This window comes from Alexandromys fortis, unplaced genomic scaffold (assembly GCF_014885135.2).
Source record: "Alexandromys fortis isolate MF-2015 unplaced genomic scaffold, M_Fortis_MF-2015_v1.1 scaffold_45, whole genome shotgun sequence".
Taxonomy (NCBI): Eukaryota; Metazoa; Chordata; class Mammalia; order Rodentia; family Cricetidae; genus Alexandromys; species Alexandromys fortis.
This window is the reverse complement of record NW_026067926.1, coordinates 4,036,262-4,180,440: the sequence shown is the minus strand read 5'-3', so window position 1 is coordinate 4,180,440 and position 144,179 is coordinate 4,036,262. Positions and strand designations below refer to the sequence as shown.

The window sequence follows — 144,179 nt, the reverse complement described above, 5'->3', positions numbered from 1 at the left end:
AACTATATATATATTCCAAATTTTAAAAAAATTTAAAAGCTACAACATTTCTGATACTTAGAATTTTTGGTAAGGGACCCACAGCCTGTATTATGGGCTTGGAAGTACTGCTGTTGAAAATGACACCCTGTGCAATTTATGGCAGATGAGGGAGTGAAAGGATTGCAAGAGTAAGTAACTCATTCAAGGTCACCCAGCTCCAAGTAAAAAAATGAATTCCTAACATTACTCATGTGTTCATAAAAGCCACCACCCCTTACTGGGCAATGAAGCTACAGCCTGCTAGGTCACACCGTGTAGATGCTCCTTGGCTTACAGTGGGTGATGTCTTATAAGTCCATCATACGCTGAAAGTATCTTCAGTTGAGCATTTAATTCTTTTAATCCACTCCACATGGCAGCTCAGTGACACAGGACACTCTAGACCACTGGTTGTTTTCCTGACTGTGGGGTTGACTGGCCCTGGAGTTCATACTACTTATTCCTAGCAAAGGAAAAGGGTAAACCTAAGATTTGAAGCTCAACTTTTTTGCATCATGGTAAAGTTCTTAAAATATGGAAAGTGAATCACCCTTAGTTGAGGACTTTCTGGCGATGCCTTAAGTGTGCTGTTTCATTTACTGCCCACAGGGGCACATGATCTAGTTATCCCTCACTGAGAACGAGGAAGCAGCGTCTGGGAAGTTGGTGGAGCCAGCCTAATTCACACTGGTGCAGGCAGCGTCTGACTGGGATGTGAAAATCAGAGTGTCGGACTCCACCGCCCCTTTGACACTTCTCAGAAAGGCATGGGGACCCACCAATGCTGCTCTCCCACAGATACTTCCCTGCTTTCCTCTTCCTTCCTTTCCCATTGTCCCTTGCTTGGACCCACTCAGGGAGCAAGCTGAGCTCCTTCTGTGTGGGATGTTTGTAGCACTGTAGAAATAGAGATTAGGATTTCCTCTGAGGTTTTTTACTTCTAAGTTTTGGCCTTTAGGGAAAGGAGACAGAAAACTCAGACAAGGACTATTAGCTGAAGAAATGGGGAGACCCCACTGCCCCTAGAATCGGCTCTTCTAGATGAGGAGAATACTGAGGGTGCCAACATAGCAGAGGAGGAGAAAAGAGAGCGAAAGAGAGACACAGAAAGGTAGAGAAGGGAGAGAGAGAAAGGAAAGATACTGGAAGAGACAGAAAGAGAGAGGTAGAGAGAAAACGACAAGGATTCTAGATGGAAAAGAAGAATGTGGTGATGGAGGAAATGATGATCTGTCTTTGTGTTACTCTCATTGGTTAATAAAGAAACTGCCTTGGCTTTTTGATAGGGCAGAATTTAGATAGGTGGAGTAGACAGAACAGAATGCTGGGAAGAAGGGAAGTTAGGCAGACGCCATGCCTCTCCTCTCCAGGGCAGACGCCATGGATCCAGCTACCAGGTCAGACATGCTGAATCTTTCCCGGTAAGATATCACCTTGTGGTGCTACACAGATTATTAGAAATGGGTTAATCAAGATGTGAGAGTTAGCCAATAAGAGGATAGAACTGATGGGCCAAGCAGTGCTTAAAAGAATACAATTTGTGTGTTGTTATTTCGGGTGTAAAGGTAGCCGGGTGGCGGGATGCAGCCTGTCGCTCCTACTACAGCATGGCCCTTAGGAAGACCAAAGTTTAAATATCTACAGATGAGAGTGATGCAAAGCTCATAAGGAAAGAGTCCTTCATCAGACTGAGCTGAAGGAGAAAGGAGTAGCAAAGGTCTTCTTGTTGCGTATCTGCGTTAGGTGATGGATTTGGGATGTTTGGATGGTGCCCAACAGAAAAGCGTGTGGTACATGGTGAGTGGAGAAAGCCTTTGTGTTGAAGTCAGCACCATTGGTCATCGGAGGCAAATCTTTATCCATTTTGGTACTATCTGCTCTTTCCACAAGGAAGGCAGACAGTATTGAAAACCGAGGTCTGGGAGAGTTAACACTAGATCCTTGATGTGTGAGGGAGAAGAGTTGTGTCCACTGATCCTGACCAGAAAAGTTGTAAATTGGAAATTTGCAAAATATCTTATCTATGAGAAGCCAAAATGTGAAGCCTACACTATGGGGTCACTTTGCAAGTTAAGTTTGATTTTTAAGTGCAGGCTGTCCAAATTCTCAAATGATTGGCTAACTTTATAAACTTGTTCTGTACCAACAACCTTGATGTATCCTTACAGACACTGATGTAAAACCTTCCTCTGGTAACTACGATATTCCTGGGCTCCATAAAATGCCAATAACATTAAGTAATCCCCACTAGGATCTAGAAACTGGACACAATCGTAGGAGTGTTGCAGGGATGTGTCCTCTCACCACTACTCTTTAATATATTCCTGAAATTAATAATAGTGACAGCCCTGGAGGATGAGGAGAGAGGCGTGCAGATAGGTGGTGTGCGAATCAATAACTTGCGTTTTGCCAATGATACAGCACTGCTTGCTGAAAGTCCAAATGAGCTGCAGGCCATGGTACATAGAGTGGTGGAAGTCAGTGGAAACCTTGGTGTGACAGTAAACACGAGAGGACCGAGATACAGCACATGGAAAGGGCGCACAAGGATTTTAACATTATAATAAAGAATCTGAACCTCAAGCAAACAGTCAACTTTATTTGCCTAGGGGGAAACCTCAGTTCAAAGGAGGGAACTAGTTCAGACATCAAGATGTGGATAGGAAAAGTGAGGGCTGCATTCCAGGCACTAGGAAAGGCTTGGTCAGCAAGAGACATAACGGCAACAATAAAAATACAAGTTCATGAGACATTTGTCTTGAGCTGCTTTCTTTACAACTCTGGACGATGAAGCACTCCTCAGAATAGGGGCAGAATGTGTTGGAGATGGTGTGTCTCGGGAGGATTCTAGGAGTCACATGAAGAGATAGGCTGTGTAAAGATGACATTGAGGAACATCTCCATCTGCAGAAGGAAGTAGATTGCAGGATATGACAATGGCACTTCAGATACTTTGGCCATTTTATGAGAATGAATGACAGCAGATACCCAAAGATAGCACTTCTTGGAGGAGTACACAGGATAAGGTAAAGAGGAAGGTCCAAAAAAATGCTTAGATAGACAGCCTAAAGGAAGAATATGGAACCTCAGGTATGGCAATAACACAAGCGTCTAGGACTGTCCTGGATAGGAACAACTGGTGAACCACCATAAACGGGCTGCCCATGCGTGCTTAAGCATTTCCAAAGCATAAATGAATGAATAAATGAGGATCTAGAAATCATTATAAAACATCACACTCTAAGAAGAACTGATCAGCTATGAGGAGGACTCAGCAGATTCCACAGGCAGTAAAATTAGCAATCTCAGGAACTTCGGGACTAGAAACAGCTGGAAAGGGACTGTAAGTCTATTTAACAATTTAAAAAGATAAAAGAAAAATAAACTGATACCCAAATCAGAATAATATGAAAATATTAAAAAGCAAATTTGAGAGAAAAACAAATGAAATGGGTCCTGATAAAAATACATATGATTCAGGAAAGCAAACCCCAATAATAAATGTGTTGAATACCAGACTTAGCAAAATTAAATAGGATTATTAAGATATGAGATAAAGCAGAGAATATTAATGAAGATGAATGTCACAGAAAAGAAGAGGGAGACAAGACAGATAAGAACTACGTAGAACAGAATATGAGCAAGCTTTTGGAAGGAAAGAGTTAAGAGAGTGAAAAGCAGTCACCGGTCAGCGAGAAGGACTCTGGAGGCACACCAGAGCTCTAAGGGGATAAAAACATGTGCACCCAGTATGTCAAAGTGAAGCTAAAAAACATTAAAGACAAGAAGAACTGTAAAAAGTCACCAGAGATAAAAGACAGTGAAATTACCTTGAAGGAAAAACCGATGGATAGCCACAGCCATGGTTCAGACCAATCTCTGATATCTTGAAAAGGGAACGTCGACCTAGAACACTTTACCCAGCTTAAATATCAAAAATGAAGACAACAGAAAGACATCTCTAGAGAGAAGAAAGAGGGCTCAGTTGCATCAAGACCGCATCTTGGGAAGTGGATGATGAGAATGAGCCTACACACCAGAGCATCTCGAAGGAAGGGTTTCTCTTACAGCATTGATATGAGTTGGAGAAAGACAAGGTGATGTAAAATGAACAGTCAGAAAAAGAGCGGGGGGGGGGGCGGGGAGGAGATGGGAGTTAGTGGTTTCTAAAATCCATGCTGCTCTGGAGGTTAGCAGAAACAGGCTAACGACAGTGGTGAAGTCCCCATGTTAAAAAAGTAAGGGCGACTACAGGAAGACGAGAGCCTGGCTTCAGGAAGTGTGGGATTGGGCAGGGGGAACCTAACTCTTCAGTATGGGAGGGGCCATAAACTACACAATACAGAAAGCAGAATAGAACATGCACACAATGAGATGATAAAAATCCAGCAGTCCCAGCAATCACAATAAATGTAAGTGGGTTACAGCCATCAACCAGTACGCATGCACGTTTGAACCGTCTTAAAGCCCCGAATATTCCCATGTGCTAATCGCTAGACCTACGCCTGAAAAGCAACTTTTGGAAGTAACGAGAAGCCATTCCTGACAAACTAACAAAAGAAGCCAACAGAGCAACATCACCCGCGATGGAATACTGGTTAAGACAACTTAGTATATTGAGGACTAAAACTGGTCATGCGTATGTATTTAAGAGAAACTTCACAAGCTTTCCTTAAGATTTTTAATATAGATGCTAAACACGAGAAAGAAGGAGTCTCTATGAAGGGAATTAAGACACATCCCAGGGCGTGGGCATGGATTTCTCTGAGAGAGAATTGCCCCCCAAGCTATTTTCAACAAACAACACAGCTTTAAAACATATAAATCCAAAATGATCGAGCTGAAAGAAACATGACAGTTTTGCAGCCACAGAGGGATATTTTAATAAACATTTCTCAGAAACGGATAGATCAAGAAAATGAAAAGTACATGCGGATATTGAAGTTCTGAATGCCACAATTAATAAGCTTAGTCTAATCACATGTTAAGGATATAGATGATAAAATTAGAATATATTGCTGTTATGCACACCTGGAAGAGTTATTAAAATTTCCCCAGGCTATGAAACAATCTCAGCAAACACAAAGGACCCAATGTAAAAGCATTTGTTAGAAATTATTAAACATTCTGACATAAAACGACAAAGAGCACGTTCCGGCGACACATGCAGACCCCAGCTCTGGATGCTCGTGTGGAGGCGGGAGGTCATTTCTAGTGGGAGAGGGGAATGGTTTCCTGTGCACTGACCAGTATGGCAGAAACGTGAATGCTCACCAATGACAGGTGCAAGAGGGAAGGGAGGTGACAGAGCCTCCAGCGCTGCTTCGGGCTGGTAGACTGGCTGGTCAGCCTACACAGGCCAGAGCAAACCTGTTTGCCCTTGTCCTTCTGAGTCTGGCTTATTTAGTGAAGAGCGTGTGAGGGGTGTTCAGTTTACTTTCTCCTGGTGACACAGTCCCATTCTTCTCTATGGCTGAATAAAACGCCATTGTGTAGTTCATAGCAATGTTGCTTTTTGATCCTTTGATGTAAGCCCTCTTTGTCACCATGCAGCAGAATCCAGTAAGCCTTCTGTAAATTTTAATTATCTGTAGATATAGATAGACATAGATTTATAGACATATATTATAAATATGTTTCTCTCTCTGTGTGTTTGTGTGTGTGTATATGTGTGTGTGTGTGTAATAAAATATTGGAACATTCATTTCTGGGAGAAAGAACCACACAAATTGAGGGGTGTGCTCAGAGGGAGACAGCCTAGAGGTGTCAGGCTGTAAGGTGAGCCTGGGAGTTTCTCTCACTTTGCTTTCTGTTGTTTCAGGTATAAGCAAGTCAAAAGTACATATGGGAAAATGTGCACACTTAAATGATTTTGGTGCTGGACACATAGATGGCTGTTTTCTCATTTGCTGCAGGTTGGAAGCCATTTACAAATAACATTTTAAATATTAAAATTCTGACCATAAAAGTCTCTGCAGAGTGTGCCCGATGCAGCAGAGGTACCCTCACAACACAGCAAGCTGAAGGTTGGGTGTGTGCTTGGCTGTTAGGAAGGAACACTTATTGGCATTTAAGCGTGAGGCCAGGAAGATAGAATGTAAATTTATATCACACACCCCAGTGAAATCAATAGAGGTAATTTCGTGATTCAAACCCATAGATGTGCACAGAACCATCCGGATCTACAGAGAATGAGACACAATTGAGAGGGAGCTCAGGGGGGCGATTTAAGACCTGAATTATTCAATGTGTGTCTCCTGTCCCCTTCACTTTGAGCTTCAGTTGGGGCACGGTGGAGAAGCGGGAATCCTGCTGCCGATTGGCCTCAGCTCAGATGCTCTGACAATAACAGAGCTGCAGTGAATGATAATTGAGCCTTCTCTACATCAGTGTATGGAAATCTGTTTATAGATTTAGATTACAAATTCTGGAAGCTTTATATGTTTAATGATTTTTCACCAATCTTAAAGGGCCCCATACTGTTTCAGCCATGACCGTGCCTGAACCCTGGGCATTGTTGAATTAACTCTGATCTGACCCAAAGGCATCAACGTTTGTGATTAAGAGAAGGGTGATATTGTAATCTCAACACTCAGAAGACTGAAGAAGGAGGAACTGGAGTTTGAGGTCAGCCTAGGTTAGTGCAAGTTAGAAAAGCTTACCGTAGGACTGGGGAGACGGCTCAGTCGGTAAAGTGCTTGTTCCACAAGCATGAGGACCTGTCTTTGGGTTCCTGGGACCCACATAAAAGCTAGACATGCTAGTGCTTGCCTGCAACCCCTGCACTGGGGGAAGGGGCAGAGACAGATGGATCCCTGGAGTTCATTGTACAGCCAGCTAGCCAGTGAGCCCCAGGCACGGCCCTCTCTCAAACAACAAGGAAGAGAGCCATTAAAGAAGATAACCAGAACCAACCTTTGACCCCAAGATGTATGTGCACACAAGTTATCTGTGTGTAAGCATTCACACAACCATACAAATACACGCGGACACCACACATTCACAAAGACACACATATACAAAATGAGAAGAAAAAAAAAGCTTGATGTTCCATGTTCCACCCCCATCCCGTGTGCCTTGTGGGATTCAGAACACAGAGGGGAAAGGAGAAAGGCAGACATTTAGGGAAAGACTTCAACCAGTGGCTGCTTATATCCCCTGGGATTCCAGATACCCAGTAATTCCAAGTTTCCTAACACAAATCCGGGGAGGTCAGAGGGTGGCCCACTGGGTCTCATTTATGTTTTTTCTAAGACTGAAGCAACTGGTCATGAAGTTCAAACCTAAAAGGATTAAGAAGCACAGCAGACAGTGGAGAGCTACAAAATGCAGAGGTGTTAAGTGACACACACACACACACAAACACACTAGAAAAAGAAAATTGAATTAGCAGTGACTTTTTTGGCTGCAGGCATTACTTTTCCTTTTGGACTATGAAATAAAGGCAAACTTTGATCTATTCTACTAAGAACTTGACAAAACATTTAGGCCAGACTATTGCTTCTAATCTTATTTGTTCTTTCTAGACTGCATCCTTGTGGTTCCTCTTTCCTGAGGACAGAGCTGTGTGTGTCCCTGAACGGACATTTCATGCTTCTGTTCCAATTCCACAGGGTTCATCGTGTTGGGCACTAGTGAGGGGTCTGCTGATGGCCCTGAGAGGCCGCTCCAGTAATCTGTCTGCTTGTACTGGTCGCGGTCCTGTTTTGAGTCACATGATTTCAGTTTTTGTCCTCAGTGTGGAAGAGCCATCAGGAGTGGAAGTTAAATATAAAAAGGGCAGGGAAATGGCAGTTAGAGGATACGGGATTATAAAACATTTATCTGACAGAACTTTACTAATTGTGTGTGTGTGTTTGTTGTTGTTGCTGGCAACCAAACCCAGGCCTTTGCACATTCTAAACACTCTTCCTCTTAGCAACATCTACATCTCTATCAGTTTGGTGTTTTTGTTGCTATGGTAAATACCATGACTAAGAGCAACCTGAAAAGGAAAGGATTTATGTCACCTCATATTTCTAGGTAACAGCTGAGGGAAACCAAGGCGGGAGACTGGAGCAGTAGTGATGGAGGGGTACTGCTTACTGGCTTGTTCCTTAGAGCTTGCTCAGCCTTCTTTCTTAGACAACCAACCCAGGGCCACCTCCCCAGGATTGGCTCCACCCACATGAGCTGGGCTCTAGCCGATCAATCATTGGTCAAGAAAATGCTCCCACAGGCTTGCCCTTAGGGTACTCTGATGGAGGCATTTTCTCAATTGATGCTTTCCCTTTCACAGGTGACTCGAGCTTGTGTCAATGACGAAAGCTAACCAGCACAGCAGCCCAAATTCCCTATTCTTAAAGGAAAAGTTTCATCATTTTCTCAAAAAAGAGAGAACATTAATGAAGTAGACACAATCTAAACATACCCTTTACATCCTGTGTATGTGTCATGGTGTGCATATATGTGTGTATGTGTGTTCACATGTGTGTGTGGGTATACATGCATGTGTATATGGAGACCAGAGATTGATGTCCAGTGTGTTCTTGATCCCTGTCCACCTCAGTCAAGGCTCTCTCTCTTGAGCCCAGAGCATGACAGTTCAACCAGTCTGGCTGGCTAGCTGGTCCAGAATGTCCCCTGTCTCTACCTCTGAGTGCTGGGATCTAAAGAGGGATACCATACCCACATAGCTCTTTAATATGGTGTGCTGGGGGATCACAAGCTCTGGTCCTCACATTTGTGGGCAAGTGCTTTATTCACTGAACCATCTCCCAACCCCTCTTTTACACTTTTGAGACAAAGAAATTGAACAATAAGCGTAAAGCAAGAAAACGGGGGTATTCATTTGTTTGTCTGCTTGCTTTAAACAGGGGTTCCTTTTATATCTCAGGCTTCCCTTGAACTGCCTATATTCTTCTGGGTTGGCCAAAAATTCTTGCTTCTTCTGTCTCAGTTCTAGGATTGAAGGAGTGTGTCACTAATCTGGTAAGAACAGTTATCTTCCAACATAAAAAATAAAATAAAATATGGACTTCATGTTTTTGTAAAGGACCTGCTAGGCTTGAGGCTGGATGTGAGGGATGTTCCACCACCATGAGAAGCAAAGATTGTAAGTCAGCATGCATCTCAGTCAGTATTCAGCTATTTGGCAACAGTGTGTTGGAGATGCTGGCCGAAGTATAGGACAGCATTGCTCTCCACAAGCAGAAAGACTTTGACATACGGAACTTTGAAGCCTATAGTTGCGGTTCAGAAATCATGTTTTTGAAGGAGCATGTGACTTGTTAGATATTTAAGATCATATCAAACAATTAGGCTGGGGTGATGACTCACTCAGTAAAATGCTTGCTGCATACATGAAGACCCAAATCCTATCCCCTCGAAGGCAATTAAAAAGCCCAATTTCTAGGGTGCACCTGTAATTCCGGGGCTGGGGAGATGGAGACAGGATTCTTACTGGCGGTCAGTACTGCTGAGTCAGTGAGCTCCAAGGTCAATGAAGGACCTTGTCTCAAGAAATAAGATTAAGAGTGATCGAGAAGGATATCCAAAGCCAACCACTGGCCTGTGCACACCCATCATACAAGTACACATTATACACACAGTCACAGGCACACATGCACACACACAGAGGAAACTATTAACTCAGTGTGCTGGGTGAAGGACAGACTATAGAGTAGGAATGGGTACAGGAATGTGGAGGATTTGCCCATACCAGGTAAGAGGTGATGAGGGCTTGGCCTGGTGCAGTGATAGAGACTGCAGGACTTGAAATCCCTTTTGTGGGAGGACAGTGCTGCTGATGCTGTTGATAAACTAACTTAGGGGCTGGTAGGCAAGGGGAGGGTGCAGAAAGATCTTTCATTTTCTGGGAAGATGGTGACTCTACTTGCTGGAATGGAATAACAGATGCTGATGGTCAATGGGCTGGTTTTGTACCTGTTACATCTTGGAGTCTGAAACATCCAAAACATCCAAAATCAAGACATTAGTGAGATAGACTTGCCTTGGTTAGGGTTTCTATTGTTGTGATGGAACATCATGACCAACAAGCAAGTTGGGGAGGGGTGGATTTCTTTGGCTTAGACTTCACTTCCATACTGTAGTCCATCACTGAAGGAATTCAAGACAGAAACTCAGACAGGGAGGCAGGAGCTGATGCAGAGGCTATGGAGGGGTGCTGCTTACTGTCTTGCTCCTCAGTCTGCTTTCTTACAGAACCCAGGACCACCAGCCCAGGTATGGCACCACCTACAATGGGCTGGGCCCTCCTCCATCAGGAACTAGAAAATGTCTTACAGCCAGGTCTTATGCAGGCATTTTCTCAAGTGAGAGCCCTTCCTTACAGATAACTCTAGCTTATATCAAGTTGACATAAAACTATCTAGCGTAATGCAAGACTAAAAGTGTGATCTATGTTCCCAGCTCCACTCTTCTGCCTCCTGAACTCACCTCCCATCCCTTCGTATCTTCTATGCCCTTCCTTAACCTTCTAGAAGTGCCAGATCCCAATCAATCAATGCCCACTGTCCTCCACTTCCAGCCCTCTGACTCTTATTCTTCCTCATTCTAGTTAATGACTTCCCCACACTGGACTCTAATTTCTGCCCCCCTTTCACAGCTAATGGCACGTCCAACCCAAAGCACCAAGCCGTAACATTCTCACTTAATCTCATTTTTTCCTAACAGCACAGGCAACTATTCAAGAAATCCGATGGGCATCCATATAAATCAGTGTAAAGTCAAGCGATCCCCAGTCAACTAAAGTTCTATCTGATCAAGCCCTCTGACTCTCTCTGACCTGACCTCTCTCTGCTGTCTCCTTTATTCACTTTGTTCTGGCTTCCTATTGTTCTTCAGGGACTCTAGTCACATGCCCATGGCAGGGCCTTGCTCTGGCTCTTTCTTCTTTCTGAAACACTTCCCCTACTTGTAGAAACCAACATGAGTCTCTAGTTTCTTTCATGTCCTTCAGACATCACCGGATCAGCAAGGCACTCTCCAGTTCAATAGTAAGCAACGTCCTTCTCATTCTCATCCCCATCTGGTGTACTTTCCGTATCCTTGTCTGTGTGTCTGTCTTTGCTGGCATGCTGATTCCCCTGAGACTATTGTATTTATTTTGTGCACTGATGTATCCACAGTCTAGAACAACGCTCAGCTGTGGCAGATGCCAGATCAATATTGTTGCTGGTGACTAGGAGTCAAATGATCTGGACTTTAGTTTTAGTGATAACCTCATATGACCTCACTGAACCTATCGGATTTAGTTTTGAGGTGGGGACAGTAATATCCACCTTGCCTCATTAATGGGTATTCATGAAGATCAAGCGAGTTGCTGTCCCACCATGATTTCACTTACAAAAAGAAAGGCTTTGACATTTCCATAGACCATGACCCAATGCCAAAAATGCAAAATAGACCGGAGCAGCGGTGGTGCATGCCTTAAATCTCTGCATTTGGGAGAAAGAGGCAGGCAGATCTCTGTGAGTTTGAGGCCAATCTGGTCTACAGAATGAGTTCTAGGACAGGCCCCAGAGCTACATAGAGAAACCCTGTCTTGAAAAACCCAAACCAAAACAAACAAACAAAACTGCAAACAGAATATGTGAAACTCAATAAAGGATGCTTCATGGTTCCTCACATAATACCCATAGAAAAATGGGGTGGAGGTAGGAATCTTAAACAAATGAATTTGATCTCAAAATGATCATTATACAAAAGATGGAAATAAGGAGCCTAGGGAGGCGGCTCTGTCAGTAAGAGCCTGTAGCCCAAGCCTGAGTACCTGCATTCCGGTCTGAGCGTGGATGAGCTGTCTGGAACCTCAGAACTGGAGATGAAGAAGTAGGGAGGTGGGGAGGCGGAGAGGTAGGAGGAGCAATCCCTGGAGCTCACTGGTCCAGCCTAGCAAGTCAGTGAGTTCTAGACTCAGAGAGACCCTGTCTCAAAAACAAGGTGGAGTTCATTGAGGAAGACATCTGATACCAACCTCTATTCTCTAAATGCACGCACGCGCGCACACACACACACACACACACTAAAATGAAGGATAAAAAAAAACAAAGGTGAAGGCACAGAGTTGTAAGCACTGGCTAAGAGTGGTTTCAGGGAGGCTGTGTTTAAAAAAAAAAAGAGCTAAGGTTTGCAAAAATGTTAAGGACAAGAAAAATTGATCTGGGGGCACATTTGAAAGAAGAAGATAAATGACAGGATTGTGCCAACAGATGACAGATTGGAAGCAGAACTTGGGTTTTAGTTGCTTCCAACAAAGGAAATAGCCTTCTGATCTGAAGTAAGAAATTTTACAAAACAAAATCTAAGAGCAAGAGAGCTCCAGGCGCAGTGGTGCCTACCTGTCATGCCGGAACTAAGGCTGTTGAATCACAAGTTCAAGGCCTGTCTGAGCTACAACAAATCTGTCTTCAAAAGCCAAGGGCCAGCAATGTGGCTCCATAGACAAGCTGCTTCCTAGAGTGCTCTCAGTTCCATCCCTAGTACCACAAAGAGTAAGAAAGACATAAAAGAGATGGAATTCTGCTTTGAGATGAGGAATTCCTGGACCGAAACCCAACACAACTGTCAACTGAATTGCCCACGCCATTTCACGGGTTCATTGACTGTTCAGTCTACCATCCAGCTGTGCACACATCCTCATTTAGTTTACAGTTTGTCCTGGTGTGAGAGACGACAGGGGAGCCACTCTTTCCAGCCTAGTGTTTGCCATATGCATAGGGAGAGACTCTGGGTGACTGGAAAGAGATGCAAGTCCTATTGCACACATCTGTAATTCTAGCTGAAGCAGAAGGACTGTGAGTTCAAGGCCAGCCTCGGGGATGTAATGAATCCTGCCTTTTAAACAAAAGCTAATGTTTGGTTCTAAGGAAAGAGAACTCAGACCAACTAGAGAGACTAGATTGGCAAGCCCATGGCTGCTTTGTGAGTCATTGGGAAGCAATTATGTGGTCACCAAGTAAATCATATGAAGTTGACCTCATCTCCTGGTCCCGAGGGGATTAATCTCAGGAGTGTGGTGTAGAACTTGCATAATTCAATTGTTTTGTTGCATAATGAATCTACTTTTTATTGTGGCATAATAAATAAAACATTAAATTTACTGTCTTTACCATTTTTAAATGTCCATTTCAGTGGCAGGAAGAGAGTCATGCTCTTGTATGAACGTCATCACTATCTCTAGAACATTCTCATTTTCCAAACTGAAACTGCATCCAGTCATCCCCCAGGCCCTGGTAACCACCACCTTCCTATTCTTAACCCACGACCCCTGGTGTGTGTGTGTGTGTGTGTGTGTGTGTGTGTGTGTGTGTGTGTGGACATTCACATCGGAGTGTGGGTGCACACATGCCACAGTGCACATCTGGAGGTCAGAGGACAACCTCAGGTACTGGCCCTTGTCTTCCACCTTGTTTGAGATAGGATCTTTTGTTTTTCTCATAGACGCCAAGTTAACTGGGAGCTTCCAGGGAGTCTCTTGTCTCCTCCATCTCCCTGGAGCAGTGCTAGGATTATAGAAACAAACTACTGTCACTAACTTTAGTGGGCTCTGGGGATTTGAACTCAAGTCTTCATACTTGCTTGCATGGCAAACACTTTATTCACTGAACTATCCCCAGACTACACCTCTCAGATTTTTTGACAACATAGGAACTCTATACAGAGAAAGCCTGCATTTGTCCTTTGACAATGGCATAGTTAATTTAACCTAATATTCTCAAGTTTCTTGTGCGTGCATTTCCTTTCAGGGCTGTTCAGAATGTGGAGTGGGGGTGGAGCTGGAGGAGGCTAAACATCACAGGATCCCTGTTATCTGATAAAATTGTCTCAGAAGTCCCTCGGTACCTTTATCCAGACTTCTCCAGATAGAGCATGTTTCTAACAGTAACTGATGTGAACACACACACAGTAGGGGCTGCCAGCCTAAAACCTTGAGGACAGTGCAAACTGGTCAGAACAGCTCCTGTGCTGATTATGAATACAGGTTCAAAAGATGCTGGATTCTAAAAGGACACACTGAAACCAAGGATATGAAACTTAACCACAGATCAGTGTATTAGGCTAAAATTAGGCTAGATGGCACATGCACATGCAGGCACACACACACACTCACATCAGCCGCAGCACAGGATGGAGCGAAGGGAAGAGCCGTGTGAGCAGGGACTGTGGTTCTTAATTGACCGCAAGCTCAGTCTGAGTCAACAGCGGGATGTGGTCACCAAATAAATGATTCATGTCATCCAGGAGTGCATTAAGAGATGCAGCCTGCAGGAAATAGCTCCTCCGATCTCTGGATGGTTAGGCCACACCTGGAATGCTCTGTTCAATTCAGTGCCATCGGTTACGAGGGATAGCAAGCTGGAAGCTGTTTGGCAGGTGAATGACATAGAAAATATGTCACCCAAGGAGCAGGGTGTATCTGGAAATGCAGCCCCTTGTAGGGAGCAAGGGAGATGACTTTGAAATCAGTAAAGCTGGCTTTGGTGTGGGGTCAGAAATCAGAATCATAACTCAAAGGTGGGAGTTGTGGGGCGGGACGTGTGGTAGCAAAACAGTGTCATTATTGTTGGACTTCTAAGACAATCAGTGGTCTGCTTCAGAGTGAGTTCCCTGTCGCTTGAGGCAACCAGAGTTGTTTTAGGGCTGGGCAGGCACAGTGGCATACGTCTTTCATTCCAGTATTCAGGACACAGAGGCAGGTGGATCTCTGTAAGTTCAAGGCCAGCCTGGTCTACACAGTGAGTTACAGGATAGACAGGGCTGTGTAGCCGGATTCTGTTTCAGGGGTTTGGGGAAATGGCTCAGTTAGCAAAGTACTCACTGGGCAAACGTGAGGACCTGAGGTCAGCTTCCTAGTGCTCATTTAAAAGGTTAGACTGCAGCACATGCGTGCAGCCCCAGCTCCAGGAGACAGATGCAGGAAGATCCTGGGACTGGCCAGGCAGTCTGACTCTAATTGGTGAGTTCCAGGTTCAGAGAGGCCCTGTCAAAGTAAGATGAAATTATAATCTCAAAACAATAAGAGATAATAAAAATAGTAAGATGGGGCGTGATAACAGAAGACCCCCAATGATGACCTCTGGCTTCCACAAGCTCATGCACACACACACACACACACACACACACACACACACACACACGGGCAGGCATTCATGTGCACACATGTACATGGAATTGTTTTAGAAAGGCTACATCGGGAATTTTTGCAATCCCCCAGAAAGAATATTTGCCCAGGTCTTTAGATACTGTTGATAATCTCAACCTGAGGGAAGAAAGATATGATTGGCTTGTGAAAAGAAGAAGCTAAGGATATTGTTCAGTACCCTGCAATACAATAGACAACCGCGAAACAAAGAATGAGTCATCTCAAATCCACAGCACTGAACCTGAGAAAGCACAGTGATGGCCAGAGGAGCTTGTAGCTGGTGAGAGCTCTAAAGCAAGGAAACTTAAAATCCAGTAGGTGGAACTCCCTGATGGTCAGATGACTTAAGTAATCAAATGGGCATCTTCCTCCAGAGGGATCCTGACTTTGGGATATCCGAAGTGAACAAAGACTGAGCCAAAGAAACCATCTATTGTCCTGAACACGGACTGAGTGTTATCGGGGGATGGGGGAGCATTCTCAAATGGTCAAACCTAGAGCTCTTCCTGGAAGAAGGTAATCTAGTAAAGCCAGGCTGGGGCTGAGCAGGTGTAAATTAACTTCTCTCCCTACGCCATGATGCTGGCTTGTGCTCCTGGGGAAGAACCACTGAGTGCGCTCAATGACCTCTACAAGCCTGAAACCTCAACCTTGGCAATGACTCACTCCTGGCCTCGCAAACAAGTCTATGTAAATCCTCAGCTATGCTCTGAAATAGAAACAGATAACCCGAGAGCTGCGGGCTGGGAGTAGCTCTTTACATGCAGAGTTGGAATTACACTGAAGCCGCAAGCTTCTGCCATGCAAGAGGTAAAAGGAAACATTTTCCAGGTTCCACCTCTTTTTGGGGTACTGTCAACATGTGATGTTTGCTTAAATAACCTCAGAAAGCAGCTTATATGCTTGTGTGAGAGTCCTTAGCTTCTAACAAGAGATATCAAAGCTGCCGGTTTAAGCTTGAAAGAAACCTATTAAATGGATATTGGGACAGCATCAGCGAGTTCAAAATATGCCTGGTTTCTGATGTATCAATGCAGTGACTTGCTAGACAACCAAAGAGATTAAACTTGTATTAGTATACAAAAGGTCCATGATATAAAGGTTCGTGAGAAAATTAGGTTATACAACAGGATTGAGTTGTGATAGGATTTTCTTTGCTAAGGTCACATGTTTGTATTTATTTGTATGGTTAGGTACAGAATAGATACAAAGCAGAATGGAGCATAGCTTTGAATGTAAAATATACTGTTACATCTAAAACTTTCAGAAAAGTGAGAAAAGTATGAGTTCTTAGACTCAGCACCAAAAGCATTAGTCTATAAAAGGAAAAGTTGGTGAGTTTGACTTCACCAAATGTTAGAAGACTTTCTCTTCAAAAGACCCTACCAAGGAGCTGGAGAGATGGCTCAGCTGATTTTTGCAGAGGATCAGGGTTCAATTCCCAGTACCTCCAATGGTGTCTAACAACCATCTCTAAGTCCAGTTCCCTGAGATACACATACTTCTCAGGCTTCCTCTAGTCGCAGGTACATAAGGAAGAACACAGACATATGTGCAGGCAAAACTCCCATAGACATAAAATAGAAATCAAATAAAAAGACTCTGTGAAAAGAATGAGAAGGCTGCAGACATAAAAAGAAAACCCTTGCAGACCATGTGTCTAGAAAAGGACCGCGAGAATATATAAAGACCTCTTAATACAAGATTTAAAAATTCAACCTAGAGAATGTCTGAAAGGCATGAAGATACATTTTACCAAAAGGACCCAGGTGTGGGAAGCAGGCACACAAAAGGATGCTAAGCATCATTAACCATGAGGAAAATGTCCCCTGACTCTGTAGGTGTGTCACTACACACCTATTGGCACTGCCAAAATTAAAAAGCAGTGACGACGGTGAATGCTGTGGACGTGGAGAAAGTGGACGCCATGCAAGGTTTTAAATGGGATGGTTCCTCGGCAAGCGTTTGCCTGTTTCTTTTGAGGTAAACATTCAAATTGCTACTTGATCCACAATTGAGCTCATGGGCATTTATTTATCCACAGAAATGAAAGGTTATGTCCACACTAAAGCCTCCGCACATACACACATAGCGACTTCATTTGTAATCGGCAAGTACCATGACTAAAGAAATCGCAGGGTAACCAGAGCACAAACGGGAACAAACTGATGATGCATGCACCATATGAAATTGTGCCATTTATGAAAAGGGTCAGTTCCAAAATATTGCATAGCATGTGGTTCTATGTGTGCAATCGGGGAACACGTTCCTCGTTAGTGTAAGGAATGGCGTGGGAGAAAGGTAGGAAATCTCATTAAAAGGCAGCATGACAAAGTTCAATGGCGGCTGGAGTCTCAGTTGTTTACCCTGAGCCCGTGCCAGGCTGCTACAAGCTGAGATCACCCAAGAACAAACCATTCAAAGGAACTTCCTGGTAATCCAAGCACTGTAGATAGAAACACCTGCCAGCGTACAATCACCAGGAAACCTTAGATGAATGTCAGCCAATCAGGGGTCTTAAACCTCAGAAACCCCTCACTCCCACCTTTACTACTATAAAATTCCAATTCTAATTGAGCTTGAGGCTCTCCGGTTATTCCAATACATTGGACATGCGGAGAGACCGAGTTTGCAAACTTGATTAAAATAAAGGCTCTTATCTTTTACATATGGGACTCAAGTCTCCTTTGTCGGCTTTTTTTGTGCCCACAGATTTGGGCATAACATCTGCCACTCAAGTCAATCCTTCAACTCTAAGCGCTTGTAAAATAAGATTGGCATTTGCATTCCCATACCAAGAGTAAGGAACAAGAGTATGCTGGGGAAAGACTGGGCCAAAGAGCAAAATCTAGCAGAAGAACCTCTAACCCCCAAAATTCCAGGTCCACCATCTGAGACTTGTGGTGGAGTCATCTGGACCTTGATGGTCTTGGGCAGCCCCACCTCTCCGTCTATGATGCTTATAGAAATGTGACCTATTTGCTGGTCTGGCTCTGCAAACTTCCTGTGGATTCAACATCCCTGGGTCACCACTGCAACTTAAGCTTTGTCTTTCAGCTTCTTGTAACGGTCACTCACTGGGGCCTCTTTAGATAGATAGAATCTAACCCGCCACACATTGCCAGGCCTCAGTGACTTTCTGGAACCTTGGTTTGCAAGCCTTCATGACCCCTAATGAATTTTGCAGGTCTGCAAAATCAGCAACACAGGGGTTGATGCTGTCAAGTTCTGCTGCCAGCTTCAGAGGTAGCCTGGCTCCCTTCTTCCATATCTGTTGTGGCCTCTGAGCACCCTGACCACAGAACCCAGGCTGACCCTTTCCTAGGCAGCTGCTCCTAAGCGTGGACTTCTTCAGCGAGGTTCTCAGTCATAGTCTCTTTCTTGAGTTTGAATTTCCAGAAGAGGGACTCTTTAATGGGGAGAGTCCTACATTCAGGGAACCTCTGCTACTGCTGCAGTGCAGAACAAGCTGGTTCCTCTTTAACGATGACAATCTCCTTAGCAATCACAGCCGCTTTCTCTGTGCTCGCTTGCCGTTCTGTGCAAAACAACACAGGAAAAACGTCTGAGCATTTCTAGTTGTAAGAGAGTCTGAGAAAGTGAAATTTGACGCTTTCCCCGTGCAGAAGAGAGTGGGCTTTGTCTGCTGCCAACACTGGACGTGCAAGAAGGACCATTCTTAATGCACAAAATAAGAGAGAATGTCCACGGCCACCGGTTAGCTCTTGAACATTATCTGTAGTTCACCCAGACTCATGAATAACAATGATGATAATGGCAGCTGGAGGCTAACCTTTTCTAAGTACTCACTTGTGCCTGCCGCACTAGGCAATCTCTGTACATCCATTCTTACTTAATTTTCATAACAATTCCAAGATGTAATCCTCATTGTTATTATTACCCCCAACAGAGATTAAAGCCGAGGTGCTAAGAGATTCCATTAATATGATCAGGGTCACCTGGGAAGTAAGAGCAGCCAGACTCTGAGCTCAGGTTGGCCAGGCTCCTAGATCTACAGCTAGGAGGGCAAATTGGGAGATGACTTTGGACCAGAACATTAAAAGTTAGATCCGTTCCTGACAAAGAATCTAATATGGCGCAAGTGTCGCGAATCTAATATGGCGCAAGTGTCGCGTCTGAGTCCTGCTACCCGTTAGTGAGTTCTCTGCTGGGTGTGTCCTTTGGGGCAGGTAATCAAGATGAGTTCAAGGTGATTTAACAGTGGGCCTGCCTGATTTCCTCTCACCAGGTTTTTTGGTTTTGTTTGTTTGGGGCCAGGATTCACAGAGGTTGCCGTTGTAGAGCTAGGGTTAAGGACTCGCAGTGACATGGAAGCCAGCACAGCGAGAGACTGGGGAGTGAAACCATGCTGCTGTCAGAGAAAAGACTTCTCTCACCTTCTCCCTCTTCCTTCCCCATGTATCAGCTACAGGTTGATGAAGAGTCCGAGAATAAGGATAGAGAAATGCAGGTTCTAGAAATAGGAATGTAGAAATAAAGAAGCCTAGGAGAACGAGAGCAGCTGTCAGCAGCTTTCTCAGAACCTTAAGGATTAACTATTAACTGTGGGTTACTTTGCTGTACAACCCATGGCTCTGTCTGCAGGGCTGACGCGGCCCTCTGCAAACTGAGGATCAGCTTTTAGATAACCCCCAGCCACTCATGACCAGCAGCTGATGTGAGTGAGGTGAGTTAACTTTTAAATGCTGGCATGTACCTGACTTTGTGGTTGTGCATTGTCCCATATCCTTCCCTGCTAGGCACAACTGGCGGTACCACGGGAGTGTAGAGCTTTGGTGAACACCATCAGAAAGTGCAGAGAGAAACAGTGGACTAAATACAAAAACTAGTTTAACTGAAAACCCCTGTTAATGGAAATTATAAGCAAGGCAATTGCATCTGAGTTTTATCTTGAGATTGTAAAACTTCCTTTGTTCATGCCCAGTGCTTGCTTCTTGCTATAAAAAGGGGAGTTTGGAAACAGTCCATTGCCATAGCCACACACAGAAGCCCATCTCTGGCTGTGGTTACAGATATAGCTGATAAGCTTTCTGTGTCCTATGGAGATTTTTTTTTCTTTTTCTGGAATAAAGTTTGTTTCTGGTTTAATAGACTTTGATGGTCCGTCCCCCATCTTTGCATGGCCCTTGTGGACCTGACAGTTGAGAGTCAGATGTTTCTTGGAGTCATTAGTGTAGGAAACATTTTTCAGTTTCTACCATTTGGCTCAAGGGCTTTGGATTCGTTTGGTCTCAATTAGTTATTTCCTCATCTCTGTGATCAAATCCCTGAAAGAACTCAAAGGCAGAAGGGTCTGTCTTGCTCATGGTTGGAGCGTTCAGTCCACCATCATTGGCTCCATGCACTTGAGCAGAACGGCTGGGCAGTGGGAGCAGAAGAGGGCTGTTTGCTTTATGGTGGGCGGGAAACAGGAGAGGATGCAGGAAACAGTCTGGGAAGACGTGTCCCAGTGACATACTTCCAGTAATGAAGCCACACCTGCTACCTTTCACCACTACTCTGTAATGACATCATAGGGCTACATCCGTGGATGAATTTCATTAGCGCCCTTGAGATCTAAGCAACCCTGGAGATACAGCAAGACACTTATCTCCCTGTAGTTTCTCAGTTCTATGAGGTCTAAATAATCATGACTAACAGTACCTGGGGCTTTTGAGCTGAGTGACTTTGAGGGTTAACCCAGGTGCTTCAGGGGTGTGATGGAGGTGTCTTATTGCTCACATTGAAATGCCTAAGAGAGGAGCTGCCTAGCCTGATCTAGCAGGCTACTCTAGAAGCTCAGCACAGCTGTGGTCCAGGCCTGCTGAACTAGAAAGAGCACTTCATGAAGAGGGTTTAGGTGCTAGACAGTTGACCTGGCTTAAAGATAGAAGAATCCCAAGTCATATTCAAGCATACTTCTGGGTACAGCTAAAACAGGGAAGTGGGCAGGTAGAGGCTCTCACTAGGAAGAAAAGCCAGCACTGGGCTGGCTTCCCCAACTGTTTAAGCACCAAGAAAAAAAATCAGCTGTCTCTCACACAGTCACCAACTGCAAAGAACATTGTTCTGTTATAAGCATCTTTCCGTTCTTTTGATTGCTTCACACGATACTAATCTGGTGCTAAACTAGCATTTCTTTACCTCGTATGTTTATTCAACTTTTAGACAAAGAAAGATGGAGTCTCAAGCCCAGCCCCTAGCAGAAAACGGTATCTAAAAAAATGACATAACACTGTTTGGTGTGTATCCTATGTTTTAAACTTACCTTCAGTTTTGGAAAATGACACTGGTCTTTTGATTTTAGTAATATATAGAGGTCTGCATTTAACTGTCAAACTGACAGTCTAGACCAGTGGTTCTCAACCTTCCTAACGCCGCGATCCTTTAGTACAGTTCCTCATGTTGTGGTGACCCCCTGTCTTAGTTAGGTTTCTATTGCTGTAATGAGACACGTTGGCCACAGCAACTCTTATAAAGAAAGCATTTAATCAGGGTATCAGGGTGACTCACTTACAAGTCAAAGGTTCAGTCCATTATCATCACAATAGGGAGCAAGGCAGTGTGCAGGCAGATACAGTCCTGGAGAGACAGCTGAAAATCCTACATCTTGCAGGCAACAGGAAGTCAACTGACACTCTGGGCGGTATCCTGAGCATAGGAAACTTCAAAGCCCACCCCCCACAATGACACACTTCCTCCAACAAGGCCATACCCACTCCAACAAAGCCATACCTCCTATGAGATTATGCGGCCAATTACTTTGAAACTACCACACCCCTCAACCATAAAATTATTTTGCTGCTAAAAAAATTTCATCCCTGTAATTTTGCCACTGTTATGAATTGTAATGTAAATATCTGCTTTGCAGGATATCTGATATATGACCTTCAAAGCGGCCATGACCCACAGTTCAGAACCTCTGTCTAGAGTCCTCTGAAAAGAGACTCTCAGTTGAGGGATTACCCACATCAGATTGGCCTGTGGGGCATGTTTGCAGAAGATTGTCCTGATTGTTAGCTGCTACAGAAGGGCCCAGCCCACTGTGGGCGGCACCATTCCCTGTGTAGGTAGTCTTGGGATGTATCAGAAACCCAGCTAAGCACAAACCTCTCTGACCAAGCTAGTGAACAGCAGAGCACCCCCATGGTTTCTTCTTCAAGTTCTTTCCCTGAATTCCCTTGGCAGTGAGATGAAACTTATGAGTTGACATAACCCTTTCCTCCCCTACTTGCTTTTGCTCAGAGTCTTTGTTACAGAAATGAAACCAGAACAGTATCTAAAGAACGAGAGATAGCCATGGTGGCACATGCCTGCCACCCCAGTACCCAAGAGTTCAAGGGAGCATTGCTATGAGGTCAAGGCTCTCTTGGGCTGCAGAATAAGGTCGTGACTCAGAACAAAAACACAGACACAGAGATGGAGCCCTGATACAGAAACGGTGTGGCTGACACACGTGCTGGTGTGAATGACAGAATTTCAGGAGCTGTACTTGGGCTACTGGAATGTCCCCCCCCCCCCAGTTCCTCTCTCTTAGGGATCTTAGTGAAGTAAAAGTGGCCCAGAAACTTGGACACCACAATAAACATTATCTCCGTGTTTCCCCTCCTTTTGTTCCATATTAGTGTCCTCCTCCTTTTGTGTGGTAGCGGCATCTGAAGCGAACCATGGTGTTGTCTTCCAGCTCACAGCCCTAGACAGGGAAAAGCGGGGGCAGGAAGGCGGATAGGGATTATGGAATAGATAGTCACTGTTGAAAATAGAGAAGCATTTTCAAGGTCTGCAGCTAAGCCCCAAGCCATCACTATGTGAGCAAGGAGGAGCAAAAAAGTTGTTTGTGTGAAATGGAGTGTAAACTGTCAACTTGTTATTGAGGTGGAGGAGAAGGCAGCAGAGATTGGAGGGAGGGTAGAAACAAGCTACAGGGACAGAAGGAGGTACCCACTTAAGGATCAGTAGCCCCCCCCCCCTCCGCAAGTGGGAGACTCTGTAGGAGTTTGTCTGCCTTTATTTATACAATACCAGATAACGCCGCAGCTCACACTCGGTGTTTGCCGCCGCCACCCCCATCAACAGATGGAGGTAATAAAGAGGCTAAAAATGGAAACTCATACTGGTGTGTAGCTTTGTTATGGCAGTTTGTCACACAACAGTCAAGAATCCTTGAGTAAGTGTGCCCGTCAAGGTTGCCCATGGCCCCTTGTGTACCAAATCAAGCAGACGCTTTGCTGGTGGGGCGCTTGCATGTCCCGGGGAGCCCATCTCTTGGGAGATACGGTCAGCCGCTGCCCATTTCTGACCAGCTGGACACAAGCAGTGGCCTGGCTTCCCTGGGGTTTCTTTGAGGGCCGTTATTAGCAGCGTTGGTCAATAGCCTGTATAATTAATCAACTTAAAGGGAGTTCTGGTTAGCAATGGATCTTGACCCCGACTGCACATCAGAATTATCCACGGAGTTTTAAAATGAAAACCAACCCCAGAGACCTCATGCAGGACCCATGGAATTGATTCCAGTGAGGCCTGGGATCCAAGAGGATATTTTTTTTAAATCTCTGCAGGTGATTTTAAGATTTATTTTTTGTTATTTTATTTTGTATTGTTAAGTGTGTCTGTACACATGGGTACCAGTGCCCACCTTGGCAGTGGATCCCTTAAGCTGGAGTTGCAGACAGCGGTGAGCATTCTGGTGTTTATCAGGTAACTGGACTTGACTGTTGTACACGAGCAGTGTGTGTGTGCACGGCTCTCCAATTCTCTCCAGGTGGTTTGAATGTGAAGCCAGGACTGAGGCACGAGGCTGGCCGGTTAAAGGGACAAGTTCACACAGGCATGCCTACTATTGCTCTCCTTTCGTCTCTAATCTGTGATCCGCCTTTGCCTGGCTAACTCTGAACTGGGAGGGAAGAGAGCAGAAGACTACAAGACCGGCAAGTAAAAAGTCACCGAGTACAGCATTGCCTTTAAGATGGCTTCCAATTACATACACCTGCAATGCGATGAGATCAGAGACACCCCTTCTTTACACAAACCTTTGCACACATTTAGAATCTATTTTCTTAGAATTAACCCTTATTCTGGGGTAAAAAGTTGCAGATGGTTTCTAAAGTTCATGACACTCACGATCAAATTATCTTGCAGAACCACTATTCCGATGCAATAGCTCAAGTTTTTAAGCTCTTTCCCCATAAGCCTATTGCTTATCATTTAAACGCTATCAGCCAGCTTGACAGCTGATCAGTTCTATTTAACCTCTGCTTGTGACTTCAGTACTGTTTTTTCCCCTCGTGCATTTCCTCTTTTCTTCTTTTCCAAAACAGCTCTTTCTGTGCTCGGTTGTTCCCCCCCCCCCCCACTGTGGTTCGTGTTTCTTATCCATTTCTAAAGCGCTTGTTCATTGAGAATATTAAAGCTCTGTTTGATATTTGTGACTGATAATTTTCCTTGGCATCATGGTTCGGATATAAAGTATTTCCTCAGATGTTGAAGGCCTGGTCCCCAGCTGCAATTTTAGAAAATGGAGTTCAGCTGGGGGTTCATGAGAAGGTGCCTTTGAAGGCAAGACCCTGACTCTGATTCACATCCTCCTCCTCCTCCTCCTCCTCCTCCTCCTCCTCTCTCCCTCCCCCTCCCCCAACTCTCCTCCCTGTGCCTCCCACAATACTATTCTGCTTCAGTACTCCTGACCCAGGAGCAACAGACCCAGGTGGCTACAGAGCCAAAATGAATCTTTTATCCCTAAATTTGTTCCTCCTGGGCATTTGTCACAGTGACAACAATTTGAATACATTTGCTTTAAATTTCATCGGAGGTTCTCTGTTTTCACTTTGCTTCAATACACAGATATATAATAGTCACTTGGGTAAACTTAACACGTTTATCCTTCGCTGCTCTCTTGCTTACCACTATGTTTACAGTGTTCTCCAAATGTTCTTGAAATTATTTCATGGCTTAATTTCTAACATTAAAGCTTTAATGCATGTGGGATTTGTTAGGTGGACATATTGCACTGTCTCTAGCCACCGCACGCCCATTCCATCCTACACCGGAGAGGAAGCCCCGTGTGCTTTGTACCTTTGATCTGTCTGCCTTGCTTTGGTCTAATTGCATTGCTTTGATTATTGTTACTTTATCATCTAAAACTGGCAAAAGCATGTCCTTCTTCAATGGTTCTTCTGATTTAAATATCTTTTTAAAAATCTTGCTAAGATTGTTGTCGAAACATGTGAAGACAATATTATTTGTAAACATTGAGGCATAGAGTCGCAGAATCAGACAGAGATGAGGGATGGAGCGGTTTATTTCGGTGAGGAGAGAGGACCATCCGGCAGTCATTCTTGGACAGTTGCTTATCCAACTGGAAACAATTTGAGAGCATTGTCTCAGATTACACAAAAAACATACATTTCAGGAAACTTGGCAAAGTCAGTGAAGAGAAAGATTCCAGGAGAGAAATTTCAAATGTTTAGAAACATATAAAACTGTTCTCACGCTCAGCAATAGAGGAATACACATAAAGCCAGCAATTACACATCTACTATTTTCTGTATGACCTGAATTTGCAGTTCTGGGGTCAAACCCAGAACCTTGAACACTCTTGGAAAGAGCGCCGCTATTGAGCTTTGTCGGAAGGCTTTGGGGTTCTGAGGCACAGTCTTCCTATGTAGCTCAGGCTTGCCTGAAACTCCCCATACAACCAAGGCTAGCCTCGAGTGTGAGCTCTCCTCGCTTCTCCTACTGAATTCAACAATCTAGTAGCAGACATGCACCACCACATCCAACTCAAAGATGTATTTTAAATCTAATTTCTTACTTTGCCGAGTTGAGATTGGATGGAATTGCTGGGAGTGTGGCTTAACATGGCTACTTTGAGAGGAATTATTGAAATTAAAAACCATGCGTATCTCACACTGGGAGACAGTAAATGCCCTTTACTGATGGAGCATCTCACGCCCACTCCCAGGACAAGCAGAAGCAGGGCTCCATGGGCTGTCTGAGTTCTTCGGTTGGGAGAAAGCCTAGAACTCTAGAATGTACTCTTCACCCCTGTGTGCCAGGCCACTTCTCCTCAGCTTCATGTTCATGGAACCAGCCACTATGTTAGTGACGGGCACATAAGAAACAAGTTCGGTGCTAGGCAGGCATCTGGCCTAACTGGCTGACAATACATGACTAATGTCTGTGTCAAAATAGGTTCCCCAAACTGCCTAAAAATTAGAATCTCAAGAAATTGAGGCTGAACTGCCACTTGCCTTCCAAATATCTACCTTCTTTTTGAAGGAAAATTCCAACCAGTTGATAATTTTGTCCATCAAAGGTGGCTATGTCCTACCGTGCAGCCAGGTGTTGCTGTGCACTTAAATTCTTTAAATTAAAAAAAAATGCAACTACTTATCTATGTATCCATCATCTATCATGTGTGTATGTATGAATGCATGTATTTATCTGTCTGCCCATGTATCTCTCTCTCTCTCTCTCTCTCTCTCTCTCTCTCTCTCTCTCTCTCTCTCTCTCTGTGTGTGTGTGTATGGTCACAAGTACCACTGCATGCAAACAGAAGTCAGAGGACCACTCACAGGTGTCTGTTTTCTCCTGCCATGGTGTGCTCACTCAGGTCATCAAGTTTGGCAGCAGGCACCTTTACCCACTGAGCCATCTTTCTGTCCCCCACACGATTAAATTCTAACAAATGAAAAGTGTGCAGATGGTTTTACTCAGAAGGAGGCAGCACCCCTTCTCCCATCCCCTATGCCGTCATTTCACTGAAGAGCCAGCTTTTGAGAGAACCTTAGCACCCATCATCTGTGAGGAGGTGGGGTACCTTCACAGCTGCAGAGGGCTGGAAGCAGCTTGGGGGGGCTGACACCACCAAACTCCATACAGACCCAGACTGCCTTCTATTGGGCAATCTTGAAATGAGATAAATTTATATCTTATTCAAACTATTGTTGTTGTTGAGGGGGGGTCTTCAGTCAGATGTAGCTAAATTTCATTCCAAGTGTTACCAACTAGAGACAGCAGACCTGTGACGGAGTGCCTTGCAGAGACTGAGTTCAGCCCATAGGCGTCACTACGTTGTGTGAACAAATTAAATTACAGAGCACCCTAGCACTCAAATGTGTCTCTCTCCATAGCATGCACACGTGTCTCTCAAAGCCCCCCAAAACACAGAGGTGTTGTCCCATTTTTATGTATATGAAATATCTTTTAAAAGAACACAATTATATTGCTTAAACGGTGATAATGTTAAAAAGTTTAGGGGTGATGAAAATGCATTAAAAATATGCTGGGGAGCTGTCAAAAGCCACTGCATCTTTGTCTGCACTACCCTGCATGCATTTTCACCTGAGGAATGACTCACGGCTGTTTGGACAGAATAAATTAGCTAGGTCCCCCACAGCCCAGCCCCTGAGCTCCTTAAACTGTTTTTATGCCTGCTGTTTGCCACCTGTGGTGACCACAAAACTGCCAGGGCTGGAGACTTGGACGTGGAAAAGCAACCTCTCTAGCCAAGAGAGAGAGTTCAATGGGCGCCACCTGAGGACCTTTTTCTTGGTGAAGTTCAAGGCTCTTTCGGGAGCCCTCTGTTGTGTGCGTTGTGTTTTCACAATAACCACAGCGAAGTGAAGGAAACAGAGGCATTAATCCACAAGGAAGAAAACAGAGAGGGCACAACAGCAATGTCGAGATTACAATACAAAATCGGAAGCAGGGCCAGGGACCTCAAAGCCAGCAAAGCCGCTGCTACAGTCTAGAACAGGAAGTTCTTTCTCAGACAAGTAACTAAAAGTTCTGTGCCTAGAGGTATCATACCATATGGGAAGCAGGGGAGGTATGGGTTGAGGACTGCGATCGTACTTCAGTTACTTTTGCATTGTTGTGACCAAAACAACCGGGGCGGGGGGGGGGGAGTGTTGCTTATTTTGGCTCATGGTTTCTGAGGGTTTGGTTCAGGCTCCTTGTCTCCATGGTCTTGGGCAGAGCCTCATGGCAGTGGGAAGGCTGCCCCTCACTTCATAGTGGACAGAAACAGAGAGGCGAATCCTGGAAATAATCTCACTGTCTTCTTTTCTCCTTTTGTTTTGTCCACGTTCCCAGGCCGTGAGATGGGGCCGTCCACGTTCATGTTGGGTCTTCCCCTTTATCAGTCCTCACTAGAAACATGGACACAAACACATCAGAGGGAGCTCACTGATTCCCTAGGTGATTCTAGATGCAGTAGAGCTGACAAAGAAAATTAATCCTTATCCCTCTGCCACCACCAAGTAACCCTTGCCGTGTGCACGGTCGGGCAGCAGTGTGGCTTCCTCTCTCGTTACTTATTCTCTGGGAGAGTAAGAAGACCCCATTTTAGGTGACCCTGGACTAAGTGTCAACATAAACTGAGGAAGATTAGTTTCCCAACATGCTTTGTATGATTACAACTTTCTAAACATAGCAGGCATGGAGGGAATTGGCAGGACAGCAGGCAAACCTCCTTGTCCCAGTACTAAATGGTTTTCTTTCAGTTAAAATGAGCAGACATACTCGTTAAAATGGACAAAAGGACTAGTTAAAAAGTAAACCCATAAAAATTTAGTGTGGCATTCTCTCAATACTTGTGGCTACCTCTAGATTTGTACAAACCTTTATTAATTTTAACTGAACAGGAAACAATTTCTTGTTTTGGTGTGTGTGTGTGTGTGTACGCACATGCATACACACACAAGTCACGACACAGGCAGTGGTTAAAGGACAACATTTGGGAGTTCTCCCTCTCCTACTGTGTAGTCCTGGGTACCTAACTGAAAGAATCAGGCATGGCTGTGTGTGCCTTCACCCGCTGAGTCATCTTACTGGCCCCACACCTGGCTTTTTATGTGGGTGCTGGGGCTGAAATTGAGGTCCTCATGCTTGTATGGAGAATGCTTTACCAACTGGGCCACCTACCCAGTGCATACTTCGTGTTTTCTGTGTCTGTATAAATCTATTAGCATCAGTATATTTGGTCTTCTTGAAAAGAAAACAAAAATCATTCAATTTACTCATGGGTCTCCTGACGGGTATTTCTGTTAACTACTAAGCTTTTAATGAAATAGGTTTTGAGTCTGTTGGTTGTCTGAGAAGAGTGTGGGGCAGAGTGGAGGGGAATGACCTAGGAATCAGGCACCGTTCCCTTTGGCTTATTGTATCAGAAGACTTCCAGCGTTATTGGCAAGTCTTTAGCCCCAGAATGGAGCTTCTGAGTAAGTTCAGAAGCCACAGACAGCTTTGAATAGCCAAACCCAGCTTGCTTTTGAAACTGGACTTAAGACCTCCTTGGGACTCTAATGACGTCTGTCCAGAAAGCTGAACTGCTCTAGGTATTTCAAACAAAAGAAGTCTGTGTGGGGGAACTAGATCCAAAAGTGATGGAAGGATTGGAGGAGGGAAAGGGAAAGTTAGAGTTACTTTAAAAACATTAAGCACTGCAGGAATTACTCCCGGGCTGTGGGAACAGAAAGGAAGGTGATGTTAAAAGCCCACAGTTGCTGCAGGATGTGATTGCTGGATACACACTACTGTTACCATGGTCACATTGTCTGAGGGGCTGCTACACTGGTGAAGCACAGCCTGTGAGTTCTGTGGGGCTGAGCCTAAAGGTATGCCTGCTGCAAGCACCATGCTATGTGACCATGAGTTAGAAGTTTAATCACCACTGCTGTTACTGCTAATGTTATATATAAACAACCTGTCTTTTCCCTGTCTGTCTATTTTCTTGTCTCCTTTATGGACTTCCTTTCAGTGAACCTAACTAAAAACCACATGGCAGTGGATTCTGGGAAATGCAGTTTTCAGTGATATGGCAACTTTCAAAGCAAAGGGCAACATGGGAGAGTGGGAAAAGAAGAGAGGGAGAAAGAGAGGGGAATTGCAGTACTGCCTCTGGAATTCAGAAGAAGAAGGATAGTGGATTGGATGGGATGACAGCAATGGGATATCCGCTAAGCAGTGTGGTAATTAATATAGTTTCTGTGTGATTATTCGGACCATGGGTGGCCAGGAAACGTAAGAGCACCCTCCATCTACCAATCGTCTGGGGCATGGATCCACATAAGACCTTAAAAGCTTAAGAAAAAAAGAGGTCTTCTAGACCCCACAAAAAAAAAAAAAAAAAAAAAAAAAAAAAACAGCACCACACACAAAAAAAAAAAAAAAAAAAAAAAAAAAAAAAAAAAAAAAACCCAGATGTGAAGCACAGCTTGTTGGTAGCCACATTATTATTTTTTTTCAGATAGTCTGTTTGCTGGCAGCAAGCAGAGGCCCAGCTCCTTTAAAAGAAGGCTTCCTGACTCAGCGTTCGCAGCAAAAACTGTGTGGTTTTTTTAGAGACAGCTTCCTGATTCATGCTGGAGGCACGAATAGCTCTGGATCTTTCAGAAGGCCAAACAGTTGAATGAGGTTTGTGGGCAGTGTGCTGCAAGTTACTTGGTGGTGGCATGGGCCAACAGCTTCCTGGAGTTGAGGTGGTGAGCATGGCTCCTACCCGGTGGTCCCAGAGCTGGTGGTGAACTACCATTACTATGTAAAAGGCTGAGAGAGGTGGAGCCAGTATCCAGGGCTGCAGTAACCACACTGATTACCATTTTAAAATGTGCGTTGTCAGAAAAGGATTTCTGATATACAATAGGACAGATTCAAACATAAAAGACCTCTAAACGAGACACAGTGTGTTTTAAAATATATGTAGGCTTGGGAGAGAGAGAACAAAGAATATAGACAGTTATAAAAAGACATAGATTAGATGAGTAAAAATAACAAAATAAATAATAAAAATTAATAGAGTAAAAAAAGACACATAAAGATGGAAAATATACAGAGAATTTGGATTATCCATATTATTGTGTTTTCTTTGAATTTTTTGACTGCAGAGAGACATTTGATTCTGGGGGCTGCTAATCTAAACCAACATATGTATTTTAAAGATATATTGACTTTAAAACTTGTGTCTAAGGATATGTTCTTTGGAAAAGAACTTCTGCTTTTGTTTCCACAGAGGATGAGAACTTGTGAATTTCTTCCAAGCTAATATGGTTTTATGGAACAAGACTATCAAGCTGAAAGGTTTTCACGAACCCTAAATACTTCGCCCAACAAACAGCAGGAAGCAGATTGGAGAAAACAACACTCAAATTCCCAAAATGATTGCTTAGAAAATTTTTTTTCATTTAAAGGGAGTTGATTATAAATGGTTAAATGGTCATAGTGAATCTCTTTATAAAAAAGGGGGGTAGAGCCGGGTGATGGTGGCACACGCCTTTAATCTCAGCACTTGGGAGGCAGAGGCAGGCGGATCTCTGTCAGTTCGAGACCAGCCTGGTCTACAGAGCTAGTGCCAGGACAGGCTCCAAAGCCACAGAGAAACCCTGCCTCGAAAAACCAAAAAAAAAAAAAAAGGGGGGGGGGATAGATATGATATAGAGATGAATACTTTACATTGGTATGAACTTTTATTTATTGATACAAATTTAAGGTCAATTTTGTTATATGTATATTTCTACTCTTGTTTAAGGTATTATCTTTATACAACTCATTTAAAAATATAATATATAATTAAAAATTACAGATTAATAGATAGTCATTTATGATAGTCAAACTAAGTAACATGTAGTCATGTTACTTAGGTTTTTTAGATGTACAGAGATATATTTCAGATGGATAGGTATTCTTCAGACCTTTCAAAAATCTATAGAATATGACATTTAAATGTTTTAAGAACTTAGACTTTTCTTAACAGTGATACATGTTTGCTTTTGGCAGCACCAATTACTTCAGAGAGGTTGATGGGCATTAAAGAAACTCGTTATGGAATTTGCCTTCAGTGTGTCAAGGCTAATCATTTGGGCAATAAATTTCTCTTACCAGGACTGCTGTATAAACTGGATATGCAAGACTCACAAAAAATGACTGATGAACTTGCCTACAGAAGGTGAGACAGTCCTTCAGGATTCCTGCTTCTTGAAAGAGTCCACCAGATGTTCTGCAGGGCACAGAAGAAAGTGACTGACAAACTGCCAATATAGGCAGAACAGTCTTTCAAATTTCCTGCTTCATGGAAAAGCGTGTCAGATACTATGGGCCTGTAAGCTGAAGATGGATGCCCCAACATTCCAGAAGAATTTTGGGTGACTGTTCAGGCAGTGAAATGAGATGTCTCTGTCAATTCTAGAGTTTTGGAAGTTGCTTACAATGTACTTCTTATTTATTTATCCTTCTGGAGTCTTTGATAGAGTTGAAGATTAGATAGTTATAATTATAGTTTTCCTTATATATGATAAAAGATAAAGTAGATATAAATATTGTAACTGCAATTCTTACTTGATACTTGTTTTGTTATATGTAAATATACCTTTCTCCTTAATTGGACAGAAAAGGGGAGATGATGTGAGATGTCCTTCTTTATATATGTTGCTTTTTTCGCTAATGAATAAAGCTGCTTTGGCTTATGACATGGCAGAATATAGTCAGACTGACTATATATATGGGGAGAGTGAGAAAGAGCGTGCGGGCGCACGAAAGAGAGAGAGAGAGAGAGAGAGAGAGAGAGAGAGAGAGAGAGAAGAAGGGAATCATGGAGATGCCATGTAGCTGCTGAAGGAGAAAGATGCCACCAGAACCTTTCCTGTAAGCCACAGCTTTATGGCAATACACAGATTAATAGAAATGGATGATTTTAAGATATAAGAGCTAGCTTGAAATATGACTAAGCTATTGGCCAAGCAGTGTCGTAGTTAATATAGTTTCTGTGTGATTATTTGGGCCATGGATGGCCAGGAAATTAAGAGCAGCCTCCATCCACAAAGATGTCTATCAGACACCCCAGTGGAGCACTGAGAAATTGACAGCTCAGGGGAGAGAAGATGAACATTTGTGGTTTGTTAGGTACATAGGGGGGGCTATCAACCCTGGGAACTTATAATGTCACTAAGAGAACGAGCCTAGATAGAAAAGAAACGATGTCAAAACTAATCTCAAAGATACTCCAAGTTAGAGGTCATGGAAACAAAAGGAAACCACTGATGGAGACTTGGAAGAAGAAACAGGGAAGATATCATAAGCTATGCATTCCAGGGGTCACAGCTGGGAGAAGAGCATGCCAGCTGTGCCTGCTGCTCCCTATATGTAGGATCAAGCAAGGCTAAGGACTGTGGGGAGGGTTGGGCTAGGGTGCTTGTCTAACACAAGCGAGACCCTAGGTTTGATCCCTACCTAACACTATAGCATTGAAAGAAAACCTAAAACGGATTGGATTTATCATTATGAGACTCTTGGGTGACCTTAAAAAGAGCAGTCTTTTAAGATGGGGGCAGGAGCAGTAAAAGCCAGAGCAGCGTAGGCTTGTGGGCCAATGGGAGGAGTCAAGGAGCAGAGATGATTTTTGAGCTGAGCTGTAAATGGAAAAATATCAACGGAGCAGCCCTGGGAGGGAAAGGTGAGCTCAAGACAGGCTAGTTTCTTTTAAAGATGGAATCAAGAGCCCCACACTTGTATGCTGTTGGGAGCAGTCCAGGGCCTTGGGGGGGGGTTAGAGAATGATGATGCAGAATAAGAATGGAAAGATGGCTGGGGTCACGTCCTTGAGAAGGCAGGAATAGACTGGATGTGTGCACAAGCCAAAGAATCTTATCTAAAAGCACACAATAAAACCACATTAACAGGACAGGAAATAGCATCCAGGTCCGTAGATGCTGGCACATGGGGAAAGTAGTGGGGAAAGAGGTGAGGGGCAAATTCTCTATGGATTGCTCTCATTTCCCCACGAAGTGGGATCAAGGTCATCAGCTGCAGGAACCAGGAAGGCGGTTTCAGGGTGCAGGAAGAGGAAGGCAGTCTTAAGGACGTTCATGGGAGGACTCAAGATAGAATTGGGCTAGAAAGTGTAGCATGATTGCGAGGAAGTGTTGAGGGCCCACTTGAGACCGGAAATGATGAGTTTTAAGTGGTACTGGTCAGGACACTTCTGCAACGGCTGAATTCAACTACGCTGGTGAAAGCACTGAGTGGGAGGAGAGATGATCTCAGCCGGGAAATCTAGTACAGAGGAAGAGGGCCAAGGGGCTCCACAAGACAGCCAACAGTGTGCTGATCCTGTTTGTTTGAGATTTATCCATTATCCATACTGAGTAAAGAGAGGAGTGGTCATGAGAGGAGCGACTGAGAAATGGACGGTTTGGTACCTTAACACAAGTGAGCTAATGCTGTTGTCATCTTGACAGCTGGCTCTTTGGGGACGTTATCTGCCTACTTATCCAGGAAGCACTGATGGAACACTTGCCATGAGCTGTGTCTAGAGAGGGCATTTGGTCCCTTCCATGGGGAAATTTAAAGTACTGGGATTGGACAATGGATCCATGGAAGAACTATTGGGTGATTTTCAAAGTTGAACTTGATTTTATTTATCAGTATAATTTTCAGGTTGGTTGAAAGATGTATATCTGTCTGAAGTGTGTACATTTGTATCAATCAAAATGACTCAGGCCAGAAAGAAAATTTATTGACCCATGCCACTGGCCACTCTCAGTGTTGCTGGGGCCAGTATTCACTGAAGACTGCTCTTAGCCGGACTCTACCCTGAAGCCTTCACACTGATTGTTTTGTTTAAGCCAGAAGCAAAGCCAGCATTTGAGCATAGACAGTCTGCTCCCAGAGACCACACTCCTAACCTCTTTGCTTTACTGTCTCTTTAAGGGACAGCATCAGGCAAAGTTGGATCCAGGGATCCCCAGTTTCTCACCAGGACCAATTCTTCACCCCCACTTTGTATAATTCTTAATTCTCATGCAGCTGAAGCTTCCTCCATTGACAGCAGATGGAGGCTTAGGCCCCCCTCAGATTAGCATTTCTCATGGAACATTTTCTCTCTCTCTGAAAGCCCTGTTACATATAGCTGTACTTAATGCTAGGAAAAGGACTTATAATGCCATTAAGTAAAAGAATGTTTATGTTTCACAAAGCAGTAGAAAATACTTGACCCCATAAGTAAACAGACAACTGAATAAACACAGATGGGAAGGGGACAGACAGAATCCTAACAAAACCAGCAATATGCAAAATAGCAACAAGGTTCTGGCTGTTAGGGTGTTTGCCCTTCCTGATTCCTGGCATTTTCATTTGTTTCTACATCAAGAATGTTATCACCTAATAAAAATGACCAAAGAACACAGGGAGCTAAGGCAGGAGGACCTGTGTTATATTGAAGCAAGCCTGGGATATACAGTAAATTCAAGGCCAGTGTGGGCTCCATGTGTGACTTTGTCTCAAAAGAAAAAGATGAGAAAAAAAGAAAGGAAAAGAAAGAAGAAAAAAAAGAAAAAAATTAAAAGAAAGTGTTAAAAGTTCAATACAGAGATCGGATGTGGTGGCGCACGCCTTTAATCCCATCACTCGGGAGGCAGAGGCTGGCAGAGTTCAAGGCCAGCCTGATCTACAGAGTGAGTTCCAGGACAGCCAAAGATACAGAGAGAAGCCTTCTCTCGAAAATTAAAAACAACACCAACAACACAAACTAGCAAGTATAGAGAGATCTTCATAACTCTCCCTGAGCTACCCTGCAGTCCTCTTGCACAACTGAGGGGTTGTGAACTTGCTGCAGCAAGACTGATGCCAGTCTCCCCTACCAGCGTGTGGTTGAGGAAAATGGCCGTTCCCAGTCTGCTATACCATAGGATTGAGCAAAGGCGTGGACGGGGGTTAGCATCTTCCCTGACATCGCACTTCAGGTACATTTTGAAATGAAATGTTACATCATCCTCGGGAACCTGGACAGGTGTCGCATTTAGTGGTTGACCAAAAGGGGGAAAAAAAAACCATGAAGAAATCAAGAATACGGTAACATAAATACGCAGTCCAAGTTCTAATTACCAGGTTGAGCTGGAAGTAGCTGCATGGTTGCAAGAGAGGGAGATGAGATAAAAGAGGTTAAATAATGCAGGGCCTGAGAGACTGGTGTTGGACTGCTGAGGAAAGATGCTGGAGTGAGCAAGGCAGGGGCTGAACCTCCCGGCTCATGCTTTTGTTGCATTCTCCCCTGGGCTGTGGCATCTGGGAGAACATAGGAAATCCAACCCCCTGGAGATGGCTTCCTTTCTTTTCAAGTAAGGATTTTGACAATGCATATGGAATTGGTTTATTGAGAGGATTAATTTAGGTAATGCAACCAAACCCTTGTTCCTGGTGCAATAAATGGTGTCTATTATTAGGCCTGTGATTATTGCCAATAACAAAAGTCACGAAAGTGGGGAGTAAAGGAGGGTTTAGACGTTAGTTCTTAAAATCCTCAGAGCCCCTGGTCTTCCGGATTTTCCTCCCGTTCACAGGATCTGGGGCACTTTGAGTTTTTGGGTTTATCGAGACAATGGAGCAAGGTTGAGTTTCCCTCACCTTTATTTCCACCTCCTTCTAAAAGTGTAAAGTTTATGCCCACTTTTTGGGCTCAGATGTGAACTTCATGTCTCCCAGAAGGGAACCAACACACCGCGCCACTCCACTGCCCTCTGCCTCCCCAGAATCACTCTCTTTGGGAATATTTTCTTACATTTTATAAAACTCGGCTCCCAAGGGGAAAAAAAATTGAAACTTACTCTCAAACAAAACTGAATAATGAGACTTGATTAGGTCCAAAAATGTAAGGGAAAGAGAACTTCCTTGTTTTACAATTTCAAATTCAAGGTCTTCAGCGCAGGGTATCGGGGTGGGAGGGAAGGATCTTTATGGCAATGCTGCCATCCATCAGCTCTGAACCGAACTCTTCTAGTCAGTCCTTTCGGAGTCTAGGGTCTATCTGAAGTGTTTGTCCTGTGTGAGTTACTCGCCTTTATACTTATCTGAGCCAAAAATCAGTCTCTGTTGCTCTTACGTCAGTAATCTTTACTGAATACACAGAGAAACAGAGGAGTTGAAGAAAGTAGCTGGACCTATAATTGTCTCCGATTCATGAGAGTTTCAGGTTTTCGGGTCCTTAAAATTAGGCGCCTTCTCACCTCAGTCAATTTTCATCCAGGTGCCCTTAAATCTTGTCTAATGTGACATTTCCTTGATTAATGATTGATGTGGGAGGGGTCCAACTCACTGGGTGGTGTCATCTTTGAACTGGTGTTCCTTGGGTTGGATAAGAAAGCAGGCTGATAGCTGGCAATGGTGGTGTATGCCTTTAATCCCAACACTCATGAGGCAGAGGCAGACAGATCTATGTGAGTTCAAGGCTGGCCTAGCCTGTAAAGTGAGCCAGAGTTGTTGCACAGATAAAGCCTGTCAGGAGGAGGAGGAGGGAAGGGAGGGAGGGAGGGAGGAAAAGGAAGGAAGAGAGAGAAGGGGGAAGGGGAGGGTGGGAGAGAGGGAGAGAGGAAGGAGGGAGAGAAGGTTGATCAAGTCATGGGGAAAAAGCCAGTAAGCAGCATCCTCCATGACCTCTGCTTTAGTTCCTGCCTGCAGGTTCATGCCTTGAGTTTCTGCCTTGGCTTCCCTTGATGATAGACTGCAGTCTGCAAGAAGAAATAGATTCTCTCCTCCCCAGGTTGCTTTTGGCCATGTTGCTTATTGCAGCACCAGAAAGCAAGCTAGGACAGCCCCCTTGGCAGCTCATATGACTACTGGAGTTGAAGCTCTTTTTGTCCAGTGTATCATAAAGAAAAGAAAGTTCCATAAAAATTCTGTGGTTAATTCTCAGTGGAAAGAGTTGCTTAGATTCATGGAAATAGAACTATAAGACATTGGGCTTGGCCACACATCTGGTTTTGAACTAGATCCAGCCCACACAAGCTACACAGAAAAAAAAATAATTTTCAAGGTAGTAGAGATGATTAGTTATTTTCTACAGTAGCTGCAAGTTCCTCATTGGTAACAATACTCCCAAGTCTGGAACCCAGAGTGGTGGCTCAGAGATGAAGAACATCTGTCGCTCCTGTAGAGGACCCAGATTCAGTTCCTAATGCTCTCATGGTAGCTCACAACTGTCTGTAACTCCAGTCTCAGGGGATCCAACAGTCCTCTTCTGACCTCTGAGGTATCAGGCATACACACAGTGCATATACATATATCCAGGCAAGGCAGTCATACACATCAAATAAAATAAATCTAAAAGGTAATTTTAAAAAAATATCCAGATTGAACCAGGTATAGTTACCCAAGGCTAAGACTATGCTTTGACAGGTAACCTGATGCTGGAAAGCAGGTGTCCTGGTCACAGTTTATGGTTCTGAAGGGACAGCATGATCAAGGCAACTCTTATAAGAGAAAGCATTTAACTGGGGGATTGGTTCATAGTCTGTTATCATTACTGCAGGGATCGACACAGTGCTAGATGCCTAGTGGAGAGTGACATCCTGATCCACAGGCAGAGAGTGGAACCTGTTCTGGCAAAGGCCATCTGAGTGACACACTTCAACAAGGACACACCTCCCAATCTTTCTAATCCCATCCAACACTTCCTTTCCCTGGTGATTAAGCATTCAAATATGTGAGCCTATGGGAGCCATTCTTATTCAAACCACTACAGCATGTGATAGTACTGATCAATCATGTGTGGAAATAATACAGATGACCCATAAAAGGGTCCTTAGGGGAAAATGGCATGGATCTCTCATCCTTTTCATTCAGACTGACGATCAGAATATGAACAAGCTGACAGCAGGTGGTTAGTTCATCACGAAATTTGGGATGACTTTACAATGGAGAAAACATGCAAAGCTTACAGTAGCCTGGGTCCCTACTGTTGAGGAACTTCCATGCCAGCCCTGAATCATCTTCATCCGGATTTGCATGTGGTAGAAAACCAGACACATATACCTTCTCTAAGTGAATGCTATCTGATGAACCACATGACTCATACTACTCCTGGATACTCTCTAGGGAGAATCTCGGGCACTGCCACATCCATCCCCTCAGAAATTCTACTAGTCTTGGTCTTTACTCTGGTTAAGGTTTGAAGGAGAAAACTCACCTGTTTCTAATGTATCTGAACTTAAAAAAATTAAAATAATTTAAAAATGGAAGCAAGTACAAAATGACAAAATCTAGCTGTGTCCAGGGCTCGTTTTCCTAAGGAAAAGGTGTGCTGGGGTGGATTACACTGCATCCACCCCTGCGATTTTAACAATGGAGTGCCGAAATAGCAGGCTGGTGATGTGAAGAACTCTTGAAAGCTCGCACTAGAACCCCTTTCAGCATATCTGTTTTGACATTTTTATTAACAATTTGAGTGGGGAATTAATTAAATTGTAATCAGATGTGGAGGTGTCATAGTGCCAAGAGACGGGCTCCTGCTTTGGAAAGGGAAGTCATGTGACTACAGAGTTACAACCATAGCGCCGTGAGGCTTCTGTGCTTGCTCATAGCAGCCCCATTTTGCAGATTAAAGAAGCTGTGGCTTAGAGAGGGCAAAACACCCACCCAGCATACACAGAGAATCAAAACTAAAGCCAAGAGCTGGAAATGCAGCTTGGCGGTAGTGTGTTCCTCGCTGTACAAAGACTTGGAATCAATCTCTAAAATCCTCAAAAAAATAAAGTGTGAATTTAATCTTCCAATTTTTTTCAAGAATATGAAAGCTAAGTCATGACCTGAGATTCAAGCAGACATTTGAAAAAAAAATGACTGTAGCCATGAACTGATGAGATGAGATGAAATTTAATCAGGTCAAATGTGTAAGGACCTTCATGTTAGGTCTTTTTTTCCCCCTTTAAGTCCACTGTGCAAGTACAGTAGGGGGTAGCTATGTCTTAATCACCAGCACTTGTAGGAAACACTTGGAGATGTTACTTAATGGCAAGCTGGAGATGTTAGCAGTGTGATGTAGCTACAAGAAAAAGATGGGGAGGAGGGGTCTTAGGTGACATTACTAGAAATAGAATTATTGGAGATCCTGTTGAACTTTTCATTCTATGTCTAGAATTCTCATCCAGTCCTGGGTAGCAGATTTTAATAGCAATCTAGACAAAATCGTTCATATCCATGAGAGTAGCCTGGGATGGAATTATGTGAATACTCCGCAAAGGAAGTTCGGAAGCTTCAGAGCTCTGTAATTAAAACCTTGAATCTTGGAGCCAGACTGTCTGGGTTTAATCCTAGCTCCACCAATTACTGAGTATGTGTTTATTTAACCTCTTTCCACTCTCTGTAAATTAGGACTTACAATAATGCCTATAATAATACCTATCTCCAAAGATAAATGAGGTAAAGCCTTTAAGTAGTTTGTTCACTATGGCACTTTGATACATGCTAGCAATTGCCAGAATTAAGACTCTAAAGTGCAGAGTACACTTGGAGAAATAGGCAATGGTCTGTGCAGCCTCTGCCAGAGAAGCCTCCCTTCGCGGTAGGCGGTGATTACTGCAGAGACTGATAACTGGTCAAAGTGTTGAGAATAAGTGGCTATGAGTGTTTGGCCCTGAAAAGGACATCTCTATCACGTGCTCCTAAGGCTCCAAGAACATTGCGGAAGAGGGGGATGAAAGAGGGTTAGAGCTGGAAGATGGGGAGGAGACCTGTGAAATGGTGCTTCCTGAAAATGTCAACACCCTTGAACCCCTGAACTCACAGTATCATTGGTCACTTGCACAAAATCCACACAAGATCAAGCCAGTCAATGTCCCAGGAGAGAGGGAGAAGGAACTCCTGAGGCCCCACTCCTGGCTGAGCAGCTATTGGCAGTAATGGCCCTTGGGGAACCCTTTTTCTTCAGAGGTGTGGCTACAGGTAAGCTGCCCATGCTCCAGTGAATGGCCCTACACCCAAGTGTGGATGGGAATGTCTAATTGAACTCAGGTCATTTTTGTTTGGTTTGGTTTTTTGAGACAGTGTTTCCTTGTAGCTTTGGAGCCTGTCCTGGAACTCACTCTGTAGACCAGGCTGGCCTTGAACTCAGAGATCACCTGCCTCTGCCTCCTGAGTGCTGGGATTAAAGGCATGTGCTACCACAGCCTGGCATCAGATTATCCTTAGAAGAAGATGAAAAAGAAAAAATGAAAGCGGGAGGGAATTATGTTAGTGCCTACAGTAGAGAGTCTGGTCTAAGTTTTCTAGGGATAGGCGTGGCTTGAGGAGAAAATCTGTTTCCTAGTTTGAGCAAGAATACACAGACCAGCTGGGCGGTGGTGGCTCACGCCTTTAATCCCAGCACTTAGGAGGTAGAGGCAGGCAGATCTCTGTGAGTTTGAGGCCAGCCTGGTCTAAAAGAGCTAGCTCCAGGACAGGCACGAAAGCAACACAGTGATATCCTGTCTCGGGGGAAAAAATACACAGACCTTGCCCTGAAGTAAGTTATCAATAGCCTGACATAAGCTGAGGGTGGTGGAGGGGCCATTCAGCCATCTTGTGAGAGTCTACACTTTGGGAACATTGGTATCGCGATTAGGGGACAGCATTCCCACCTGGGATGCAGGGTTCTAACCAGGTACTAGTGTGACCTTTCAAGACAGTACCGGGGTTTCTCGTGCAAGCATTTTCTGGGGTTAGCCACTGGGAACTGTTAACTGTGAAGAAACCAGCTACACGCCGGCCCTTATAGAGCATCTGGTACCCTGGACAGCTCCCCGGGGAGCAGTCCACCGCTAGGGGGCGGCCGCCAAGAGATGAATAAGTCTGCAGCTCTGGGGCTCCTTTTCCTTACAGGCTCGGGGCGAGGGGGCGGGGAGAGGGGGCAGCAGGAATGGAGCGGGATGAGGTGGTGTGCGAGTCGGGTGGAGGTTTTTGCTCTATGGGTGCGAGACAGAGCAAGACGCCTGGGTGTGAGTCAGCGCGCGGGTGCTAGGGGGCTTGGGAACTAGTCACGGAATCTCACTCATGCTCTGTTCCTCCACCCATCCGTTTTACAGTGTGCGCCCGGGTCCCAGGCGTGTACGCATACTGCGCGAAGTCAGATTCCAGGCTGTGTGTATTGGTCCAGGGAGATGACTGGGGATGGGGTGTGTCCTTGTTGTGTTCCTAGGCTAGTGTTAGGGGTATTCTTCACTACCCTCTGTGGGGTGTTGGGGTGTGTCCGGATTAGGGTGAGCTTGCTCCTCCTGTGCGTGCATCGTGCATGTGTGGGTGAGTGTAGTGGAACAGAGTATCAGGGTTGGGTGTTTGCATCAGCACCCAAGTCTATGTCGTGGGTGGGTGTTGGTGTAATCTCTACTCAGGTGTCAAGAGGCCAGAGTGGTGGGAGTGTCCAGACTCCCACAGGAGTACACAGTGTACCTGGTCACCCTCCCCTCACCGTTCCAAGCTGGTCAAGACTTCAGGGAGCAGTCCGCATGGGGAGGGCCAGGGGCAATGTTGTACCTGAGCGGAATAAGAGAGTGGGGGTGCAAGGGGCGGGCCAGGTCCCCGGGCGCGGCGCGGGCTCGGGGGACCCGCGCGGCTGACGTCAGGCGACTCCTTAAATAGAGCCGGCAGCGCGCTCCACTCGGCATTTCCCGAGGAGCCAGATCGCGGCCGGCGCCAGCGCCACCGTCCGGTCCGCGCATCCTCCCGCCGGCACAGCCGCGCGGCCACCGAGCGTCCCCTGAAAGGCGCTCCGAGCATCCGGAATGGGGCTTCGGGCGCTGGGCGCGCTCCGAACCCGATCCGCGTGAGAGCTGAAGAGTGCCGGGAGCCGCCCCGCTACCCGGAGCCCCCATCGCCTAGCACCGGGAGATGCTGGCAATGCAGCCACCCGGTCCCCGAGGAGTCACCGTTCCCGGGACCCCCGGGCACGGTGCTCACCCAGGTCAGCAACCCTCGGAGGAGACGGCGTCCACTATGCCTGACCCGCACGGCGGGGACAGCGCCACGCGAGCCCTCTAGGCGACCGCAGGGCCACACAGCAGCTCCGCCGCAGGTGCCACCTCAGAAACCATGACCCCCTGCGCGGGCCCATGGAGCTATGGCCTATAGGGTCCTGGGCCGCGCGGGGCCACCTCAGCCGCGGAGAGCGCGCAGGCTGCTCTTCGCCTTCACGTTGTCCTTGTCCTGCACTTACCTGTGTTACAGCTTCCTGTGCTGCTGCGACGGTCTGGGCCAGAGCCGCCTGCTCGGCGCGCCACGCTGCCTCCGCAGCCCCAGCGCAAGCGGCCAGAAACTTCTAGCGAAGTCCCGCCCGTGTGATCCCCCGGGGCCGACGCCCAGTGAGCCCAGCGCTCCCAGCGCGCCAGCTGCCGCTGCTCCAGCACCGCGTCTCTCCGGGTCCAACCACTCCAGTTCCCCGAAGGTGGGCACCAAACGGCTGCCCCAAGCCCTCATTGTGGGCGTCAAGAAAGGGGGAACCCGGGCGGTGCTGGAGTTTATCCGTGTGCACCCGGACGTGAGGGCCTTGGGCACCGAGCCCCACTTCTTCGACAGGAACTACGGCCGAGGGCTGGACTGGTACAGGTAAGGGGGCCACCACAGCTCCGTTCTACTAGGTCCGCTCCATCCTTGGAGGCACCCCTTGCCTTCTTAAGCTGGCAAGGGGATGTGGGTGATTACTGTAGGAGGATCCACCCCAAACTTCCTGGAGACTAGTTCTACACGAGGTTCTTTGAAGTGCAAATGGCAGGGCAGCCCTTCCTGTCCCTGGGGTCCCTGTAAGAAAGGGGGCGTTTCCAGTCAAACAGAGGTGCTGGCTGGAAGGTTGATTTCCCTGTCCAGGTTTTAGGGCGGATGGGGCTGCTTGCTCAAGGCAGAGGGTTGTCTGACCACAGCCCTACTCTAACCCTAAGCGGTTTTTCCCTGATCTGTGGCACCTGACACTGTGAAAAGGAAGCCAGGACAAAGGCGATCTGGGGTTGGTTCCTGCCTGGATAGGGTCCCATACTTCCGACAAAATGACAGTGTGCCCGGAGTTCTTGCCGTGAGAAAGGGGACAAGGTCTGCCCCTTTGAGAATGCCAGTCTCAGTTGCAAAGATTTGCTACCCTTCTGGGGCTCACTCCCTTAGTCTCTTTAGTTCTGGGTTAGTGAGCTTGGAAGAAAGGAAGGAACCTTGTATTTTCGTCGTGGCTCTGACAAGGAGATTGAGCAAGTTCCTCAAACTCTGGCGGCCTCTCTCTCCCCACCCATCATCAGGGCCAGGGAAATAGTTCTTGCCCTGTTTGCCTGCCAAGACTTTTTCAAAGTGTTTGAAAGATGTAAAAATGACAGCATTGGGGGGGGGTGCTTTTAAAATAGCAACCAACAGGAGGGATTTGGAAGACAGGTAGGCACTTAAAAGGAAGGCTAGATGGAATGAGCCCTAGGAATAATCAGACATGCCTAGAATGTCCACTCTTCCCTTGGACTTCTGCTGGCTACAGTTCGCCCCAGTGGGTGGTGTCTGAATGAGGCTTCACTGAGGTGGCGGCCTTCATTCTCCAGTCCTTTAGTGCTCATTGGCCGTCCACACCCTGTGTGGTGAGGTAGTGCAGGATAGGTCCACAGAGGGGCTGAGTCAGAGCGCCTTTGGGGCTGAAGGATGATGTATGGACTTCCTATGTCATGGAATTTACCTGAAGACATTCTAGACAGTTCTGCATAGTAATGGAATTGTGGAGAGTCACTATGGTGGCTGACAGTTGCTGAGGCTGGTTTTGTTTTTGTTTTTTTGTTTTTTTTTTTCACATAAAGGAAACCCTTTAGTCCCTAGACTCACAAGATTACTGGACAAAGGATGGTTTCATTAGAAAGATGACCTTAATGATGTTGTAACAAAGAGTTCTGGATTTCCAAAGAAGGGGGACCCATGGGAATGGCTTGTCACCCTTTTCCGCTAGCCCTGGCCAGCAGCAGCTATGATTGTTAGGAGCAAGGGATGGGACATATGCTGTCCCCAAGAGGCAGACACACTGTCTGTAGTAGAGTCAATCAAGGGACTCTTGGCACACAGTCAGGTGTGGCTTCATGCCAATGCCGATGGTCCACCATGTTTTCCGAACTGTGACCCATGAGTTTTTCATCTAGTTATGTGCAAACACTGTCTGAACCAGACCCCAGGAGGTAGACTGCAGAAGCGTTGAACACTAGTGCCTTGCTTGAGGTCAGCCACACTCACTGCATGCCAGGGTTTCCTAGACGGGAAATATGAAGATTGTTATGAAATCTTTTTCCACTGTGAAGTGCTTTTAAAGTGCAAAATAGCAAAATTCTGAACATCTAGCTTTTAGGTAATGTGTCTCCCATAAACACCTCTATGTTGAGGCCAGGCTTTCCTTCTCTGATCCTCCCTCCTCCACCAAACTGCCATACCTCAGGCTTCCTTTCTGGAGGCTGTGTCATTCAGGGATGGCTGCTTTTTATTTTTAACCTTGGCATGTGTGATTCTAAGCCAGCTTAGCTGTGAACCTTGGAGATGGGAGCCATGGCTTTTTTTTTTCTCCCTAGCACATTTGGATTCTGCTAAAATTCTCAGCTGAATCTTGGTAGGTTTTATTTAACATGAAGCACACTGACAGCTCCACTTCTCTCTCTCTCTCTCCCCTCCCCCACTCTTCTTTCCTTCTTGATATTTCTCTAAAGGAAGGGTTAGCCTGGATGTCTGGTCATAACTATGATACGCATCAGTTTTGCAGGAAGACTGGGAAGTTCCAGCACTCAGGAAAGGACTGTGTGTTTTGTGATTTTTTTTTCTGAAGGGGGGATGCAACCCCACCCCAGGTCAAGGATTTCATATAGGTATTGCTGTTTCCACAAAATGTAATATACTCCCCTACTTGGGCACTGTTTCTCTGTTTTACCATCACTTCAGTAACATGCAGTAATTGCAGAAACTACGGAGATTCCTGGGTTTCCTTACAATATCTGCTCAAGGGGCCTTTTACCCACTGTTGTGGCCTGGGTTTCCTGGGGTGGAGCTGCATGCTTGCAGTGGAGTCTATGATACCCGTCCAATTTTGAAGCCCTGGAGCACCACTTCTTAGGCCAGAAGGTCTAATGCTGATAGACAATGGGAAAATAAGAATCAGGACCATCAAGCCACAGGTGAGACTTCCCCATGAAGGCAGAGTTGATATAGCCAGAGAGATACCATCAGCAAAAGAGCAAGTCTATAGAGCCCTCACTTTCTTTAGTGTTGGGTCCTAATCCCTCCTTGGGAACCTCTGAGCCAGGCCACTTTTAGAGAGCCTGCCCTCTTGCAGGGGAATTCCTTTAAGACCCTTCTGTGATCTAGTCCCTAGCTCTAACTTCACCTGTGTATCTGTTCTGGGTTCCCCTCTTCAAATTTCCTCCCAAATGCAGTATATGGATCTGGAAGGGTGCAGGGTGGAAGCCACTAGCTGCTCAGAAGAAAAGGAAAAGCAAAATAGGTTGATGACAGTCCCAGGGCAGAATCCATTAAGTCAAAGGCCAGAGATGACCTTGTTAGATGCTATGCAATTTGGCAAAGGGTGATCACCCCGAGTCTCAGCTGCCTTCTTGTGGAATGGAGCCATTATAATTATCCCAGGTTTTAAGAATGAACCTTAAAACATTGCATATGAAAGTCCCAAGGGGGAATCTTTGGTATAAAAGAGAGGCAAGCCAATGGTGTTACTACTGTTGCCACAATTACTGCTGTTTTGCTACCAATATTCCTGTTATTGCCATTAGCGCTCTTGCTAACACAACTGTTAGTGCTGAACCTGCTGCCACCACCAAATGTGGCTGAAGAATGCACTGCTAAAGAAACAGTTTCAGACTTCCTTTTTTCCATGTGTGTGTGTGGTGTGAGTGTGTACCCAAAAGCACACACGTGAGTGTATGCGTGGAAACTAGAAGTTTTTGAAACAGCGTCTCTCACTGAACCTGGAGCTCACTGATTCTAATTCCACTAGGGAGGATGATCAGTGATTTCCAGGGAAATCCTCCTCAATAGAGAGATTATAGGCGCTTGCTCCTGGGTTTTTGGTTTTATGTGAGTTCTGAGGACCTGAACCGAGGACCTTCCTGCTTGTGTGCACTGAAAATACTTTACCAACTGAGCCACTCCCTCAGACCACCTTTTTCTCTCTTTCTTTTTTCCATCTACCCTTTCCCCAATCTTTTCCTTGCTTCATTCTTTCCCCTCTCTCCTCACCATCTCTTTTCTAACCTTGCACTGATAAAATTTCACCTCATATTTCTGCATATCTATTTACCCACCTTTAAAAATGAGAATGATGTCTGACCTAGTCTTTTACATCATATAGAAAGCATATATGATACCTTATATGAAAACATTCAACAACTTAAGATTTCACAGAAGATACTTTTGTTTTACCAAAGTTTGCCTCTGATAAAACCTATTTGGTATAATCATCATTTATGAAGAAATATAAGTGGTGTTGTGTCCAAGAGTCTTTAGGGTTCAAGAGGAAGGTGAGTTTGGTTTCAGGTGTCTTGATTGTGCTAGCAGGGTGTGCATGTGGAGAAGAAGGGAGTCTTTTCTAAAGGCACTAAAATGCCACCAGGAACATTTTAATACATGATAACTGACTCTGCACCAGTGTCCAAACATTGATAGATGAACTTGCTATAAAAGGTAGACCCCCATCTCATATCTCTGCTTACTTTCTCGTTCAGCATTGGTGTCTTCTTGGGACTGTATAAGACAAACAGACACAGGATTTGCCCCAGGGGCGATGGTCTAAGTAAGACAGAGACTGAAAAGCACAGAATGAAGCCTACCACATCACCAAGTTCATCCAAACCCGTGACTCATATGTAACAGCAAAGCTAAACTCAGGCTCAGCAAGCCTGAGGAGGAAGCCCACAGGCAGGAGACAGGGCCCTTCTGCATGAAGAAGAGAACGCGGAAGGCTTTGCATCTTAGAGCAAACTGATCAACACGTGAAACAGACTTCTTCTCACTGTGTGTTCAGGTGATCTGTGACCTCCCTCCCCCACACATGTGTGGTCTCCTGGACAAGGGTCTTTCTTTATGAGGAGTTTTCCTACCTGGGTCCAGGGGAGTGTGACACATTCTGATTTAACGAAACTTTTGCGTGTGGCAGTCCCCCATCTGTGAGCTTTGCAGCACGCTGGAGTTATATTAGTTAGTCCAGTGTGTGTATAGTTTTTCTCCGGCACTGAGGGTTATCCCAAATGCAGCATTGTCCTTGCTCCAGGAGGAAAGAGGAGGGGAGAGTTGGTCTTAGTTTTCTCTGGAGCTTCAAGGAACTACATGAGCTGGGAATGGAGAATGGGGTGTCCCTAAAGCCTTTGACTGAGCTTGTGAAATGAAGAAGACCCTGATGGGCCCTGAGATTTTCACCAAATACACATTGTTAAAACAGAGAAAAGTATCGCTTAATAGAGAAAGTAAGCATAGCTGTTTTGTTGTTTGGACGTTTCTGAGTTTAGAATGTCTTGCAATAAATGGTGGATGTTCCAGCTTCCACGAATTACTCTGCTTCCTCCTTGCTTGCAGAACTGCTCCTCACCAGTCTTCTGCCTTGAAAGTGTGGCTTCCCCAGTCAAAGTCAAAGGACTGCTGATTACATGGAGAATCCCCGACATGGTATCTCAATAGCCAGCAGCAGGGGTCTCTGTTGGGAGTTGTATCCATTTTGAAATTTCAACTGTTACCCATGCCATCTTCCTGAAAGCACCTATTTTACAACTAGGGACGGTGTGGGGCAGATGCCCACCAGAGATGTGTTGCTGTCACGTTCTCCGTGGGCAGCTGTAAAGAGACACTTCCTTACGTAGACCAGGAGGCACGTCGCAAGAGCCCCTATCCATTCTGGTGCACAGTCAATGTCAACAGGCTCTGTTTCCTGAGTGTTTCTTAAATGTTCTCCACATCCAGTGTGCAGTGTTGAATAGCGTTCTTTTCTTGGTTAGCCCTCCATGAATCATTTCTGAATGATTGACTGACAGGGTGGGTGTGGAGGGGCGGAAGCACACAGCTCCCTATTGATCCGGATCTGCTGGAGGACTTGGAGGGGAGGCCAACTCTCTGTGAGATGGCTCACAGCCAGTGGGCGGGGAGGAGGGAGGTAGATAAGCAGATACTCGGCTGTGAGTCAGGCCAGAGGGGTCTAAAAGGTCATGCAGCCAAGCTAAGTCTGTGGCACCCACCATTTCCCCCAGAGCTAACTCTGAGGTGGGTTAATCCATTTATTTGTCAAACGCCCACCATTGGCCAGGCTCGGTGCCAGGCTGCTGTGGGCTGGCTCTGCTGCCACTCTCTTCTCCTAATGGGCTGCACTGATGGGCTGAAGTGCTTTGTAGTCCAAGAGCAGCTTGACAAGGTGGGTAAAAGCCACCAGTGAGGGGAAACAACGTAGCATTTCAGAGGTAATTGCTGCCTGTCAGGCTACACAGCTGGGCTGTTGGTCCAATGCTTCACTCCCCAGGGCTTTCTCTGTGGGAAAATGGGACTGGGTGAGGCACTGAAGGCTCCGCTTGAGAACCCTCTTCCAGGAGACATAGCCAGATGTGCTGGCTTGGTCATGGGGTCTTTGGCATCATGTAGGGTTCCTAGGTACCCATTAGCAGTTGCGTCTTCCTAAACTTCCAGCCAGAGGAGCTAGCAATAGTTCTTTCTCAGTGCCTACATCGCCCATTTTGGCTCTAGGTGGAGGCTAGAGGGACTTCCCACCACTATCTTCCTATCCATGGCAGAGTTCCCATTCCGGAGGGGTGAATCCAGCATTTTCTAGAGTTCAGTCATTAGAGTTCACCACCTCTTTTATCATTTTCTTAACATTTGTGTTCCAGTGATCTCATTTAAACTTAGCTGAGGCTGAGTAGAATGTGGCAGAGAGAGGCTTGGCTGGTGAGGGGTGGGTTACAGGGAGGGATAGAAGGCTCTGTCTGGTAAGCTATTGCTTATAGGAATGAGTAAAGATAGCAAAAATGCATTCCACATCCCCCCCCCAAAAGAAAAATTTTGAATGCTCCACTATAAAGAACTGATAAATGAGGAGATATGCAGATTTAACTTGACATCCACGTGACACAATGTATATGTGTGTTGAAATTTCAGGTGGTAATTAGTTCCCTTATGTTAGGCTTCCGTTATTATAACAAAATACCAGAGATGGGCAACTTTAAGAAGGAAAGATGCTCATAGTTTTAGAGGCTCCGGCTCACCATCGATTGCTCCATTCTTAGGATGTGTGCAAAGGCAGTCTACAATGCTGAGTGGGTGGAGGAAGCCCGAATCTCATGGTTGGGAGCACAGGAGAAAGAGAGAAATGGTTTAGATTCCTATTATTCTCTCCGAGGACACATGCCAGGGACCGAACACCTTTCACAACACCCAACTTCTTTTTTTTTTTTAAAAACAGTTATCTCTTTCAGTTTTTGAGATTATATTATTATTATTTTTAATATTTTTGTTTATTATGTATACAATATTCTGTCTGCGTGTATGTCTGCAGGCCAGAAGAGGGCACCAGACCTCATTACAGATGGTTGTGAACCACCATGTGGTTGCCGGGAATTGAACTCAGGACCTTCAGAAGAGCAGGCAATGCTCTTAACCACTGAGCCATCTCTCCAGCCCNAGAAGAGGGCACCAGACCTCATTACAGATGGTTGTGAGCCACCATGTGGTTGCCGGGAATTGAACTCAGGACCTTCAGAAGAGCAGGCAATGCTCTTAACCACTGAGCCATCTCTCCAGCCCTTGAGATTATATTATAATTACATCATTTCTCCCTTCTCTGTTCTCCATCCAAACACTCTCATTTATACCCCTTGCTCTCTTTTGAATTCATAGCCCCCTTTTCATTATTTGTTGCTGCAGACCTATATGTACATACACATATATTCCTAAATACATAAATAGGAACGACTCATTCTGTATAATGCCAGCTGTACATATGTTTTCATGACTCATCATTTGGTACTGGATAACCAATTAGTGTGCTCTTCCCTTGGGAAGACTATTTCTCCTGCTTTCAGAATTCTTTAGTTGCCTGTAGTTCTTTGTGTAGGGTTGAGGCTTGCTGGGCTTTACCCCATCCGCGTTAGCAAGTCTATTATTGTTGTCTTTCTTCATGTCATGTTTAGGCAGCAATGTTGGTGAGATTTCAAGCGTGTAGCTTCCTGATGTCACTAGGAGACACACTCTCACAGTAAACTCCGTGTTCTTGAAATCTTTCTGCCCTCTCTTCTGCAATGTTTCCCGAGCCTTAGGTGAAAGAGCGTTTTATAGATGTATCCATTGTGACTGGGATCCATAACTCTGCATTTCGATGGTTGAGGTTTCTGTAAGGATCTTCGGAGGGTTGTTGCAAAGAGAGGTTTTCTTGATAAGAAATAAAAACTGTTTTTCTCTGTGGTGTAAGGATGACTCTTTATAATGTAGTTAGGGACTGTGCTGTGGGAGTTGTAGATTCTTTTCTGAGACCCAGGACTTCAGTAGCCCTGGATAGTTGCCTAGGTTTCCAGTAGCAGGCATGACCTCCTTCTTGTTGAGTGGGTCTTAAGTCTAACAAGAGGGCTGTTGGCTACCACCAAGGTATGAGATCCATACTGCATCCTTGGTTTGCTGGCTTTTGATGAGGCAGGTTCTCATTGCCATCATGGCTTGGGAGGATGGTTGGTTGCTTCTTTCCTTTGGAACTTTGCTTGATGCCTTCTGGTACCATGAAATCCAGTCCTCAGTAGGAGGGTTTCAGGTCAGTTCAAGCTCAGAGGTCTCTCAGCCCTGCAGGGCCCCTTCTCTTAAAGGTTCTACTACTCCCAGAAGCACCAAGTCTTAAACCTATGGCCCTGAAGCAACATTTTCTAGATCAAAGTTTTGCCGCCATCTATATACACATTTTGAACTATTTTATGCATCATCTAAAGAAATAAACTTAATTTTGAAAATTATATAATATCACATGTTGAGGAGTTTATGGAGGGAGTTAGTGGAGAGAGTAAGGAATGGATATAATCATATTTATTGTATACATAAATAAATTCTCTAAAGTAAAGGAAAATTATAATCTTTTATAAAGAATGAGGTTTCATCATTTCGCTTAGTTCCTACTTTGGAATGAATAGCATACTTCAATATATGTATGTAATGCAGCTCAGAGTGACAGAGGGAAGTCCTAAATGCTTCATCTTTTAGGCACAATGTTCCTCTTCTGAGAAGAAATGTCAAGTGGCCATTTTGTGCATCCCTCTGATGACGTCATCTGTTTGCAAACCTAACACAGTTTATGCAAATGCATTTCAAATAAATATATTTACAAAGCAAACTTGTTTAAATAAACCACTCTAGTGGAAAGCCAGCATCACTTTCTGAAGGTGATCTCAAAGCAGACAGCTTGGGGGGGAAAAGCAGTGTTATTGAGAGCACGCTGGAGTGCTCCAAGCCTCCAGAATTCTCTGTCTTTAGTGGGGATATCAGGAGACACTAATAGGTTAAGGAAGTATCGGTACCAAACTGAGAAGTTCCTCCTTGATGTGAGCACTAGAAATGGAGCCACAGTTAAAATGATGGGAAATTTCCTTTCTACGGTGCAGTGGTGTTTTGCAGGTTCTTTGAGTGACACAGGACATGACCAACATCATGAGCAACATGCCTGGAATATGTAGAACCCAACAGAAGTGAGTGCATCAGTGGCTCTGGGCTTTTTAGGTTCCTACGATTCATTAATGATGGGGAGGGGAAAACAAAATGAAAACTCAGACCAAATGCAAGCATTAAGAGAAGTGTTCCAACATGCAGTGCTCACAAGCACATCGAGGCTTTGGAAGAGCCAGTTACCCTCAAGAAAATGTATGGTGGGCATTTAAAGGGACTAATACATCAAGCCACCAGGCTTCCTTGCTCTTCCCACTATTAGGGAGAAACTAACCAACTAAACAAACAAAACAAACAAACAATAAAAACAGGCACGGGGATACTTTTCCAATCCCAGTACTGGGGAGGCAGAGGCAGGAGGACTACTGGGACTCCCTGACCAGGTAGCTTAGCTTACCCTGTGAGCCCCAGGTCCCAGTGAGAGACCCTAACTCAGAAAATACACACTACCTTGCTCCTGAAGAACGGCAGCCAGAGGTGATCCCTGATCTCAACACAGATATGCGCATTTATGCCTGTGCAGGCTTCTGTCTCTTCCACTCTGTTGCAAATGACACGAGGCATTAGAGCTTGGGTTTGAGATGGTCCCCAGAATTGTGCTTTGAACACAGTCCTGGCTGCTGCTGCTCTTTGGGGCACCATGGAGTCTTCAGGAAGTGAGCTTGGCTAGTGGAAGTGGGTGATGGGTAGTTGGTGGTGGTTACCTAGTTCTAGTTTGGGTCCATACCTGTTTCCAGGTCCACTGCGATATGACTAGCTGCTGATCCAGGCCTCTCGCTTCCGTGCACCCCATCATGGCACCCCTGCGACGACATACACTGAACCCTCCGGAACTATGAGCCACAATGAAGCCCTTCCTTCCCACTTTGTTTCTGTAGATCATTTTAGTCTCAGCAAAGAGATAGCAACTAATGCTTGAAGCTTGTATTCAGGAGAGCAGGGAGTCAGCTCTGTTTCCCACGTCTGTTTACTGTCCCTGAGCCAAGAGCGGAAGAAGGTGTGTGAGAAAACACTCCCTGGAGAAAACAGTCCCCGGGACTTCGCCCATATTGTTAGTAGAGACATTTGCAGGGTGTCAATGGCAAGGCTCCCAGACCCTGCCTTTAATGGGGCAACAGTCGTCAGTATTGCTGGGGAGATGGCTTGCTGCTAAGAGGTTCCCTGCCCTTAGTGCCCACTGCCGGGCAAAGAGCCCCAAATCTACTGTGACGCTGGAGACAAATGAATCAACATGGAAGCTATGGCCCCTGGTTGACCTGGGAGCCTCGAAAAAAGAATGAGAAGCTAGATCACTGTGGAGTGTGGGGACCCAGATTCAGAGAGAGCATGGGGTAAACTAAAAATGAGAAGGACGCAGAAACTACTGTGGGTCACCTTGTTGGTAGGCTTTTCCAACACACCAAGGAGAAGCCTAAAACTATGGGTAGTGTAAACATAGATGCTATATACACTGTGATTTGTCCCCACTTGTATAATAAAATGTGATCCATAAATTAGGTACCGTGAGAAATGAGTAGCAATAATTATGAAAACAGAACATTTGTAGCAATGCACTATTGTAAGTTAGGTTCTCTCTCTCTCTCTCTCTCTTCTGCATCTTATTTTACCCTTGGTTTTTCTCTTAAGGAGGCATGTCACAGCTTCTCGTTGGCATCTCCGAATCTCCAGCACTGCTACTGGTGCAACCTGGGGCTATAATTAAGTAAATAGGGGTTCTTTAACACAGGTACCAAGAAAAAAACACCAAGAAACAAGCTCAAGGGAGGAGGGATGTATTTTGGCTCAAAGTTTTAGAGGTCATTTGTCCCATGTGCTTGGGAAGAACATCATCGTGATGAGAGCATGGGTCAGACAAAGGGACTTCTTACCTCATAGCAAAAGGAAGAAGAGAGGGAGAGAGACAGAGACGGAGAGAGAAGGAGAAGGAGAAGAGGAGGAGGAGGAGGGAGAGGAGAAGAAACAGAAAGTGTCCAGGCCAACATTTTCCCTAAGGAACTGCCCCCAATGATCTACTTCTGGCAGCTCAGTTTTACTTCCTACAGCTTCCGGACCCTTTCAAATTAGTGCCATCACCCGAAAAGCAGGCATTCAATGTCTGAACCTGTGGGAGGCATACAATACTGAAATAACAACTTTATGATAGCCAGGCTTTATTTACTTCAGTATTAATAACACAGGATGAACAGAACTCAGGTCCTGCCTCTGGGCTTCTCACATGTTGGCGGGGTTTTGAGATGCCCATGATGGTTTCATACACAAGTCGGAGAGCAGTGCAACAGAGGTGCCAGGAGATCAAGAGTAGAATGGAAAGCCAGAGGAAGGCTTCCTGGAAGATGGTGTATGATCTGAACCCCCAAAGAGCAGCCAGAGGTGATGTCCTAACAGCGGATGGAGAGGGGTCCCTGTGGGCATGTTGTATATAAACATACCCACCCCACAATTTTACTTCTAGTGAAATCACAACATCAGTGCCATCTACCTGGTAATCGCTTGCTATGTGCCAAACACATACCACGCCTCACAAAGCAGGGTCTTATTGTCAGGAGTTGAATGGGAAATACAAGTCAGAAAGACCTAAGCAGCAGAAACTCCCAGCACTTGTGCAGTCACAAGTAGAGGCCCCCATGCTGGGCAGGACAGTGAGAAGCCTTCCAGCTGAGGCCAAAGCTTGAGCGAGTTTGCAGTCGCTTTTGCCTCGACTGGGATGCTTCCTTTCCCAGTCGTCTCTCAGTTCGGTTCTTTCTGTAACACAGGTCTCAGATGATATGCATCTCACCTCCTCAAAACCAAAGGAAACAAAGCAAAGCCCTCCTTAGCCACCCGCTAGAGCCCAGCTCCCCTTCCTCACCTTTCTGTAACTTTCTCTGCTTTCTTTTGTTTGCTGTGTGCTTCTTGCTCCAAGTCAAGTGTATCTTGATCACTCTCTCTCAACTTTGAAAGCTCATTAGGTGCAGAAACCTTGCCTGTTTCATTTATGCTGACATTATGCTCAGAGTAGAGCCTGACACACAGTAGGCCCTCAAGAAATATTAGTTGAGTGAATTGCACAGATGGCTGAGACCATGAATCTGTTCTGAGGCCACCAGTAACTTACATCCCTTTATTTGGATTACTTTATGGTCTCTGACAGAGTGAGAAAATACAGAATCTGTATGTTTGGGGCTTGGTCATCAGGTCATCAGATGTCCATTGAGTCCCTACTATGTAATGGCTCTATAGTAGTCACTGGAGAGAGAGAGAGAGTAGTGAAACATCGAGACAAGAGCCCACATCCTCTGCAGTCAACAGTTAAGATATGTCTGTGCCAGATGATGCTAAGTGCAAGAGAGAGAGAGAGAGAGAGAGAGAGAGAGAGAGAGAGAGAGAGAGAGAGAGAATATGGAATATGGGGGAGAAGGGCAGAAAAGTTTTGGTGGGGGCAAGGGATTGCAGTTGCCAATGGTTAATGAGTAGAAGAACGGGTCTCTCTGAGATGGTGATGTTTGAACTAAGACCCAAAGGAGGTACAGGGTCAAAGAATGCTATAATCTATGGAAAGAACCGTCTAGCCAAGAAAAAAGCAAATGTAAAGATTCTGATGGCATCTCGGACAGTGGAGTAATGGTGATAATCCGCAGAACCTCAGGACGGGGTGGTCAGAGTGGGTTCAGCAAGGGGGAGAAACATAATAAATGCAGGAAGCAGCAGGGGGCAGATTAAGCAAGGCCTTAGAGACTCCTGCAAGAGCCTTGACTTCTGCTCTGAGTCAACGAGAGGGAGCTGGGTGGTTGGAGTTCTGGGACCCTGTGATCTGATTTTTATTTGCTTTTAGACAGGTTCTTGTGTATCTCAGTTTAGCTTTAAGCTTGCTATGTAGCCAAGAATGACCTTGAATTTTGGATCCTCCCACCTCCATCTTCTGAGGGCTGGGATTACCGGGGCATGCCATGCCTTGTTTTCATGCCGCGCTAAGGGCAGAAGCAGGGCTTTGTGTATGCTGGGCGAGCACCCACTGAGTTACAGCCCTCCTCCTGACTTGTCTTAACAAGCTCTCTGGAGCTGCTCTGATAGGGAGAGCAAGGCCTGAGCAGGACAGGACAAGGCTGCAGCAATGGTAGTGGTGGACAGAGAAGCCCAGGGGCAGATGCCCAACATGGTCTGAGAATGTGGTTTCGGGGTTGGGTGATGAGGGACAACTCAAGCAAGACGATGACTGTGGCAGGGAGGGTGACAAAGGCCATGCTCTTGTTGGGCAGAGCTGAGTTCTTCGGTTAAGCTTTTAACGTAACCCTTCCAAATCCAAGCTGACTATTTAAACATCCATCTACAAGCATGGGTGGGTAAACTAACCAACCACAGAACATCGTTCAACTGTAACCTGCGTTCTTCATTCCAAAATAGGTGGTCGATGGCAGAGCACTCTTTCCTAGGGGGTCTTTGGGGCCCATTTTAAACTATGAAGTGTTTGGATGACCTCTTGATGTCCTTTGGAGGATCTTATCCAGCCCCCAAAAGGCACATGTCACTTGTATGTGTCACCCAGCTTCTCCGCTTGGCTCCAGCCCCACCCACAGGTGTGTCAAGCTGTCTTGATGACGTGATCAGATCGGAGACTGAAGCCTGTGGTTTCCTTCTGAAGGAACTGAACAGTAGCATGGCTCAGAGATAATCGGCTTCCAAACTCTCCCGGGCTTCCCCGAAGCTGCTGAGGCATAGGGAATGTTCTCTGCCTTGGCAGCCTCTTTGCAGTGTGTTTCTGCTTTGATGGCTTTAATGAAGATATGCAATTCGCTAACAGCTTTCATTCTGCTCCGGCGAGATGGCTTAAAGTGGAGGCAGCGTTTCCCAGGATCAATCCCCATCTTCAGAAGTGGTTTGGTTAAACTCTCTGCCGTTATAGCCACTTCTCACCGGAACGGTGTGGGATCTGAATTATTAATTCGGTGAAAAATGAGTTAAGTCGCCGCGGAGCTCTGGAGTGGCCCCAGCCCCACCCTGGTTGCCTTTCCCGTATTTCTGCAGCATGCACTTCTCAGTTAAGCAGAAATCCTAGGTAAAATGGCTAGATCTCTCTCTCTGTTAGACATTCTGCCGAGGGAAAGAGCGACGCTGGCTTTCCTTTAGGAGATAGGCACTCTGTCAAAGGCATTTACAGGTTCTTGAACCTGGGACTCATTCTAATCATAACTGTGGAGATAAGGTCATATCTAAGCACCTCCATGTCCACCAGTGGGCTGATGCCTAGAGAAACATGTAGAAGGGGTGGGGCACCCTGGGCTATCAGAAAATAGCTTTAGGAACTGGAGGAAGGGACTGAGCATCCCAGAGTGGCTAGTCCAGCGCTTTAAAGATGGAGTGTTCTCATGGGCTCTGTGGGTCATAAATGAATGAACTATATTGACTGTGGGCCAACAAAAATCAGGGGCTCATTTCAAAGCCCTAAGAACCATTTCAACATCTTTGTATCACCAAATCTTCACTGCTCTTTCTCTTCTTCCCTCATTCCTCCCTCTCTTCCCTTCTTCCCTCCTTCTCTCCCTCCCTCCTTCCCTTTTTTTCTCCCTGCCATCCTTCCTTCCCTCCCTTCATTAAAAAAGGCCTTTGAAATATAAAAGATATGGTGGTGCACAGCTATAATCCCAGCACTAGGGAGGCCAAGGAAGGGGAATCATAAGTTTGGGGCAGTCTAGGTTATGTAGCAAGTTCAGGGCTAGTCTGGGCTACACAGCAAGACCCTGCCTCAAAAACAGATGATGAATTCTCCATTTGTAATTGTGTTTTACTGATTCAAAACTTCTTGCAAAAAATTATATGGACAGAATATTACTGGATGTGGTGGTTTGAAAGAAAATGGACCCCAAAGGGAATGACACTATTAGGCATTGCAGCCTTATTGAAGGATGCGTGTCACTGTGGGGCCGGCTTTGAGGTCTCTCTTGCTCAAGCTTCCCTCCATGTGAAGTCGGTTGACTTCCTGCTGCCTTCCAATCAAGATGTAGCACTCTGAGCTCCAGCACCACATCTAACTGCGCACCTCCATGCTCTCCGCCATGATGGTAATGGACTGAACCTCTGAAACTGTAAGCGAGCCACCAATTAAATGTTTTCTTCATAAGAGTTGCCATGGTCATAGTGTATCCTCACAGCAATAAATACCCAAACTAAGACCCTGGTCACCTGTCTTTTTGAAACTGGGAGAGTAGACTTCAGAAGCAGGCACCATGGGACCTCTCCTGCTGATATACTGCGGTGTGTGTTGCTCCATACTGCTATGCCTTGGTTTCTTTTATATGAGCTGATGGTCTCAATTGCTTTTATCCCATAGCTCTCTGCAACAAGTCAGTCTAACACACAGTATTAGATTTTATTGTCACCCTCTATTGGTCCTCTCTCCAGAGCTGTGGTTGAAGCAGGTATGATTTTATCGGTCAGCTTATGGCTATGCCAAGAAAAGAGCAGACTTCGCTCTCAGAATGCTATTCTCTTCTCATTTGGGTCAATGAGAAGAAGAATGCCCAGAGTCAAGATGATACATGATTGGTGAAGCCCATTTGGTTCTATTCCCGGACTCCAGGGAGAGAGCCAGAAGTCTCTGCTGCTCCTTGTCAATCATGTGTGTGCTCACAGCACTTCTGTAGGATGCTGAATTTGTGATACTGTCACCGTCCCAAGCTGCTTTTCCATGAGCTGGATGCTCTGCAAAACCTGGTCACTCCTCAGGCTCATGATGTCTTCACAATGGCTCCATTTCTGCATCTTTCCACACTTCTCTTGCCGCCAATATCTGAATGGGACAGGTGCTTAGAGGCTCACATTCTAGAGAGAATCTTACTTGTAGTGAATGTCAATGTTCTCTGATTCTGGAAGTTTGATAGATGGAATCCATCCTGGAGAATAAGATCTTGACAAGAAGAAGCCCGGGGGATGTACAGAGATGGATCTGTCTAGAAGAACCTCTGTGGATCAGTTCTCAGCGTGCACAAAAAGATAGAGGAACATTGGGGTTAGGGGGGGAGGTAAATGGGGCTGAAGGAAGAAGAGACTCGTGGCCAGAATAGGCAGCCATAGCTCGATAACAAATGGGCTGCCAGGTTAACACGGACCCCTTTAAAATCAAGCGAGGCATTGCTGCCAAGGATGGTCCATTGTGGCTGTGTGCCCAGCACTAGGAGCCATTGATCAACAAGCCAAAAGTCACCCAGACTATACCGTGTCTCTTGAGGCAATGTCCACATACCTCTGCATTCACGGGGCTTCCAGAAATCTTCATGACTTAATTTTCGTGTATCTACAAATATCTTTTATTTTATACTCTATAATGACCTCTCATAATTTTTATCTTCCTATATCACTTAAAAATGAAACTTAAGAAGACTGGGGAGATGACTCAGTCAGAAAATTATTGGCTGCGCAAGTATGAAGACCTGAGGTCCATTCCCAAACCCATGTCAGAAAGAAAGATAAAGTGGCATGCACTGTAATCTCAGCTAGAGCAGCAGAGGCAAGAGGATCATGGGGAGTTAACCTAGGTAATTTGATGAGCTCCAGATTCAATGGGAAATTGTGCCTCAAAAAACAAGGTAGGGGCTGCAGAGATGTCCCAGAGGACCCAGGTTTGTTTCCCAGCATCCACATGCCATATATAACTCTGGTTCAGAACCATATATAACTCTGGTTCCAGTGCTCTCTTCTGGCCTCTGTAGGCATTAGACATATACATGGTGAACAGACATGCATGCAAGCAACACCCATACACATAAATAATAATAAATAAGTCTTTGGAGCAGTTGAGAAAATATATGACCTCAACGCCTGAATTTTACATGCACGTTAACATAAAGGCATGTGCCCTTGCGTGAATGCATACACAAACACACACACACACACACACACTACACACACTGGAACTTTATATCACCATCATTAATGACATTTGCTACTTTTTGCCAGAAACAGAAAGTAACCAAGAAAACAAACACAGTCATCACCAAACCATGAGCTCAGTGTTAGCCTAACACCATGCTCTGCCTGAGGCAGCCTTTCTCTGTTGAGCACGAAAATAAAAAACAATCAGACATCTGGGAATATAGCTCAGTGGTAGTGTGCTTGCCTAAGCACATGTAAGGCCTTAATACACACACACACACACACTCACATGCTCACACACACTCCCACGCTCACACATACTTAGAGAACTATCACCAGCATTCTAGCAACTACGGCTTTAGCCATGGTGAAATAGGAGACTCAGATGTAGAAACGGGAAGGCTAATTACTTGCTAATGACATGACTGAGTGGTGGTAAAGCGGCAGTGTGTACCACCTCATCTTTTAAGCATTGGTGTTGTGTCTCCCGCATTTTGGGAAGTGCTGACCCACCTCTGCTCCTCCGCTTTGGTGTCACTGTATTACTGTATCATGTTTAGTTGTCGTGGTCCATCAACAGCTTGGGAGGGACTGGCTGACATTACCGAGTCTGAGTGGTTTAAAAAGCTGTGATTCTGATTTAAATTGCAAATGGATGGGGCATCATGGGAAAGCGAACGCAGTCGTGAAAAATGGGAGGAAAAGATCCAGCTCGGCAGTATTTTTAGATCTCCCCCCTGATCGGTTTTGCATAATTTGTATCTGGACTTTGGTTTTGATAAGTTCCAATCTTTACCGCCAATACACTCACAAAGGGCTAACCCACAGCTTCCGCCCAATCGCCCTGAAATCCACCTGTGTGAAACCTTTGCAAAATACTCCTTTAAAAGACACTGTGACTTGGATGGGCGTTGGAGGCATCATGCCATGCTGAGTGAGAAGAAGGTTATGTACTGCGTGTTTCCAATTATATATGACACTCTCAAACAGGCAAACCTACGAGCTAGAGGAAAAACCTAGTGGTTGCCAGGGCTTAGGACAGTAGGGAGGGTGTCTAGAAACAGTCAAGTTGGGAGCTATTCTGTGGGGTTGCCTTAAGATAGAGGTTCTCAAACCTCCTAATGCCGTGACCCTTTAATACAGTTCCTCATATTGTAGTAACCCCCAATCATAAAATTATCTCTTTGCTACTTCCTAACTGTAATTTTGTTACTTTTCTGAATCATAATGTAAATGTCTGATGTGTAGTATAGCTGATATATGAGCCCTATCATTTGAACCTCAAGAGGGTTGTGACCCACAGTTTGAGAACCACTGACCTAGGAGAGCCACTGTCCTGTATCCTGTCCAGAGTGGTAGTCAAACAAACCTAAACATGAGTTAACATTTGTAGATGTATAGACGGGAAGGGCTCTAGGAGGGTTAACTGAGTTACAGAAAAGGGAAATTGAAATTGAGATGGACAAGCAGGCGTTTGGGAGGGAATGGGATGGATCTGATAAAACACATTGCATACATGTGTGAACTCTTAAACAATAGATAAAATATTAAAATACAAACTACAAGGGTCAGAGTACGTCTCAGTGATAGAAACTTCTCAAACATGCGTGAAGTGATGGGTTTAAACTTAGCAGTACAAAACAAACAAAATTCATAGCACAAAATACCCTGTTAAAGTCTACCTTGATAGTAGATTTTCAAAGATAAAACTAGAAAAGAAAATATTAGAAACATCCCTAAGTGTAGGACTCGGGGACTGATGGACGCACACTCGATAGAATGCGAGTCCTAATTATCAAGGGATAGCTCTTTTTGTCTTCTGAGTTTTCAAGCTTTCCTAATTTTTATCCTTGTTAGCTGTTAGTTTCAAGGCTGCAGTTGCATTAAAATCTTACTCCATGCCCCACATGTACCTTCCTGAATAACACAAAGGTGTTAAGTCAAGGCTGGGGTGAACCTATTGTGGTGACGCCTCCCTGGCAGAGAGCGTAATGGCTGAGCTAGAAGCATCCTCTTGCTCACCCTACCAGATTCTGTCATGAGTCCACAGAGCAGAGACCAAAACCCTATAAAGCAACCTCCTGGCCAAAGCAGCCAGGGTTGGGAAGAACGTTGATTTTGGAGTGTAGATACCCACAGCTCTCCTCCACACACACTGCTGAGTCTCAGCTTCCTAGAGTCCCGAGGGCTGCACAACTCCTCAAACAGTGTTCATCAGAGGCCACCAAGCATGCCCTCTCTTTCATGACATCTGGAACTAGACAGAAAGGCCACATGCCCGGGAGAGAAGGAAACCAGCAGGGCCTGCCTTTTAAGTGCCCACATGAGATGACCCTGCAATCTGACCAGGGTCCTGTCTGTCACTTGACTTCACTAAAATGCTTTGCTTTTCCATAGAGAACTAAGATACCATTTATAATATTGTCTCTCCCCTCAATGAAGTGTTTTTACCCAAACTACCTAGACCAGAGGCCAAAAAAAGGTGGGCGTTGCCATCCCATGGATGGTAATTACTCAGGAGAGAGACTGTAGTGCCCGCAGTGTGTACAGAAAAGAAGGACAGGGTAGGGTGTGTTGTGAAGAAAACAAGGAAGGGCTGACCAGGTATGGTGGGGTGCCCACCTCTTCAGCATCTTCTGTCCCATGTGAGTGTCTATAGAAAGGCACAATATATTTCCACTTTACCATTCCCAGTGCTGGTCCATCTACCTTGTATCCTGGGCTCTTGGAGGGTCAGCTTGGGATTTGCATATTTCAAAAATAACGGTCACATCAGATATCAAGATGTCTGATCCCTGTTGCTGCCCTTGCTGTCTCCTATGTAGAACTACTTTTATTTATGTGGATTAAAGAGAAATTGATCTATAAGTAAATGAATAAGCAAAGAAAGAGGCATCCGGCTAGAATTCAGCATAGCAGATCAAGAAAATTTACAAACATTCTTAAGATATATTGCTCAATTACAAGAACAGCATGGGTTGTACATGTAACTCAGCAGTAGAATTCTTGACTCGCACACACAAGACCCTGGGCTCAGTCTCCAATCACATACACATGTGCACCTCAAAGCCGCAAAGTGAAAAACATATGTTATCTTCTGTATAAAAGAGGAAAAGGGTATAATATATTCAAGTGTTCTTATTTATGCAAAAATTCTGAATGACTACAGAAAAAAATCCAACCTACTAACAGTAGCTTCCTAAGAGTAAAATTGGGTGGATGGAGGACATGGATAGGAGAGATTCTTGATCGACCTTTTATATTTCTTTTGCTTTGTGCATTCAACCTTTGAAGAGATGGAAATTGTGCAGTGTGGGGAAAAATAGGACACAGATAGGAGGATAGATCCATAGCTGCTCAGGCAGTCCTCGGGGTTGTGGTCACTATTAGAGCATCACTTTTAACTATTCTGGATAAATCACTGTGTATGTTGTATACCATTTTACACACACACACACACATGCACACACACACACACCTCCATGTACATAGTAAGTGTCCTGTGTGTCATAGGCCATCTTATAAGTTGCAGTTTCATTTAACAATGTGACATGGCTTCCTTCACGCCAGAAAGCATAAGAGCTGTACAATCATATTAAATGCCTTGCAGCATTTGACTGTATAGATGGAGAGCTGTCTATTTCAACCAAGTATTGATAAGCTCTTCAATTGCTTCCCAACTTCTGTTTCTGAAAATTTTAATATAAGGGCAGCAGCAGGCTGTTGCCCAGTTCTTTCTCAGGATAAAATCTCTTTGGGGGGGGGGATTTTAGCTTTGAGACTAAGTACATTGAAAACACGGAAGTATCAATTTTAGTACAAATTTCCAGTTTTTTCCCACCCCAGGCCCCACATCTTAAGAGAGGGGTATGTTCTTCCCTAGGGGATCTGAAAGGGGTCTTTGCCCTTTGTCAGACAGCGAGTTCCAGTTTTGCCAATTCTCTAATATTGCCAATCTAGTTGATCTTTGCAAGTTCAAGGTAAGAAATTATATCCTTTTAATTTGGAATTTGTTGTAAGTACTTTTAAAAATGTTTTAGTCCATTTGTGTCTTTATTGTTAAAAATTTGGCTAATATGGTCCATTAGGTACTTCTTCATCTGTCTTGAGAGGAGGCACTTGATGCTAATGACTGGGCTGACCTCAAGCTGACTTCAGCCTTTGGTGTGTTCCTGACAGTTGAGTTGGGCTGCTGTTGTCTTTATATTAAGCCTGATGAGGATTTTCTTTTCCCTTTACTTAAAACAAAATCTGTGATGTGGCTTGAACTCCGGGCCTGGAGTCCTCGGGGTAAGCCCTCCATCACTGAGCTGCATCCTTGGCAATTTTTGTTTTTTAGGTTGAGAGTCTAAGTGCCCAGGCTGGGGTTGGCCTTGGACTTGCTATGTAGTATTGGCAGGCCTTGAACCTGTGATCCTCCTGCCTCAGCTACCTGAGTGTAGCTGGAACTAAGACCCAGACCTGTAGACCTGGCTCCAGCTTGATAATTTTCACCTTCAAATATAAAAGCTTTAAGTTTTATGTACGCCAGCGATGAAAATATTTGGACTTTCTAGAAGTCGCTTATTGCGTTCTTTATCTTTTTATTTTATTTTGTTTGTGTGTGTGTGTGTGTATGTGTGTGTGTGGTTTTTTGTTTTTGTTTTGTTTTGTTTCAGACAGGATCTTGCTGAGTAGCCCAGGCTAGTCTTGGCCTCACAGAGATTTTCTATCCTCAGTTTTCTGAGTACTAGGATCACATAGATACCTCTAAGCTCAGCTTTCATTTTCCCTGCTGCCCCCTCCACACCATCCTGCCTCTCTTAGTTAGTGGGGTTTTCTTTCTCTCCTCTTCTGTAGTGGAAGTTGTCTTATCTGTATCTGGATTTTTTAGGTGCTTTTATAGGTGATCAAATACTTGCTAAAGAGCAATGCAGAACAGTGAATACATGTGAATGCAGAGTAATACAGATCATGTGAATGAATACATGTGAATACAGAGTAATATAGAACATGTGAATGCAGAGTAATATAGAACACGTGAATACATGTGAATGCAAAGTAATATAGAACATGTGAATGAATACATGTGAATAAAGAGTAATATAGAACATGTGGATGCAGAGTAATATAGAACATGTGAGTGCATGTGAATGTAGATTAATACAGATCATGTGAATGAATACATGAGAATGCAGAGTAATAGAGATCATGTGAATGAATACATGTGAATACAGAGTAATACGGAACATGTGAATGAATACATGAGAATGCAGAGTAATAGAAATCATGTGAATGAATACATGTGAATACAGAGTAATACGGAGCATGTGAATGCATGTGAATGCAGTCCCCACACTGTTCAAATAGTATGGCTGCCAGGCACTTGACTCCACTTTGCTTTTGAGATGTTGACATTTATCAAAGACCTCATGACTATGTCAGTGGTCAATCAGTGGGTCATGACCCCTGAAGATGAAATGACCCTTTCACAGGGGTCACCTAAGACCATCAGAAAACACAGATATTTACATCATGATTCATAAAAGTAGCAAAATTACAGTTGCAAAGTAGCAATGAAAATAATTTTATGGTGGGTGTGGTCACCACAACATGAGGAGCTGTATTAAAGGATTGCAGTATTAGGAAGGTTGAGAACCACTGCTCTACATAATTTTAACAGTTAAACAATGTAGTGATATTTAATGGACACAGCAGCCTGACATCTGTGAATTCTGATTTCTGATTATGGAAGTAATCAATTTTAGGATTACTTCAGCTTGCTACTTCTATGTGCTGTATATTACTAAATAACATGTTTGTGTAACTGTGTCTTATAACCTTGGGAATTACAATTGCACCTGCCAGTCATTCAGTTAACAATTTCAGTGTCGTAACTGTGCAGTGTGTAGCAAACAATGATAATACCTCGAATAGCTGCCCAGACCAGACAGATGCGACCGAAGAGTTCATCAACAACAGCTAGGGCTCTTTGTTAACTGCAGAACATGCGTTTACTAAGAATCCAACCCAGGAGTCAGAGGATGGAAGAGACAGCTTAAGCAAACAAGGAAATCATTCCGAGAGGCAAAAAATTAATGGGTGGGGAAAAGCAGTAGCCAGGAGCAATGATTAAAAAAATAAACAAATACAAGAATTAGCCATTTGAGAAAGTTGTAAAATAGAGAAAAATAGATATGGAAGGAAGAATATAACTTCAAGAATACTTTAGAGACTCTGTGAAGGCCACAAACTTTATGATACTGAAAAAGAGCTAGGTAAAAATCAAACATTTAATCTTCTTAGAGAATCAAAAAAGTGCTAAAGATGATATTTCATAAGTATAGTTTCAAACCTAATTTTCAGCAAAGAGAGACACGGCTGGGATCTTGAACCGATGTAAGCGACACTCCCCACAAAATCTACAGACAGCAGAGGTGCCGAGGTGTGCAGCAGAGACGGGAGAGCAGTGCAATAGCAAATAAACACAGACGCCTTAGCCCAGAGCCGATGAAAGGGAAGTCTACAGAGCGTATGGCAGCAATCTCCATAATCCGCTTCCACATAAAATTATTAAAACAGCTTTTCTCAGCTGTCTTCTGCTCTTTAAGTTGAAGAGGGACCTAAACTTCACAACTATGTTTTTATTTTATTGGATTTTTTGTTTTTTGTTTATTTGCTTTTGAGACCAGGTCTCACATAGCTCAGTGTGGTTCTAAACTCAGTTCATAGCCAAGAACGACCCTGAACTTCTGTACCTTCTGACTCTGCCAGCCAAGTGCTGGGGCTACAGGCATGACCGACCACGCTGGGTTTATGTGGTGCTGCGGCTGTACCAGGGCTCCCTCACTCTACCAACTGAGCCGTAGACCAGCCCTCTCTGACGCCATTAGCCACCCCAGTCTTTATTGGTTCTAGTCCTGGACTTTCTATTCTAATATACAATTTTTTAAAAATGGCTTTCATTTTTCTCTTAATCAATTTTAAAAGATTTATTTATTTTGGTTTTTATGTGTGAGTGCCTTTGTGAGTTTATACGCACCATGTGCTTGCAGAAAGCCTTCAGAGTCCAAAAGAGGGGGTCTGATGCCCTGGAACTGGGGTTACAGGGGTGAGCCACCCAGTTTGGGTGCTAGGAATTGAACCCAGGTCCTCTGTATGAGCAGCCCCTTCACAGCTAAGCTCTCTCTCCAGCCCTATGGTAGTGTCTTGACCTGAGCCCACTGCACACTGAAGAATCTTTTTCTGTTTCTTTTGCATATAATTCTTTGGCTGGATTGGAATTCTTAGGACAAAAATCTTTTTAAAACCTTTGAAAATATGATCTGTCACAAGGCTTTTGTGACTGTGTAGCAGAGGAGAATCCTATGTCAGCTGGATCCTTTTCCTCTTCATAGGCACGCCACTTGGCTGTACTTCTTCCTCTCTGCCTAACATGCTTACATACGTTTCCCCCTTTACTTGAGTTAAAAATACAGGCTCTGAGCCAGGCTGCCCTCTGTTCAAATCCAAGCTCCTCTACCCACTAGTGTGTCTGTTTGTGAAGCTCTCTTCCTTGCTCTGTACTGTATTTTCTCCTGGGTGTCACAGGTGTGATGTCTGCTTGTATAGAGACCATAAAAGGCCTAGAATTGGTGTGTGCACAGTGTTTAGAAGAAGAACCATAGCAAGGACTATATCTGGTTTTAATATTATTTTATATTGTATTTAATATTTTTATTTAATATTATTTCATCATTGTAATTGCTACTCCCAAATATCTAGGTCCTGTCTTGCTATTAATTATATTTGCCCCTATACGTAGCCAAGGTTTCCAGCACCTAAAAGGGAATTTTCCATAGTTCCCCATAGGCATGTCACCTCCCACACTGGCTTTCTCTTCTTTGTCTTTGGGACACATGACAGGCGACTATCTCTGTACTTGGCACAGACTGCCACCCCAACAGTGTGCCTCAGATACGTGTTTTGTGTTCTCCAAGGTTTCTTGTATCTGGAGAAAGCCCCTGGACATCATAAGATGGATATTTGCACACACTGCAAGTCTGTGCTCAGAAAGCCTTTCCTCCTCCACCCTAGTTCTGAATTCAGGGATGCTCCCTGGTGCTGCTGAAGTTTCCCCACATACCCCAGGCAAGCAGTTACAACCCATGTTGCAATTTTCAGTTTGGTTGAGACTTCCTTCTTTATGGGCTCAACTTCACTGCATATTGTAAGAAATTATTTTGCTTATGGTATGTGAGCTAGATGCATCCCAATCCCCTGGCACAGCCACGGGCTTCTGCTCGTCACTACTAAGAGTGGCCAAAGAGGCAGAGTGGGGGAAGCTCTAGGTTCAAAGACCCCTTTTAGTCTGGAGCTGGCTTTTGCTTGCTTGTTTGTTTGAACAGGGTCTCATGTAGTCTAGGCTGGCTTTAAACTCCACATGTAACTGAGGATGGTCTTGAACACCTGATTTTCTTGCCTCTGCCTCCTAAGTGCTGGGATTGCACACGTACACCAGCATGTCCAGTTCACATGGTACTAGGGCTCAAACCCCAGGCTTTGTGTATGTCGGTCAAGTGCTCTGTGACCCTGGCTGCATCCCTGTTCTTGATGCCAACTTTATGATCATGGTTTACTGCCTCAAACTGTGGGGTTTCTGCAGAGAAAAATTCATATTTTAAACCTGGGCTTCTTCATCAGTCTATAGATAATCCCTCTTCCTTCTTTTATACTGCTGGGCATTAGGTGTTTTCTCTCCAGGGTAGAGCACCCCTTGTTGAGAAGCACAGGAATTTGTCCCTTCTAGCCGATTGTTAATACTGTAAACCCCTTCCAATATAATACACCCTTGGGCTATATCTAAATTGCAGGAGGTACCGACATATATAATTTTCTACACTGTGAAGCCAAAGATGTACAGATGCCTGCAGGCTGTTTTTTGGGAGGTATTTCCTGAAAGCAAGGGAGAAAGATGAGTTAGAGGCGACACCTTGTCACTATGGTGAGTTAGAGTCGATCCTGCTGGGGAGCCTAGGAGATCATGTAGACAGTGCCTCAGAATCACCCATCTGGTGCAGGGTATTTCCAAAGGGTGCTTCTTCCTTCCCATACTTCAAGTCTACCCACTTGAGAGAAGAAGAAGAAGAAGAAGAAGAAGAAGAAGAAGAAGAAGAGGAAGAGGAAGAGGAAGAGGAAGAGGAAGAGGAAGAGGAAGAGGAAGAGGAAGAGGAAGAGGAAGAGGAAGAAGAAGAAGAAGAAGAAGAAGAAGAAGAAGAAGAAGAAGAAGAAGAAGAAGAAGAAGAAGAAGTTTTGATAAAGCCATGGACAACCAAGAAACCCCATGAGGGGTGTAGCTGGGGGTCATAGGAATTTCCCAGAACTGAATTTCTGAGTGGGCTAAGCTAGGAGTTATAAGAGACCATAGTGTGCCTGCTCCTTAAAGTACAAGAGTTTTTTTTTTTTTTATGAGTAACTTATACAGAAGTCCCACTCTCTCTGCCAGCCGTTTCCTCCCATCACTGGAAGCAGATACACACTAGGGACTTAGTATCCCTCCCAGAACCTGATCTACCACCCTGTCTGACTAACTCGGCTATGACCTTCAATTATTTCCTTTGGGCTTGGTCTGGGTCTGGCATCCTTATGCCTGTCTTTGGTTCTGTTCTTGTTCTCTTGGCTGAAATGTGCCTACCAGACACATTCAGTCTGCTCTGAATTCTTCAAATCAGGCTATCTTCCCCAGACCAGGGTTTCTAGGGCATTGGTACTCAGCTGTGCCATTGAGCTGAACAAGGCTCAGGGATCCCACATCAGGAGGGAAGGACTGATGTCCAGAGCCCTTGTCCTGAGTCAGGAAACCCTCACTCTAGTTCCAGGCACGTCACCAACTTTCCTTTGACCTTTGGCCAATAACTTGCATATTCTTGGCATATTTCCTTTCATTTGTAGAATTGGAAGGTTCCGCCTTCTCTGACAGGAACTACAGTAACTGCCTAGTTAGAGTTTAACCTTGGCAGTTTCTCTCTGCATTGGTTACATTTACCTACTGTTGAGGGAAAGAGGTACTGCGTTTCCAGTTAGACCCTTAGTAGAGTTTTAGGAGAAAAAAGAAACTTACGTAACTAAAACACTAAAGAGTAACCCAAAGGGGAAAATTGTGCAAGAATGTGGGATTCCGAGAGTTGTGTGAGAGGGCTGAACTGGGGGGAAATGAGCTTAGATTGTCTGCCCGGCTCTAGACTCCAGATGAAATAGCCTGCACCTTTGGGGTGGAGGCTGCGCGGTCAGACAGCTCAGGATTTTGAAGGATCCCTTTTGGAACGCCTCTCCAGTAGTCTGGTAGCTGGTCTTGGGGCCGGCATCCTTCTGATGCATCCTTTCGGGGACATTGCATCACCAAGGAAGCCTCTCTCCTGCAGCAGCCACAGAGTGGGTCCTTTGAAAATCATAAATGACAAATTGCTTCTGTGGCCGCCTTGACGTCCTTGTTTAGCGCAGTCCAGGTGTGTTGCAGCTGAAGAGTTGGGCCAGAGTCCGGGCCGGGGAGAAAATCATTATGAAGAGTTATCGATTAGGTGTCCACAGCTGCTGGAGCTCAGGGGCGGGAGCTTCTGGAGCTGCATTTATGAAAGGGCATGGGGTCACGGAGAAGGGCAAGGCTGTGAGGAAGTGAGGAGGCCATTTGTTTAAAGGACAAGGGTGTGTGAAGGCAGGAAGACCTGGGATCAGCTCTGCTGTGCTGGGACAGGCCACGCAGGTGTCTGCGGGGTGTGAATTTCTCCCTCTAGCAGCCAGGGCAAGGCTCTGGGGATGCTGCTTCTTTCCTGGAAAATCTTTCTTTAACTCATATTATTTTCCATTTTTTGTCCATATGTGTATGTGTCTGTTGTATGAGCATGTGGATGCAGGTGCATATGTGTGCACATGCGGTAAATGCCAGAGGACAACCCTGACTATCATTCCTCAGGTATCAGCTACTTTGCCTTTCTTTCTTTCTTTCTTTCTTTCTTTCTTTCTTTCTTTCTTTCTTTCTTTCCTTCTTTCTTTCCTTCCTTCTTTCCTTCCTTCTTTCTTTCTTTCCTTCCTTCTTTCCTTCTTTCCTTCTTTCCTTCCTTCTTTCTTTCTTTCTTTCTTTCTTTCTTTCTTTCTTTCTTTCGAGATAAAGTCTCTCATTGGCCTGGAACTAAATGACTAGGTTAGGCTGGCTAGCTGACTAACCCCAGAGGTCTACCTGTTTCCAGCTCCCTTTACACTGGAATTACATAAGTGCAAACCACCACATCTGGATTTCTTACATGTGTTCTCGAGAGCCAACACAGGTCTTTGTGCTTCTAAGACTTTACCAACGAATCTCTCCACAGCCTCAAGTTCCTTTTTGTTTGCATGTGTGCATGGGTGTGACCTGTGCGTGTGTGTTCTCATATGTGTACGTGTTCATGTGTGTGTGTACAGGCGCCGTGTGAATGCGGATGCCAGTGGTTGGTGCTGGGTGTCTCTTTGCTCACTCTTCACCTTCTACACTGAGGCAGGGTCACTCACTAAATCTGGAGCTTGCCAGTTTAGCCCCTCTGGCCAGCTAACTTGCTCTGGGCATCTCTTATCGCGGTTCCCTGGGTTCTGGGATTACAGGCAGGCTGGCGTGCCCTCTAGCATCCCTGTGGGCTCTAGGAATCCAAACTCTGCTCTTCATGCTTGCATAGCAACCATTTTTACCCCTTGAGCCATCTCCCCACCCCTTGTTTTCACCACACAATCCCAGCCCTAGCCCATGCTCCCCTTTACTACCCAGACACAAATACCTGATCTTCCACTGCTCCGCAGAGCTCAGCCCGCACAGCACAACCCAGTGCTGCTCCCTCATCCATGAACTGCTCCAAAGAGTGATTCCCACGGTGCACCCCTGATTGCCTCTGCCAAACCTGGGCAACGTACGCCTCACTATATCGAGCTTCCTCACACGGCGTGGCTGTGAAGTAAAACGAAGCCTTGTCTGCGCTACTGTCCCCGCAAGCCTCAGCAAGCGACTGGGCACATCGTAAGACTAGCAAACATTTGCTTGACGAATGCACGAGGGTTTGAACCACACAAGATCAGGGCTCAGGAAAGTTCACGGGCACCCACTGGAAAGCCCTTTAGACCGTTGGCTCCTGGCAACAAACTCACAAAGAGCGTGGAGCAGTTCTCGGCAAAGGTGGAACGAGCTCTCGGCGAGAACAAAAGTACAAAAAGTGAAGGAAGAGTATAGCTGTGTTCCTTCTCGCCTGGAGCTCTCAAATGGTTGTAATTTCGAGTGATCTGTCAATCACACTCGATAAATTAAATCAGACCTTTAAGCAGCACTTCTCAATGCATTTTCTTCTTGGCAGAAAAGCTAAAATATAGGTAACTTCGGTGACTGGTGGGGAATTTTCTATCCTGGGTAGTTGTAATCTCATGCTTCTTTTTTCTCAATTCACGGCGGCATACTGCATTTTCTCTTAAGACGACACATAATCTTCCCCCATTTTCAGTTAGGATTCTGATGGTCCTCCTCCATCCTCGTGCCTGCCACTCGTACTGCTAGAACGAAGGCGTCGGCTGCCTCTTGCTCTCATTTTTGTTGGAAAGTTTCTCTGAGAAGGTGATGAAAACTACCCTCACCCATTCTAGTTACAGATCCACACACACCTCAGTTCTCACGGAGTTCATCTGACTGCTTGGGCATGTCAAGTTCATGCAGAATGGATGTGATCTTTAGAAAAGAAGAACTAGGCCTTCTCATTTCAACTTCCAAATGTAAGAATAACCGACCATTTCTAAGGAAGTCTATAAACTTGAAATTGTGTGAAGGCAGACCCAAACTAGGTTTTAACCTGAGAAGAAATTTTAATAATGTGATAACCGTGCTGCACGGCTTACGCCGTCTTTGACAGCAGTGGGCTCTGATGTTTGGTTTGGATGGGCACCTAGTCACGAAGGTGAGCACAAGCAGACGAGGCTCACTTATAAGCTGCCATGGGCAGCTTTACCCACTGAGGTTGTCTTGAAGTCAAGGAGAGCAAGATTTCTCCCCTGCGCCTTCCCTTTGGTGGAGTGCATGGCCCGTCATACTCTTGGTCTTTCTTAGCATTGAGGCCAAGCGCATCTATGTGTTCTGTGCCTGCCCAGGAAACCTCATTACACCGGAAGCTGTCAAAACCTGATGAGCAGAGTGCACAGGGGAGGAGAAAATGGTTCCCCTGGAAGATGGGAGCCGTTTATCTCATAGCATGCTCGAGTGCATGACGTAGAGATCATTTTGTCCATAATCCATCACCAACAGGAGAAAGGAAGGTGCTCCTGGCAAAGAGGAAACTTTTATAACACTAGACAGGGGCCCTGTTGACTGTCTGCCTCTGCTGGGGGCCACAAGCCGTCACCAGCCTCATGGACTTTGGAAATGTGCTGTCTGTCATACCGAGGTTGTTCTTACAATGAAGTTGATTTGAACTAGAAATTATCGGTATTTTATCTTTTTCCTGAATAGCACGGCAACTTTGCACAGAAATACTCATCACCAGCCCCCCACCATGCAATTGTCTAGTGCTTGAATTACACCATGGGTGCCACAGCACAAATCACCTGATCACCTTTCATTCCATATTGAAAACAGCAAGCATCCCACCAAGTGCCCCAGAGGCCAGATACAGAGCTGCAGGATTGGGCATTTTCCTTGCAATGTGTCAGTATTACTTTGGTCCCATCATTCCTTGCTGTGCCCTATTCCTCCCTCTTGTAATGGGGATGTTTACTCTGAGACATTGCATACTAAACAGGCATAAGCTGTTGTTATTGCTATTTTCTTTATTTTGTTCACAGTTAAGGGATTGCCTTGAGTCTCAAAGGAGATGTTGGGCTCTTTAAGAGTGTTGAAACTGTTCAGACAATGAGGACTTTTGAAGTTACGAGCTGGCCATGAGGCCAAGGGGACCAGGGTTGGAGTGTTATGGTAAAGTGATGTGTTTGGGTGTGAGACTGGTGGGGGACAGACCTGTGATGGTTGGATTAAGAAGTAATATGTGATAGGCTGGTGGCAGATACCTCTGGCTGTATCTGTGATGGTGTCTCCAGAGAGATTCGACTGAGGAGAGTAAACCCAGCATGAATGTGAGTGTGACCATAGGCTGGGATGCTAGACCGAATAAAAAATGGGGGGAAGGAGGAAGCAGTCTAAGAGCTGCCTCCACCTTTCTCTGCCTCCTGGTTGGTGTCCGTGGACCATGCTCCTTTGAACTGTAGGTCAAAATAAACCATCCATTGCCTAAAGCAAACAAACACAGCAAACCCATGTAAATGTAGCCGGGAAGCGTTCCTAATTCCATTGGTTACTGCTGCTTCTCTCAAGGACATCCTTCTGAGTTTCATTTGTCTATTGTTAAATTGTTTCAGTTTGTTTTCCAAAATGTTGCTATCTTGGACTGATGATGTAATTCAGTGGGATAGGGCAAGTCCCTGAGTTCAAAACTCAGTGCCACGTGAAGAAACTTTCTATTGTGTGTTCACTTTCAATCAAGACTTTTCATACTTGATCCCAGAGTTCTTCATAGTTCTCAGGTTGTGGGGGAAGAGTTTCTCTGGTTTTCCTCATCTAAAGCAATAACTAGTGTAAGATCCCTCGATCGACACTTGGTCTAAGTTCCAGGTAATATTTTACATGAACTTGGTGTCACAGCTTCAGTCCTTCTGTGCATTATAGCTCCACCCACTAAGACCTGAGCAACGGTTTGTCAGAGTCACCTATGCTGCCAAGCACACAGTAAACATGCTAATAATCTATATATTTAATAAAAAACATTTTTAATTTTTAAAACAATCTTATTTTACATAACAACCCCAGTTCCCTCTCCCTCCCTTCCTCCTGCTTCCCCCATCCTAACCCCATCCACTCCTCAGAGAGGGTAAGGCTTCCCATGGGGGGGGGGGATCAGCATAGTCTGTCACATCACTTGAGGCAGGACCAAAGCCCTCCCCCTGTATCTAGACTGAGCAAGTTATCTTTCCATAGGGAATGGGTTCCAAAAACCAGTTCAAGCACTGGGGACAAATACTTGTTCCAATGCCAGTGGTCCCACAAACTGCCCATGCCACTCAGCTAATCACCCACATTCAGAGGGCCTAATTTGGTCCTATGCAGGTTTCCCAGCTTTCAGTCCAGAGTCAGTGAGCCCCTACTTGCTCAGGTCATCTGTTTCTGTGTGTTTCCCCACCATGATATTGACCTCTTTGCTCATATTATCATTCCTTCCTCTCTATGACTGGACTCCAGGAGCTCAGCCCCGTGTTTAGCTGTGGATCTCTGCATCTGCTTCTGTCAGTTACTGGCTGAAGGTTCTATGATGACAAGGTAGTCATCAATCTGATTATAGGAGAAGGGCAGTTCAAGCACCCTCTCCAAAATTGTTTAGATTCTTACTGGGGTCATCTTTGTGGCTTCCTGGGAATTTCCCTAGTGCCAGGTTTCTCGCTAACCCCATAATGGCTCCCTCCGTCAAGATATCTCTTCCTTGTTCTCCCTCTCTGTGCTTCCCCCAACTCGATCATCCCATTCCATTGCGTTCTCCTTCCCCCTCCTCTTATTCCCACTTCTCTCAAAGGAGTACACTTTTAACCACAGATGCTAACTTGAACACAGTCTGGGATGTCATTTTATACCTATTAGACAGTAGGAGCCTAAATTTGTGCTCAGGGATGAAAGGGTCAAAGAACTGGCATGCAGTGCTGATGGGAGGTGGGCTCAATGTGCTGTCTAACGAGGCATACCAAAGCCCAGAGTTCCCTTCTTGGGTAGACAGCCCAAGGCATTAATCTTGGTTGTCAGTTTGGCAACATCTGGAATTAACTAGAACCAAACCAGCAGGGCACACATGTGGAGGGTTTTCTTAGCTGGATCATTTGGGGTGGAAAGACCCACCCTAAATCTGGGACACACCTTTTAGTGGCAGTCAACATAAAAGGACATGGAAAAAGGAAACTTTTGCATTTTACCTGCCTGCTCTCACTCTTTCTGATAAGTTCATCTATCCTGCTGTTGAGACATTCCTTTGCTGGTGTTGAAACTTACTTCTTCAGGATTCCAACATAGACCAAAGACCAGCTGAGAAACCCAGCCTCATGGACTGAACAACAGCCCCAGGATTCTTGTCCTTCTCTTTGGGAGACAGCCATTGTTGGACTAGCAGAACCACAACCTGTAAGACATTCTAATGAATTCCCCTTTAAAACACACACACACACACACACACACACACACACACCATTTTTTCTGTCTCTGTCTTTCTCAGTTATGTCCTCTAGAGAACCCTAACTAATACAACATTCTCACAAACTTTCCTAAGAGTGCAGGGTCAAAGACAACCATTGTAGGGTAGTCATGAAGAGGGGAGAGGATGTTGGAGATCATCTTGATGCTCACCCCTGGCAATGGGCGGACAAAGGAGGCCATGCACATCTCCGGGATCTCTCCAGCTCCTAGAATTGGGTAGGCCAGAGCACCCAGGATGTGGCAAGACTGTATAAGAGCAGCACTAAGTTTAAAAATACAGGAAAGGGAGAGCCGTAGTACAACAACACTCATGTGAAATTTTAAAACCCACACACAGAACAATATACATATTTCAAGAAGAGACTCCAGCCAAATGGAATGGATTCCCAGTGGAAGAGGGGAAGGACATAGACAAATGCATCAATTAATAAACACTTAAGAAAGATGTTGTGGAAAGACCAACAATGATGACAAGCCACAGAGTCAGGAGGATGCTTCACTCTGGACACGTGGCACTGAAAAGACAAAGAGAAGGAGGCCAGGTGTGGTGGTGCACATCAACATGACCAGGACTTGGAAGGCTAAGGCTGTAGTGCCATGTGTCTGAGGCCAGTCTGGATACACACACATACATGGGGGGGCAAGATTAGGGGGAGCAAATGCAGAGTACACACACACACAAATACACACAGACATACTTGGGGGGCAGGTGTCCTGTCTCAACAACGATACAAAAAACAACAACCAGAAACAAACAAAAAACCAGAGAATGCGGAGGAGACTGTCCAGTTGGCACACACACACACACACACACACACCCTTAAGTATTTTCTGGAGTCCTGTACTTCTCATTCAGTAGTACCATATTCATGGTTACTTGACTGCAGCAAGATGTAACAGAATGTAACTTGGGGACCAGATAAGTCTCTTTTACATATTGGCTCTTTGATCTTGGGTGATGGGTCACTTCATCTTCTGGGTCTCAGTTTCCTCATTTGTAAAGAGCCAAGACCCCTGAGGTTTGTTACAGGAGCAAAATGAGAAATTTCTAAATATTTACAATGTTGTGGTTAGTGTAGATAGTCCACAGACACAATGGACCTCTCCTTAACAAAATTGCCCGGGGGTCTCAGTCTGCAACACATAGTGTTCACTCAACATTTCTTGAGTAGAAATATGCTGATTTCCACCAAAAACTAGAGCAAAAGGTGCTGGTGTTGGCTCAAGCTTTAAATTAAAGAAAGAAAGGAAAAAAGAACTTGCACACAGTGTTTTTAAAACACCCAGGGTTGTTTCTAAGTGCTGTGAAATACCTTTAAGAAGGACTTGTCACCTTGGAGGACACACCTCCGCCATGCCCTCCCAGCTGTACTCCTGCCTTCTGTCTGGAGGACCCCGTGACTTCTCACTCACCCCCTCCCCCAGGGAGAAGTCCCCTTAGTGCTTAAGTTGATTTCCGCGTTGCCTGTGTTCTCTGCTGTCTGTTAGAGAGACCATAGCTTACATGGACTCTATGATTATCCCCACTCCTGCTGCCAAGTGAAGAAACCCTGACATTGTCACATGGACGGCGGTGATTTTCCGAGGTCCTTAGCTTGATTGCGTTCATCTTAGCAGCGGGTTATATGCACTATAAAATTATCCAGCTGTTTCCTAAGATCCCCCATTCAACCCGAGAGAGTTTAAAAGCTCTCACAGTCTGAACATTTTCAATCCAGCAGATTTGGACGATGCAACTGCCTCATCACATTTTGGGCCTTGTTTTCCTCATCTGGGAAATGGGAATGATCTTTAAGCATGGAGTATTTCAACACCCAGAGGGCAAGGGAGAAGGTACGGGTCCTAAGTAACTGGGTTTGCATGTGTAGCCATAAATGGACAGAATTGGCTTTTCACCCTCTAGGGAGGACTTCCTTTTCGTTATTCCTGTACTAACCTTTGATACAATCCAGTTGTCCTGCTCTTGAAATCAGCCACCCCAGGCGGACTCTGAGAGCATACATTACAGAAAACACACTGTTAGGGTTTGACTTGGTGCCCAGTGGGTGGCACTGTTGGGGAGATCGTGGGACCTTCTGTAGATGGGGCCATGATGGAGGAAGTGAGTCACCGGAGGCAGATTTTGTGGGTTATTTTCTAGTTCTGTTGTCCCATTTCCTGACCCTTGCCTCTCTTTTCTGATCCACCAAGCTATTTAGCAAGCAGCGTCCTGTTCCTGCTGCCAACAACCACCACAGACTCTGCCATGCCTACTCCGCCATGCCTACCCCGCCATGCCTGCCCTGCCGTGCCTACCATCTGTTTTTATCACAATGATGAGAAAAGCGACAAATACACAGATACTTTACTAAATGGTTCTCTGTGTAGATGCTACAACTTAATCTTTATGTGTGGAGAAACCACCCATTTTACTATCTGGCTCTCATTCTAAATCTTTGAAGAAAGACAGGATAGAGTGGGCTGTGGTGTAGTAACAAAAAGCCCCAATGTCCCAATGCAGTGGCTTAGCACCGTAAAGGTCTATTCTTGTCCCTTGAAGTCTGTGGCAGATGTGCGCTGGCTATGGTCAATCAGAGGTGCGGCTGATACGAGCTGTGTTCCACCATCTGCTTCCCAGCTCAGCACAGGTGTGGAAAGGGAACGAGGTGGAGAGGTCACTGGCTCCTAATATTCCTGCCAGCAAGAGCTCAACATGCTCCAATCTACTTCCTCTGGCTTACCATCCCATAACTCACAGCACTCAACTCAGCAAAGAGACGAGTGTCCCCTTGAGTAGTTCCCACATGAACCAAGGGTCTTTAGCTCTCTGGACCCTTTGGAGTGATGACTGGGAGTTGGGGACAACAATGCATTATTGGCTTAGTGTAAGTTCCAGAAGTAGCTTCTGGGAGCAGAGTTGCTTCCACACAACAAAGTGTGGATTGTCTGTTTAGTTTGATTTCCATATGTCATGCATATTCATGAATGTACATATATGATATTATGTGATATATATATAATATTGCTCAATCATAAAGATGAGATGTAGAGACTAAAGAACAGAATGTATAAAAGAAAAAGAAGAAAGAAGGAAGGAAGGCTGATTTAGAGGCAAAAGAAGGATGAGTAGGGGCTAGTAAATGTTCCAGGATGTGACGTGTGTGTGTGTGTGTGTGTGTGTGTGTGTGTGTGTGTGTGTGTGTGTTGAGTGTTGTTTAGACATAGAGTGGATGGACAAAGTCAGCGCACAACGTATTCCATGTGAAAGTCTCACTGAGAATCTCATCCATCAGTACGATAAGAATACGTTTGTAAGGTAGTGGTTCATTTTGATTTCCAATCTGACAGCATCTAGGGTCACCTAGGAGACCAACCTCGTACGCTTTTGAAGGAGTTCCTAGAAAATGCTCACTGCTGTAGGAAGACCCACCAGGAATGTGGGTGACACCATCTCCTGTCTCCAAGTCAGGGGTCCCAGACTGAACTGAAAAGAGAAAACAAGCTGAGCACAGCATCTCTTCCTCTCCCTTCGCTTCTTGACAGCAGAAGCCATGTGACCAGCGGCCTCACCCCCTGCAGCCGTGCCTTCCCCGCCATGATGGACTCCACCCTCCCACTGTGAGCTAAAGCAAACCTTTCCTTAAGCTGCCTTTTTCGGACATTTTGTCACAGCAGCAAAGTATCTAATAAAATATCAATAATACAAAGATAACTTTGAATTTTATACAAGAAATTCCTATTTAGTGTCGGTCCATTTTCTCATGTATTATACTTACACTAAAAAGCTATTGCATATCTGAAATTCAAATTTAGCTAGGTGTCCTATAATTTTACTTGAAAAAAAAAAAAAGGCAACTCCTAATAGGAATTTATTGCCAAACCAAACAAAACTGGTATGCTGGGCAGGTTAGGTTTTTGTCAGCCTGGCAGAGCTAGAGTCAGATTGGAAGTGGAAGCTCAGTTGAGAAAATGCTCCATCCGATTGCCTGTCTGTGAGTGCTTTTTTGATTTAGGGTTGATATGGGAGAGTCCATCTCACTGTGGGCAGTGCTAGCCCTGGACAGGTGGTCCTGGGTTGTACGAGAAAGTTGAGCAAGCCACAAGGAGCATTTGTCTGAGGTCTCCGCTTCAGCTCTAGCCTCCAGGTTCCTGTCCTGAGTCCCTGCCTTGGCTTCCCTCAGCGATGGGCATGTGAGCCACACACATGTCTCCCTCCCTAAGCTGGTTTGGTTGGGGCGTTTATCACTGCAATAGGAAGCAAGCTAGAGCAGAAAATGTATTCAGAGACGGAGGAACCATACTGAGTGGCATGGACCACAGTCATTCACACTGAGGCTGAACGGACATGATATCCCTCCCCGGTGTGGTAGAGCCCTAGAAATATTAGCTGGCAATGGAATGGCAGTGTTCTGGTTATCAAAACCAAGCCACCTCAAAACTCGGTTAAGTAAACCAATAATTGGTTATCTCTCATGCCTCCACGGAGTTCATGAACACATTTAGGTGATTAGTTTTTACTTAGTCCCTCTCCTACTACTGCAGTTGGATGTTAGCTGGGGCTGTAAACACCTGAGCTCTCCAATATGGAGTCTGTTTTCCACACTTATGGGAGTTTCACACACAGTATTTGTTTTCCTTTGGTGTACAGCAGGGGAGAGAGAGAGAGAGAGAGAGAGAGAGAGAGAGAGAGAGAGAAGGAGAGAGAGACTTTGTGGTTTATGTGTGTGTGCATGTGTGTGTATATGTGAGCATGCTTGTGTATCTGCATACGGAAGCCAGAGGTCTTTTCTGGAGCCATGCACAGTGTTTTTAGAAGCAGGGTCTGTTGCTCACCACGTAGTAAGGGCTGGCTGGCCAGGGACCACAAGGATCTGCCTCTCTTCATCCCCCAGGACTGGATTTAGAAGTCTTCACTGCTGTGACTGTCTTTACATCCTCTACTATATTGTATTTCCTGAGTTCCCTCTATGGTTGTTTAAGATTAAAAATAAAGAACTACCCACACTAGAGTAATTTAAAGTCAATTTTAATCTTGATGGTCTGGTCATTGGCCCATAGTATTGGTCCTTATCTACCCCACTGAGGGCTTTGGTGTGCTTCCTTGCTCCATCAGCACTAACCTTGACCATGATGGTTGATTATGATCGACGATCTATAATGTGTCTGTGTAACAGATTTCTCTGAGGCCTCTAAATCTGCCCACGAGAAGAGCACATCTCAGGTAACTAGCTGGTTTAGACAATTAGACATTGGGAGTAGCCTGGTCCCCTGAGCTCACCTGAACCCATCCCAAGCCTGTGTTGCTAGTGGCTTTCAGCCAAAAGTGATTCTTTTTCCTATTGGGGAATGTGTGGTAGTGTTCATAGACCTCTTTGGTAGCTACTATAGGCACAGGCACTCAGTGTGTAGAAATCAAGGGTGCTATTAAATACCCTTCACTGTTCAGGGCAGTCCCCACAAGGAATAACTTCAGACGTCAGTAGTGGAAGTGCGGTGATGGCTCAGTAGGTAAGGCACGTATCATGTGAACAGAAGGATCTGAGTTCCGGCATCTGTGTTAAAAAAAAAGCTGGATATGGTGTTGTATGCTTGCAATGAAAGATTTGGGGAAGTGAAAACAGTCAGATCCCTGTAGCTCATTGGCCATCCAGCCTTGCCTACGTGATGAGTTCTGGGTTAGTGACGGACCCCACACCAAAGATGGATGCTGCCTTAAGAACAATACCCAATATTTTCCTCTGACCTCCACATGCATGCCCACTCAAATGTATACCTGAATACATGTAGGCATGCACACATGTGTGGAAACAAAAGTAAAATGTCAGTGGTGCTGAGGTGGGTGAGATGCCCTGGTCCACATCAGAAAACTCCAGTCCACCTGCAGACACGTGAGCACAGCTAAGCGATTGCTATTTGGAGCCCGAATTTTGTGGGAGGCTTTAAATGCAGCATTATTGTGGTAATAAATGGCAGCCACAACGGCAACCGTGAACACCATGCTTTATGAGGCAAGCTCGATAAAATGTTCCTCCCCGCTTAACTTTGCAATCTCCTTGCTGGCTCTGGTCCCCAGTCGTTCTCTCTCAAAATGGGAAGGCCTGCAGATTCTCTGTAGTTCATAGTCTTCTGGGAGAGAGGACATCTTAGATGCCAAAGGTCTCTACTTCCTCCCTCGTGTGTTACAGCTCCTCTTGCCCTACGAAGCCCTGTCTTAGTTACTTTTCCCATAGATGTGATAATGTACCTTGATGAACAACTTAAGGGAGAAAGAGTTTGTTCTGGCTCACAGCTCAAGGGCACAGTCCACCATGGTAGGGGAGCCAAGGCAGCCCGGGCTGGAAGCAGCTGGTTGTAACCCACCGAAAATCACAACGGGTTGATGGATGCACACCCCTGCTCAGCTTCCTTTCTCCAGTTACACATCCTGGGATCCCAGCCAGAGAATGATGCCACCCACCATGGGTGGGCTTTTCCCACCTCAGTGAACACAGGATAATCTCCTGCAGGAATTCCCGGAGGCCCATTTCCCAAGCGATTCTAGGTTCTGTCAAGGTGACAGCTAACCGTAACCACCACGAGCCTTAATGAGTCTCTTCCTCACAAGGAATGTGCCTTCTCCTCCTCCTATCACATTCTATTTAAGATTTCCCTCCAGATGGTGATAACGATGGTTTTTCTCCTGCGGAAAACATCGCATACTCCCCCCCCCTCCCAGCCCGGACTCTCCGGCACTGAGGACCACCTGCTGCAATGGTGATGGTGTTCCCAGAGGAACCTAATCCGTTCTGTATTTTTCCAGACCAGACGACAAATGTTCCTAGTGCTTCTTCATAACCCTCCCCCCCCCCCAACTTCCCATCTTCTCAGCATCTTAGTTCCCAAGCTGAGAAAAGAATCAGGTTAAATTGACATAGGAAAAAAAATTACAGATTTTTTAAAAACTTACTGAACGCACTATTTTCTATTCTATATCGGATAAGTTTTCATACATATCTGATGTGGAAGAATTTTAAGAGTTGACACGTAACTGTTCAAAGCGCAGAGTGTTAGTGTCACTAACGGAGAATATATAGCATACCCCTCCCACAAAGGCTCACGGACCGTCTTTGATCAGGGGATGACAGATTCCAAGAGCCAGAGGCCAGAAGGGCTGAGGTGAAGCAGGATCTCTGGACATGGCAAAAGTGTTGCTCACATCAGCTCACGGCAGCTGCAGCTGCCTGCACAGGACATCCATAAGATCAAGCCACTCGAAGTCCAGCATGGAGGATGAAGGTGCTCATGAGGCCCCAATCTTGGCTGAGGAGCTATTGGCAGTTGATGGCAAGCCAGTTTTCTTTGAGGGCGTGGACCCTGGAAGGTGAACCATGCTTCAGTGAACGGTCTCATACTCAGGACTATGGGAGCAGCGTAAACTGGGATCAGCAGGCTATTAGTGAGGGGGTGGGGGACATGAAGTTGGTAGGGGAGGGTGATTGGAGGTAACCCTGGAAGAGCAAGGGTTGAAGAGGGGGGTCAGTATGATCAAAAGAAATTGAAGGTATTGTGAAATTCTCTATCTATCTATCTATCTATCTATCTATCTATCTATCTATTGATTGTAACCTTTCAATTTAGAAATCAAGCGAGAAAACTTGATAAATTCTTATATCTGTCATCTGTGTAATCACTTCTCTTCTCAGGAGATCTGTTAATAGAATATTCTACCGCCTCCAAAGACCCCTGTAGCCATCGGTCCTGACCAAGGTCATCCCTGTTGTATCTTCCACCACCATAGCCTTTTGTTGCTGTGAGATAATGCCCGCATTAGATTAAAAAGACGAGACTTATGTCGCCTCACGACTTCAGAGGTTTTAGGGTGTGCAAAACACGTGGTGGGACAGAGATGTTCAACTCCTGATGTCCAGGAATGGGGGAGGTGAGGAAGGAAGAGAGAGGTTGAGAGAGACAGAGAAGGAATGAATGAATGAGAATATACCCTTTAAGGGTAAAGCCTTAACATCTCACTTGCTCCACTTGGGCCCCGCCTACACAGTTTCCAGAGCCTCTCTCTCTCTCAATGTTCCATCCGGTTCTGATCCATAGACTAATGGTCTCCTGCTGCAATGGGGGCTGAGCCTTCAACACATGACTCTTCAGGGGATATTCAGATCCAAGCCTAATAATCAACAACGATTAATTTTGCCTGCTACTGAACATCATATAGGGGTGAGTCCTACTAGTAAATCACTCAGGGTGTTCTCTTTTGCTTCTCACCCCGCCCCTGGCCGTGTTTTTAAATCTGCCTATGTCGACAGGACTATACATCCGAGAGTTCTAAATGGCCTCTTCCACAGAGAAGGGGAGATCGATGGTGGGTAGGATTTCCACCATGGCTAGCTCATGAGTCGGAGAAGAAATGAAAAGGGGGATTAACAATGGCCATTTAACACTAGCATCTGTGTGTACCTCTTTCTCCCATCACCTCCTCAATGAGAATCAACACAGCACAATCGGAGGACCATGAGCATAGGACTTTAGACATAGCTTGGGCATTTCTAATCCAAAAGTCCCAAAGCCCAAGTGTTTCAAAATCCAAAACTGTATGAAGGCCGATTTCACGCCACAAATGGAAAATCACATTACATGTCCTGACACTGTGACACCCTGGAAATACCCTATAAATTATTTTCTCGTTTTCCAATGAGGCGTATGTGAAATTTATTATACGAAGTTTAAACGTGGGTCCTGTCTATAAAGTATCTCATCATATATATGCAAATTTCCCATAACAAAAAAACTAAAAATCTGAAATACGACTGGTACCCAGTATTTTGGGTAAGGAAAACTGAACTTGTACTAAGAATGACACCACCTATATGACAGACATTTCAAGCTACCTAGGTGCAGTGGCACACAGCTTCAATCCCAGCTACTCGGCATGCTGGGGCAGGAGGACTAAGAAAGGTCGAGGAATCTGTGCTAGATCCAGGACAGTCTGGAGCTCCCACAGCATCTCCCCACACCCCCACCCCAGCCCTGCAGCCTGAGATGACCACAGGGCAGGCAGGGGAACTAAAGCAGGAGGGTGTGTGGGGCTTGGGCTTCCTCCACCACGGGAAGGCTGCCACGATATAATTATGGAAGGCTACTCTGCCCCCAGTCCCCAGTGCCAGAGCCAAAATAAACAAACCCACTGAGGTGGTGGGGCTTCCTCCAAGGCTGCTTGTCTGATCTCACGAGAAGCCTGGCATAGTTACTGGTCTAAGCAGGTTAATTTTTCATTAGTCAGTTTCGATGAGTGATTTTTGTTTCCCCCCAATACACAAGATTTTTCCTTTTTAAAATGTGGGCATGTGGTCTGACCACTGTGTTTTGAATCAGCTGGAGGATGGCAGCCATCTGACTTCGATCCTGGAAAGTATGGACATTGGAATTTCTGGGCTCTTGAACCCTAGGGAATGCCTTCCTGTTGTTGGGGCTGGGTGGAACAGCACTGGGGTTGTGTGTGCAGAGCCCTGGGGCTGCAGGCTTCAGAACCCTCCAATCATGGCGCTGTCTTTGATGTCTCCTGCCATGGATGTGGGATGTGAGGCTGGGCTGTCTCCTCTCCTTTCTAAGCTTCCCCCCTGGGTATTTATAGACATCTTTTCCTTGAAGTTAAAACTTCTCCAGGATGCATGTCTCTTTTCATGAATTTTTTTTTCCTGACTTGATTTGTATTCTGAAACACAGACCCAGGTTTTTGTTTAACTTGGGAACATTTTCCCCTCACATTGAATATTATTATTTCTCTTGCATTTATTTCATCTCAATTCTTGCACAAAACATACATTTCTGTGCTCTCTTCCTCCTTCCACCCTGTGTGCCCTCTCCCCCATTTCTTCCTTTCTCCTGGGGATCAAACCCAGGGTCTTACAGATGCCAGGCAAGTTCTCTAGCACTGATTTATTCCCAAAGTCCTAGGGTTTTCTTTTTTTGTGATTTTTTAAAACTAATTCTTTGAGAATTTTATACAATATATTTTGATCTTATTCATCCCCACTCCAAATCCTCCCTAACCTACTCCTCTTCCTCACCCATCCAACTTTGTGTACTCTCCAAAACAAAACCAACGAACGGGCAGACGAACACCTGTGGAGTCCAATTTGTGTTGCCCACACACTCTCTGGTAGTGGGCTAGCCACTGGAACATGATCAACTCACCATGGACCATGCCTTTCAGAAACTGGCTCTCCCTGTCCCCGCAGATGTCCATTGCCATTAGCTCCCCAGCAAGGAGTGGGACTTCATGCCCACCTCCCTCCTCCATGCTGGGTTGTCTCTGGCTTGAGTTTATGTACGCTGTGACAACCGCTGGGAATCTTCTCTGTGTGACTGCCCTGTTGGGTCTGGGGAGGAGTTCTGTTATCATCACACACCACCTGTGTCTCCTACAGTCTTTCTACCCCCTCTTCTGAAATCATTCTTGAGCCTTGGGAGGAGCGGTGTGTATAGACGTCCAATTGAAGTCAGAGAACCCTGTCATCTTGTATTCTTTGGCCAGTTGTGGATCTCTGTGGTAATTCCCTCCCATTGAAAAGAGAAGGCTCTCCAGTGAGGACTGAGAGATGTGTTAACCTATGGGTATAATAATAAGTCATTAGCAGTGTTTTTAGCAGAACAATAGCTAGATTCTCCTTTAAGAACGAGCACCTACTTAGCCACAGGTCCTTGGCCCTGGTCCTTCTTGTAGAGTAGGTCTTAGATCAATCAGAAAGTGGTTAGTTATTGCCATACTTCATGCCACTGTCATGCGACTGGGCACGTCTTGCCAGAACAGTTATTAGTGTAGCCTAATGGGTTCACAGCCAGGTAAGGGTTGTGATTATCTTCCCCCTCTGATGGCATGCACCATGTTTTCAAGCACCACAAGAACTAGCCAGTAGGGAACTAGCTTCCAGGAGAGTACCAGCTTCATCTTATCAAGTTCTATGACTCGAGTGTTGGTCTCTTCAGCAGTCTTGTCTTCTATCAGGCCCTGGATAGTAACCAAGAGGAAAGGCAATAGCCTATCATGTTAGAGCCTCACTGGCCAGCATCTCCAATAGAGATAAGCCATTTTTGGCACTGGGGTTTTTATTTGTTAGCCTGTGGTGTCTGGGGGAGACTTTGTCCTACTGTTGATGTAACTCCACTTAAGTTCTTCTCCTGTAGGTGTCTGGTGGATGTGCATATGTGATTGTCACACAGCTCCTAGAGTAGTGGGCTACCATGTGACTGTTCTCACAACCCTTCTGCTTCAACTTCCCCAGTGCTGGGACTGCAGGCAGATTACAAGCCAGTGCCCCAACCCCAACCACAGACACACACCTTCTTCTGCTATGCCACACCGCACCGTCTGTCCTCAACGTTCCTCTCAGTCCTGCACCTCTGAGGGCTGCGGCGTTGGCTTCAGCCGGCCGGCCAGCATCCTCTGAGCCGTTTTCCTGCTTTGCTAATTTAGCTGTTTCTGTATCAAATGCATTTTAAATAGTTCCATTTCTCTGTGTGTTAAAAGCATCATTATTTTTTCTTTGCCTTCTCCTCACATCCATACTGTGGTTTCATTGAGTCTGCATTTCTTAGAGCAGTTTTTTCAATAGCACAAAGAAATGCTGTTGGAATTTCCTTCTGCTTCCTACAGTAGATTTGCTCTGAGGAGAACATTCTTCCTCTTCTCTTTTACAACGGGCATTTTCCACAGACTTCACTTTTTCCCTTATTATTGGTTTTAATTGATGAAACTCCTATTGGGGTCTGGGAATTTTTTTCTTTTTAAAAACTATCTAAGTGTATGTGTGCATGTGCCTGATTGTATGTATACATATGTATACATGTATGTACTATTTTCATATAGTGCCTGCAGAGGTCAGGAGGGGCACCAGATCTCCTGGAACTGGAGTTACAGGTGGTTGTGAGCCTCCACGTGGGTGCTGGGAACTGACCCTGAGTCTCCACAAGATTAGTGAGTGCTTTTAACCACTGAGCTATCTCTCCAGCCCATTTTCTTTCCTCTAGTAGATTTGCCTTGGAACTTAAGGTGAGAGATTTTCTAAATTTAAAGACTTTAATGGTTTGAAAGAAAATATCTTTTGTAGGCTTGTGTGTTGGAACACTTGGTCCCAGTTGGTGGCGCTGTTTGTGGAGGTTTTGGGACCTTTAGGAGATGGAAACATGCAAGGAGCTTTGAGGGTTTATGGCCTTACTCACTTCCTTCTCTTCCTCACTCCCTTCCCTCCCTCCCTCCCTCTCCCCTCCCCTCCCCCTCTGCTTCCCCTGTACAGAGGAAGTGGGATCATCCTGCTTCCTGCTCCTGCTGTCTCGCTATGCATTCCCTGCCATGATGGACTCTCTCCTCTGAAACCACAAGCCAGAATAAACCCTTTCTTCCTTAAGTTGCTTCTGGTCACGGTGTTTTATAACAGAAAAATTATAACTATAGGAATTGATACTCAGAACAAAGGTGGAGTCGGTGCCAACTCCGACCCTGAGCTGACACTTCACATGGGCAAGGCCACCATAGAAGTTTCAAACTCCCCAAGTGTCCTCATCTAGCAGTGTGGCAGATTCTTGGCTGCTCACGTGATACCAGCTATTAGGAGAAGACATTTCACCTTCTCACCGACCGCTGCCAAGACCCAGCTACACGCTGCAGAAATGCAGGAGTGGTTCTAGCCTTTGGGTTGTCAGAAACAGTTTGTCTCTGTCTTTCTCTGTCTGTCTGGCTGGCTCTCTCTCCCTCTTCCCTCCCACCCACACATGGCAGGAAGAACATTCTCTTCTCTCTCAGCATCCCAGACAAAGGCTACTTAGTCCTTGCATCACTTGTAGATCTTTCGTCCACTCCTCACATCGACAGGCAGGATATTTTGCCTAGCCAAGCAGAGACACCTGCTTACTTGTTAAGCAGGAACTGGATCTACCCGAATCCTAAGAAGATGTCAGCACACCACCCCTGAGAGGAGGTTGAGTGGACAGGAAGCAGCACATAGGGCACACATAAGTCATAGGGGACTTCCCCACCTCTTCTGCAAAGTCGCCTGCCTCCAAAATACAGCAGGCCATGAGCGGACTGAGTTGCGTGGCTCCATTCATAAGTAAGAGGACTTAGTCACATCACAGGTGCTGTGGATTTCTGGAAACCATTAGAGCTTTTCGGTAGGAGCACCTTCTGCAAACAGCATAAAGGTCTTCTCTCAGGACACCTTTCCTCGGGGCTCTCTTTGCAGGCTGCGATGGTTCCCTTAGCTGTCAGTCCTGATTTCTTCATACCAGTTTCTTCAGACCATTCTGCATCTTTAAGTCTTAAGTCCTGATAGTTTGTCTTTTCCCAGAAATGGAAATCTGTTGCTAATCTAGGACTGTCCTCTGACAACCCCGTACAGAAGTCCATATGTCCACTAAAGGCTCCAGTTATCACCATCCTGGCCATGTTGGCGTTGAGCATTTCTGATGGGAAAGACAGTCTCAGAGAGACAAATATCTCACATTTTCCTTGATTTGTGGGTCCTGGAACTTACAAACACATAAAATAACATCTATTGGGCCTAGTTAGATGCATTGGTTCACTGGGGAAAGGCATTTGCCACCCAACTGATGAGCAATGTTCAAGTCCCAGGAATCACAAGGTAGAGAGAATCAACTCCCCAAAATTGTCTTCTGAAATACACACACACACACAAATATTGTAAATAAAAGTCATACACGTACAGATGACATGAGAGTAGAAGCTAAGCTGTCTGGAGAACAGAAGGGATTGTAATAGAAGGCATAGGAGGGGGAAGAATTTAGTGAGTAGCGGGGCTGGGGGTATTATTCTCAAAGTACATGATATACACGCAAGAAAATGGCATCTTCGCAGGGCAGTGGTGGCGCACGCCTTTTTAATCCCAGCACTCTTTGGAGGCAGAGGCAGGAAGCTCTCTGTGAATTCAAGACCAGCCTGGCCTTCAAGAGCTAGTGAAACTAGCCAGGGCTGTTATACAGAGAAACCCTGCTCCTAGACTCTTGAGGAGCAGGCTAGGCTCATCTCTGCTTCTTTTGATTGCTGAGGGACCTTCAGGCTGGCAATGACCTCAGAGAGCCCGAGGAAGTAGCCCTCCGTCACCAGGTGTGTAGGCTGGGAGTTCCCTGTGTTCTAGTCTTGACTGTTCTCTTGTGTGTCTCAACACTTCTCTGGCTCTTTCTATGTTAGAGCAGAATGGGGCCATTTACCATGACTTGCCTCTCTCCTATCGGATGCTTGCCGGTGTCCAGTGGGGAAGAATAAAGACACACCGATCAAAGTTATACCATATCAAAGGAAGCCCTTTGCTGCACACTGCTGTGTGTAATCCCAAGAGGCACTGTCCCGGTGCTTTATAAAAATAGCATGGGGATGCTGCATCCCCCAAATACACATACTACACCGAAAATATTTTAAGTCATTAATGCACGTGCCGCTCTCAACCTTCTGAATATACCAGCTTAGCATCAGAGTGTACTGTAGCATTGGTTGTCTCTCTCCGGCTGTGACTGCATGACCAGACGGAAGTTGTAGCTGGCTGTGGCTGCCCAGCATCTCAGGAAAAGATGGATCCAGGCAGCACTAGCCCAGGGAAAGGTCAGAATTAAAAGTGCAATTGTTACTGAGTGATGCTTGCTGTCCTACCGTGGTAAGCTGAACAATCATTAGTTGACTTGGCCTAAGTCGGCACCCGTGCGTGCTGCTCCCCTGAGTTTCCACACCACACCCAGAATGGATGCTACTGAGACCTCTGTTTATCGGTGATGACTAGGAGACTCATTGAGCTAAGGACTCCTCACTCAAAATTTAACAATCAGAGCTGGCGGCTGCGGGGATAGTTCAGTTATTGAAATGCCTGCCTTTCATGAGGGCCTGAGTTTGATATCCCGGACCCACATTTAAGAAGCTGGGCATGGGGGCACACACCTGCAATCCCAGCACTGAGGATGTGAACATAGGTAGACCAGCTAGCCTGTCTGAATCCGTGAGGCCCCAATTCTACTGAGTGATTGTCTCGACAAAACAAAGTGGAAAGACACCTAAGGCTGTCCTCTGATCTCCACATTCGCATGCATGCACGAGCGTCTGCACTAACATGCAGAGGTGAAACACACATGCACACACACGCACGTGCACACACACATACACGCGTGCGCGCACACACACGTCATGCACACATAAACACGCATGCACACACACCCACACACACCATCATTGCTAGACATGGTGATGCATGCCTATAAACTAAGCACTCAGGAGTCTGAGGCAGGAGGTTGCCCATTGATGTAGCCAGCTTGGGCTACATAATGAGGCCCAGCCTACCTGTCCTTCCTCAAACAAACAAATGAATGAACAAATAGGTCAGGGTCTCCTTCTCCTGCCAACATAGTATTCGTGATGAGTAGGCAGCTGAAGATAGTATTGCGAATTTCCACATTTTTAACATCTCACGAGAGGAAGGCGATCTTGATCTCCGATTGTTTCACAGGGTGCTTGCTCCCTGTGTCTTTGCTAAGCCTGGGAAGCACTGCCTCCTCTTTAATTGTGCAAGCCATCCATGGTTCCTTTTAAGAAACTGCCCCCACCCATAGCCCCTTGGTGGGTATTTGAGGTTGTTTTAAAGCGTAAACAGCGGAAAATTCGTTAATATAATTTCTTTTCCAGCCTCATTGCAAAATGAAAGGGAAATGTGTTTAGGGGAAAAAAAATTCACTTACAAGTTTGGCCAGTTGCCCGAGCGCAGGAAGGAGTCTGACAGGCTGAACAAAGTTGAACTCTCTCTAAATAAAATTCCCTGTGTCTCTCCCAGTTCTGGGCCGGGGGGAGCCCTTGAAGCGCCCCCTTTGCTAATGATAGCCCCAGCATCAATACTGGAACGTGAAAGACAATCTTCTAATCAATTCCTCTCTTTTCCTGCTGCTTTAGATTAAAGCACAGAAAATGCCCAAACGCTCCATCTGCTTCTTCTAAGATTTCTGGTAGGCTGGAGCCCAATTATGTCTGCCTTATCCATTTTTAATAATCTACTTATGATCATGCAAACACAGGGTGTGATTATACCCACATCAGCTTCTGTTTCAGAGCTTCCAGCCTCATCCATAATTAATAAGCCCCTCGGTGCATTGGAGGGGAGCTGAAGGAGAGACGGTAGGCATTCCTTGGGAGCACGGCTCTTTCGTTGGCTGTTCATTCATTCATTTTTACAAACCTTTACTGGTGTCTACAGGAGCCTCACTAGACCCGAAGGTAACAGGATAACGCCTGCTCTCATTGCAGAGAGCCCTTGACTGTGAAGGCAGATGTACACGCACCAACATCTGTGGTGTGGACTGTGCTTGGGTGCTAGCAGCAAACTTCAGCTGCTACAACAACCAAAATGTTTTCTGTTCTCAAATGATGAGGAATGGGATAATTGGATCACAGTGTTATCACAAATATCATCTTAGGAAGGCCTGTGTGGGGCCAGTTTCTTTCGTTCCTGAGAGAGTAAGCTATTCTGGGGAGGCATTCAGTTCAATAAGGAGGTTTGAGAAGAAAACGCTGAACTTGCAGCAGACAGCCGAGGTACAAGTCCCCAGCTTTGCGCTGTGTGACCTTATACAAATCGATTCACGTCTCTGAGCCCATTTCTGTGTTGGAAAATGGCTCCTTTCGCTAGGTCTCTCTGCGATCACATGCATGAACTCAGCATGGGGATGAACAAGCGCTCTGACCAGTAGCAGAGAAAATCCAAACCATTACTCATCTGAAATACCGTGAGACTGCATGGCCTGTATTTCTCTGGTCCAGCCTCCCTGCTGGTTCTCCCAGCTATCGCCTACATGAGACAGATTGGAGCCTTTGCATAGGCGGCAAGGGTGGAGTCTTTCAAAGTACCCCCAGTGTAGACTGTCATTGCTTACAGACAATGCTAACTGCTCCTAGTCATTCTCAACCCAGAGGGGACACTTTGGGGAAGGTGCCAAGGACCCCCACGTTTGAAGAAGGCAGGATAACCAGCAGTGGCGTATTCCGTCAGCCTTTGCAGAAAATAAGTTCCCTCTACTTTCATTTTGGTATGTCGGCTGCCAGACCCCCTCACCTCCACCCCCCCTCTCGCGCTCTCTCTCTCTTCAAATTTAAAGAAGAAATTTATTGAGTATCGGAAAACTTACTCCTCCAAGGCTGACTTTTCCTTAAAATGGGACTTACATTGAGATTATACCCAGACCACCTATGGTCTCAAAGTCTTCTTTATTGGCCAGACTGGTTCACCACCCCAACCTCCACCCAGAATCCAGTCTGCAGCCTGGCCTATCCTGGAGGAATTCTGAGCTTTCAAAGTCTCTACTCTTATTCTTAATGGAAAACTCAGAAATCTGCAACCCATGATTTACACTCAGTGAAACCTGCAAACTTTAATCTCCAGCAGGACCGAGGGACAAATAAGGACATCGGCTGTAAGCACACTGTTAAGGGCTGACCATGGCTCGGAATTTAAGCTGGTCAGTCTGAGGGTGTTTCTCAGAGAACCTGGCAGTTGCACTGAGGTCCGGTGAACAGGGAGGTCGAACAGAGGCAGAGGCAGAACAGGACAGCTCTGATCATGTGCTTCCCAGCTCCGTCAGACCCCTCCCTGGCTGTAGGCCAAGCCACCCTTCCTTGGCACACTTCCTTGAAGCCTCTAAACCTACATGCACAATCCTCACTAGACTCCTGCAGCTACCACCGTGGCTAACTCCCCTGGTTTACAAAAACCCTGCTTTAGTATCTCCCTAAAGTTCTACTTAAAATTACACCGGTCTCCATCCCCCATACACAGCAGAACCCTCATCACTTTGATATCTTAATTGCCTTGGCCCTTATTGGTTGGTGCAGTGATTTCCCTCACCGGCGTCATTTCCTATTGGGGGGTCTTCAGCCCTCTCCACCCCATCTCCGACAAAGTTCTATTTCACTCACTACTGCAGCCCTTGGCATCGAGGGCCGTCTCAGGCTGTCAAAGGCTCTGGGGATGTGCCTGTGGAAGGAAGAAACTGCAGCAGCCATGCCCTGCCTGCCCTTACAGCTTGCTTTTATACATCATGGCTACTCAAGGATATGTAGCACACTTAACTATGATCGTGTGAAAATCTATCATATTGGCTAGTTGTTCACTGTGACGCAAACATCTGGGAAGAGGAAACCTCCGCAGAGGAATTGCCCCCAGAAGATGGCTTAGAGGGGAAAACTGTGGGTGGGACAGGTTATCTTGACTGGTTTGTCTCAGATGATTGGTGTGGAAGGGCCCAGCCCACTGTGGGCAGTTCCATCCCTAGGCAGGGAGGCCTAGTTGTATAAAATGGTAGCTGAATCTAAGTGTGAGAGCAAGCCAGTGAGCGGTCTTCTGTGACTTCGTGTTCCTGCCTTGAGTTGCTGCCCTGGCTTTTGCTGCTGATGGAGAATAGAGGAAATAAGCCCTCTCCTTCCCAAGTGCTTTTGGTCATGGTGTTGATCACTGCAGCGGAAGGCCAACTGAACACATGCATCTAGAATATGCCTTTCAGGTCATGGGACTCTGAAGTGGTCCCAGGAGGAACTTTAATCTTGCCATCTCCTCTCCTAGAGGCCTTGGCTAGCAAACAATGCATGGAGACCTGGGCAACAAGGAACTTTTAAAGCAAGACTCGAAGTGTATCTTCTAACCCAAAGATGGAGTTGGGGTCACTTTCTAGACTCACAGATAAATATAACTTCCTGAGATGGAGTTGCAGGGATGGCACTGAGGTTAGGCACTTATTGCACAAAATTGGTACCCAAGTTCAGATACAATCACAGATGCTCTATGAGCACAGAGGCCCATCTGTAATTCCAGCCTCAGATGTGGAGACAGGCGATCGCCATGTCAGCGAGCTCAAAATTCAATCGAGAGACTCTGAATCAATGAATAAAGTGGAATATCAATCAAGGATGTTTCCCGATTTCAACCTAGGGCCATTGCAGGCATGCACACCCATAGACACACATACACATGAAGAAAAAGTCAACACACACACACACACACACCACATACACATGCACTCGACAACGGATTAATAAAACACAAGGCTCTAACAGTGGCCTCTGGGGTTGTGATGTGGCCACTCTTGACTCAGATGTGGCCCTCTCTGCCTCTTGAATCTACCTTAGGGCCTTTGCCCTTGATTCCTAGACTTCTCTGTTGCCCAGGCTTGTCGTTCCCGTCCTGCAAACCCCAGCCCAGTGTATTCAGAAGAGAAACCTTTCCTGTGTTCCTGTGTCCTTCCTCCACGAGGAGACGGCAGATTTTTTCTCCATCCCCGCTTTGTGTGAACACGCCTACGCTTCCCCTGGTTCATTTACCACTGTAGGCTCAATATGGAGGAACGCAGCACCCTCTGTTGCCTAGGTGCTCACTATACGTTTATTGAATGAATAAATCAATGAAGGTACCAACAAGCCACCAGGCATTACTGTATTAGGATCCAAAGGCAGCTGTGTGGGTGTCTCATTCACACGGCAGCCTGCAAAGATTGCAGACTGGGAGGTTCTAGGCTCCAAAGAGGCGGCAGATTTGCGGGAGGGGCCCCCGGAAGTGGTTTAAAGGCCTGCTAACCAGGCAGCTGGTAAGCTTGCAGCCCCAGCTGTTCAGCACCGATCACCTCTAGCATCCCCGTTTCGTAGCTCGGTGGCCTCCCTGCTCCTGAAGCATTTCAGTCCACCTACCCTGGACCTCTAGATCATTGGAACTTGGAAATTTCTGTGGTTTCTATTGCTGGCCTTTTCAGTCCATTTGTGGGGACCTCGCTGAAGAATTAGCCTTCTCACTTACCCAGGCTGCTAGCATTGGATATGTATACACACATATCCCCTGGTTCAGGGGATAGACAAATATGGTTGCTGGTCCTGGAAAACAAAGGCAAGGCCAAGAGCCAAGAGGGAAGAGGAGTAGGAAAGAGGATAACTCCTCCCTCGGGAGGAGCCGTATCAAAGTATATCAAGCTATAGCAATGCTATACCAAGGCAGCCCATCAGATAGAGCCAGGTCTGTTTTGTTCACTGCTTACACCCTTAACATCCAGCCAAGGTTACCATCACGTGGTCCCCGAAGGCATCTTGGCTCCCACACATCTCCAAAGACTGTTTTCTCAGAGAAGACCCAGCTCTCAGGGGTTTGAATCCAGCGTGCTGGGGCCATCACCCCACTGCTGTATACAGCCTCCTCCATCATGCAGTGGGAGAGAGCCCCGCTGGAAATGGGCTGTCCACAAGGAAGGAAGGGGCTTCTGGTAGCATCCCTAGGACCTCCAGAAGCATAGAACTCTTCATGGGTGCCTGAGAATGGTTTGCCCTCTGAGCTATCATAAACGCCATTGTCAATTTTTCCCCTCGGGCCATAGGACTGCTCTTGGGCCCATAAAAGTAGTCGGTCCACTTTCTGTAGTCATTCGACACACATCTCCAGATTCTATACCCCTCTTTCTCAACAAACAAACACAAAACAAACACAAAACAAAACAAAACAAAACAAGGATTTTTTAGATTTCCAATCTAGAGGCTTGAGCGATGTCTCAGTGGTTAGGAATATTTGTTACTCTTTTAGAGTACCTGAGTTCGGTTCCCAGCATCCATACAGGTGCCTCACAACTGCCCGTAAATGTCCAGTACCAGGATATCTGATGCCGTCTTCTGCCTCCATGGGCACTGCAAGCGTGTGTGTGCGTGTGTATATCTAAAAGAAATTAAAAAATGTTTCCAAGCTCACAGGACTCACACTCATAGGGTATCTAGATGGCCCAGTGGTGATGTGGCTAGCTGCCACCCCTTCCCTTCTTCCTCTGCAGCTCCCAGCACTCAGTGTCCCACAGTTTCCTCCCATGATGGTTTTGACAAAGTCCTTACCCCGTCTGTAAGCCCCCTGACCTGCAGTTCATATGTCCAGGGTCACTTCTGATGTACAAGACAAACATTTTCATTGCAGTTATATGGAAATTTAAACTTCATACAATCCTTGTAGTTCCTTCCATCAGTTGAAGCTATGACAACATAGCAATCACATCTTGGGCGTGTCCATATGATGACCACCCAGCCCTCAACTACTGTCTCATTTAAGTATTGTCTGGCTATGCACAGAAGGAATGTATTCAGATCATACACAGAAGAATAAGTGAATTTTCTACAAAGTTATGAGGGAATTTCACAAAGCATGGGAAATTCATAAAGAGCTGTAGACATGAACACGATGGCTGAGGGTCATCTGAGTACATAGCAGGCATTATTATTTGTCACTTTGGATTCTAAACTCCAAGTCACCTGGAGAGATAGTTTGGCTGGTGTCCATAGCTGAGCTAGTCCATGTCAGAACTTGTCGGGTGTTTGGTAGAAGTGAGGCTGCAGAGGACATCCTGTGGGCAACAGGGCTTCTCCCAGGAAGTAGAGCTGACAGCCCCAGGAGAAGCCTATTTGAATGACTGACTACGTGCAAGTCGCATAACAACAAACAAACAAACAAACAAAACAGATTCCCCAGGGACTGCTGCTTTCAGAAAAGAAAATGGACAGATTCCTGCCTAGGTAAATAGAAGAAAGGAAAAGAGGGAGTGTGGAGGACTGGGAGGAAAGGAGAGAGGGTAAACCCAAACTATAATATGAGAAAGACAAGATGGCAGATATTCAAAAAATTACATTTGCTAAACAGTAAAATATTATTCAAGAAATGGTTTTTAGAGAAATTTACAAGAAAATACAGTACAACTAACATCCCAACAATGATGGAAATATTTTGAAAAACTTGCCAGGCCAAAAGGATTTTTTTTTGACAGAGTTCAATCATATCTTCAAGGAGCTAGGCTGTGTATGGTGGTCAGACATCAGAAAAAGAATCCTCCCTTTTTATTTGGCTATCTGGTGACTGCATTACACTGATGATACAGATAGGGAATCTCAACAACATAGAAGTTGAATATTCAGCAAAAAAAAAAAAAAAAGCAAAGGGAAATAAACATCCAGACAATTTAGGGGAAATGCACTTGGCAGCCAAGTAAAACCTCTTTCAGGAATGTTTTCCTTTTAGGAAACCCAAGAATACAACTAAAACACTGCAGTGGCCCGAAGAAGAGAGAGTGCACCATCAGCTGGACAGCTTCTAATGTAGGCCCTGATGGAGGCCAGTGGTCCTGCACCATCAGATGGACAGCTTCTAACGTAGGCCCTGATGGAGGCCAGTGGTCCTGCACCATCAGATGGACAGCTTCTAACGTAGGCCCTTATGGAGGCCAGTGGTCCTGCCTTTAACAAAACACGGAGCTGGGATTACAGGGTAACCTTTCAATGATAGAGATACCTAGACACCTGCTTGTAGTTTCCTTAGAAATGCCAACAGTTATTTAATACTGTTGTGAATGGGTAGCCAATGCAATAAGACGAGAGAGAGAAAGAGAGAGAGAGAGAGAGAGAGAGAGAGAGAGAGAGAGAGAGAGAGAGAGAGAGAGAGGAAGAGAGAGAGAGGTACAATGGCACATATAATCTAACGTTTACATTCTATTTGCATTCACTCATTCATTCCTTTTAGTCATGTTTGCCCATGATGAACAGAGGCTAGCATAGTCCACTCAAAAACACAAGGAAATTAACTAGAGAGACAAGACAGACGGACAGACACACACACACACACTAACCAACTGGACCATATGTGGGAGGTATACAAAAATATAACAGGTACAAAAATCATAAATATTTGAATGAATTCCAGGAGGAATTTGCATGAAGAAAACTTTAAACCATTACTAGATGGTGTATACAGGACACCCGAGTGTGGGGCTGTGGGTGTATGCAGGACACCCGAGTGTGGGGCTGTGGGTGTATGCAGGACACCCGAGTGTTGGAGCTGTAGGGTGTATGCAGGGCACCTGAGTGTGGAGCTGTGACGACACCTGAGTGTTGGAGCTGTGGTATGTCCTTGGGTGTGAGTCACCTTCCAGATCATCTATTCTTTTTTATTCAGTTAAAACGAAGCTTTTCAAGTTCAACTGAGGATCAGTTAGAATAAAAGTGAGTATTTATTTGAACACAGATTAAGAATATTGCACTAAATGCAAGGAGAATATATAATAATTTAAAAACCGGTGACATTAGAAGGGGAAAAAATCAATGAATAAGAGAAAAATCCTTAAGCATGTTTGGAATTAGTCTATGGGAAGGTGTTAGCTAGTTAGTAGGAGAAACTTCCTTGGCTGGTGATGTTGGGACAGCTGTCTAGCCACGTGGAAAAGGATTTCTCCATCATGCATACCAAAAATTAGTCTTAAAGGGATTACAGATTTAACATTAAAAACAAAAACATTTTACACCAACAGAGTGGTGGGAAAATGTAAATACGGTGCTCGTGGCAGGATGTATCAAGAAAGAACTAAGAAATTAGGCTTAAGAGATAGAGATTAGAGCAATATCACATGTTTAAATACAGGGTATCTTACATTTTTCTCAAGTCACGAAAGCAAAGCAGACAGTAAGATGGTCTGTGGGATCCTGAACACATGAAGTCAGGGGTTATCTATCACCTTAACTAGTAAAGAGTTATTACAAACACACAAGAAGATCTCATACTGGGCGCTAACAAGGATGTTCAAGTAGAAAACCAACAAATCAAAGACGAAGAGGTCAACTCACTTGCCAGGAAGAATGCAGTGGGGTAATGGGAGAAGCCTTTTACCCCCAAAACCTTCTGGCAAATGGCAAAGAGCCTCCTGGCATGCTGTTCTATGTGGTGGTAGGTACAACAGACTGCTAGAAGGAGATTTGGCTAGCTGAGTTGACTCAGTCACACCAGAAGCTTCTTCCAGAGAAGTTCAAGGACACAGCGTGCACGCCTACTCACGCCTGCTCAACCTCAGGAGTGCTTGATACAGCTGTGCACAAAGAGACGCTGATGTGCGGGATCCACTTGGAATACTATACAGCTGTTTGAAAAGATGGAGCAAGTGCAAGCTAAGACTATTATCCATAGTCCACAGTCACATGTGAAATGATTATGTGATAAAAGCAACCATTTAGTCCGATTCTGTTTCTGTTTTAAAAATCACTGCACGGGTACCAAATCACACTCACAAATGGAAACATAAATGTCCAGAAGGATATACAACACACTACTAATAGTGTTTATCCCTGCAGACGGGGATTGTGTAAGATCCCTTTTCTTTCCTTTCTTGGAAGATGTGTTATTTCGATGCATATTAACCAGAGAATGCAAAGTCGGGAACTGTTTTCATGTCAGCAGCGGTTAACTTTCAGATCTGTTTCCAGGCCTGGCCCTGCGTGGGACCGCTGTTCATCTCTGATGAGTTCATACACAATCACGCTCCATCTTTCACTTTCAGGCATCGACCTGTTTCTTCTTGGAGTTAATTTTGCTTCCGCAGCTTGCTCCGTTCTCGAGCTTAACTCCCGGTCCTTTGTGTCCCTCTCCAGATTTATTCGGTGATTTCTCAAGTGTTTTTCCTAATTGAATATAACTCATAATTTCATTTTTAAAATACATGGGCCCATTATTGTCAGTAATTAGACATTAACAAGTATGAAGATGGCCCATTAACGAAGTAGCAGCTTGAGGAACCTCTGATGCTGGACTCTGTGGGGAAGAATTGCTTGTAAACGCTGTCCCCCGAGGACGGATGATGGACCTGTTTGTGAACATCTGAACAGCAGTGGGACCACAATGAAATTACCATCTTCCCAACAGGGGCTAAAGCAAAGGCTGCGCGTGGGATTTATGTTGCTACGCACACAGCCCAGAAGCCCAGTCGAGTTGGAAAAGGAGGCCTCTGTGAAACCAGTCCTAGGAGACAGAGCTAACTCCTGACAGGCCCGTCCTGAGCTGGGCTGCTGGACCAGTCTCTGAGCCTATCCCCAGCATATCTAGAAGGTCATGACTCAAGATGTGATGTCAGCCATCAGGCAGCTGTGAGTTCAAGACCACTCTGCTGAGTTCCGGCTCCATGCTCTTGGGCAGGATTTTGTCATTGTTTTAGAAACAGGAAATGCATGTATCGATCGCTGATTTGGGATATCATCAGAGAAAACCTCAGATTGATTGAAGCAGGAGTTGAGAGAGGTTTTGCAAATGACTTTGCCACCTAAGAGTTAAGATCTCCAGCCATTTGTTATTTTAGACCAAGCATCCAGAAGAAGCCCTGGACCAGCCCACGGATTGAAATCAGACGCGGAGCTGTGATCTTGCTGGAGACACACTCCTTGAGACGACAGTATAAAAACAGTGAGGTACGCTGTCCATCTTCTCAGGCAGTGTCGTGTAGTCATATTCCAAAATGCTGGTGCTGATTTACAGAGCCGTGCAATCGTGGACTTTCCTGAACTTGCAAGTGGAGAAACTGAGAGGAGCGCTGAAAGCCTGCCTGTGCTTATGAAGAGCTCACTTGGATGTGGAATGAACTTGAACCATTTGGATGTGCCGTGCACCTTTTGACCTCTGGGGGTGCTCTGCCTTGAGCGGACCTGCTCAGGATGAGTCACAGACATCATAGCACTTACAATTCCTGGACATCCATGAAGCCTGTTACTGCTGGTTGTCAAGCTGACAGGTTCTGTGATCACCTTGGAGAGAGGCTATAGCCGATTATGTGGATAGATTGGGTCAGCGAGATGGGAAGACCATATTAACTGGACCCGGGTCCTGGATTGATTAAAGCGGAGAAAGCGAGCTGAGCCCTGGCTTCCACACCTCTCTGCTTCCAGAGTGAAGACACAGCGGGACCAGCTGCCTCACGTTCCTTCATGTTTGCCCCGTGGAGATGGACTGGACCTTATAACCGCAAGAAGACAAACCCTCCCCTTGTTAAATCACCTTTGTCCGGGGCTTTGCTGCAGAAGCAGACCAGTAGCTAATATGAACTTCCTGGGAATGGCCAGACAATAATGTCAGGGCGGTCACAGTTAAGTGTTTGGCTACGACAATCCAAGTCTCCTAAGTGAGTCCTCCTTTGTCCTCGCCTCTCCTCATCTGTCCCCACACAGTATCTGTAAAACAGATTACATGGAGGAGACTAGACCCCGACCTCCATCACTTCTTGTCGTATTTGTCATATGCTGAGCCTTTGTACTTTTTTAATCTGTCCTTCCTAGCAACAGTGGACTCCCTGATACCAGTGGAGCCCACCCGGGGGGCTGCACACCTGTCCAGTCCACCACCATCTCCCCCACTCCCTGCAGGCCCTTACTCGAACATCTGAGTGAAATCTCCTCCCCCACCTTTGAAAAATTTCAGTCTCCTCAGCCCTTCAGATCCCACCCTTTCCCGGTTTAGTTTCCTGTTTGGGACTTGAGCCCCTTAATGGGATTTACCCGTCAGATACATCCCATGCCCATCTCCCGGTACCCCTGAGACTTTGGCCTTTTCTGGTCAGTCCATGTCTGGGCTTTGGACTAGCACTAAGCACATAGTAGGCAATCAGTAAATGTTTGATGGATAGATGGTTTTGCCTCATACCCTTTTATCGACAGGGGTTGGTATTTGGGGGTCAAAGTCCTAGAGAACCTTGCAAGACTACATCAGTTGCAGCTGCTAGTGGCGCAGCTTATGGGCTGCCCGTGTGTTTGGCTCCATCACTGATGTTGGAAGAGACAGGGAAACATCTCCAGGGCCAAGATAGGGCCAGCTGGGAGGAGTGAAAGGGCTGAAATGGCCCCGTGGGAAAGTGACCAGGCATAAAACCATTTACTTGGGTGCCAGTTATAACAACTACAGATGGCCCCTATTCCCCAGGCTGCTTATTGTTGATGGAAATGAGATCTGTGTACCTTAGATTCCCAAACAAGCCGGTCGCAGAGCAGACACCCTGAAATGAACATTTCAGAAGCTGGCCTGTAAATCTCTCTGCACAGAACAGGGACAGCCCTGCGATCTGTCAGCAGAATATCCGGATGGCAAGTAGCAGCCTGAAGATAAACCCAGGAAGAAACTACTTAATAATCTACCCTTCACTTCTCACATCGACCCGAAAGATGATGACTTCCGACTTCTCTTCCAGCAGATAAGTTCCTCCTTAAACGTATCCTGATTTTTATTGTCATTTGCCCTGAACTTCATCTCCTGTGTCAAATACAGTCAATGCTGCTCCTGGGCTGCTGTTGCCCCAGAAGTTTTGCTTGGCTCACATAGGATTCTGAGGGGAAAAAAATATTATTGGATGCCTTCTTAAAAATGAAAGCACATCAAAATATAACATGATTTATCTTGAAAAAATGGGAGATTTGGGCAACACGGGACCCATCTTCCTGTTTGTTAGCAACCAGGTGGCAAGCAGCAGGGGTCGTCTGAAGGGAGTGGGTATCCTGAGGCTCTTTATCTACCCTGTCCAGCCCACTACACTCACCACTGCCTGCATGATTATATAAAAGTTTGAACTAACCGGGCAGTGGTAGCGCACACCTTTAATCCCAGGACTCAGGAGTCAGAGTCAGGTGGATCTCTGTGAGTTTGAGGCCAGCCTGGTCTACAAGAGCTACTTCCAGGATAGGCTCCAAAGCTACAGAGCAACCCTGCCTCGAAAAACAAACAAACAAAACAACAACAAAAAGTTTGAACTAGCAAACCTGGCTTCTACCCTTAGGTGATGGTCATCCTTCTGAGTAGCGGGGAGGCACCCCTGTGTCCCACAGTATAGGAGTTTTCCAAACTAAATCCTGAAGCCCCAAACATAATCCTATTGAACAGTCTTCTCTGGTGGCTTATGAAAGGCGAAATGGAAGAATGCCTTTTATTTTAATTTAATTTTTTGAGATAATCACTTACTATGTAGTCTAGGAGGTGTGCTTGTGATCTCTGCACTTTGGAAAACTGAGGCAGGAGGTTTGTGAGTTGGAGGCTAGCCTGAGATACACAGTGGAATCTTGTCTCAAGAAAACAAAGGAGAGAAGCAGGAGGAAGGGAGGAAGGAAGGAAGGAAGGAAGGAAGGAAGGAAGGAAGGAAGGAAGGAAGGAAGAAGGGATAGAGGGAGGGAAGGAAGGCAAGGGGAGTGTTTGAGCTAGCAGAATGGAGTTCAGAGCCGGACTCTATCGTTCCTCCAGCAAGCAGCACTTCTGCAGCTTGACTTCCTCAAGTCCGGAAGCAGAATTTATTCCATTGACCATGGAATGGAAATATCGGAGGCAAACAGAACCTCTAAAACATCAAATTCAAAGCCTGGAACACAGCAGATATTTAAATATTCATCAAGTCTTCTCTGACTTTAATCGTGAATTTCCTGGAGCATCTTCTGTTGACCTCTACTAAATAACCATCTAAAACTGTGAGGGAGAAATATCCCAGGCTGGAAAAGAGCGGAGGGAGATGGATGTTTTTGTCTTGGCACGGGTAATCTTAAGCATATTGCCACTCTCTTTGATGCAAATACTTTATTAATAAATTTCTTTATTAACATTGTGGGATGTTGTAGATAGCTTTTGTATAACGACTGCAACACTTAGCTTAAAGTAATCACCATGCATTGAGTATAGCAACTTTCCAGGACGCTGGTTTGGCTCAAGGTCACCTGGATGGTCCTTCTGGTCTGGGTTAGACTTAGCTCAACTCAGTTGGATTAATACCTGAATCTATGGTCATCTTTCAGGTCAACTAGGGCTGACTGACATATGAAAGCTTGGTCTGGAACTTATTAGAGCCATGTCTCCACATAGCCCATCATTCTCCAGTAATATGTTGGTCTTATTCAATGGTAGCTAAGGGGTTCGGGGTCCACAGAAGGGCAAACCTTGGTGCCTAAGCGTGTTTCAAATGTTTGCATCTTATGATCTATTAGTCAAAGCAAGTCGCATGGCCAAGTTTTGGATCAATCTGAGAAGGTGTTACCAAGGGGGTCAGGAGCAGAAGGGGAGTTTCTTTAGCCGTTTTTGCAAGTGCTAGACCTTGTCAAAACCATAAGCTAAGCTAGGCAACTTCCAGCTTCTAGTGAGTGCAGATCCCTGCAGTGAGTTGTCATCCTCCGTATACCGCTCTCAAATGTCGGGGCTGGAAGCAGTTTGCTCCAGAACGACCAGTGCTCAGTTCGTCTCCAGCCGGTTCGCAGAGAATGCACTGAGCCCTCCAGTCCTTGCTTCCCTGTGTGGCCTGACTTGACCACAGCTGCTTAGGCAGCAGGCCCACATGACTGTGAGTCTGTGTCTCTAGAACACCAGGCTCTGCCAGTGCCATATGTTGTCTGGGAAAAGCCATTGCTCACCGAGGCATCACTGCTGAGAAGGGACAGAGACATCTGCTGGGGCTGGAACCTGTCGTGGTCCAGACAAGTATCGGGACCCAGAGTACCTCCAGGTGCCAGGAGCTGAAACAGCCGAACTGATGACTCCTGACTCTCCTGGGGTCTCTCTTCTGCATCCTGGTTCTGTCACCGGTTCCCCAAACGACCAGTGTTCTGTGTCTCCCAAAGTCTCAGAACCTAAGGCTAAGACTTAGCTAGAGTCCAAATAAATTGGAACCCATCTGATCGTTTTCCCTTTCAGAAATACACTGGGGGCTACACCACCCTGTCCAGCTCCCTCAGAGTTGGGTTACCCCAGTGGGGTTGACTCTTAACTGCAGCTAAGCGGAATTCAAGGGACATTTCAGTTTGTATGTAAGAAGCTGGGGGCCAAGCCTGAAAAGCGTGTCTGCATGAAGCAGCAATCAATACTGACAGAGGACTTCTAAACACTGAATCTTGTAAGGTATTAGCAATCTAAACACTGAATCTTGTAAGGTCTGTATTATTAGTGTTGTTGTTGTTGTTAATTATTCTTTTAAGGAATTTATGGATGTCTCTTATATTCAATCAAATAAAGGCAGGTGGAGAGGTAATACTGAAGGTCCATCCTGTGTCTCACTCCAGGGCGCACATCCTTGGTTTTGACACCAAGTCACTAAAGACAGGGCAGAGGAGGTAGCCATCAGAAGTAGAATACTTGGGTCTTCACTGTGAATTCAGTATTATGTCATTCTGTTTGGATAACCCAAAATCCAGGCTCTGCTTTTTGAGCAGCTAATCATTTTGAATGGTGGCCTCTTGAATTCCCCTGTGTGGGGGTACCTGATAGAGCACCCCTAGGGATTCCATGCGCCTAATGTCCTGCAGGAAGGACTGTTGATGCGGTGAGCACTCATGTCTTTGACTCTGTTATGGAGTCCCATGGGAAAGCATTGAGCCCCTTTGTGGACTGTGTCCTTGAAAGGGCAAAGACAGATGGTGGACGAGGCGTGAGGTTTGATGCCCTCTGCTGGGTTGGCAATCCTGCTGGGAAGCCACCCCACAGACCTGACACTGTAGACACATGGCCCAAGTGATCTGGCTCCATTTTACGTGATATTAGCTGTGTCTAAGGTGTGGTGAGGGAGGGAGAGTGCCCTGGGGCAGCACGAGTGTGACTGGCCGCCCAGCAGGCATTGCCATCCGTCAGTCTGTCGGCCCCTCTGGGGGCTGCTGTGGTGTAAATTAATGTGAAAGTAGCAACTTCACCACTGAATTCTTCCTCCAAGTCTGTATCGGAAAGCTTCTCCTGAACTGGAGAGGATAAGGCCATCCATCTGGCCTCCTTCCATAAAAACCTGGGGATTATTCCATGGTTATGAACCCCAGAGAAGGCTCAGTGGCCACTGGTCTGGGAAGAACCCCCAATTTGTCAACCAGAGACTGAGTGAATCACAGTGAGAGAAAACGTGAAGCTTCTAGTGGCCCACAAACTCTGTGAGGCATCCAGTCCCGCCTGTGGGAATGTTTAAGGACTGTCTGCTAAGATAGGTATTAGAGAGCCATCAAAAGACTTAAGAAATCACTCATGTTTGCTAAGTATCCTATCTTGGTTTGTCTTTTTTCAACAGTGTTGTGAGGTAAAATTATTGGGTGCTGGAAAATATAGATGATATTTGCTGATTCTGCCTGGCCAGTGTCATTCCCTCTTTGGCTGGCACTGGGCCTTGTTTTTGTTTGTTTATTTGTTTCCACTGTGGAACAACTTCTGTGACTTGTGGTCCTAGTTGAGGAATGCATCCGATAACCCTGCTTCCATGAAGGTGAACCTGCAGCCTGGCCAGCCAATCAGGAAGCTGCCAGTCTGTTAGTCATCAGGACTCAAACGTAGCTAATCCTGAATTCCCTCACATTTGCAGTAGAAAAGCTGATAGAAATAGTTTCTCCTCCGAGATATTATATAATGAAAGTGTGGATGGACGTCTCTGTCTAACACCCCAAGGAAGTGGTCCACATGCCCTTAATCCCAGTACTTGGGAGGCAGAGGCAGGCAAATATCTGTAAACTCGAGGACATCCTGTTCTACAAAAGCAAGTTCCAGGACAGGCTCCAAAACTACAGAGAAACCCTGTCTTGAAAAACCAAAAAACCTTGGGAAGCTGGAGAAGATACTTCATAGCATAAAACCAAAACCTTGAGTTTTCCTGGAAAGATACCTCATCTAGAAAAATGTCTCCCATGGAAACATTGAGAATCTGAGTTCAGATTCACCAGAACCCACATAAGAAGCCTGGTGTAGCAGCTCATGCCTGTGTTCCCAGTGCTGAAGAGGTGGAGGAGTCACAGGACTTGCTGGACAGCCAGTCTAGCCAAACTGGCAAGCTCCAGGTTAAATGAGAGGCCCTGTGTTTTAGTCGGGGCTCTCTAAGAAACAGGGCTGATAGAATGATACACATGACTTATTAGAGTGGCTTGTAGATGCGATTCGAGTCCATCGATGGTTGTGCCCTGATGGAGACCAAGGCCAACAGTCTGGTGGTTGTTTAATTCATGACACTGGCTGTCTCAGCAGTCCCGATCTGGTTCTAGAGTCCCAGGGATGTCCTAGAGTGCTACCGGTCTTCCGTTTATGCTGCAATCCCCAAGAAGTGGCTTCTAATACCAGCCAAGCCATGACTCGGCGGCTGGACGGATGAACTTGCCAGTCAGCGCGAGGTCAAGCAGGCAAAAAGCAGATGCTTCCTTCTTCCTTGTCTTTTTATGTGGGTTGCCATCCGAAGGCACAGCCCAGATTTAGGGAAGGTCTTCTCACTTCAAATGACCCAATCAATAAAATCCTTCACGGGCTTGTCCGGTTGCTTGGGTTTTATTTGATTCTAGATTTAATCAAGTTGAAAACCAAGATTAGCTGTCATCCTCAGTCTCAGTAGACGCTAAGGATGGGTAGGAAGAGAGCCAAAGGACAGATGTGACAGGAAAGAGGGGCGATGGGGGTGGAAGAGGTGAGGGAGGAGAAGAGAGATGTGCTAAAGCACACCGAGTGTCACAGAGGGATATCAATATCTTGTGTGCTAATTCAAAAGTAAAGCTAAGCATTTAATAAATAAGATGGAGAAACGACTGAAGAAGATGATTGACAGCTACCCCAGGCCTTATATGAAGAAGTGAAGGAAGGAAGGAGGGAAGGAAGGAAGAAAGGAAAGAAAGAAAGAAAGAAAGAAAGAAAGAGAGAGAGAGAGAGAGAGAGAGAGAGAGAGAGAGAGAGAGAGAGAAGGGTGGGTACGGAAGGAAAGAGGGAGTGGGGGAAAGGGAAGAGAAGGGGAGGGAGGAAATGCATGCCAGCGGTGCCCGACCCATTTGGTTGCAAGCTCTCTAAGAGCAAGCACTGCGGATCCCCTACTTGTTCTTCCTCCAGCATCTCCTCAGGTCTTTGGCACTTTGTTAGTCGTTAATAAACACCTACAAAAGAAAAAACCAAGTCTATACAGTGTCCCAGACACGCAGGCTGCTTGCGAGCAGCGACAGACTCGTTTGACCTGAGCCTTATCATGTGTTTTGTAGCTCTTGGTGTTTTTGTTTTGTTTTGTTTTTTTTTAAGAAGAACATTTTAAAATTGAGAAATTTCACATAAAAAAATCTTTGTTTCTTGTTTCATAGTAAAAAAAAAAACCAGCATATGTGGGGATTTACAAGGAGATTCTTTGGAATCAGCGAGGGAGGTGAACTTAGCTGCACTGAGATCCTCAGACCACATCAACATCCCAGATATCCATATGCTCCACTTGGGGAAAATCCAGATCTCCTTACAGTAATATTATAAACTTAAAGACACTCCAGCTCCTCAGCACACTGACCGCTCCCACCTCTGATAGTCACCCAACAGAAGGTGACAACTGAGACAATTGGAGTCTCACTAACCAAGCTGTATCTGAAAATGGAGCCCAGCAACTCAACCTGAAAGCTCAGTACTCCTTAACAGAAGGTCTGAGAAATTGGAGAGGCCAAGAAAATGAAAGAAATTGTCCAGAGGGCAGAAGTTGAGGTTTTTGGCCAGGGCAGGCATTAGCTAAGGTAGCGGCATTTGAAAAGCTATTTCTCGGAAGAGAAACCAAGTCTGCGCTATGTAGAATAGATTGGAAGTTTGCAGAGTCACAGAGAACACTATCTAAACAAATGAAATATGTTTAGAGAGGACGACAGCGGGGCAGCAGGAGGGTGCAGCACATAAAGGTGATCGCCACCAAGCCTGACAACCTGAGTTTGGCCCGATGTGGTCGAAGGAGAGAAGTGGCTCCTGCAGGTTGTTCCCTGACCTTCTCAGGTGCATGCCTTGGCATGCAAGAATCTGCACCCAAGCACCCCTCCCACATGCAGGTACCCTTCCCACACATGAGAAATAGATAAATGCAACAGAAAAAAAACTTTTAAAGAAAGACACTAGGAATAACAACCTAGATGAGTTTGGAGTTGTGTGGAGGGCGGTTGTTCTTTTGCTCAAGTTTGGTTAAACTGTATCCATATTCCCCTTCTACTGGGGTTAGCAATTAATTACAGCCCTCCTCACTTCCTGGTTCTAAACTTTAAATTCAGGGAAAAAATTACAGATGCAGTGAAAAATTAAAATGCAATTTCTGTTTGTGTTTGTGGTCAGGCTCGACTGAACCATGATCTTAAACACAAGCCCGTAGTGATGTTGAGCCCTGCCTTTGCAGAAAGTTGGGGCACCCACCCAGCTTGTCATGGGGGACATTAGACCATGAGAAAGTTGGAGTAAACACCCATCCAGTCACAGGAGACACCAGACAATGGGAAAGTTGGGACACACACACACCCAGTCACAGGGGGACACCAGATCCTGGGAAAGTTGTGGCAACCACCCAGTCAGTCACAGGGAAATACCAGACCATGGACAATTTGGGGGACCCACCCAGTTTGTGTTACAGGGGGACATTAGACCATGGGAAAGTTGGGGCACCCACCTAGCCAGCCACAAGGGGACATCAGACTGTCTCTCTTATGAGTGAATGTCAGAGAGTGACTTCCAGCCCTGCTCTAGAAACCAGGACAGATCCTGCCAAAGGGTCCATAATTTACCTGTGATGGGCAAGTGACAGAGATTATAAAGAGAGGGAAGAAAGTAGAGACTCAGTAAAGAAGCAGAGACACCCTTGGCTCAAATTCCATCCCATTAGCTCTGATATCTAACACTGACACCATGCTTACTCTGTATCAGGAATCGCCCTAAGAGGGTCCTGTCACGGTGGTCCTTTCGTCATCCTTGAGAGGAGGTGCTAAGACAGGAGACTCAAGGAACAGGGCCCCCAGCAGCTTGCCTAAGAGCACACTGCAATCCCTACACCCTGCTATTACAGGACTCTGTAGAAGAAGGATCCTCACATTGTGGATCTCCTTGGGACCTGGGGATAGTTCTGGGAAGTCAAACCCCAATGCAGGCGCTACAGAAACAGGCTGCTGGGCTTGAACCTCTGCTTTGTCACATTTTAGTTGGGTAACCATGGATAACTTCCTTAACATCAGCTTTTCCATCTGCAAAATGGAGGGAAAAATTTATTCACTGCCGGTTTTATCCCTGTGAAGCTAAGGCAGGTTCTTATCCCACCTGGATACCTGCTCAACCATCCCTCCTTGTTGCCAGACAAGTCTTCTGCCCCAAACCACTGCACTTCCTCCCTTAAGATGATATGCCGCTAACACAACAGAGCAAAGGCTCCCTCAGGGAGGGACTGAGCCCCCACCGACACCTCCTCAAGCCTCCAATACAGGAGGACAGCCCAGCTACCAACTGAACCCATAGTTTTTGGAGATGAGGTTAAAGGGAGTCAAGAAGACCCCCACAAGAACAGAATGTTTGAACTTGAGGCTACTGCTCTCAAATCTCACGTCCTACTAGAGTGGCCTCAGCATGTGTCCCCTTGAGGGATTTTTTTGTCTTATTTTTTTAAATACCAGAAATGCCCCCTCTACTAGGGAGAAAATGGGCTCCCTTCCCCCACTAAACATTTCAATGAGGATCTTGCATGTGGAACTAGGTTGAAGCCAAGTGTGTTTTACCTGGTTAATTGTCATCCTTGGTTGTCCAAAGTCTGGCAGCCACAGATTTCAGCTGACCTGGCTAGCTCTGCTTTCAAACTCTCTGAGAGTCTACACATCTGGAATCGCTATTTGGGGCTGTTCAAAAAGTGCAGTGTTTTTATTAGAGATGTTCATGCTTGCTGCTCAAGCATGAGGTCCTGGGTTTGAATCCCTGGGACCAACATAAAAGGCAAGGGTTACATCATACGTCTGTAATCCCAGCACTGGAGAGGCGGAGACAGAGGATCCCTGGGCATGGCCGGCCATTCTAGCCAGGCAGTGAGCTCCAAGTTTAGTCTGTGAAAAATAAGTTGTGGAAGACATCCAATATCAATCTCTGGCCTCTATATATGAGTTCACACACATTAAGAAATCAGTCTTGCATGTCTGGTGTGAAGGTGCACGCCTGTAATACCAGGATTTACTTACTTGGGAGGAAGGAGAAAGTGTGTAAGTTCAGGGACAGCTTGGCTGCACAACAGGACTGTGTCTCAAGAGGAACATGTGCAAGACAGAGAGACAAAGGGAGAAGGAGGAGGGAGAGCGAGAAGGGGGGGGTGACAGAGACTGCACGGGAGGTAGCCTCCCTTTACCAGCATTCCATGGGAGGCAGACTCCCTGGCATTCCAGGACTGATGGCTGAACGCGCATTGCTTTCAGGGGGTGCAGTTAACACTCAGATTTTCCTCAAAGCAAAGTGCTCCTGTGGGCTCGTTTGCTTCTCCCTCAAACTCCTCTCCAGACAGCCACGAATTCTGCTTTATAGTTCCAGTTAGCTGTACAATTAAACTCCAAGCAACCCATTTATGAATACGAGATGCCAAGTTTCCTTGCAAAACATAGCGAAGTAACAGATGCTTTCCTGCAGCAAACAAATTGATATACAGCTCTGTGTTTCTCCACTTGGTGCTCGCAGCAGAAAGCCTTCCCAGGAAGTACAACTTAGGGACGAGGTGCTGTAAGGTGAGGGTGTGTCTAGGTCACTCCACTGCACACAGAGCCGGGATGACCCACTTCTGAAGCTGCACCTTGTCCCAAATGCCAGTGGAGGAGTTCTCAAAGAAGGCCAGGGGCCACTGCCAGCCTTGTGCAGAACAGACAAACGTGTCTCCTCTGGGCAAGCCTGGCCACAGAGGAGACAGCCTGGCAACTTCCATGGATGCTTGGTTTGGTTTCCATTTTTCTTTGGTTGCATCTGGGTAGAAGAAAATCCACACAGTTTTAAATAGGAGGCCCGAGGCAGGTGCTTTGCTTTTACTTTCTGCAGTGCAGGGAACCAAACTCAGGGCCCGACACATCCTAGGCAAGTACATACGCACTGAGCCACATCACACAAAAGGCAGCCTCTGCTTCACAGAGTTGAAAATCAATCACACAGGCTGAAGGACCTTCAGAGGGAGGCATTTGACCTATTCTCCTTGGCTGGTTTTTACCCAACAATTACACCGCAGCATGGATCTTATTTTGGAACAATGAGCCCTGATTCACTCAAGTCCCTGGTGTTCTTAAGAGGTGTGTGTGTGTGTGTGTGTGTGTGTGTGTGTGTGTGTGCATATATGCCTGGTCTCCTCACACTTTTATTATCCCATGGGCACCTATAAAAACATTTATTTCACCTTAAATTTTGGAGCCATTCTTGGAAGCCCTTTAACAGGCAACCTTGTTCTATAAACCTGTCACTAGCCAATGTCATAATCTATTCAAATTGATACAACATAATACCACAAACTGGGTGAGTTATGGACAGACATGCATTGTTCACAGTAGGAGCCAAGTCTAAGATTAGAGTGTTGGCTTCCAGCCTGTAGATCTGTCTTCTCACTGGTCCTCACGTGGTGGAAGAGATGAGGGGGCTCTTGGAAGATCCCGTAAAGACACTAATCCAGTTCATGAGGACCTGACCTTGGGACCTAATCACCGCCCTGTCCCCACCTCCACTTGTCATAGCTTGGAGATTCCCTTCAGCCACAGTGCTTTGCAGCAACACAAACTTTCACTACACACCAGATCCCATTCTACACGTATGTACGCAATCCCAGTCTACACATATGTACACACATCTCAGTCTACATGTATGTATACGCATCCCTGTCTACACGTATATACGCACATCCTAGTCTACACATATGCACGCATATCCCAGTCTACACGTATGTACGCACATCCCAGTCTACATGTACGTACACACATCCCATTCTACACTATGTACACACATCCCAGCCTACACATATGTACGCACATCCGAATCTACACGTATGTACACATGAACTCATAGTAGGCACTCTGTGCTCTGCTCAGAGCTGCCCCAGTCCTCCCTCCTGCATGCTGAAGGCTGTCACATAATAGTGGCATTACTGGCCATAGTTCTAGGGTGTTCATAGGTCTAGAACCTGCCTTCAACAGACACTAGCAAGGGCTTGTGAAGAGCAGTCCAGACTTCTTGGCTGGGACAGCTCTTACTAGTGTTCTCCGCCATCTCTTGACCCTCGCTTCTCCCAGTGGTAACGTGGCTTTGATTGACTTCCTTTCTGTCCACACCCTCTACTGTTTCCTAAGATCACCTTCCAAGTAAGAGCATTGCATGAAAGTCCTGTCTCCGAGTCTGCTTCTTAGGGGTGGGGCAGCAAACCTAGACTCGGAGCCCATCCCTGGTCTACCGTCTCCCCATCAGTGCTGGTGTTCAGCTCCCTTACACCCATGAGCTCATCAGCAGAGGACTAAGTATGTCGAGAGCTTTTCCTTTAACTACAGCAGCAGACAGCACTGGCGTTTCTGGCGCGTCCTGGAAAACACACCCTCCTTCCCACTTCATGGTGCTAGGACACGTACTTCACCAAGTAACTCTGGCTTCGTGCACACAGCTTTGTACTCTCTGGAGTCAAGTTAGGTGTCTGATGTCCTTGTGCCTGGAATTCATCTCCGTTTTTAGCGTTTCTCCTTCCTTTGTAGCCATTTTTCTTCTCTATTAGATTGTAGGCTCTTTAATTAAGGCTTAAAAAAAAGCTGGTTGCAGCACCAAGGGCAGCATACAGTACTGACTATCGAGTGAACCAGTTGACAACATTGTACAATAGCCACTGCATCGTGACAGTCAATACCAACCCACCTTCCTCTGTGCTCTGGCTACACGAGGCTACGTCTAGCCGAAAAGACAAAAGCAAAGGTGTGGATGTATACAGATCCAAATCTTTGTATAAATTCTTGGAATTAAATAAAGGAGTAAGCTCTGAGAACAACAGAACCTTCTGATTCAAGAATTTTAGTGATAAATGTACAATCAAAACCAGCTTGGTTGCCATGACAATAAGTAAAAGGGGAGGCAGTGAGGAGCATCATTCCATCTTGCATGTGCGGGGCACTGTGCTGACACCGCCCATGCGTTCTGCTGAAATCCTACAAAAGCTCACAGTGTATATATTCCTTTATTCATCTCATACACATGGGAACAGAGGCTCAGAGAGCTTGAGACTTACTGAGTACCCTGATCTTCCAGCAATAGAGACTAGATTACAACTTGGATCCTCTTTCTACTGTTTGTTTGCTTGTTTTTTTTTGCCACAATTAAGAGATGAGATAGAAATTGAGATTTGGGGAGCCACCTTTCAGTTTCTGGAAAATAGTAAATTTTTGACAAAAAAAAATGCAATGCTTGTTCTTAAGGCTGAGGGGAGGATCCAGCAGCTAAATAGTAAACACCTTCATCCACTCCAAGAGTCTTGCTTCTAGGAGGAAGATGCCAGGGTTCCTGCAGGTTTGTCTTGCACAAGCAGAAGAGAAGCTAACGTTCCTCCTATGACATCCTTGTTAATCAGAAATTACTTCCATACGAGGTCTTAGGGTTCAATAAGATCGACTTACATTTATACAACTGTCTTGGAAGCAATGTTGACTGCTGTGGTTCCATCTACAGTAATTGTAGCAGGTGTGGAGGTTCTAAAGAAAATTCCTTCCTAAAAGAGCATTCATTTGTTTTTCTTGAAACTCACTGAAATATATTTTGCTTTAATATAACCAGACTTTAAACGACTTTTTTCCACATTTTCTGTTTCAGACTATCTAATAAACCAGTATTTATATGCTTAATTCAAAGGACAGTGTAGACATCCTCTGACTCTTTTTCTAGCTATTAACATGTTTCTTAATGAAATCTCAGTATGGGGCCAGAGGACAAGCATGGAGACCTGAGTTCAGATCCAGACTCCATGTAGAAACTGGAAGTAGCAGCACATGTCCCTAACCCAGGGTGGGGCTGGACACAGGCAGATCCTGGTTCTCATTGACCAAGCACTGTCACTGAAATGAAGATCTCCAGACACATGAGAGACCTGGTGGAGATCTAAATGATGAAGACATCCTGATGTCACCCTGTAGCCTCCACATACACACCTGCACAAGCAAGAGCACCTGTGAGCACGTGTGCATGCACACACATACACAAACACATGCACACACACAAACAGAGGCACACACATATGCACACACATGCACACGCCCATGCATGCACACACATACACAGGAGACAACCCCATCCATATCGATCTTGGATACGTGCACCTTTCTGTAATTCCTTTCTAGATCCTTCTCTCTTGGTCTTCATGAAGACGTTTACCCAATACTCTTCAGATCTAAGGCAAATGCACCCATGTCTTTGTTTTGCCTTAGCAGTAGCAGGGTCAAAATTGTTTCCTTATCGCTGTCTCTCTGTCCCTTGGTCTCTGTCTGTCTATCTGCCTGTCTCTCTCTGTGTGTAAGAGACAGAGACATGGATGCCAAGCAAGTGTTCTATAGCCAAGCCATAGCCCTATCCCTGCTTTTATTTTTACCTTTGTGACTGTCACACTAAGTTGGCAAGCATGCCTTGAATTCACTTTGTAGCCCAGGCAGAACTTGAACTTGGGACCCTCCTGCCTTTCCATAGCCTTCCAATTGACTGGGGTCACAGGCAAACACTACCTGGCTCTGCTTGTTACCATGTGTTTTAGAACCCTCCAGTCCCTGTGTATTACACAAACTGCCTCTCATGTTACTCTCAACCTCCTTGCACCAATTCCACACATCGGTTATCGCAAAAATTCCATTTAATAGACAGGAAAGCTGGGGCTTGCCAAGGTTAAACAGCTGACGTGTGATCTCTCTGATAGGATGTGAGCAAACAGGAGTAGAAGTTATGCCAGACTTATCTCTGAATCTGTATAAAATATATGAAATATACTGTGCCTCCCTGACTTAAAGAGCCATCAAACTGACCTACTATATCAGAAACACCTGCCAATGGGGCTAAGTAAAAGTTAGCTTGAGCCGTCCAATTCCCTGACACTTGGTGCCTTGCCGGGGGCACTGTGATGTGGTAGAAGTCACCTGTGTTTAACAGGGAAGGGCCAGGGTTTGCTGACAGGTTTAGTTAATCCACGTAGACAGGGCCGACGAGGAGACTGGTTAATTAGTTGTGGAATTTTTAAAAGCAAGCAGATTGCCGTGTGAAATGCGTTTTACTTCCTGAGCCCAGGAGAAGCGTGGAGATGCTCCTCGCTGTGTGTGCACCGGTGTCTTGACTGAGCATTCAGCTGTGTGTTTCGCAATGCAGGTATCCTGGCTCTATTCCAGTGTGGATAATTGCATTCTGCTTGGGTTCTCCCTCCAGTCCCAGGCAGGTATAAGGTTGTGATAGTAACTACAGCTAACAGGAGCCCACTAAGCACAGACACACGCGGGACATCTCCTCGTATCATTCCCAATCCTTTCCACAGTTCTGTAGAGGCTGCTTCATTTAATCCTCTTTAGTAGGGAGACGGAGGCCTGGAGGTGAAATGGCTTGCCCGTGACTACACAAGGTTAAGTAGCAAGACAGAGATTCAAACTTTCAATTTCTACAGTCATTTGGGGAAAAGGTACCCGAGGAAAAAAAAGTCGAAGGCACAAAAAAGATGTAATTTGTATTACAAAGATGAAATTACAAAATGTTGATTTTAAGTTAAATTGAATTTTAATCTGACTAGTTTAAATTTAGCTATAAAGTCAGAATTACAAGGGATTTAGCTTGTGTTTCTTTGTCCCTTGTGAATTTGAATACTATGCCAATTTTAGATCTTTTGGGAATTACATTTCAGGATGAGAAATGAGTTTCCTTACAGTCCTGAACCTCCAATTTCCCTTCCCAGAGCCTCACCCTAATCTCTCCTTGCACCTCATCTAATACATTTTAGGTGTCTATACCTTATTTTCTCTTTGAAGTTGCTGTTACAACTTGTTTGGTAGAAATGGACTGTAGCTCTGTTTTTATTTAGAATTTAGAAGTGCATTGGGAGCGAAGAAGTGGAGAATTTTGTACGAACACCCGGCAAGGAGCAGAGTGTTCTATAGTGGAGGGGGGAAGGAGGTGAGACCAGACTATCATGGAGGAAATTGGGTTCTTCCTTTGAATAGCCAAATACACATGGGGGATGTATAAAATATTTTCTAAATCATTTTTAAATTTACTAAACATCGACCCTTCCCCCATCTGAAATAGCTGCTAAAGTGCAATTTATAACCATGGCATAGCCTTTCCTTAAGCCAATAAGAACAGGATTGTGTTAATTAACATTTAAGTTAATTTTGTTATTTTTACCACTTATATATGCAAAATGGCCTTGAAAACCTTCCCACGATTATCTCAATATTTTGACAGGATACATTCCAGTGGTGTCTTCCATAAAATGCAAATGAATTTGTATCCCCAATGATTATATAGAGCACACATTTCTGAGTACAATAAATAATTTTAACATTCTGATGGGTTAAAACATTGTCGTATTTGGATTTATTTTTTATTATTTTGATAGCTACTGAATTTTAATGTCTGCCAATTTTAAAGCGTCTTTGAATAATTATGTATTTTTCAGTTTTCTACTGAGATTTTTAAAATATTTTATGACCGAGTGTATGTTTATATATTTATTTACATAAATGCATGCATGTATTTATTTACATATTTATGTATGTTCATGTATATATTTATGTTTATTCTGCCCTAGTGTATGTTTATGTATCATGTGTATGCGGTACCTGAGGAGGCCAGAAGGGGGCATGGTAGACTGTGGGACAGGAGTCAGTCAGTTATGTGGGACTGGGAACTGAACCCAGGTCTTCTGCAAGAGCAACCAGTACTTCTCCCAGCTGAGTCATCACTCTGGCTCTTGAGGTGATTTTCTTAATGATTTATAGACACATTGTGTGTTAATCTTAGCGGCGTGCCTGGTGTCTATGGAGTGGAGCTTGGCTTTAGCATGCTCTTCCTCTTCGTGTTTTTATCACTGCTATTATTGCTGTTTTCTATGTAAAACTTTGGAGATTTTGTGGCCAGAACCAAAATTCCCACTTTGCTCTTTTGCTCAGGTAGTAGAGCTAAAAGTCTTTCCCAGTCTGCAAGGATTACTAATTGTTTATGTCATTGTTCTCTCTCTCTCTCTCTCTCTCTCTCTCTCTCTCTCTCTCTCTCTCTCTCTCTCTCTCTTACCATCGCACTGGGCCCATTGTTTTCTTCTTAGCACTTAATTATTTTGCTCATTTATTAACATTGGGATGAGCTGTGAATAAAGAAATCTCTAAGTCCACCACCCTGCAAACGACAAGCTGTTTACCAAAAGACCCAGTCACTAGAATTTCTCAAGTTGTTGGAAACTCTACCCCTGAGGCTGGAGATGCAGTTCAGTGGTAAAGTACTAGTAAGAACAAGACCCTGGTTTTGATTCCTAACCCTGGGGGGGGGGTGGGGAGTGAAGAAAAGAAAGAAACAAAAGAAAAGACGCTGACTACAGTAAGAAAGGAAGGAGGAAAAGAGAAGAGGGAAGGAGAGAAAGGACGGCTGCAGTGCGGTTGCAGGCTGTTTCTCCACAGCTGTGCGCGCTTCTGGCCTGTTTTCGTCCACGCTCCACCCACCTGCTCCCAAGCCACAGCCACACTGTTTCAATTACGACAGCTCTCATACATGCATTCATATGGGACGTGGCAATTTCCTGCTTCCATCGCTCTTACTTCTAATAAGATGGACTGGGTCTTTTTTATTAATTTATTAAGCCAATAGAAACTTTATAATTATTTTGTCAAATTCAATTTTTAAATCCTTTTGGGATTTGGGTTGGAATCACACTTGACTTATAGATTCATTCGAGAAGAATTGATGTCTTACTAACATTACGAGTTCCCATCTCTCCATTTATTAAAGTTTTAATTGAGTCGTCCATAAATTATAGAGCAATATTAAATATTTATTGTGTTAGTGGGCATCTTTGTCTTGCCTAGCTTTAATGAGGCTCCTAGCCAGGAGGTGCGGAAAGCAGACAGCTCAACGGAAATGCTGGCTTCTACTTTTCAGGACTTTAGGCAGTTTTTTTTTTTTTTGCGCCTAATTTCCGAAGTGAAAAATAAGGTCACAGAGTTAATAGCGACACATACCTGGTGGCATTGAGAGATTTAAATGCAATACCATGTGTGTGAGGTGAGTGTGGACCAAGCTGGCCATGAGTCTCCCAATAACTGTCAACTGTTGTCTAATCTCGGCTCCCTTGCTGCCCTGGTGCTCTTGGGTCAAGATGAATGCTCCGTTTTGCTGTTGTTGTTGAAGATGTGGCTTCCTGGTTTCTCCAGCTCATGTTTCTCACTTAGTAATCAATGTTGAATTTACTAAGTTCTAATTTGTGGGGATGTTAATTTTCTTTTGACCTCTTTCTGCTCTGAGTTGTAACTCTGTATTCACTGGAATGATATTGAACTCAATGCGGCTTGGCAGCTTTGAAAAGGTGTTGTCCTTTGAGAGCTAGGACTTGATGGCCAGTCTGTTTGGAGAGGGGTCCTCCCCTGTCACCCCAAGTAGATCCATCTGTCTACTGCCAGCGTCTGTGCCCCAGCCTACTCTTCTATGTGACCAGTATCACCGAGTCTGGGGATCCTCATCTTCAGAGGACAAGACCCCATGGTCTGTCTTGACAGGTGATCTCCAAGCTGCTGGGAGATTGGGCCAGCTCCCTCTTGCTGCTGGTGGTGTAGCTTGGTGGTCTGTGCCCGGCAAGCAGGAAGCACAGGGTCGATCCCCAGTTCCACCAAACAAAAATGAATGGAGAGAGAGAGATGGGGGTGGGAAGGGGAAGGGGAAGAGAACACATTTTCGCCTCATTATTACCACTCCTTCTGAAGCCACTCAAGTGTCAATCATCTGCTTTTATTCATGTCTTTGTCTTCAGAGGGTCCATTGAGGGAGGTCCTCTGCTTGTCACTCCAACTAGAGGCACCTGCCTGCCTGCCAGTATCCTGGCTCCTTATTTCAACCCGCTCATCTCTGTGCCCAGTGTCATCGAGTCTGGAGGACCTGGTCATCTTTTGCAAAGGATAAGATCCCCTTTCCTCATACATGAGCCCTCCATAGTACTTTTAAACACACACAGCTGACTGTTGCTGACCTCAGTCACTCTCACTGGCTCCTATCCAGTCCCATTGCTGTGCCCCAGCTCCCCTCTGCCCAGCCCAGTCCTTCCCTGCCTCTGGTACCCACTACTCTACTTTCTGCCTCTGTTAAGATGTGCTCATTTTTTTTGGCTTTGCATGTAGATGAGAACACATGGCATTTGTTAGAAGAATAATTTTGACAGTGGAAGCTAAAAGCTTTACTTATCGGCCTCGGTACGGTTTAACCCTAATTACTGTCCTTTTATGCACGGCTTCTGCAATCTCAAGCTCCGTCACCCTGTCACTTGGGCAGTTGTTGTCCTTTGCAGGGGACTCTTTGGAGGGCAGGATGTGATGTTTTTCTGAGCCGTTGAGTGTTTTTTTCAATGCCTTTCCTTCGCTTTCATAAGCAAACTGACTAAATAATAAATATTAGGAGTCTTTTTTTCCCTACAAAGTTATACAGATGGCAATCTGTGTTTTGTTTCTTTGTTGTTTTTTTTTCCCCTTAGCATTTGTTGCAGTTAAGATGTCCTGATCCAGCTTGGCTTTGTAGAAATGTTTCTTTTACATACGCCATATGCCTATAGTGCTTTCAAAACACTTGCTTCCTACCTGTCCTTTAAGAGGATTGAGACGGTGTCTTTCTGTAGGATAGGTAATGGTGGGTTGGGTGGGTGGGTGCTTAAATTCAGGGTTGTGTGGTTTATTTCATTTGGAGTAAGTAACCTTTCGGTCTACCCATATAGTCTTCTTATCACCCTGGAAATGTCTGCTTAATGAAATCTTCCCTCATACTGCTAGCCAATTTGTTTCAGGCCTCTCTTTCAGTTCTACCTACAAACTACACATTGCTGCAACTTCTCTGCCACCTTTCCAACATGTCTCTGCTCAGTTCTATTGTGGACCCTGACGCTAGAACTGAAATATCAGCTTCAAGTTTGTTCAGATTTTGCTTTCTGCGTCACTAGCACTGCTCTTGATAGCTGTTGACATGGAGTGCTCCTGAACTTACCTCACTTGCCGTGTGTGTGTGTGTGTGTGTGTGTGTGTGTGTGTGTGTGTGTGCGTGGTCAGGAGCATGCCATGTCCATGGCAGGAAGTCATGACAAGCTAAGATGTGAGTCCTCGCCTTCCAACCTTGTCTGAGACAGGGTCTTATTGTTCACCATTTTGTATGCAAGTTAGCTGGTCCTCCTGGGCATTCCATCTGCCTCCATCTCACCGAAGGAGAACTGGGCTTACAGACACACTCCACCATGCCTGGCTTTCACATGGGTTCCTGGATGCTTGCAGAGCAAGCGCTTTATTCCCGACCATCTCCCCAGCCCACCCTGCCGTTTCTTACCCTCTCATCTTTTTCATGCTGACATCTGCATCTAAGGATGTATTCATCGCCTGACTTCCGGTCCCGGTCAGGGCTTCTCTGGACGCTTCATTCACTCGCTACACATTTCCGCCTTTTCCTTTTTCTTTCAAGTGCTGTAATGAAGTTTGGTTGTTTTTGCTCTTCAGTACCTCCAGCAAACCTGTAGCTTCACAAGGGCAAGCCCTGTGTCTCTTTTATTTGTAGCCATAACCTTGGAGCTGGCTGGCAGACAGTAGGTGCTCAGTAAATGGCTATTGCATGGATAATATGATATGTCTTCATTACAGTGTTCTGGCTGTTCCCTAGAATATGCTAAGATAAATATTTAACTGTAAGAAAAGAAAGCCCCCTCATCCCTGAACTGGTTGTATGCTGTAGACCACATGCTTTGGGAAATCCTTTGTAAAGATCTTCAGCAGATCTCTCCCCTCAAGGAGCCCATGTCCCTTTGATTCAGGCCCTGATTTCTTCCCATGCTATTCACTCGGCAAGCAAGATATTCGGTGGCTCTGACTCATGCCCATTCTCTTGCCTGTGATGAGATTGGCTCCGTGACAAGGAGTGAAGATACAGGGACAGGCAGATAGCATCTCCTGATGATGGGGTCTAGTGGGGGGACTCGCACGGGAGAAAAGCAACACATAAACAGATATGCAAAGTCTTCACATGTCTGTGTTTAAAGCAACACGAGAAAGAAACTGTGGGACTAGAAAGTCATGTTGGCAAGTGGTAATGTTTGATCTGCAGGTGAGAAAGGGCAGGCCATGGAAAGAGCTTGGGTTAACTATGCTGGACAGAAAGAATAGTAAAGTCTTAGCATCAGACAGGACAGGCCTGGAGGCTTTGAGAGAGGAGGAAAAAGAAGAAGAAGAAGAAGAAGAAGAAGAAGAAGAAGAAGAAGAAGAAGAAGAAGAAGAAGAAGAAGAAGAAGAAGAAGAAGAAGCAGCAGCAGCAATGTGGAGTTGTTTTATATCAAAGCGAGCCAAGAATCCACACTTGTACAACTTAGACAAGTCTTGAACCTGACAAAATGCATTGGGAACCTCACAGCCACACTTCAGTAACATCAGAGCAAGGACTGTATGGGAGGAGATGGCTGTGCTCAGTGGGCTCAGTAGCAATAACTGCTTCTCCTTGGTCCCTGAATGATCAGGAAACCAACCTCTGATATCCTTTGAAGCCATGAAACTTAGTAAAGAAATTGATGTGCCTACAACTTTTGAGAGACAAAGACACAAGACTAATCCGCAGTCTAGTTTGCCCAAGGTACCTGGGGACTTGCCTGTGTCTGCTCCACCAGCTGGAGCAGGATCACTCTCCACTAGGGGGCACTGTTGTGATGCAGGAAGTGGGGCCAATTTGTGGAACTCATCCATGCAAATCCATCCATATCTCTGGGGACCCTGGTGTGTGAGATTGAAATATATTAAACTTACTAATTTGTTGTTGGTTGGAGATCTTGCAAGAACCCAGGAAGCTTCCAGTGGATCTGAGCACACACCTTAGGAGGTGAGGGGAGGTAGGAGACAAAGCGCAATGAAGATAAACATGCTCAGTCTAAGGAGGCTGGCATCCAAAGATGCTGGATTGGTCCCCTCCATCTTCACCTGACCCCGTGGTTTCCTGTCCCTCTGGAGTGTGAGCCACGCTCATCAACAAAAGGCAGACATTGGTGATCTGAAGAGTGTGGGAAAAGGCTAAAGTCACCTTTGTATGGAGCGGGAGAGCCACCTGGCCAGAGGAGCATGGCAAACCAGTCCTGTGTGCTAACATCCTTCATGTCGGCAGCTAGGAGTCTATGATGGAAGCCATGCTGACTAAGGTGTTTTCGGACAGAATTTGTTTTTAGGTGGGGGAGGGGGAGGGCAGCCAGCTTCAGGCCCTCGCTCCCACTTACAAAGCTCCATGGTGTTTGTCTACTTCAGGTCTCTACAGATGACCTGCCATTCTGTAGGAAGAGAAGGGGAGGAGTGAGCAAGCTATCAAGGAGGGAGAAAGCTTTGCTTGAGGTTCATCTGTGTACTGTCTCACACTGACTCGCGGCAACCTCAACGGGGATAATGACCCTCTCAGCGCCACTTGGAAGCCATTACTAGCTTGTTTCCTGGATGCTGGTGTCACTAGGGAGTATCCCACAAGAGAAAGCTGCATTGGAATGGATTCGAGTAGGTCGGCCCTAGCTAGAGAAAGGCCACGAAGCTCAGGTTTGTGTGAGGAGCTAAGATGGCTCTGTGCTGGCTGTGATGAAGGTCAGAGATAAGAGGCAACCAGCTGGATCTGCTTATAGTCCAGACATCGGTGTCACTTGACAACGCCACTTGACAACAGGTCATGTGTCATGGAGACATTCGGAGAGCAATGCAAAGCCCTGGAAAAACTCACGTGACATAGGCGTGGAGACTAGGAACGTGCATCCCCAAAGCCAAGAAGAAAACATTTTAGGGAGGATGGAATGAGAAGACGGCTCCAGATGCCACAGAAAGGTGCAATAAAACGGGACTAGCGTTGGAATTAGGGGCTGAGACTGTGGCTCGGTGGGTGGAATGCTTGCCTGGTTTGATCCCCAGCACTGCATAAACTGCACATGGTGACACACGTCTGTGATCCCAGCACTCAGGAAGTGGAGCCGTGAGGATCAGAAAATCAACGTCACCCCTGACCACACGATGAGTTTGAGCAGCAGGGCTACCTGGGCCCCATCACAAAACAAAACAAAACCCACACAGGTACACACACTAAAATTGGCACTTGGAGGTGGGCTCAGAGAGAGACACGTGGGAAGGAGACAGGATGGGAACCAGAGGCAGTGGGCTCAGGAATAAGACTAACGGGGGAGGGGGTGGAAACGTTAAGCTCTAGTTCAAAGTCTTTAGCTAGGAAGCAAAGCAGACACAAGAGAACTGCAGCATGAGAGGAAGCTGACCCCAGTCTCCCCCAAAAGACTTAAATCCAAAGAGGGAAATCAAATAGAAAACGGAAGTTCATTGAAGGAGAGGCGCAGTGTTTTATAGGCTATCACCTGCTCACCTCGCTTAGCCCTCGGGACAGCGAGGAAGTCTGAGCCACCCACCTGTTGCCGGTGCAGAAGCTAAAACGGAACTGCTCTGACTTAAACCCTAGCTGTTGTTTCTATTAATCCTGATCGTGCACAGCTCCCTTACCGGACACCAGTTACTCAGCTGCGCCAACTACAGTAAGCCTTGATCAAACACATACCGTGCACGAATATCACCAGGGCTGCCGACACCTGGCTACGCCAATGGCCAGGACCGGCAAGTCAGCCTCTGGGTAGAGCAGGAGAGAAATGAGGGCTCTTGACCTCTTCCTGACACCTCCTGAATTTGTCTATTGGTGAGTCCTCACAGGGATTTTACTGGCTTAACCCTGGGAGAAGGGCAGAGTGGAGGGGAAGAAGAGGGCAGAGGGGAGGGGAAGAAGAGGAGAAAAGCCCAGAGGAGGACAGCAGGCATGTAATTACCTCCAGCCAGTGTCCCCAGGCTCAGCCACAGATGGAGCCTGAGAAATTGAGGGCCAGTTGCCAGGAAACTTCTCAGGGCTGCTCACGCAGTCGCAAAAACACTCGACACCCACGGTTCCCTCCCCCCCCCCCAGCCTCCTATCCGGGCCAGCGTCTAGAGAAAAGACGCCTGCCATGTCCTCGCCACCCACCCACTCTTCAGCCACTTCAATCTTCCTTCCTTCAGTCTGCAGTGCAGGCATCCGTCTTCCTAAATGATATCAATGGAGACTTTTAAAAATAGCTTTTGGTAAGCTTGGGTTTCTGGATGACAAAGAACACGTGCTCACTGTCAAGAAGGGAAGCAAGTCCATGCACACAGAAAGCGAAAGGTGAATATAAATTCCCATTGCACACCACCATCCACTGCAGACCTCCCAAGGTCATTCTCCGAATGGAAGCACTGCTAAAAACGTCCTGGCCATCACTTCAGAAGTGTCCCATGCACATACATGCCAGCATATGGATGTAGGGCGTGAACGCAAATAGTGTCGCATTAACCTGATGGCAGCTTGCCTTTTCCACTTAATAATGCACCTTGGACGCTCTTCCATGCCTGTCTTTAAATAGATCTGTCTTGCTTTTAACAGACGCTTTATAATCTGCGGCGCAACCTCATTATGGTTTATTTAAACCACATCCTACTAATGGCACCCAGCTTTGTTCCTTGTCTTCATCTTTTACCCACGGTGTGTGGTAGTTAGGTTCGTGCTCACTGCTATAACAACAAACAAACAAACAAACAAACAAACAAACAAAATGCTTGTCCCTGGTTCACAATAGCTCAGAGAGGGCGAGGGCATCTCCTAGTTGGAGGGGGACCGCCGTCCCTTCTATTTGTTGAACTGGTCCCATTCTAGAGTCTTCTGCCCCAGAAAAGACAAGGGAAGAGGGTGGTGATGTTGTAGTATCACCTTGGCCTTGAAGCAACATAGCACATTTCCACTAACTCTTCCTGTCAAGCCCCAGCCGTGGTTCCTCCTTGGGTGTGGTAAGAAGGAAAGTAACCCTTGGGAACCTGTTGGGACAGAGCAAGCAACTCACAAAAGGCAGGAGGTCCCAAGGAGGAAAAATGGGGCATCTCTGTTGGATGCCTCTCCATCTCTACCACAATTCCTGCGGTGAGCATCCCCATCCCCCCCACATCTTCACACATTTGAGCAGATGAATTTGCAGACGCTCAATGGCCGTGTTCAGAGCCTGTGCGCGGGTCTCACCACCCTCCTAGAAGTGCTTGGTCGGTACTCCTGCCAGATCAGAAAGGCTTTCGTTCTTCACACGCTTGTTAAATTACAGGTGTCACCATTTATACAGCTTGAGGCTGCGGAGATGACCCTACAGGTAAGGGGCATCCGGGAAAGTGAGAGGACCCGAGTTCAGACCCTGAGAACCCATGTAGAGCCAGGCATAGACCTGGTAGCATGCGTCTGCAACCCTGTACTCCTAGGGGCAAGATGGAAATGGAGACAGGAGACTCCAAGAGCAGACCACCCAACTTGCCGTGCAAGGCAGTGAACAAGAGACCTCGTTCCAAACAAGATGGAAGTGAGGACTGAGGTTGTCCTCTGACTGCCACAAATATTTTGTGACACATGTATGCACTCCTCCCTCCCTCACACACCGCATCATCAGTGGATGAATGGTTTGTTATAGGTGAATAACCGGATCTCTCCATAATTTTCATTTGCATTCCTTTAAAAGAGTGTGTTGAGAGACAAAGAAGGTTTGCATGAACTTATTTTTCCATAGGTGGCTTCCTTTTGTTAGTGTTCCTTTCTTCTACTGGCTGTTTCTCCAGAACTTGCTATTTGTGAGGAGCCAAAGAAAATATATAAAATACTTAAATGAAAAAACATGAAGCCACCCCTCTGTGTTCCCAGCTGACCTGCTACAAGAATTAGCCAGTGCCGTTATTTTCCTTTTCCGTGCGATCCTTTCCCCTTGCAGAGACATATTTTTCTAATGTGCTTTAACTTCTCCATGGTTTCCATCTCATGCCTAGAAAGGCTGTCTTGGTGCCAAGATGAATTTTTCATGTTCTCACGTTTTCCTCCAGTGCTGAAGCTGCTCTTGCATCCAGACAGCAACACTGTTGCGTTGGTGAATCCCCCCCCCCATTCTCTGTGTCCCACTTACCACAGCCCCCAACCAGGAGCCAGAACTGCTGATAGCTGGGCTAATTGTGAAGTTGAAAGCAAGATGATTCTGTCTCTGAGCGTAGAAGAGATCTTGGCTGAGACACAGTAGGCTAAATAGCAGCTATCGGCTTGTTCCTGTCTGCATTGGTGGTGTATGACCCTGTACGTGGCTGCTATCTGTTGCGCATCCATTCCTTATGAGGGGCAAGTTATGGAGATTTTGTAATAAATAAATAAACTGTCTCTTGAATTCTGATATTGAAGACTCTGAATGCATGCTGGCCACTAAAAGAACCCAGTGTCCCCTGCATGCCTTTGTCACATCTGCCCCTGCACGACAAACCCCACAGTGCTCATGTATGGCTTTGCTAGAGACCTTTGATAACTAAGAGTCACCACAGAAGGGGCAGAGAGACTGGGTGATGTTGTCTTCCCTCAACAGCTAGAAGGGCCTGCCAAGGGCTGGGCCACCTGTGGATTTTATCCCCAGGGAAAGAGTCCTTATCTCCACACTGCCACCAAATTTCAAAAAAAAAAATGTATTGGTTCTTTGAGGATTTCATACAATGTGTTTATCATATTCATCCTTCCGCCAACTTTTCCTAGCTCCACCCCCTTTCCTTCCCACCCAACTTTGTGGCCTTTTGTTTCCTCTCAAGGCACGTTTGTACTGCCCGAATGTTCTCAGATATGAGATCTTCCACTGGAGAGCAGTTGACTTTTCTTAGGGGAAGCTGTCTCTCTCTCTCGCCTAGCAGTTAACAGTTGCTAATGAGTCCATGACTAGGAGCAGGACTTCGTGTCCAGCGCCCCTCCCCGTGCTGGATTCGGTCAGGCTTGCACTTGCACAGGTCTTATACATGCCAACACAACTGCTGTGAATTCATACGCACAACTGCCCTGCTGTGTCTGGAAAACACTGGCTCCTTGTAGTCGTCCACCCTCTCTGGCTCTTACACTCTTCCCGGCCCTCCTTCTGAAATGATCCCTGAGCCTTTAGAGGAGGGGAAAGGGTCCATATTCCTCATAGGGCTGAGTATTCCACAGACTCTCCTCTCTGCCTCTTGGCCAGTTATACATCTCTGCTGATCATCACCTAATGTCCAGAGCATCAACTTCCTATCTTTAGGGCAGCCTTGACAGTGAGGGGTTGATCAGTTGACTGGTTGATGGGCTTTGGGTGCCAACAAGAACTACCTGGAAACTTTGGGGGCCTAGAGGAAACTGGCTTCAGACATAAACCCTCTGCCAGAGAATAAGTGTCCAGTTCTTGGGGGAAGCTGAGTTCGGATGCACAGCCCCGCTTCAGTTCATTTGTCCACAAGGCTGTTAACTCCCTAAAGGGGAAAAGGTGTGATCTTTGTATCCGTGGAATGTAGCAGATGCTAAATGAATGCTTATTTAATTAACGAACACCTGAATGTATGGTGGTACAGGAATAGGCCGTATTGATGCAGAGATGTGCCAGGAAGGATTCCTGCCTTTAGGGACCTGACACTAAAGGATGCTCAACTCAGAGAATGGGTCAAGAACAGACCACCTATGCATCAGGTCCCGTAGGATCCTAAAGGATAGAAGTGAATGTCTCACTCCTGTAGGCAAAGTCAGGGAAGGCTTCATGGGAAAGGCAACACTCCGCTATACAGGCTAAGACATGCTTCATGCTAGGGCACATGCCAAAGGTCCCTCAGCATGGAAAACAGCCTAGGGAAGGACAGACTGGACCTTAGATAGTCCACTCTGGCTGTAACCCAGCAGTGGCCACCGCCAGAATCAAAAGAGCCGTAGATGTGCTGTCTGGTTCAGTATTGTATGGGCAATAGTAACTGTTTGAGCTTAAACCGGATTTAGAATTTTGCTCCTGGGTCACTTAACCATCAGGTTGCTGCTCTGGACACAGAAGGAAGTAGCCTCTTGACACAGGCCGGGTCTACCCCAGTCAAAGAGTAAATGGCCACAGGTGTCTGGAGCTTGGCCGGCATGGAGGTTTAGCAGGTTTTCTTTCAGAATCCGCTCTTTGCAATGAGGCCTCTTCCCTCCGCCATGGCTGCTAATTATCCCTCTGGAGACCCGCGGTGCTTTTCAAGGAGCCTTGCTGCCCACTTAGGAGCTAATAAATCACCAAAGTCCCCCAGGCAGCTGGGCCTTCCAGAGCACAAGTGCAGAACACACAGATTTAGCAAAAAGGAAGCTTGCCAGGGACTCTGTAATAATCAGAGGCATGCCTACTCCATGTTCCCAACAATGCCCAGTTCCAGCAGGCCCCGTGTGTGCGGGATGCACCTTGTGCGGACAGCGGGAGCTGAGGAAGCCATCTGTGTGCTGCTGGGTGGTCAATGTGAGTCAGAAATCTAATTTGCAGAGAGCCCCGAGATGATGAAAACCTATCATGGTTTGGATAGGGAGTGCCCCCCAAAAGGCTAGCATGCTGAGAGTTTGGTCCCCAGATGGTGGCGCTATAGAGTGGACACAGCCTAAAACTGGCACGTATGCCGTCACCAAATTGGTTGGTCCATTGACTGAATTCACACTAAATGTCTTGAAAGACCTGGAGCCTTGCTGGAAAAAAAAATGCCTCACTGGGGGAGAGGGCATTTTGAAGGTTCTATTGTGTTCATTCAGCCCCCTCTCCAGTTTCATATTCACTGGGGGAATCATTTCCTTAGCACCTACTATGAGCCGTGTATGTAAAGACATGTGCGGTAGAGTTTCTACCTCAAGACATTAACGTTAGCTAGGCCTGGAGAAGTGAAGTCTCCTGCTCCCCATGCTGGGGGTCTGCACCTAAACTCAGCTCCCCACAAGCATTGGTGGCTTCCTTTCCTGGCAGAAAGTTCTACACATGGGTCTAGCTTCCTACAGGTCACCCAGGGCCCCAGCAGTTCACCTGGTGGTCAGCTCTGTGCTGTGTGCTCCCCACCAGGAAGATCCCGCCTCAATGTGGGCCCAGGAATAGCAAAACCAGCTGCTCACCCACTGAAACCTCTGGAATCACAAGCTAAAAGAAACTGTCCTCCCTTAAGATGCTCTTCCCAACTATCTTGTCATGTCTGGAAAAAAAAAAATCCAATTTTTCTCTCTAGTAAGTTCTGCAAGAATCTTTGAGTTTTTCCTTCAGATGACACAGCACAGAATTCTGAGGTGTGGGACAGGCAGTAATGCATGTCTCCCCCTCCCCCCAGCCCGTCTCATTCTTCCCAAGTGAAAGCCTTCTCTTTCTCTTGCTCCCCTCAATGGATATTTTCAGAGTTGCCTCCTCCCCAGCACTGAGAATACAGCTATGGACAAAGACAACAATCCAAACCCTGAGCGCTCACAGCCCTATCGCGGTGGTAGGAACTCTAAATACACTATTAAAATGGATGGGGGCCTAAGGATGTGACTCCACGGAGAGAACGTTTGCCAGGCATGCACACCCTGGGTTTGATCCCCAGAACCACAGAAACCTCGTGTGGTGGCACAAACCTGTGATCCCCGCACTCATCAGACGAAGGTTAAAAAAAAAAATCAGAAGTTCAAGGTCACCCTTGACTACAAAGGAAGTTTGAGGCCAGCCGAAAATACATGAGACTTTGTCTAAAAAGAATTAAAAATACCAAGCCATGGACCCTTACCCCATTCTCACTGAGTAGGGATGTATGGGGGAGCAATATGGGGCACACTGTGGCCATTACTTATGACAAGCTGTGTGAAGGCTGTGTGGCACAGTCTGTTCCATTCGCCTCTGCTCACCAGGAACATCGGCTTTCACACTGAGGCTTCTGGGCCCTGCGTTCAGAGCTTCTGGGCCCTGCATTCCAAGTTTCACATTGGAAAATGGGAGGCGGCGGTGGGGAAGAGACAGAAATATTTAATAAATAAATAAATTAATTAATTAAAATAAAAATAAAAAAGAATTAATCTGGCTTGGGTCCGGGCGAAGTGCTTCTCCAGGAGCTCCCAGGGTCGTCGCCAGGCGGCAGTGCTGCACCCTAAACTGGGGAGCTAGCGCAGAGAGCAACACAGATACACTGTGAGAGGCGCCCCTTTGCGCTTCATTTTCTTTCCTGCCTCTGGAGTGAGTGGTGGAAGCGGAACTGGGATTTCCCACCTCAGTCCGTTTCTTCTATGGCCACAGCGACATCTTAAAAACAATGGGGAAAAAAAGTCTTCCCAGGATTCCCTGCCAAGGCCTTCCTCTGCCAGAATGCTGAAGAAGTGCTAAGCTTATAGACCTGTACTGATGTCTTAACACTTGTAAGCCACACTGTGGTTTGTAACGGTGTCTTCAAAGACCAATTTGTTACTAGCTTAGCCCCCAGCCGGTGGTGCTAGTGGGAGTCGTAGAGGTCGTAGAACCTCTAAGAGGCGGGGCCCAGTGGGAGGCCTTTGATCACTGAACTGTGCTTGTGAAGAGGGTTTTAGTGCCAGCTCCTTTTGCGCTTCCTGCCTGCGAAGCAGACCTTCTTCAACCACGTGTTCCCCTACATGTTCACCAGGGGCCCCAAGAAATGGAGCCCACTAACCACATGCTGGACCATCCAACACCGTGAGCCAAAACAAACGTGTTTCCTTATCCGTTGATTATGTGGAGCTTTATGTTGTTGTCACAACAACAGAAAGCTAACCCATCCAGGACCCTTCCCAACATGCCTGTTTCTGAGATTTGATGGTGGGCTGGGTTATATGCCGATGGCAAGAATAAACAAGAGGCATGTCCAGATAGCTAGCTAATACTCTCTGGTAATAAAAGGAGACATAGAGATAATTACCAAAAGGCAGGATGATGCTGATGAATGCAAAACGCCAGGAGATGACAAGGAAGGGTCGCAGATGTGTGACTTCAGTTTGGATTTGTAAAGAGGGGGAAGAATTCGTCAGAACAAGCAAGACAAAAGCCGGTACCAACCCTTGCAAAATGAAAAACCCAGGAGTGTGAAGACAGCTCAGCCGGCCACGTGTTTGCCACATAAGTGAGAGGACTTCCAGCCTTAGAATCTACACAGAAAGCTGAGCGCAGTGGTAGTGGCAGATGCTTGCAATCTCTGTGCTGGGGAGGCCGAATTGCATGGATCCCCTGGGGCTCCACCGCTGCCAGCCTAGCTGAAGCGGCAAACTCCAAGCCAATGAGAGACCTGGTCTCATGATGAATGATACCTGGGGTTGACTTCCAGCCTCCACACGTAAGTGTGTGCACATACAGACTCACAGGCATATGTACCCACAAAAGGAAAAGAAAAGAAACAAAAACTACATTCGACAAAAGAAAAACACGTATGAGAAAAACTCTTGTGTTTGGAGAGCAGGTTTTATGTTCAGTGTGGCATGACCATCAGCTAACCAGGAACTGAAGGGGATTAATTCATATTCCACAGAATACAGGCTTTATTCAGAAGAATCACCGAGGCTTGAGTTGATTGGGTTTGCTTTAGAGAGTCTCCCCTGGTGGCAGAGTGGATTGAAGCCAGGAGAAGCATGCGAGAGGGGAAGCTACGGCAGCAGAGAGAAAACATGGGTGGACACCCTGTGACTTGGTGAGGAGGACACAGACTTGGGAAGGTTGGGAAGGCAGACGTTCCCAGGAAAAAAGACAGACATGGCCTTTATAGCAGTCAGATTTGAGGAGGAAGGTAGTAAGTTCGGTTGTTGAGGTGAAGTGTTCAGTCCTCAGGCAGGCAGGCACTGCCGTGGAGAACACAGAACAGCTGAAGTTACAGATTCCATTTCGACGTATGAATCACCTCCCACACGATGACTAAAGGCTGGGAGAGGAAGTGGGTCATTCAGGATGATTGCAGAGAAGACGAGAAAGGGGAAATAGCCTATTGGAAAGATCCAGAACAGATTGGAGAAAGTCAGGAATTTGAAAGAGACTGAGAATCCAGAACATTCCTGGATTAGAGAGGTCGTTGGCTCCATTGAAATCTCAAATATATAGAGAAGGGCTGGAGCGATGGCTCAGCAGTTAAGAGCACCGGCTGCTCTTCCAGAGGACCCAAGTTCAACCAGCACCCATATGGGGGTTCACAATCCTCTATAACCCCAGTTCCAGAGGATCAGACACCCTCTTCTGGACTCCACGGGCATTGCAAACACCTGGTGCACCTACGTAGATGCAGGAAGACTTCCCATACACAAAACTTTGTCCAGAGAAATCCAGACTGTGACTAACTGTGGGAAAATCCTTGCGGAGCAAGTTAAAACAACAGATGGGGCACAAGTCCAAACAACAAGTGTAGGAATAGCCTCCCGGTATTTTTTCCCAGCACTACACAGAAAGGAAGGGATACAGTCTCAAGAGGGGTGTGCAGTGGGAGCAGCAGTCTGCTGTTTGCTAGAAACTGTAAACAAGCAAAATTCCATCTGTGGCACAGGAGAAAAGGAAAACCTTAAGGCGCAGTCTCATGTCCCCACCTGTGTGTGCAGGGCATGGAGGGGACATCCAGCCTCCCCCCATGGTATCATCACAGGCTCCAGGCTCTGGTCCAATGACCTAGAGGAAGATGAATATAGAAGTATAGAGATGAATAGCCAGAGTGCTCTATGGGGAGTTAGAGAAAGGCTGCTGTGCACAGGAGCCCTGCAACTTTTGGCATGACTGCTGTGAACTTATAATCTCTCTCTCTCTCTCTCTCTCTCTCTCTCTCTCTCTCTCTCTCTCTCTCTGTGTGTGTGTGTATGTGTATGTGTGTGGTGTGTATGATGTGCTCATGTATACAAGTATTTATGCATATATGTGTGGACATGTGTCTGTGTGAGTTGTGCACGTGGATGCATTTGTGTGTGTGCATGTACACCGAAGCTAGAGGAGGTCCTTGGGTGTCTTGCTCTGACACTCCCCCTACACCTCATTCCTTTGAGATGGGGTCTCTCGCTGCACCTGGAGCTCAGCTGGTAACCAGCAAATCCCAGCCATCCTCTTGTCTCTGATGCCTCTACAGCACTGTGGTTACAGGCATGCTCAGCCACACATGGCAATTTTTGTGGTTACCAAAATCCAGGCCTCACGCTTTCGCAGCCCGTGCGCATGCCCGCTGATTTACTCTCCAGGCAGTAGCCTGGTCCCTTTATTTTAGCACTGATTATGTTGGCTTTGCAACCCATGTGCCTCTTAGGAATTAGAATGGTAGAGTGTCTATTAGTGTCCAACAGCGGGACACTGTGCCACTCTGGAGGTCACCAGAATTGATCAGAATTTTCCAAACTAACAAAGGGGGAGATGTTAATAGATGCTGAAGGCAAAAGTTTACAGTTGTTCTCCTAAAGCTTGGGAAATATTGCCTTCATTGTTTCCTTCTCAGATAGGCCCTATTGTACTAAGGAATTAAGCAAAGAATTGTATTTAATGGCCTATCAAACACCAAGTTTCTATGCTGGGGAAGAACTTTGCATGAATAACTCCCACAGAGTTTGGAAAACCATTAAAAGTGGTTTAAGGCCCTGCCCCATAAATGCAATGTATCTACTCTCATCATTAACCCCACTCATCTAATTATAATGTATGCAAAAATTTGTCCAGGAAACTCCATCCTAAGATTCTATTGAAATGCATTTGGGGTTTTTTTATTTCCCCCATTCCTTCTCCTCCTTTTGAGACAGGGGAGTCGCATTAAGTAGCCCAAGCTACCCTTAAATTCATAATCCTCCTACTCTGCCTTCCAAGTTCTGGGGTTACAGACATGCTACCATACCTGGCTTGATATCCCACATGTAAAACTTGGCCCACCTTCGTCCTGCCTCAATGTGATGTGCCCGACTTTGTTGACTCCCCATGGGAAGCCTTATCCTCTCTGGGGAGTGGATTGGAGGTTGGGGAAGGTGGGGGAGCGGGAAGAGGGGAAGGAGTGGGAACTGGGGTTTGTATGTAAAATGAGAAAAGATTGTTTAAAAAATATTTTAAAATTTTTGATAAATATGGAATTATTAAAATGGAATAAAGGGATAAAATAAGAAAAGAATACAAAGTCAAAATTAAAATAAAACTTGGCTCAGTTCATAGTAATAACCACTATTAAAACATTCAGCCCATAAGCGTTGAAATATACCTTGGCTCTTGAAAGAAAATTATCAGTTGCTTCGGCTTTCCTGCACAGTGAATGTAGAGCCTAAGGATGGGTGTCCAAGGAAGGCTAAGGAAGTGAGTGAGCACAGGTGAACCACAAGCCCAGCACACCTGTTCTCACAAGTGGACCACGAGCCCAGCACACCTGTTCTCACATGTGAACCACGAGCCCAGCACACTTGTTCTCACAAGTGGACCACGAGCCCAGCACACCTGTTCTCACATGTGAACCACAAGCCCAGCACACCTGTTCTCACAAGTGAACCACGAGCCCAGCACACCTGTTCTCACAGGTGGACCATGAGCCCAGCACACCTGTTCTCACAGGTGGACCACGAGCCCAGCACACCTGTTCTCACAGGTGGACCACGAGCCCAGCACACCTTGTTCTCTGAATCTAGTAGAAGGGCCTGGGGAGGGATAAAGAAAAAGTCAGTTTCAAGATGGGATAGAGGAAAATAGAAAGAGTTGGGCTATGAGGGTTTATACCTTCCTTGTGTGGGGGCACTGGCCCCATATTAAGAGAGAATAAGAGGAGCAGAGCTGGGAGCTTACAGAGAGAATGTGAAACATTGCCGAATGAGAGGGGTGCTGTACAAACACACAGCTGAAGAGTCAGCCAAAGCTAGAACTGATAACTGTCTGAAGGCAATCCCGTCTGCTGGTTGGAAGCTTGGGTGCAGAATTGGAAGTGATGAACAGTTGGAATGCTACATCGTTAGAGACTGAGAGACTAAGTGTTACATGGTGATGATATTGAAATTATTGATCGTTGGATCCAGAATATGGAAGAAATTGAAATTGAGAAGCTCATATATAATTTTTTAATTGATTTTATTGATCTATACATTTTTCTCTGGTCCCCTCCCCTTCAACCCTCTCCCATGGTCCCCATGCTCCCAATTTACTCAGGAGATCTTGACTTTTTCTACTTCCCATGTGGATTAGATCCATGTTTGTCTCTCTTAAGGTCCTCACTGATGCCTAGGTTCTCTGGGGTTGTGAACTGTAGGCTGGTTTTCTTTGCTTTGCTCATAGACAAATTTGAGGAGCGGTATAATGAGTTTGGAACTGCGGTAAAGGTCAAAGGAGACAAAGCTGTAACCAATCATTCCCTGGGGCGGCTGTAACAGACTGGAAACCAGACAACACTGAAACACCAGAAGTGATTCTTCTACGTGTCGGAGGTCAGACGGCTAACACTGTCGGTCTCCTGGATGTACTGTGAAGGAGCACTGCTCTGGGCCTGTGATGGCTTCTGGTGACAACAGTGTTGTTCTTGGCCTGCAGGTTTGCTGATTTACTGTGCCAGCTTACCCTCTTCCCCGTGTGGCTAAGGTCACTGCCATGGATTTGAGTCCCGCACATCCAGGAATGGGATTTCCCTTTTACCTCTGCACGGGCTCGTTCCCCCAATAAAGTCACACCCACAGGTCCCATGTGGATTATCTTTGGGGGAGTCCTCACTAAATTCTTTCCACTGCCCTAAAATAAATTGCAGAGTGAAACATTTTAGAAATGTATCAGTTTCAATGACAAGGCCCAAGGTTTTCCTATAAGAGTGTCTAAAGTAGTGACTCTCAACCTGTGGGTCACCACCCCTCTGAGTTGGGGTGGTCAACCGACCCTTTCATAGAGGTCACCTAAGGCAATCAGAAAACTCAGATATTTGCTTTATGATTCATAACAGGGACAAAGTTACAGTTATGAGATATAGCAGCAAAAGTAATTTTATGGTTGGGGGTCACCACAGCATGAGGAACTGTGTTAAAGGGTCACAGTGTTAGGAAGGTTGAGACGCACTGCTCTAGAGGAAAGCAGAGAAACACGGGTGGTGGAGTCGAAGCTGGAAAGCTGTGAGCCAGGGGGAGCTGACAGGAGGCAGGGAGGATGCTGGGAATGGGGAGTCTGGGACGCCAGCAAGTGTGAGGATGGACGCCTTAGGGGCTGATGAAATGTCCAGTTGGAGGGCAGTAGGACTGGGGAGGGCTTGGCTTAACTCTGCTTTCCTCTTGGCCTCCCCTGACTCAGTGTGAACTTTAAAGGTAAGCTTTAAAACAGGTCTAGCCCAAAATATTTTCGTTGACTTGGTTTAGGATAGAAAGAACCCAGAGATCTTTATTTAAATAGAGGTGTAGGGAAGAAAGAAAGAAACTAAGAAAGAAAGAAGCAGAGAGGACGAAAGAAAAGAGTTACATCCTCATGTAATGCTCCTGTGCTGCTGGCAGCAAGAAATGCTGGTTTAAAGACAAGACATGACCTTCAAAAAAAAAAAAGAGCGATGAGGGCAGGAGAGAGATACTTGTGGACAGGGGTGTTCTCCATCAAGGCTGGAGAGAGAGACTTGTGGACTGGAGACTGCAGAGTTGCTACCTTCATCCCTACTAGTCCCAAGCAGAGCCAGAAAATTAAAAACAAGGGGAAGAGGGCTGCATTGCCTGACTCTGCGGGAGGTGGCTACCAGCCTGGAGAGGTAGGTCTGAGCTTCCTACAGCCTACACAAAGGGTGTAATTCAGATGCTCTTCCATAGAAGACGTCAGAACTCATTTCTAGAACCGTCGCTATTCTTGCAAAAGCAGGCTTTTTGCTCCTTTAAAAAAAAGATTTTAATATATTTGAAGAAAATTTTTTCTTTGCCAGGATAATACTCAGTGGCTTACTTTGTATTTTTTGAATGCATAATAAACACATTAAAAATTTCAAGCAGCGTAAAAGATTATACAATCAAATGTTATTCTCATTTATCCCCGATTGCCTGGCTCTCCCCGCCCACATACAGTTTCCCCACAGCACTAGTACAATTGTCTGAGTCCTGCATCTCCTTCCTGAGATAAGAAGCCTTATCTGGCCTTTCTTCGTTAGGAAGGATAGGGTCATTCTTCGTGAAAGTCGCCACGATACCAAACTCTGTGGCTGTTGGAGTCCCTTATATAATGGTGCAGTGTTTGTGTGCACTCTAAACTCATCTCTAGGTGATTGGCTTATAGAACATAATACAGGGTGAACATTGTATACAAAAAAATATCTGTATATGTTTAGCATGTATGCATTTTCCTAAAATATTTTGTGTGTGTGTGTCTCTGTACAGTCTGTGTGTGTGTGTGTGTATGTGTGTGTGCGCGCGCGTATGGCAGGTCATGCATATGGCGACCAGAGGACAGCCTCAGGTACCATTCCTCATCTTTCACCTTGTTTGAGACAGGTTCTCTGTTTCTCTGTTGCATATACCAAGCTAGCTGGCCAATAGCCCCCAGAGAGTCTCTCCCCATCTTGCATAGGAGTGCTGGTATTCACAGACATACAGACACCCATCTTTACATGGATTCTAGGGATCCAAACTCAGGCCTTTATGCTTGCCTGGCCTCCCCATTTTCGATCTCCGGTTGGTCGGCTCTCATGGCCGTAGAACCCATGGATCCAGAGGTTTACTGTATGTTGGAGATCATCACATAGTAATGCATGTAGATGTACGGGACCCTATTAGTTAGTTAAACAATTTGTTTAACCCGTAGTGACAAATATTCAGTTTGTTTCTGCCTTAAAGAAACCCTTGTTAATTTTATTTTAAAAATTCACCATGAGTTGAAGTGAATTCCCTCAGTAAGTAAGAAACTCAAATGGAACAGGAGAGAGAGGCCCGCGTGGGTTACCAAGTGGAGAGAGCTAACAGCAGTCCCCCAAACCAGCCAGGTTCTCTGATGACGTGTTGCTTCTGCTCCCCCAGGAGCCTGATGCCCAGGACCTTGGAGACTCAGATCACACTAGAGAAGACGCCTAGCTATTTCGTCACGCAAGAAGCCCCTCGACGGATCTTCAACATGTCGCGAGACACCAAGCTGATTGTGGTGGTGCGGAACCCCGTGACCCGCGCCATCTCCGACTACACACAGACACTTTCGAAGAAACCGGACATCCCCACCTTCGAGGGCCTGTCTTTCCGCAACCGCAGTCTGGGCCTGGTGGACGTGTCTTGGAACGCCATCCGCATCGGCATGTATGCGCTGCACCTGGAGAGCTGGCTGCGGTACTTTCCCCTGGCCCAGATCCACTTCGTCAGTGGCGAGCGGCTCATCACTGACCCGGCTGGCGAGATGGGGCGCATCCAGGACTTCCTGGGCATCAAACGATTCATCACAGACAAGCACTTCTACTTCAACAAGACCAAAGGATTCCCTTGCTTGAAAAAACCAGAGTCGACCCTCCTGCCGCGATGCCTGGGCAAATCAAAAGGGAGAACTCATGTCCAGATCGACCCTGAAGTCATAGACCAGCTCCGGGAATTTTATAGACCTTATAATATTAAATTTTATGAAACTGTCGGGCAGGACTTCCGGTGGGAGTGAGTCTCAGAGGTACAAGAGCCCCACTCTTGTCTCTTCCACGAGGTTCGCTCCCAGAGACCCTGGTCCTCGTCTCCAGTCCTTCTTCCCATCTTGAACCCTATGATGGATCATCTTGGAACCAGGAAGCTGAATAAAGGCCGAGAGACTGGTGGTCCCTGCTCTGTCCGGGAAAATTCTACCTGCTTCTGGCATAGCCATCCAGTTCCAGAATCTGCTCCGTTCCACCTGTGAGAGGCCTTGGGGAATTGCTGTCAGAAGAGTGGATCTCCCGGTGTCGGGGGATATTCTGCATGGAGATGGTTCTGTTGCTGTGAGAACGGCGGTCCATGCCATCACTGTACGCTTGGTGGTGGACTTGTTAATTCCATGTGGCATGTACCTTCCCTCTGAACTTCATCTCCCCCGCAGCAGCCCTGAGCGGTAGGCTAGGAGAACGCCCACCACCCTCCTCAGAACGCAGCAGCTCATCAACAGTAGGCAGCGCCAAAAACCCTTCTCTGGCCACTCCAGGAGATGGACTCTGTGATGATGAAACAAGCCAGTAACTTCAAAGCCTGTGGTCTCCACTGTGCTTGGAGGAAGCTGTCTTTGAATAGCACTCTCTGACTCTCCCCGCTCCCTGTGGACAAAAGCACATAACTCTGCTGTTACGGGTACTTTCTTCACACGAGCTTTCATGTTCGGCATGCACGGAATCATGCTTGTCCATGTGAAATAAATATGGCTCTCTCGTGTCCTTAACCCTGAGTGTTTCTCTCTAAGCCTGGCTTTCCTTCATCAGTAAAGCCCATTGGAAGAAGTAGTCAGTGATGTGGAAGACCTTGGGGGACAGTCAGGGGTGGGTGGGGGTGTGAAGACTGTGTGGGGAGAAACCAGGGTGGAGATGGGAGTGCCTTCTAGCTGTAAGGGTCTGGAACAGAAAGATTGCATCAAGATCTGTAAGGGACGTGTTCATTTTATTCCTGTATCTTCAGGGCGAGGCATTGAACCCAGACCCTTGCACATGCTAGGCAAATGTTCTTTAAGATATAGCCCAGCCATTTTTGCATTCATTTCTTACCGTGTTAGTGTGTTGTGTATATATGTGTTCAGAATGGCACATGTATGTGTGGATGCACATGTGTGCACATGTATGTGGAAGCCAGAGCTCAGTCTTAGGTGTTATGCATCAAGCAGGCTATCCACACTGTTTTTTTAAGACAGACCTATCTTGAGGCTAGTGTTAGGGTATTGTTTCTCAGGTAGACTGTCCACTTTGGTTTTTGCTTGTTTTGAGGCAGAGTCTCTTACTTTTCTGGAGCTTGCCAGTTAAGCTTACCTGGATGAACGGAGAGCCTCGGGGATCTACATGTGTCCACTTCTCCCGTGCTAGGATTGCAAACACATACCACCATGTCCAGCTCTTACCTTGATTTCTGGGGACCAAACCAACGTTCTCAGGCTTACTCAGAAGGCTTTACTGATTCTCTCTCCTGCTCCTGGATTTTTAAATTTTGAGTAGGGTATTACTAAGTTTTTCCCAGACTGGCCTTGAACGAAAGGTCTTCTAGCTTCAGCTTCCTGAATATCTGGGATTAAAGTCATATACTGCAGGCCCAGCATTTTGACTGGATAATATCTCTGCTTAGATACATTCAATGGAGAATAGCAAACTCAAGGTCCAAGGACTGAGGAGGCATCAGATACATTTTTGCTTGGCCAGCATGAAGCTTTGAAACAGCTGGCAGTGCTTATAGCTGAAAGTATTGGTATCTAAGCACGGGGTTTCCATTTCTATTTTTAAAAAGATGGAAACCTGGCTACACAAAGCCTATACTCTGCCATGAAAGATGGTGACCACTTTTGGATGGGACCTGCACTCCTGAGCTCCCATACTCCTACATAGCCCCCTTCCTTAATATGCACAATTTGCTTGGACCATGTAGGTATTTCCCGCCTTGCCTTGAATGTCCCAGACTCCCAAGATGGAGTCCAGTCTCTCCCACATGACACCCAAGATGGCCCTGACTCCCTTCATCTGGCTCTTCTCCTACTTACTTCCCATCCTCTCCTCCAAAATTCCAGAATTGCATGCCTTCTTGTGCCCTTTCAAGACTCCATACTTCGGCTTATTTTCTCTCCTTTGCTTTGAAATGCTTGCTCTTCTTCCTACCCCATTTCTCCATCTCAATAAAAAAACAGGATCCCAGTAAAACATCATTCAAGTATCTCTTGCTTAGCATTTGCAAGGCCATCTCCGTCTGCAGACATCTGCTCACTCTCCTGTCTTCATCTGGTGATGTGGGATTCCCCTCTGTATGCTGTGAATATCATTGGTTAATAAAGAAACTGGTTTGGCCTGAGAGGGTAGATAGGTGGGGGAAACTAAACTGAATGCTGGGAGAAAGAAGGTAGAGTCAAGGAGAAGCCAGGTAACCCCCGCCAGAGACAGATGCCAAAACTTTATCCGGTAAGCCACAGCCACCTGGCGGTACACAGATTAATGGAGATGGGTTAAATTAATTTGTAAGAGTTAGCCAATAAAAAGCTAGAGCTAATGGACCAAGCAGTGTTTTAATTAATACAGTTTCTCTGTGATTATTTCAGGTCTGAGCTGCTAGGAGGCTGGGAAACAAAGTAATGGCCTCCTTACAACAAACTGGTGCCCAACATGGGGCCCAAACCCATGACCCTAAGATTAAGAGTCTCATGCTCTACCAACTGAGCTAGTTGGGCAGCCGGGAAACAAACAAACTTCTTACAAAGATCTGGTAGTTTGTCAATAATAGATTTTATTATATCAAATAATGGTTAGACATTTAAATGTGTTTCCAACAAAGATCATGAACTCTCTGAAGATCATGATTGTGTTTTGCTAACCTACAGTTGTCCCCCAGCAAATGTTTAATGGATGGATGGATGGAAGGATGGATGGATGGATGGATGGATGGATGGATGGATGGATGTATCGATGGATGCTGAAGACTAGGACCTTGGATAACCATGTGCTAAGGAAGTAAACTGCTGCAGTTTGCTTCCTGGACGGCTCCATGATCTAAGATCCAGGAAGCACTATGGAGCATCCAGGTGCCTCTGCATTCATGGGCTCTGCCAGACATCATGGAGGAGTTAGCAGAGTTCTAGGGCAAAAGCCCCAACAAGCACAGTTTGGCCTCCTGTCCCAATAAACCAATTAACAAGATGAATAGTGATGAAAAGCAGAAAGAGAGGTTTGGGTCCATATTTACACTGGGAAGAGGAACTGATAAAGGGGTCATGTGACCCCAGGCCTATCCTCAGAGCACTGACTAGAGCTTCAGGTTTAAACAGAGGGAGAATGGTCCCAGGTAGACATAAATATGCCACCCAGGTCAAGATGTGGTTTAGATGCTCTTGCCCAGTTGTGGTTCTACAGGATGG

The 144,179-nt window shown here is 45.8% G+C and overlaps 1 protein-coding gene across 1 annotated transcript; it reads left to right on the top strand.

Moving 5' to 3' along the window:
* Nucleotides 1–42,594: 42,594 nt before the first annotated feature.
* Hs3st2 (heparan sulfate-glucosamine 3-sulfotransferase 2) lies at nucleotides 42,595–141,570 on the top strand. The gene is made up of 2 exons (XM_050143351.1): nucleotides 42,595–43,507; nucleotides 140,162–141,570. Exons 1-2 carry the CDS (start codon nucleotides 43,023–43,025, stop codon nucleotides 140,778–140,780), a joined length of 1,104 nt encoding a protein of 367 aa, XP_049999308.1. The 5' UTR covers nucleotides 42,595–43,022; the 3' UTR covers nucleotides 140,781–141,570.
* Nucleotides 141,571–144,179: the final 2,609 nt, after the last annotated feature.

Excerpts from the sequence above, each read along its gene's own strand:
- Hs3st2 (XM_050143351.1), top strand. The coding sequence starts at position 43,023 with ATGGCCTATAGGGTCCTGGGCCGCGCGGGGCCACCTCAGCCGCGGAGA. Across the intron at positions 43,508-140,161 it reads CGAGGGCTGGACTGGTACAG|GAGCCTGATGCCCAGGACCT; the intron begins GTAAGGGGGCCA and ends CTGCTCCCCCAG.